Source organism: Dendrobates tinctorius, unplaced genomic scaffold (genome assembly GCF_039654945.1).
Source record: "Dendrobates tinctorius isolate UK_male_01 unplaced genomic scaffold, ASM3965494v1 ptg000162l, whole genome shotgun sequence".
NCBI lineage: Eukaryota > Metazoa > Chordata > Amphibia > Anura > Dendrobatidae > Dendrobates > Dendrobates tinctorius.
The window spans coordinates 25,729,075-25,873,253 of record NW_027361829.1 but is presented as its reverse complement, the minus strand read 5'-3'; the positions used below and the strand labels follow the sequence as shown (position 1 = coordinate 25,873,253).

General features: G+C 45.1%; 2 protein-coding genes across 3 annotated transcripts; both read left to right on the top strand.

Moving 5' to 3' along the window:
* Positions 1-24,076: 24,076 nt before the first annotated feature.
* On the top strand, positions 24,077-93,557 carry LOC141052675 (ribose-phosphate pyrophosphokinase 1). The gene is made up of 7 exons (XM_073549923.1): positions 24,077-24,287; positions 51,053-51,236; positions 51,486-51,584; positions 57,522-57,646; positions 57,975-58,148; positions 79,751-79,910; positions 93,154-93,557. Exons 1-7 carry the CDS (start codon positions 24,166-24,168, stop codon positions 93,244-93,246), a joined length of 957 nt encoding a protein of 318 aa, XP_073406024.1. The 5' UTR covers positions 24,077-24,165; the 3' UTR covers positions 93,247-93,557.
* A 12,555-nt stretch (positions 93,558-106,112) lies between these two features.
* On the top strand, positions 106,113-116,890 carry SLC25A53 (solute carrier family 25 member 53). 2 transcript variants are annotated; one of them, XM_073549921.1, is made up of 2 exons: positions 106,113-106,373; positions 113,337-116,890. In XM_073549921.1, the coding sequence occupies exon 2, from the start codon at positions 113,446-113,448 to the stop codon at positions 114,295-114,297; it is 852 nt and encodes a 283-aa protein (XP_073406022.1). In that variant the 5' UTR covers positions 106,113-106,373; positions 113,337-113,445; the 3' UTR covers positions 114,298-116,890. The 2 variants fall into 2 exon arrangements, with proteins under 2 accessions (XP_073406022.1, XP_073406023.1); XM_073549922.1 differs by lacking the exon at positions 106,113-106,373 and adding an exon at positions 106,405-106,600.
* The last annotated feature ends 27,289 nt before the right edge of the window (positions 116,891-144,179 follow it).

The following is a 144,179-nucleotide window of genomic DNA, read 5'->3' as shown; positions in this document are numbered from 1 at the left end:
TTGAAGCATGATATGTGGGAAAAGGTTGAAAAGTTCCAGGAGGCTGAATACTTTCGCAAGGCACTACCAGATTTATATCCTAATTTCATGTTTAGCTTCTGTCACACACTAAGGCTGGTTTCACACTAGCGTTTGATCGCGCAGCGCATCGTGCGCTATCGGGCGCACGCGCAATGTTCCCCTATCTTTAACATAGTGATCGCAGGGTCTTGCGAATGTACGCGCTCATCAGCGTTTAGCGTGTGCTGCGCATTTTACAGGTGTGTGCCCAGACGCGCCGAACGCTACATGTTGCATTTTTTGTTCCGCCTACATACTTAAAAAAATTGCGCGCGCACGTGTGCACTCGGTGTGTGCCCAAAAATAGCCTTAAGGCCCTTTTACATTTAGCGATGCACCAGCGATCCGACGAGCGATCCGACCCGGTCAGGATCGCTGGTGCATCGCTAAATGATCGCTAGTGAGCTTTCATACAGAAAGATCTCACTGCGATGCAGCAGCGACGCAGCGCACGATACTTACCATTCACACACAGCGATCCTGCGTCCTCCCGCCCGCGTCCAGCGTCGCTCGTCGTCACAGCAGGAAGTCTCAGCAGGAAGCGCCCGACGAGAAATGGAGCTGGACATTCTCGCGCGATCAGCGATGGACAGCGGGGGAGCCGGTCGCTGGTAAGTATCACACATAGCGATATCGCTAGCAATATCGCTATAACGTCACAAAACCAGTGACGTTTTAGCGATATTGCTAGCGATATCGCTTAGTGTAAAACCCCCTTTACAGTCTATGTGATTGCTGGCGAGCGCTTGGCACCGCGCACATCCGCTTTGAGTAAACAATGTCTAGACACTTGTCTAAAACTCCCCCTAAACAAGCAACATTGTTTGGGAGGAGTGTGGATAAAAGAAGGTGTCTTCAGGGTCAGACAATTACTCTACAGACAGCCTTACAGAGAGACCAGACAAGAGCCTAGAAGAGCCTACAACTGTGGATTCAAGCTTCAGGAGCCAAAATGTGAGTATTCTTCAACATAATGTCTGTGTGTCCTGTGCAATTTTATAATGTACTAATGTTTATTTTGTTTTCATTTCAGCATGTCTTCTTACGGATCGGTCTATTCGCCATCTCGGCAAGAACTGGCCCAAGCTGATCGTGAGGTGAGGATGTTGCTGCCTTTGGGTAAGTATAGCTGCCTCTAGAAATGTGTTTTAATTTTTGATTTCTTTACAGACATCGGACACAGGCAGTGAAGATGGAGCGCGGGAGCGGTCTGAGCGGGAGCGGTCTGAGCGGAAGGATTCTGAGCGGGAGCAGCGTAGTCAAGTCGTGGCGAGGAGACGCAATGTGAGTATATAATGTGCCTTTTTTTTCTGTCTTTATTTTCATCTTTTATCTTCTTCTCTGTTTCTTTTTCTATCTTTTTCATTCTCCAAAGTTACAAACATTCTAATATATTTCTTTTTTTCTAGGTTCCACAACGGGATGATGAAGAAGTCTACATCGACAACGAGCACATGATCCGTCTCGCTGAGGAGCGTATCCCGTTGTGGGACAGCCGTGACCAGCAGTACAAAGACACAGTGGTGACCCGGTAGCCCTGGAATGAGGTGGCCGCAGCGATGATGGATGGCAGGGACAGCGCCTCTGCAGCCTTTTTTGGCAAGATATATTCTTGCATTGAAAACACCAATGCCATGTGGCACACTGTGATTGATTTTGGTCTTCAACTGCTGCATTGATTGATGGTCCTGATGGTGCTGATGTTTTTTGTTAAGATATATTATTGCATTGAAAACACCAATGCCATGTGGCACACTGTGATTGATTTTGGTCTTCAACTGCTGCATTGATTGATGGTCCTGATGGTGCTGGTGTTTTTTTGGCAAGATATATTCTTGCATTGAAAACACCAATGCCATGTGGCACACTGTGATTGATTTTGGTCTTCAACTGCTGCATTGATTTATGGTCCTGATGGTGCTGGTATTTTTTTGGCAAGATATATTGTAGTGAAAAGTTCAATCTGTTGTGTGTTCTGATAATTAAGTTTCCTTAAGTGCATTTTATAATTTTTTTTTTTTTTTTCCCCAACAGTGAACAAAATACACACACGTTGGCGCTCGATGAAGGACCGCTTCAACACTGATGTTTGTGCTGAGGGACAGGTTCGGAGTGGTTCAGCGGCAAGGCGCAGAAGAAAGTACCGCTACTATCAAGAGTTGGCTTTCCTGAGACCGGTCCTTGCTAGCAGAGCATAAGTATTTTTTTGTTTTTGTTTTGTTATTACTATGTGCTTTTCAATTAAACAGGTGATGCTTCTTGTAAATACATGATACTAATGTTTTCCCTTTCTTTCCACAGCACTTGGAGCAGCACCCTGCAACCTGTCCCGGGAACGGTTCTTCATCGATCGACCTCGGACCCGTCCCAGCCACCCGACAACCAGGAAGCATTTTGCAGGTCAGCAACACAGACAGCTGGTGACCAGGAAGCTGGTCCATCAGGTGTTCCCCTGTCCCAGGTCTCTGTCACTGGTTATGCGGGCACTACCCACCAGCGGCAGAGGGTCTCGGACAGGGCTGTCATGCCCGAGTTCATGCTCTTGAGAGAGGCCTTTAAGGGCAGCCTCAAGACACTGTCCGCCAGAATGGAAAGCGGTTTTTCCCTGATGGAACGTGGTTTTAACCACATGGAACACCGCTTCCACTCTGTCGACCAGCGCCTTGACCGTCTGGAGGCTGACCTCAACAGACCGGCGCACCATTTTTTCAGTAAAATTGAACAGGGCATGGCGGAACACCTTAGTCCTGAGCAACAGCTGAGTGTGTTACAGGCCTGCAACACTGCTTACTTGCAGGCTATGCAGCAGAATTGGTATGTTCTGCTGCATACCACTGCACGGCCACCTGCATTCCCAGCGATGCCGGACACCACTACACCACCCCAAGTCTGAGTGCTGCTGGACACTCCTCCACCACCACTATGTCAAGCGCTGCTCCTGTATGGAGCACCACCACCGCCAAAGCACCACCAGCTTGGAGCCAAACCACCACAGAACCTGCTTGGGCCACTGACTCCACCAGTCAACACCAAAGGAGCACCGCCGGCACTCCTCGGCAACAGAGCACCGCCGGCGCTCCTCGGCAACAGAGCACCGCCGGCGCTCCTCGGCAACAGAGCACCGCCGGCGCTCCTCGGCAACAGAGCACCGCCGGCGCTCCTCGGCAACAGAGCACCGCCGGCGCTCCTCGGCAACAGAGCACCGCCGGCGCTCCTCGGCAACAGAGCACCGCCGGCGCTCCTCGGCAACAGAGCACCGCCGGCGCTCCTCGGCAACAGAGCACCGCCGGCGCTCCTCGGCAACAGAGCACCGCCGGCGCTCCTCGGCAACAGAGCACTGCCAGAACTCCTCATCTAAGGATCACCGGAAGCACTCCGCATCAAAGGAGCACCACCACCACTCCTCATCGAAAGATAACCGCCACCAATTCTCCTCCTCGGAGTCCCCAAATAACTTTGTCTGAGATCCCAGACAGGCAGCCTCCTGCTCAGAAAACCGACCCAACTTTATCCCCTTCAAGGAGCACCGCCACTGTCACTTCCAGCAGCACCGCCACCGCCACCACAGAGCAGCAAAGGGCAACGCCACAGTCCACCGTCACCTGGCGGTCAACAAAAGTAAGGCGTTCACAGGCTGCCAGTCGGTCCGGACAGGATATTCCTGCACCAAAGAAAAAGAAAAAAAAAAACTTTGTTCGTCCATCCACCCTCTCCTCCTAATGTCTCTCAACATGCCTCCTTGTCCATTCCAGAGCTCCCTTCCCCCAGTACTTTCGTCGCCCCTTCTCCTAGAACCCCTTCCTCAACCTCCAGTCGTTCCTCGTCTCTCCACACACCCAAAGTATCCCAAACTTCCCCCAAAGGTCATTCCTAATAAAATATTTTTTTTTTGTTTGTTACTAAATAAATGTGCACTTGTGCTTTCACAAAATCTGGATTGGTTACTGTGTCTATCGCCAACTACACACACTGCGCCGTACACACAGTGCGCCGTACACTTAGCGTTTTTGCCACCAGATAACTCCATTACTGACATGTTTCTTGTGTCAGTCTTGGAGATATGTGTTGTCAGCGCAACAAATCTACATGACTTGTCTTTTCCACAGCAATCTCTACATTCTTGTAATATTGCACGGTTCCCCAACTCCAGTCCTCATGGGCCACCAACAGATCATGTTGTATGGAATCCTCTTTTTATTTCATTACAACTTGATCAGTTGGTGGACCTTGAGGACCGCAGTTGGGGAACCCTGAGTATTAGTGAATTCATGATGCACAAAACACAGCATCTTAAATTCACTGATACACCTGGCTACTTGCTAATGGTATTGGGAGTGTAAAAACAGAGAATGCACTCAGTACAGGTATCAGAAAAGTTTTTTTTATTAACATACCAACAACATGCAATAAAATTTTTTTACAACATTTGCTCTTGCCATTCCACCCGTCCAACATCTGAGTTGAAGTAGGCCGCAAATTGGTCCCTCATTTGGCCAACTTCGACGGATGACCTGAGAGGGTGCTGTGTAATTTCTGGCAAAGGATTAGGAGCAACATCATCAAGATCAAAGTTCAGGTGCTCTCGAGAAATTACAAAATTATGTAGAACAACACAGGCCTTGACCACCTCATCCACTGTTTCCAGTTTAAGATTAATAGCTGTGCCAAGAATGCGCCATCTCGATACAAGTATAACAAAAGCACACTCTACTGTTCTCCTGGCCCTGGTCAGCCTGTAATTAAAAATTCTTTTTTGTAGGACCAAGTCCCGGCTGGAGTAGGGTTTGAGGAGGTTTTGGCACATCTGGAACGCTTCATCACCAACCATTACAAATGGCTGTGGCAGACCTTCGGTGTTGGGAAGAGGACGTGGCATGGGGAAATTGAAGTTGTTGCTATACAACCTCCTGCCCATGTCCGATGTCTTAAAAGCCTGGGAGTCATTCCCACGGCCAAATGCCCCAATGTCCACTGCAATAAACTTACAGTCTGCATCCGCAATGGCCATCAGTACAGTAGAAAAGTACTTTTTGTAGTTATAGAACTCAGAGCCAGTTCTTTTGGACTTGATAATCCGGATGTGTTTCCCATCCACCGCTCCTAAACAGTTTGGGAAATTGCATACAGTCCAGAATCTTTCGGCGATTTTAAACCACTTTGCTGCAGTGGGCATGGGCATGAATTCGGGACAAAGAACGTTCCAGAGAGCCTGGCAGGTGTCCGCTACAATTCCAGACAACGTGGAGATTCCAATCCGGTACTGGAAGTGCAGTGACGAGAGGGTCTCTCCAGTAGCCAGGAATCTGTAACACAAAGAAATCAATAATTAATATTTGTATATACGTAATTTTTTTTTACACACGTTTAATTAAACCCCCCCCCCCAAAAAAAAAAATCTGCAGCCTTTGGTTCAATACATGCAATGAAAAAAATTACCACAGCTTTTATTAGTTAACGACATGGCAGAACTGTAATTCTGCCAGATTTGGAAGAGTACATGTCACAACCAAGAAAAATCAGCAGCCATTGGTTTATGAAAACTACGTACCTTAATGTGACCAGGAGCCGTTCCTCAGGAGTAATCGCACGCCGGACTTGCATTTCCTGTCTCCGGATGACTTCTTTGACCCGATCAAGCAAATAGTGAAAGGTTTCTTGGGTCATCCGGGTATAATCCGTAAATCTCTCCGGGTTTGCCTGGAGCTTGCTGTAGAGGGTGTGGTACGCTCCACGGCTCTCCCGGAGTTCAGTAATGGGATGTATCCACAAATGCCGCTGCAGCCGTCTTCGCTGCCTCTCTCTCTCCCTCTGTTCATGGCAAGCAACGGCATAAGCCTGAGCCGTCCTCAAGTGCAGATCCAAGTCAAAGTCAAAACTCTTCCAGTGCAGATCCATGTTTCTCAAGTCAAATGCAAGCAAATGTGAAGAATTCAGCTGTAAAAAGGGGCTATATAAAAAATTTCCATAAGACACGCCCACTGGTGTCCCATTGCTTGAGTGTGTTGCAAGAATTTTCCAAGGATTTTTTCTCTAGTTTATTGCGCATAAAAAATGCAAATGCATGAAAAACGCTTACAAACGCATAAAAACGCTGCGATTTTTGGTCGTTATACGCACAATAATGCTACAAAAAAAGCAACGTTTACAAGCGTTTGTATGCGCTTCTCTCATGCGTTTCATGTGCGCTCCTAACGCAGCGCACATGAACCCTAGTGTGAAACTAGCCTAAAAGACGCTTTTTTGCAAGAATTTTTTGTAAGAAGTTTTTGCATCACTATATTTTGAGAGTTATAATTTTTCCATATTTTGGTCCACAGAGTCATGTGATGGCTTGTTTTATGTGGGACGAGCTGACGTTTTTATTGGTACTGATTTTGGGCACATGACTTTTTTGATAGCTTTCTATTCCGATTTTTGTGGAGGCAGAATCAACGAAAACCAGCAATTCAGGAATTGTTTTTTTTCTCCGTTCCACCTGTGGTAAAATTGGTAAGGCAGCTTTATTCTTCAGGTCACTATGATTACAGCGATACCTCATTTATATAGTTTTTTTATGTTTTGACGTTTATACACAATAAAAACTTTTATAGAAAAAATAATTGTTTTTACATCACTTTATTCTGAGAGTTATAACTTTTTTTTTTCCGCTAATGGAGCTGTATGGCGGCTTGTTTTTTGCGGGACAAGATAGTGCATTCAGTGATACTATTTTTATTACCATTCTCTTTTTATCTCGTTTTATTCCACTTTTTCCAAGCGGTATGATGATACCGCATGGAAAAAGTATAATTTGCTACTTTTTTGTGTTTTTTTATGGTGTTCATTGAAGGTTAACTAGGGTGACACTTTTATACATGGGATTTTTACAGACGCAGCGATACCAAACGTACTTTTTTTTGTTTTTATTTTTTTTTTTTTTACACAAAAATGTGTATTTTAGGGGATTTTATACATTATTTTTAATTTTCTTTTACATATTTTTATTAATTTTTTTTTTACCTAGTCCCTTTATGGGAGTTTCACTTTTTTTTTAACTTTGGTTGATGGTATAATACATTGCAATGCTCCAGGGGCCCACCTGGCTTTCCATGGGGGGTCTGGGGGACCCAGGGGCCCAGCTGATGATGTGGGGGACCCAGGGGCCCGCCCAGCTGTCCGTGGGGGGTCACCCAGGGGCCCGCCCGGCTGTCCGTGGGGGGTCACCCAGGGGCCCACCCAGCTGTCCGTGGGGGGTCACCCAGGGGCCCGCCCGGCTGTCCGTGGTGGGTCACCCAGGGGCCCGCCCGGCTGTCCGTGTGGGGTCACCCAGGGGCCCGCACAGCTGTCCGTGGGGGGGTCTGGGGGAGCCAGGGGCCCAGCTGATGATGGGGGGGCCTGGCTGTTCACGGGGGGGTCTGAGGGGCCCGGCTGATGGGGGGGTCTGAGTGGCCCAGCTGATGGGGGGGCCCAGGAGGCCCGGCTGATGGGGTGAGCCAGGGCCCAGGGGGACAGATCTCCAGTGCCAAGATTAGTAGGCACATTGTCTCCACCTGCAGCTCAGCCCGTAGTCCTATCCTTTTAGCTATCACAGACTGTGCTGACCAGTACCAGCATGTTGACTGTCTCCTCCTGCAGCTCAGCCCATAGTCCTATCCTTTCCGTCAGCACAGACTGTGCTGCACATGCACAGAACCAGCATGTTGACTGTCTCCACCTGCATCTCAGCCTGTAGTCCTATCCTTTTAGTCAGCATAGACTGTGCTTACTAGTACCAGCATGTTGACTGTGTCCACCTGCAGCTCAGCCTGTAGTCCTATCCTTTTAGTCAGCATAGACTGTGCTGACCAGTACCAGCATGTTGACTGTCTCCATCTGCAGCTCAGCCTGTGGTCCTATATGGGGTATCAGCCTACTCAGGACAAATTGCACAACTACTGTTAGGGTCCAATTTCTCATGTTACACTTGGGGAAAAACAAACATTGGGTGTGAAAAGATCATTTTTGTGAAAATAAAATTAGATTTTAGATTGGCGCCTAATAAAAACCAAATACAAGCGGTTAGTATGTTAATCAAAAGCCCAAGACAATAGAAAAGGCCGCTTTGTAAACAGGGTTAAAGTTAGAGTAGAAAAAAAGGGGTTACTAGAAATACTAGGGTCAATGATAATACCCTTTTCTTATGAAAAGTGACTTCTTCCACTCCTGATGAAGTCACGTTAGTGACGAAACGCGTCGAGTAACAAGAGTGGCATCCCGTTCCTGGGACCAGGGCATTCATTATGGCTCGTCATGTTCAGTGAGCATGTCTTTGTTCTGCTAGTAGCAAGGGTGGCTTATCATAAGAAAAGGGTATTGCAAAGTGGCCTTTTCTATTGTCTTGGGCTTTTGATTAACATACTATCCGCTTGTATCTGGTTTTTATTAGGTGCCAATCCTATTGCTAACATGGCTGTTTGTTATTTATAAGGTGGCTTGTTGTAATATCATCAATATTTCTTGTTTAAGCATAAGACTTTTTTGATTGTAGAGTTATTTGAAATTCGGAGGATTTCATTGGCCACAACTAATACACTGAATATATGTGTTTATTATGTACTTGTAGCTCTGGCATGCTACATAGAATACGGAACTTTTATTGAATATTGTTGTACATTTATATATTGCCCAGGACCGTCTAGCCGCTCCCTTATATACAGGTCACGTTTGGTGACACCTGCATATATTTTAAATGTTTTTATCATTTGTGGTGTTTTTCTGCACATCTATATGTACTAAAAATTAACTTTATAAGGGTGATCCCTGCATGTGTGTATGTCTACTATGCTTTCTTTTTTTCTATTTGGATCTACTTTTTGACATACAGCGGTTGGATCCCCGATATATTTGGTCTGATTGAGGGCATGGTGAAGTTTTTCGATGAAAGCGCGGAGGGATTTTGGAAGGTTCGCATGGTGAAGGAGGAGCTAGGGTGGAGGCGGAACTCGGGGTGGAGCCTGGGCGGAGTCTCAAGGGGGCCCCATAAATTTTGCCAGTATGGGGCCCCGAAATTCCTAGTGGCAGCCCTGCCTGCGATTACATCGCGGGGATGCCGATCAGAAGGCAGAGGGTAGCCCCCAACCCTCTGCCTCCCCCCTGGATGCTGCGATCTCAGCAAACAGGGGGTTAACAGCCAGGGGCAGGCGTGGACTCCAATCCTGGCTGTTAGTGCAGGAAGCTCAGCCACCGGCAGCGCTGAGCTCCTGCACTGACCGGGCGGGAGATACAGAAATTTCAGCATCTCCTGCCCGACCATGCTGTGATCAGTCAGATTGACTGACCAATCACAGCGTTCTGGGTGCAGGGCCCGACGGCATGGGTCCCCGCACCTCTTTCCGTGCCTGTCAGCTGTCTATGACAGCTGTCGGCACGGAACTGTCACTGCGTGTTTACACGCAGTGACTGTTTAAATGTGGGATGGACATAGTCCGTCATGGTGCGGGAACTGACATCCTGCCATGATGGATTATGTCCGTCCTTGGACATTAAGGGGTTAAAGGAGAACAGATTTCAACATATATACAGTTAGGTCCATATATATTTGGACAGAGACAACATTTTTCTAATTTTGGTTCTACACATTACCACAATGAATTTTAAACAAAGCAATTCAGATGCAGTTGAAGTTCAGACTTTCAGCTTTCATTTGAGGGTATCCACATTAAAATTGGATGAAGGGTTTAGGAGTTTCAGCTCCTTAACATGTGCCACCCTGTTTTTAAAGGGACCAAAAGTAATTGGACAGATTAAATAATTGTAAATAAAATGTTCATTTCTAGTACTTGGTTGAAAACCCTTTGTTGGCAATGACTGCCTGAAGTCTTGAACTCATGGACATCACCAGACGCTGTGTTTCCTCCTTTTTGATGCTCTGCCAGGCCTTCACTGCCGTGGTTTTCAGTTGCTGTATGTTTGTGGGCCTTTCTGTCTGAAGTTTAGTCATTAACAAGTGAAATGCATGCTCAATTGGGTTGAGATCAGGTGACTGACTTGGCCATTCAAGAATATTCCACTTCTTTGCTTTAATAAACTCCTGGGTTGCTTTGGCTTTATGTTTTGGGTCATTGTCCATCTGTAGTATGAAACGACAACCAATCAGTTTGGCTGCATGTGGCTGGATCTGAGCACACAGTATGGCTCTGAATACCTCAGAATTCATTCAGCTGCTTCTGTCCTGTGTCACATCATCAATAAACACTAGTGACCCAGTGCCACTGGCAGCCATGCATGCCCAAGCCATCACACTGCCTCCGCCGTGTTTTACAGATGATGTGGTATGCTTTGGATCATGAGCTGTACCACGCCTTCGCCATACTTTTCTCTTTCCATCATTCTGGTAGAGGTTGATCTTGGTTTCATCTGTCCAAAGAATGTTCTTCCAGAACTGTGCTGGCTTTTTTAGATATTTTTTTTTAGCAAAGTCCAGTCTAGCCTTTTTATTCTTGATGCTTATTAGTGGCTTGCACCGTGCAGTGAACTCTCTGTATTTACTTTCATGCAGTCTTCTCTTTATGGTAGATTTGGATATTGATACGCCTACCTCCTGGAGAGTGTTGTTCACTTGGTTGGCTGTTGTGAAGGGGTTTCTCTTCACCATGGAGATTATTCTGCGATCATCCACCACTGTTGTCTTCCGTGAGCGCCCAGGTCTTTTTGCATTGATGAGTTCACCAGTGCTTTCTTTCTTTCTCAGGATGTACCACACTGTAGATTTTGCCACTCCTAATGTAGCAATTTCTCAGATGGGTTTTTTCTGTTTTTGCAGCTTAATGATGGCTTGTTTCACCTGCATGGAGAGCTCCTTTGAACGCGTTTCCTTCACAGCAAAACCTTCCAAATGCAAGCACCACACCTCAAATCAACTCCAGGCCTTTTATCGGCTTAATTGAGAATGACATAACGAAGGGATTGCCCACACCTGTCCATGAAATAGCCTTGGAGTCAATTGTCCAATTACTTTTGGTCCCTTTAAAAACAGGGTGGCACATGTTAAGGAGCTGAAACTCCTAAACTCTTCATCCAATTTTAATGTGGATACCCTCAAATGAAAGCTGAAAGTCTGAAGTTCAACTGCATCTGAATTGTTTTGTTTAAAATTCATTGTGGTAATGTGTAGAACCAAAATTAGAAAAATGTTGTCTCTGTCCAAATATATATGGACCTAACTGTACATGGATACAGAAACACCTTCATTACTTAAAGTGCACGGGGGTTAATACGACAGAAGGAGAGGGTGCAACTGAGGGGACCTGCCACCCCCTTACACTGCTGCGTGTCTCCGGTGCTGCTCGGGTGCCCGGCAGTGCTGCGGGGGGTGATTGGCGGTGTTGCCCGATGCTGCTGCAGGTGTCTCAGATGCTGCCGGGGCTCTGCCATTTTGTGAAAGGCCAGAGCTGTTTTCACATATGCGTCACACGGACGGCACGCTGATGTCACATACACGCCACACGGATGGCGCGCTGATTTCACATACATGCCACACAGATGGCACGCTGATGTCACACACGGACAGTGCGCTGATTTCACATACGTGTCACACGGATGGCATGCTGATGTCACATACGTGTCACACGGACAGTGCGCTGATGTCACGTGTCACACGGATGGCACGCTAATGTCACATGTGTCACACGGACAGTGCGCTTTCACGTGTCACACGGACAGCACGCTGATGTCACATACATGTCACACGGAGCGCACGTTTATGTCACATACGTGTCACGTGTCACGGATGGCACGCTGATGTCACATACGTATCACACGGACGGCATGCTGATGTCACATACGTGTCACACGGACAGCGTGCTGATATCATATGCATGTCACAATGACAGTGCGTAGGACATGTGAAGGCAGAGAATCTAGGACTATGTGGTGGATTCAAAAAAACCTAAACCTGACTCCTCCTGGGAACAGTGGGTATAACATAGTGGCAAATGCTGGAAGCCCCTCACAGAGTGAGGCAGGGACTAGAAGTCAGTAGCGTAGCTACCGGGGGGAAGAGGGGGCGGTTGTCCAGGGCCCCGCGCTCCGAGGGGGCCCACCTGGAGCTACGCTACTGTAACTGCATCAGTGTGCACAGCGCACCCATACAGTTACATTCTGTGGCAGTGCAGGGAGAATCGATCTCCCTGCTCTGCCACCCAGCTGCTATGGAGCCCCTGAGCAGGCGGGGGCCCGGTGCAAGCCGTGGACCCCCGCCCGTCACTGCAGGGACAATTGTATCAGCATCTAGCTGACACAGCTAACCGCATTGATGAGAGATGGAGCTTTACGCTCCCTCTCCCATCATTCCCGTCAGCGTCTGACGTGGACACTGACAGCAGGCGTGCTGACGTCACTACCCGGCGCCTGCTGTCAGGAGCTCGGAGCAGCGCAGGAACCAGGAGGAAGGGAGGTGAGTATTTATTTTTTTAATGGGGGTGCATTATAATACAAAGGATGCCTATGAGAGGGGTGCTGCATTATAATACAGAGGCTGCCTATGGATGTGCATTATAATACAGAGGCTGCGCATTATAATACAGAGGCTGTTTATGGGGGTGCATTATAATACGGAGGCTGCCTATGGGGGTGCATTATAATACAGAGGCTGCCCATGGTGGTGCATTATAATATAGAGGCTGCCTATGGGGGTGCATTATAATATAGAGGCTGCCTATGGGTGTGCATGATACTATATTGAGGACTATGCGGAGTACATCATACTATATGGAGACCTTTGGGGAGTACATTATACTACAACACCTGGCAAAAATTATGGAATCACCGGTCTTGGAGGATGTTCATTCAGTTGTTTAATTTTGTAGAAAAAAGCATATCACGGACATGGCACAAAACTGAAGTCATTTCAAATGGCAACTTTCTGGCTTTAAAGGGAATCTGTCACCTATTTTTTGCCCTATGAGCTGTCGGCACCGCCATCAGGGGATTATCTACAGCATTCTGCAATGCTGTTGATAAGCCCCCCGATGTAACCTGAAAGAGAAAAACGAGTTTGATAATACTCACCCGGGGGTCGGGTCCGATGGGTGTCGCGATCCGGTCCCTCCCATCTTCTAGCGATGACGTCCTCCTTCTTACTTCTGACGCGGTTCCTGCGCAGGCGTACTATATCTGCCCTATTGAGGGCAGCGTAAAGTACTGCAGTGCGCAGGCGCCGGACCTCTCAGACCTTTCCCGGCGCCTGCGCACTGCAGTACTCTGCTCTGCCCTCAATAAGGCAGATATAGTACGCCTGCGCAAGAGCGGGGCAGAAGTAAGGAGGTGGACGTCAGTGCTAGAAGATGGGAGACGCCGAACCAGACTGTGACACCCACCGCACCCCCCGGTATTATCTAACAAGTTTTTCTTCTCTTTCAGGTTACATCGGGGGGCTTATCAACAGCAATGCAGAATGCTGTAGATTAGCCCCTGATGGCAGCTCATAGGCGAAAAATGAGATGACAGTTTCCCTTACGAAACACTAACAGAAATCAAGAATAAAAAAATGTGGTCGTCAGTAATGGTTACTTTTTTAAACCAAGCATAGGGGATTATGGAATCACTCAATACTGAGGGAAAAAAATATGGAATCATGAAAAACAAAAAAACACTCCAACACATCACTAGTATTTTGTTGCACCACCTCTGTCTTTTATAACAGCTTGCAGTCTCTGAGGCATGGACTTTATGAGTGTCAAACTCTTCTTCAATCTGGCTCCAACTTTCTCTGATTGCTGTTGCCAGATCAGCTTTGCAGGTTGGAGCCTTGTCATGGACAATTTTCTTCAACTTCCACCAAAGATTTTCAATTGGATTGAGATCCGGACTATTTGCAGGCCATGACATTGACCTTATGTGTCTTTTTTCAAGGAATCTTTTTACAGTTTTTGCTCATTGCAGGATGCATTATCATCTTGAAAAATGATTTCATCATCCCCAAACATCCTTTGCATTGATGGGATAAGAAAAGTGTCCAAAATATCAACATAAACTTGTGCATTTATAGAAGATGTAATGACAGCCATCTCCCCAGTGCCTTTACCTGACACGCAGCCCTATATCATCAATGACTGTGGAAATTTGTTCTCTTCAGGCAGTCATCTTTATAAATCTCATTGGAACAGCACCAAACAAAAGTTCCAGCATCAACACCTTGCCCAATGCAGATTTGCGTTTCATCACTGAATATTACTTTCATCCAGTCATCCACAGTCCACGATTGCTTTTCCTTAGCCCATTGTAACCTTGTTTTTTTTCTGTTTAGGTGTTAATGATGGCTTTCGTTTAGCTTTTCTGTATGTAAATCCCATTTCCTTTAGGCGGTTTCTTACAGTTCGGTCACAGACGTTGACTCCAGTTTCCTCCCATTCGTTCATTTATTTTGTTGTGCATTTCCTGTTTTGGAGACATATTGCTTTAAGTTTCCGGTCTTCAGGCTTTGATGTCTTCCTTGGGCTACCAGTATGTTTGCCTTTAACAACCTTCCCATGTAGTTTGTATTTAATAATAATCTTTAATAGAGTTGAGCGAAACGGGTCGAAAAAATTCAAAAGTCGCCGACTTTTGGCAAAGTCGGGTTTCATGAAACGAAACCCGACCCTAGGATGAGGTCGGCCACGAGGTCGGCGACTTACGCGCCAAAGTCGCGTTTCAAAAGTTTGTTTTGCGCTCTTTTTCAGCCAATCAGGATCCACGGACACTGTGGGCAACGTGATAACATAGGCACGGGTCACCACCATCTTTCAGAAGGGCATGCAAGTGATTGGCTTGCTTTGGTGGGCGTCACAGGGGGTATAAAAGGGCGTGCACGCCGACCGCCATCTTACTTCTGCCGATCTTAGTATAGGGAGAGGTTGCTGCTGATTCTGTAGGGAGAGCGTTAGGCAGGGAAGAAGACAAAAAAACTGCTTCTGCTGCTAGCGATTTGGCCTGCACAACACACAAGTCACTGTGTGTGCAGTGCAAGGGGAGGCTATATTGTGGTGCATCAGTGGTGTTGGTTGTTGGGCTGCCTTCTAAGGCTTCCTGACACGCTGGCATTGCTGTTTACCCACTGCTCCGCAAACTGCTTCTTTAAAAGCAATCCAATCTCCCTTATCCTCTCGTCACTTTGGTCACAGGCAGCTGTGCCATCGAGCGTGTCACATAGCGCTCAGATATCAGTGGGCCGCACACAATCCACAAGTGTCCACTGTCCACAAGTGTACGCAGAGATTCAAAATCTCCATTATCCTCTCGTCACTTTGGTCACAGGTAGCTGTGCCATCGAGCTTGTCACATAGCGCTCAGATATCAGTGGGCCACACACAATCCACAAGTGTCCAGTGTCCAAAAGTGTACGCAGAGATTCAAAATCTCCATTATCCTCTCGTCACTTTGGTCACAGGCAGCTGTGCCATCGAGCGTGTCACATAGCGCTCAGATATCAGTGGGCCTCACACAATCCACAAGTGTCCAGTGTCCAAAAGTGTACGCAGAGATTCAAAATCTCCATTATCCTCTCGTCACTTTGGTCACAGGCAGCTGTGCCATCGAGCGTGTCACATAGCGCTCAGATATCAGTGGGCCGCACACAATCCACAAGTGTCCAGTGTCCAAAAGTGTACGCAGAGATTCAAAATCTCCATTATCCTCTCGTCACTTTGGTCACAGGCAGCTGTGCCATCGAGCGTGTCACATAGCGCTCAGATATCAGTGGGCCGCACACAATCCACAAGTGTCCACTGTCCACAAGTGTACGCAGAGATTCAAAATCTCCATTATCCTCTCGTCACTTTGGTCACAGGCAGCTGTGCCATCGAGCGTGTCACATAGCGCTCAGATATCAGTGGGCCGCACACAATCCACAAGTGTCCACTGTCCACAAGTGTACGCAGAGATTCAAAATCTCCATTATCCTCTCGTCACTTTGGTCACAGGCAGCTGTGCCATCGAGCGTGTCACATAGCGCTCAGATATCAGTGGGCCGCACACAATCCACAAGTGTCCACTGTCCACAAGTGTACGCAGAGATTCAAAATCTCCATTATCCTCTCGTCACTTTGGTCACAGGCAGCTGTGCCATCGAGCGTGTCACATAGCGCTCAGATATCAGTGGGCCGCACACAATCCACAAGTGTCCAGTGTCCAAAAGTGTACGCAGAGATTCAAAATCTCCATTATCCTCTTGTCACTTTGGTCACAGGCAGCTGTGCCATCGAGCGTGTCACATAGCGCTCAGATATCAGTGGGCCGCACACAATCCACAAGTGTCCACTGTCCACAAGTGTACGCAGAGATTCAAAATCTCCATTATCCTCTCGTCACTTTGGTCACAGGCAGCTGTGCCATCGAGCGTGTCACATAGCGCTCAGATATCAGTGGGCCGCACACAATCCACAAGTGTCCAGTGTCCAAAAGTGTACGCAGAGATTCAAAATCTCCATTATCCTCTCGTCACTTTGGTCACAGGCAGCTGTGCCATCGAGCGTGTCACATAGCGCTCAGATATCAGTGGGCCGCACACAATCCACAAGTGTCCACTGTCCACAAGTGTACGCAGAGATTCAAAATCTCCATTATCCTCTCGTCACTTTGGTCACAGGCAGCTGTGCCATCGAGCGTGTCACATAGCGCTCAGATATCAGTGGGCCGCACACAATCCACAAGTGTCCACTGTCCACAAGTGTACGCAGAGATTCAAAATCTCCATTATCCTCTCGTCACTTTGGTCACAGGCAGCTGTGCTATCGAGCGTGTCACATAGCGCTCAGATATCAGTGGGCCGCACACAATCCACAAGTGTCCAGTGTCCAAAAGTGCAGTACCACGCTATGACCTACCCAGTCGCCACTTCTTCTCTCGCAAAGCCATCCCAGCCCTCCACCATCATGTGAAAGACCGCATTGTCCATGCACTCAAGCAGTCAGAGAGCGGAAAGGTGCACCTCACAACTGATGCATGGTCCAGTCGGCATGGCCAGGGCCGTTACGTGTCCATCACTGCGCACTGGGTTAATGTGGTGGATGCAGGGTCCACAGGGGACAGCGGTGGTGGGACAGTGCTGCCTAGCCCACGGTCTAGGAAACAGTTGGCTGTAGGCGTTCGACCCTCCTCCTCCTCCTCCTCCTCCAGAAGAGACAGCTCGTCCACAGAGCGCAGTCGTACGAGCACTCCATCTGCAGCTGCCACTGTTGCACACGATGTGTCCCCCTATCGAGCAGCTAGTGGAAAGCGTCAGCAGGCTGTGTTGCAGATGATGTGTTTGGGCGACAGACACACCGCCGAGGTGCTGGCCGAGTACTTGAAGTGACAAACTGAGTCATGGCTGGGCAGTGTACATCTTGAGGCAGGCAAGGTAGTTAGTGATAACGGCCGTAATTTTGTGGCAGCCATAGCCCTTTCAAAACTCAGCCACATACCTTGCTTGGCTCACACCTTGAACCTGGTGGTGCAGTGCTTCCTCAAAAATTATCCGGAGTTAACAGCCCTGCTCCAGAAGGTGCGAAGACTGTGCGCGCACATCCGCCGGTCGCCTGTACACTCCGTTCGTATGCAGAAGCTGCAGCGATTGCTCCACCTTCCCAACCACCGCCTCATTATCGACATTGCAACAAGGTGGAACTCCACCCTGCACATGGTGGAGCGGCTGTGCGAGCAGAGGCAGGCCATAATGCATTTGTGGGAGGATACACGGCCAGGCACTTTGAGAGCAGACATGGAGTTGACAGGCGTGCAGTGGTCGAAGCTGAAAGACCTTTGTAAAGTCCTTCAGTGTTTTGAGGAATGCACACGGCTGGTAAGCGCAGACGACGCCATCCTAAGCATGAGCATCCCACTTATGCGTCTGCTCATGCAAACTTTGACGCACCTTAAGGAGCAGGCGTCTGCAGCCAATGTTGATGAGGAGGAAGAGGAGGAGGGAATCCTTGATGACATTCAGCCATTGTCTGCTCAGGGACCTCTCCTGGACGAGGTGGAGGAAGAAGAGGAGGAGGAGGAGGAGGATGATGGGGATGATTACTTAGGGGAGGAGGATGCATCTCGTGGGGCAAGTGAAAATGTTGGCGTGGCAAGGTCTGGTACAGGGTTTGTGCGTGACTGGAGGGAAGTGGATTTGCCAGAAAGTGCTCCTCCACCCAGCACTCGCAGTGCATCATTGACACCGGGAACATTGGCCCACATGTCAGATTATGCCTTGCGGATCCTAAAAAGGGACCCCCGCATTGCCAAAATGATGAACGATGACGACTACTGGTTGGCCAGCATCCTGGATCCACGCTATAAAGGTAAATTACAAAACATCATGCCACAGGAGAACCTTGACCTAATATTGGCTAATAAACAAGCAACTCTGGTAAATCGGTTGCTTGAGGCATTCCCAGCACACAGCAGCGGTGATGGTTCTCACACGAGCCTTACGGGCCGGGGGCAGCTTGGCAGAGGTGTTCGTGCTGCACACAGCAGAAGTGGCGTTGGAGACAGGGGTTTCATGACAATGTTGTGGACTGATTTTTCAAATACCGCTCACACAACTGGTAATACTGCATCGATGGAAAGTGACAGGAGACAGCAGTTGTCAACTATGGTTACAAACTACTTTTCCTCCCATATCGATGTTCTCCCACACAGGTCATTCCCCTTTGACTATTGGGCCGCTAAACTGGACACCTGGCCTGAATTGGCCCAATATGCCTTACAGGAGCTCGCTTGCCCAGCTGCAAGTGTGCTATCGGAAAGAGTCTTCAGTGCAGCTGGATCAATCCTGACAGAAAAAAGGACCCGTCTGTCAACCCAAAATGTGGATGATCTAACCTTCATTAAAATGAACCACGCATGGGTTTCCAAGGATTTTGTCCCACCTTCCCCTGATGACACATAGGGTGACAGAAAAATGGCTTGCTTTGGTCCACCTCTTCCTGGTACTTCACCTATTTCGCCTTTTGCATCAGTTGAATGTCCAACATCAACATATGCCACTTTCTAAAACTCCCTAACTGTGCTGCCTCCCCCCCATGGCCGGGGTCACCACCTAGCGCACGACACCGTGCGAGTGCCGTTGCCCTGGACAGGTGGGTAGGCCGACTCTTGGGCGCGGGCACTGGCACAGGGTCCCTCATAGTGCAATCAAGTGTCTCTGACGGTGGTGGTGCACACCCGCCGTCAGACACACCGCTGTACTATGAGGGGCCCAGTGCCAGTACCGACGCCCACGAGTGTGCCCCCCTTGCTTGGCCAGGGCCCCAGCATTTGCAATCTTTACCTCTCCCTGCTCCTCCGCTGTGTAATCTGGGCCGTCAAATCCATACTGTGCCTGACACCGTCTGAGCCTGCCTCCTGATGTATAGACATATATTTTGAATGTGTACGCTATCCATACATGTTATCCGGGGATACGGTACCCTTTCTAACCTTTGTGCAATGATGTGCAATCCATACTGGGCCTAACACCGTCTGAGCCTGCCTCATGCTGTATAGACATATATTTTGAATGTGTACGCTATCCATACATGTTATCCAGGGATACGGTACCCTTTCTAACCTTTGTGCAATGACGTGCAATCCATACTGGGCCTAACACCGTCTGAGCCTGCCTCATGCTGTATAGAAATATATTTTGAATGTGTACGCTATCCATACATGTTATCCGGGGATACGGTACCCCTTCTAACCTTTGTGCAATGACGTGCAATCCATACTGGGCCTAACACCGTCTGAGCCTGCCTCATGCTGTATAGACATATATTTTGAATGTGTACGCTATCCATACATGTTATCCAGGGATACGGTACCCTTTCTAACCTTTGTGCAATGAGGTGCAATCCATACCGGGCCTAACACCGTCTGAGCCTGCCTCATGCTGTATAGACATATATTTTGAATGTGTACGCTATCCATACATGTTATCCGGGGATACGGTACCCTTTCTAACCTTTGTGCAATGACGTGCAATCCATACTGGGCCTAACACCGTCTGAGCCTGCCTCATGCTGTATTGACATATATTTTGAATGTGTACGCTATCCATACATGTTATCCGGGGATACGGTACCCCTTCTAACCTTTGTGCAATGACGTGCAATCCATACTGGGCCTAACACCGTCTGAGCCTGCCTCATGCTGTATAGACATATATTTTGAATGTGTACGCTATCCATACATGTTATCCGGGGATACGGTACCCCTTCTAACCTTTGTGCAATGACGTGCAATCCATACTGGGCCTAACACCGTCTGAGCCTGCCTCATGCTGTATAGACATATATTTTGAATGTGTACGCTATCCATACATGTTATCCAGGGATACGGTACCCTTTCTAACCTTTGTGCAATGACGTGCAATCCATACTGGGCCTAACACCGTCTGAGCCTGCCTCATGCTGTATAGACATATATTTTGAATGTGTACGCTATTCATACATGTTATCCGGGGATACGGTACCCCTTCTAACCTTTGTGCAATGACGTGCAATCCATACTGGGCCTAACACCGTCTGAGCCTGCCTCATGCTGTATAGACATATATTTTGAATGTGTACGCTATCCATACATGTTATCCGGGGATACGGTACCCCTTCTAACCTTTGTGCAATGACGTGCAATCCATACTGGGCCTAACACCGTCTGAGCCTGCCTCATGCTGTATAGACATATATTTTGAATGTGTACGCTATCCATACATGTTATCCAGGGATACGGTACCCTTTCTAACCTTTGTGCAATGACGTGCAATCCATACTGGGCCTAACACCGTCTGAGCCTGCCTCATGCTGTATAGACATATATTTTGAATGTGTACGCTATCCATACATGTTATCCGGGGATACGGTACCCTTTCTAACCTTTGTGCAATGACGTGCAATCCATACTGGGCCTAACACCGTCTGAGCCTGCCTCATGCTGTATAGACATATATTTTGAATGTGTACGCTATCCATACATGTTATCCGGGGATACGGTACCCCTTCTAACCTTTGTGCAATGACGTGCAATCCATACTGGGCCTAACACCGTCTGAGCCTGCCTCATGCTGTATAGACATATTTTGAATGTGTACACTATCCATACATGTTATCCAGGGATACGGTACCCTTTCTAACTTTTGTGCAATCACGTGCAATCCATACTGGGCGTGAGAACGGCTGGCGAGCTGTTAAGCAAGCTACAGCACCTGTCCAGACAAGTACAGGGATTCCCTAGCGAGGAGACTTATTTGATTGTTTTCTATGTTGGGACAGCAATTTTTGGGGAGCACTATACTCTGGAGAATGATAGATGGGGCCCACCATACACTGGAACATTCCAAAGGTGGACATCAGACACTGGAGCAGCATTTACAGGGCCCATTATACACTAGAGCATTAGAAATGGGGCCCATTATGTTTGGAGCATTATTTGGGCCCATAAGACAGTGGAGCTTCATCCATGGGGACCAACATATACTGTAGCATTATGTGGAGCTCATCATATACTGTTTCAAACATTATATGGGACCAATGATTTTGTATGGAGAAATAGATGGGCCTCGTCATGAGATGTAAAAAGTGAGGTATTTTTCATTGTACTATACCGCTATTTCTCTGCCTTATCAGAGCATGATGAGTTGTGGTATGTGTTAAAGGGGCGCTCTTTCGCCCAGGGCACATGAAAACCTGCAGCCAGCCCTCCCCCCCCCCACAAATTTAGCCAAATAACCCCCATTTTTCAGTGCGTAACTTGTATTATGAAGTTAATTAAGGTTGACAAGCTTAAGTAAGAAGAATTGATGCTTTTGGCATTCAAATGGGCACTGTAGGTGTGTTTCCTGTCCTCCTCTCACTGCCGACTTTTATTCCCCATTGACTTACATTGGGTTTCATGTTTCGGGACGACCCCGACTTTTCCCTATAATCGGACGATCTTGCTCGACCCGACTTTTGGAAAAGTCGGGTTTCACGAAACGAAACGCGACCCTAAAAAAGCAAAAGTCGCTCAACTCTAATCTTTAATAATAATAATCTTTATTTATATAGCGCCAACATATTCCGCAGCGCTTTACAGTTGAACAGTTTCAAACACAACAGTCATAAGTAACAACGTTAACAATACAATAATTAAAGCGAAATAAGACGACCCTGCTCGTGGAGCTTACAATCTACAATGAGGTGGGGGAGATACAAAGCACAGGTTTGTATTTACAATGATGTATTTACAATGACGGTCCAGCCATCTTCAAGGGGTGGGGGTTAGATGGAGATAGTGAATGGGCTACACACACACAAACATAACGACTTTGATTACTGAATGTGATAGGCCGCTCTGAACAAATGTGTTTTGAGCGAGCGCCTAAAACTATGCAAATTGTGGATGGTCCTAATATATTGGGGTAGAGCATTCCAGAGGATTGGCGCAGCACGGGAGAAGTCTTGGAGTCGGGAGTGGGAGGTACGGATTAGGGCAGAGGTTAGTCGAAAGTCATTTGCAGAGCGCAGCGGTCGGTTAGGCCGATAGACAGAAATGAGGGAGGAGATGTAAGGGGGTGCGCACTGTGGAGAGCTTTGTGGGTGAGAACAAGTACTTTGAATTGTACCCTGTAATGAATTGGCAGCCAGTGTAACGACTGGCGAAGAGCGGACGCGTCTGAGTAACGATTAGCCAGATGGACAACCCTGGCTGCTGCATTAAGGATAGACTGGAGAGGGTAAAGTCGAGTGAGAGGGAGGCCAATTAATAGAGCACTACAGTAGTCCAGGCGGGAGTGGATCAAGGTGACAGTGAGAGTTTTTGTTGTTTCCATGGTGAGAAAAGGGCGGATTCTAGAGATGTTCTTTAGGTGTAAGCGGCATGAGCGGGCAAGAGATTGTATATTGGAGGTGAAGGAGAGATCGGAGTCGAACATAACACCCAGACAGTGCGCCTGCTGTCGGGGTGTTATTATGGTGCCACCCACAGAGAGGGAAATGTCAGATTTAGGGAGGTTAGTAGATGGTGGGAGCAGAAGAAGTTCAGTTTTGGAGAGGTTGAGTTTCAGATAGAGAGCAGACATGATGTTGGAGACTGCAGACAGACAGTCAGTGGCGTTCTGTAGTACAGCGGAGGTAAGGTCAGGGGATGATGTGTACAGTTGTGTGTCATCAGCATAAAGATGGTACTGAAAGCCAAATCTGCTGATGGTCTGTCCAATTGGGGCCGTATAGGGAAGGGTGTCAAGGACTGAGCCCTGAGGTACCCCAACAGTGAGAGGAAGAGTAAGAGGAAGTATTTGGGCCAGATTTTAGACACAGCTGACTGTCAACAACCAACATCTTTTGCAACATTGCGTGATGATTTACCCTCTTTTAAGAGTTTGATAATCCTCTCCTTTGTTTCAATTGACATCTCTCGTGTTGGAGCCATGATTCAGGTCAGTCCACTTGGTGCAACAGCTCTCCAAGGTGTGCGCACTCCTTTTCAGATGCAGACTAACGAGAAGATCTAAATTGATGCAGGTGTTAGTTTTGGGAATGAAAATTTACAGGGTGATTCCATAATTTGTCTTATAGAAACTATCTTCAGTAACAGTCGTTTATCTGCTGAGGTTCTCCTCCACTATTAGGGTCACTCAGTTGTAATCAAGGAGCTGGTTGGGGCTCACTCAGAAATTTCGCCCCCCTACTGAAACAAAACCTTAGCTACGCCTTTGCTGGGAGTAATCCAACCCCTGGCAGCACCGCAGCATCGTTGCCACCAGGACAGAAGGCGTTTTTTAGTGTATTTCTTAGTTTTCAGGAGGGCAGCGATGGCCCAAATCCGCGCAGTGGTCACAAAATCCTCCAGGCTCCGCTCTTCACACCTGCGAGGCTCCAGCCTGGGTAGGGACACGTCGCGCCCTGGTGGTGGAGCACCTGACCCGTTTCCGTTTCTACTGTGGGAGCAGCCGCTGACACCAATGATACGTGCCAGCACTAAACATGGCGGACACAGCCTCACTTAGCAACTCTTCAATGAGGCGTTCACAGCTAGACGGGGGTGTGTCAGTACTAGATTCTGATTGGTTGCCGGTAAGAGCAGGCGGAGCATAGGTTTGGTAGTCGTTATCATTAAGCAACAGGCCTTCGTCCCGCCTTTCCCCTCTGCGGTGACGCATCTCCCAGAGGAGCAGCGCCCATCATGCCGAACATCAAGATCTTCAGCGGGAGCTCCCACCAGGATTTGTCCCAGAAAATCGCGGACCGCCTGGGGCTGGAGCTGGGGCGAGTGGTCACCAAGAAGTTCAGCAACCAGGAGACGTGGTAAGATGCCGGTGTCTACACAATGGCCGGCGGTGCGGCGAGCGACTGCTAGAGGGGTCAGCGAGCACGGGGAGACCCACACAGCACTTGCTGCGGAGAGCGGCCGCACGTCTTCATGGGACTTGTAGTTTCATTGAGCTGCGGCTAATTGTAGAGGCGGCCGAGGAGACTCCCAGTCCCGGCATGCACCGCCGCAGATAGCGGAGACCCAGCGATAGACACGTGCGGTCTGCATCCTCCAGAACGGTGGGGGGCAGACATGGCGGGCTGGTGGGAAAAGCACTGCCCCCCAGGCTGGGACACGGGGACACACTCACCGCTGGTGGGAAAAGCACTGCCTCCCAGACTGGGGCAAAGGGGGCACACTCACCGCTGCTGGGAAAAGCACTGCCCACCCCAGACAGCACTGGGGGCGCACTCACCGCTGGTGGGAAAAGCACTGATTCCCAGACTGGGGCAAAGGGGGCACACTCACTGCTGGTGGGTAAAGCACTGCCATCCCCCCAGACTGGGGGCGCACTCACCGCTGATGGGAAAAGCACTGCCATCCCCCCAGACTGGGGGCGCACTCACCACTGATGGGAAAAGCACTGCCATCCCCCCAGACTGGGGGCGCACTCACCGCTGATGGGAAAAGCACTGCCATCCCCCCAGACTGGGGGCGCACTCACCGCTGATGGGAAAAGCACTGCCCCCCCAGACTGGGGGCGCACTCACCGCTGATGGTTAAAGCACTGCCCCCCAGACTGGGGGCGCACTCACCGCTGATGGGAAAAGCACTCCCCCCCAGACTGGGGGCGCACTCACCGCTGATGGCTGTGCTGAGGCGTCTAGCATCATCGTAGGTACGCTCCATGGCTACTGCTAGTTGTGTGAACAGGATCAGGGGTCTGCAATCCGTTTAGTTACCAGCCTCTCTGGTTTTCTGGTGGCTTAGCCTGGTCCTGCTATCCTGTGACCCATTCATAACACCTTACTTCCCTCTTTGCTCCCAGCTTGTGCTGTTATGTCCTGTGCAGGAGAGGTAAGGGTTAAGTCCCCCATAGTGCTCCCTCTGATCTGTGGCTTATCACATCCACTCCATAGCCTGCAGTAAGGATTCCCACCCCCTGCCTGTCACCACCTGCCCATATGTGATGTGGGTCTATGCATGTGGAGCACAGGTGGGGAACAACGTTTTCCAATGTTCCCAATTTATTGCTTCATCAACTGCTATTACGTGTTACGATAAGCTTCATTGTAACAAGTATTGTCCGGCTACATTCACACGACTGCAATATTTGTCCAAGTGCTGTCTGGGGAAAAAAACAATAAGGCTGTGTGCCCACGTAGCGATTTTTAAGCGTTTTTGATGCGATTTTCGGTGCGAAAACGCTGCGAAAACGTTTAAAAATCGTGTACAGAACGCCCCCCATGCATTCCTATGGCATTCTGCACATGCTGTGCTAATGCTGCGCTTTTTTCCGCGGCGGAATCGCATCGCGGAAAAATCGCAGCATGCTCATTCTTTTGTGCGGAATCGCAAAGAATTGCCGCGATTCTGCACCCATAGGAATGCATGAGAATCGCTGACTTCCCGCATGTGGCTATGCCCACCATGCGGGAAGTTAAGCGTCTCATGTGCGGTTGGTACCCACGGTGTGGAGGAGAGGAGACTGTCCTCCAGGCCCTGGGTACCATACCCCTGTAAAAAAAAGAATAAAGAATAAAAAATCGGGGTATATTTACCTTCCGGCGTCCCGCGCTGCATTCCCGGCCTAAGCGTTCCCTGTAATGCCTTGCGGCAAGGCCCTGTAATGACGTGGTCTCGCGAGATCGCTATAGCAACGCGAGACTACGTCATCACAGGTCTCGCAAGGCATTACTGGGAACGGGAGCATCGCTGAGACTGCGTGGGACGTCGGAAGGTAAATATACCCCGATTTTTTTTTTTTTTTTTTTTTTTTTTTTAATTTTTTTTTATCATTTTTAACATTTTATCTTTTACTATTGATGCCGCATAGGCGGCCTCAATAGTAAAAACCTGGTCACACTTGTCAAACACTATGTTTGATGAGTGTGACCAACCTGTCAATCACTTTCCAAGTGATGCTTCAAATCGCTTGGAAAGTGCTTGAATATCGCACGCGAAAATCGCGGTGAAATCGCGCGGAAAAAAACGTGCGATTTCTGGGAAGGAGTCCGGTTTTTAGTGAGCGTTTTAAAACGCTACGTGGTCACATAGCCTGAACCCGACCTCACACAGAGCACTAGGAGCAATGTTATGGAATTGGGCTATCCAGATTAGTCCGAAAATGTCTGTGTGAGAAATGTCAGAGCATGCATCGGTCTCTTCTGTATTTCAGATGACACTCGCTTGTTGAAGTCTATGGGTGTGCAAAAAAAAAAGGATCCCATGTGAATCCTCCGATTTTTAATAAATAATGATTTTTATATAGCATTAATATATTCTGCAGCGCTTTACAGTTTGCACACAGTATCATCACTGAAACCGATAGGGAATTTTGATTGTGAGCCCCATCGGTATGTCTGGAATGTGGGAGGACCCGGAGGAAACCCACGCAAACGGGGGAACATACAAACTCCTTGCAGATGTCCTTGGTGGGATTTGAACCCAGGGCCCCAGCTCTTCAGTGCTAACCACTGAGCCATCGTGCTGCACTTCCATTACTAACAATGGACACTGTATTTATGTAAATTTTATTCACTTCTGATGTATAAAAATGAATGCTATATGGTTGACAATACAGATAGAAAATTGTCTTTTTCTGGATCAAAATAACGATTTTTTTTTATATGCTAATTGATAAATATTATAAAGTGATAAATATTATGCATAATTAAAGGGTGATCTGAAACCGAAGGTGAATTTCATACTAAATTTAATTCAATAATCTAATTAATTTTCTAAAATATTTCAAACAAAAAATTTCCACCTTTCCCTCTACTTTTTTCTTTTCCCCTCCAATGACATTTTTTTTGAGAATCCCAGTGCAGTTTGGGACACTCACACGGGACATCACCAGGGGGCAGAGGCTGCTTTCTCCACCATGAAATAAAGTGTCACCTGTTTCACAGACTGGTCTGGTCCCTGCCTGGTTATCTCTTCTCCTTAGAGCCAGCAAGGGAGTGCACTGTCACTGTGCATTCAAAGGAATATAGCACAGAAAACGCATACTGAGTATGCGTCAGAATTTACAACCAACGCATTATCAGGTGAACAGGACTATCCGAGCCTCCAAAACAGACATCACTGATGACACCTCAATCGAGTATCCCAGCATGCACTGGTGACTCAAGCAAAATGTCATGGGACGTTAAAAAAAAAACAAAAAACAAAACAAGAAATCAGAATATAGAGGGTACATTAGGGATTTTTTCACTGAAGTATATTAGAAAACGAGATTAGATTATTACACTGAATAGATATACTTTTAATATGAAATTCACCTTTGGTTTCCGACTGCCCCTTTAAGTTCAGCCGATTGGTATGGCCCTCCACAGCAGTACCAGTTTGTCATGCGGCCCCTCGGGGAAATTAATTGTCCACCCCTGAGGTATTGGTACTTTTGGCAGTGTAGACAGGTGCCAAGTCCTGCTGGAGAATGAAATTTCCATCTCCAAAAAGCTTTTCAGCAGAGGGAAGCATGAAGTGCTCTAAACATTTCCTGGTAGATGGCTGCGCTGACTTTGGTCTTGATAAAACACAGTGGACCTACACCAGCAGATGACATGGCTCCTGAAACCATCACGGATTGTGTTAACTTCACAGTAGACCTCAATCAGCTTGGACTGTGTGCCTTTCCACTCTTCCTCCAGACTCTGGGACATTGAATTCCAAATGAAATGCAAAATTTACTCTCATCTGAAAAGAACAACTTGGACCAGTCCAGCAACAATCCAGTTCTGTTCTTTTTCTCTTTCGCCCAGGTAACGACGCTTCTGGTGTTGTTGATGGGTCATGAGTGGCTTAAGACCAGGGATGCGACACTTGTAGCCCATGTCCTGGATACATCTGTGTGGTGGCTCTTGAAGCAATGACTCCAGCAGCAGTCCACTCCTTGTGAATTTCCGCCAAATTTTTGAATGGCCTTTTCTTAATCCTTTCAAGGCTGAGTTTATCCAGGTTGATTGTGCACCTTTTTCTACCACACTTTTTCCTTCCACTCAACTTTCCATTAATATGCTTGGATACAGGACTCTGAACAGACAACTTCTTTAGCAAAAACCTTTTGTGGCTTACCCTCGTGGAGTGTGTCAGTGACTGCCTTGTGGACATTTGTCAAGTCAGCAGTCTTCCCCATGATTGTGGAGCTACTGAAACAAATTAAGGGACCCTTTTAAACACTTAGGAAGTCTTGAAAGGTGTTTTTTTGTTAATTATTCTAATTTATTGAGATAATGACTCTTGTTTTTTCTTTGGCTGTAAGTCATAATCCTCAGCAGTTTTGGCCGATACGAATTATGGCCACCGCCTTTCGGGGCTGATATACAGCATTCTATAATGCTGTATATCTTCCCCTAACCTGACCTGTAAGAGAAGAAAAATGTTATACTCATCTGCGGGGCGGTCCGGTCCGATGGGTGTCTCTTTTCTTGGTCTGGCACCTTCCATCTTCTTGCGATGCCGTCTTCCTTCTTGGTTCGTGTGGATGACGGGTTCCCTTTAACCGAAATAAACACTTGAAATCGATCACTTTGTTTGTAATGACTCTCTATAATATGAGATTCACTTTTTGTTTTGAAGAACTGAAATAAATTAACTTTTTGATATTCTAATTTTGTGAGAAACACCTGTACATGTGACTGGTGTAATATCTGATATCTGTAGATCTGTATATTACATCCAGTATACTGGATAATATGTGATATAATATGAAGGTTAACAGGACTGATGATATATAGTATATATTTCAGTGAGTACACACATCTGATATTATGTCAGTTACACATTATCCTGTGTATAACATCTGATGTCTAGACAGGGTCGGTCTGGCCTGGTGTGGTGGTGGGAAAAACCCGGTGGGCCCTTGCAGGAGAGGGGAGAAAACTTATTTAAAAAAAAGTTGCGGGCCCTTTAAAAGCGCATGCACGCTGCTTGACAGCTGGGATGCCCATACAGTGGTGAGCAGGGCCAGGGAGCAGGAAAATAGCCGAGGTCGCACGCACAGCGACGTCACAGGCAGGGCCAGCAGCTGCCTAGGGCCCCCAGCTAACGGCACATCACGCAGTCGCTTTGGGGCCCCTGTGAGGCAGAGGGGCCCGCCTGCCCCCAGCGCCGACTCCCCCTGCTGCCGCATTGAATTATAGCAGCGTCATAGACGCCGATACAGTTCACAGCAATGATGGAGGAGAGAGTCAGCTGACGCTCCCTCTCCCATCATTCCCTGCTCTGCCTCTGACACGCAGCGGGTGCATCGCTCACTCACTGTGTGCCACGCAGAGCAGGAGACAGGAGCAGGGAGTAGCGTGGGCACGAGGAGAAGGTGAGGAGTGTGTTTTTTTTTTAAATGTAACACTGACTGTGGGGTCATTCCCGGGGTGGGGGAGATGCTGTATACCATGTGGGGCTGTGCTGTATTATATACCATGTGGGGCTATGTTATATACTTTGTGGGTGTGTTATATACCATTTGGGGGAGATGTGTACCATGTGGGGCTGTGCTGTATACCATGGTGCTGTATTATATACCATGTGGGACTGTGTTATATACTTTGTGGCTGTTATATACCATGGGGGAGGCTGTTATATAATATGGGGGCTACATTATATTCTCAGGGGAGGTGGGCTGTATTCTATTTGGCGCTACATTATATTCTATGGGGAGGCTGTATTATATTTATTATATTCTATGGGGGGTGATCACATCATACTGTGAGGGGGCTACATTACTATATGAGGAGGCTACATTGTATTCTATGGGGGGCTAGATTATATTGTACGGGGGCTCTATTATGAGAGGGTTACATTATATTCTATTGGGGCTGCATTATGCTATATGCGGAGGGCTACATTGTATTCTATGGAGGAGTTACATTATACTATATAAGGGGCTGCCATATATTCTATGGAAAGGCTGCATTATACTATGAGGGGTGCTGCATTATATTCTGTGGGGTGGCTACATTATGCTCTAAGGGGGGGGGCTGCATTATATTCTATGGGGGGTTACATTATATTGTATGGCGGGTTACATTATATTGTATGGCGGGGCTGTATTCTCTGGGGTGGCTCATGTTCTAAGGGGTGGCTGCATTATACTATATGAAGAACTATGGGGTGCATTATACTATGGGAAGTGAATTGTACTACATGGATGACTATGGCGGTGTATTATACTACTCGTATATGGAGGACTATGGGGCACATTATATTATATGGAGGACTATGGGGTGTAAACTGTAGATGTGCTGCTGATAACATGATACTGTATGGGGACAGATTGATCCATTAGTGATTGTTCTGATCCCATCATTCTTTCTCAGATGGTGGAAAGAGGCCGGGAAACAAGTGTTGAAGGACTTCAATATTGTCGATCACACTCATTTAGCGTCCTGAACTCACCGCATGTAAATACAATCAAAATGCTTCTGTGTCGTGCAATATGTTAGCTTTTGGGGCCCCATTTTAAACTTTGCCTATGGCCCCACTTTGCCTAAAACCAGCCCTGCTCATATACATGACATGATGCAGCATCACAGATCACAATCTCTGCCAGTGCCTCCTATATAAGATACACACACACACCACACTCTTATATGGCCATATGTCATATGAGGCCTGTATACCGACCGTACAGACCGCACTATCATCCTCCTGTATGCCGTACATAGGCAGAGAGTGTGGTCTGTACAGTATCTAAGAGGGCGACAGTCTGTATGTCTTTTAGGGGCCTGAAAGTAGGCTGACAGTCTGTATGTCTTATAGGGGGTCTAATAGGAGGCCGACAGTCTGTATGTCTTAAAGGAGGCCTAATAGGAGGCTGAAAGCCTGTAAGTCATATACGAGGCCAATATGCCGTACATACTGCAATATCGGCATCCTATATACTGTAATACCACACTCTAAGCCTCTTATAGAAAGTATCTATTATAGGAGACTGAGAGCGCGGTCTGTATGTGATATAGGATGCCAAGAGTTCAGTCTGTATGATATATAGGAGGCTGAGAGTGCGGTTTGTACGATATATAGGAGGCTGAGAGCGTTCTCTTTTGCACACTGTACAGCTTGATAAAAGGCACATGTTTTTGTGGGAGAGGCCAAAAAATTAACACGTAATAAAACAGTTTATGGTAGCCATAGGGTGGGCCCCTAGAGTCAATTCACCTGGTGGGCCCTAGGCACCCCAGTCCGACCCTGTGTCTAGACACATAGGTTATGTCACCTGCAGACAGTGTGCCCAGAACTCGGGTGACGCGCTGCCTTCTGGATTCTCATCATTCAGCGAGATAACAGATGCGGCTGCAGACTCTGAGCGGGTCCCAGACTGTTCCGATGAGGTTGAGGCCATGACATCACTTCTGATTACTTCTAGCCTGGAGTTCCTGGTGGCGTTGCACTCTAATTCCAGTGTAGTTGAGAGACTTTGCAGAGAAGGGGAAGTTGTACCGGGAGAGTTCCCTGTATCCCCCAACAGGACTGGCTGTGCGAAGGACAGCTGATTGTGCCCTATTGGTTTATGGAGTCGTTGCAGATTCCGCTTGCTGGATCTTGGGGGTCAGCAAAACCGAGGCCCGGCTGTCCCACTACTTCTATTCACTGAAAATTGGGAATATGTTGCCAACTGCTGCCTCTCCGGTATCACGTATTAGAGTAGGGAAATCGGGACCTGCTCCCTCTGATAGTTATCGATGAGCCTTTTCAGAGGATTGCTGTGGACATCGTTGGTCCGCTGACCATTGCCAGCAGCTCTGGAACGCTTCATCCTTACTGTGGTGTTACTGGGTACCTGGAAGCTGTGGATCTGTCCTCAGGGCCAGATAAGGTGGCAGATGCCCTTCTCTCCATATTTTCCAGGGAGATTCTTACTGATCAGGGGACTCTGTTCATGTCTCTTTTAATGGGAGCCCTCTGTGAGAAAATGCATGTGCAGCACCTGGTATCAAGCTCGTACCACCCAACAAACCAATAGTTTGCATATGAGAAAAGAGAGGAAACAACGCGGACGGCACCGCTGTTACCATTTAACTTGTAGTGGTGTGCGGTATCCGGAGCTCTCAGTGCTGGCAGCTGCGGGTGCTGGTCTGGGAATCCACAACGCTGATTATATCAAAGAAGAAAAGAAGACCGCACTCCTGGAGCTGGTGGAAATAGTGTAGGATTTATTGGCACATGTTATACATGTCGTACATGTTATACATATCACTCCCCCGGCCGACATGTATAACATGTGCCAATAAATCCTACACTATTTCCACCAGCTCCAGGAGTGCGGTCTTCTTTTCTTCTTGGATAAGACCAATAGTTTGGGTAAACGATTCAGTGGTACCCTCAAACAGATGCTGGTTGAGTCCCGTGGTACTACCCACACCTGCTGTTTGCTTATGGGGGAGGTAAAACAGACCTTAACGGGGTTCCTCCCCTCTTCAAGCTTCTGTACGGCAGATTAGTCCACGGGCCCCTTGGTCTGGCAAGGGAATTCTGGATAGAGGAGCTGAACACTCCCGATTTGTCAATCAAGTATGTTATGCGGCTTTGTGACAAAATGCAGTCAATAACGCAGTGACTTCCAGATGCAGGGAGGTGGGATACCCTGAAGGCTATTGTCAGGTCCTCCGCCGCACCCCATGATGGCTACTGTCTGATAGCCTGTGAACAGACCTGCTCCGATTAGCCTACAGGCACTTTAACCCTGCACTCAAATTTACAATGGCATGAGGTTAAAGCCCAGGACTAAGTGCCGAAAATGTATGTCCCCTGGCTGCCATGTGCTTTTGAAGGTCCACAGATATTTGTACTTGAAGCCCACAACACACACATACTGTACATACATTATAGATGAGGGCATGTCCAGGGCCTCGATGGCACCTGTGAAAATAGCTGCTGTCCTCGTATAGTGAATGGTCAGTGTCACCAGGGCACATCTGAATATGGATTTTTCATTAACGCTTATGCCTTAGTCTAATTTCTCCCTTTTGAGAGTCTGGAATTTTTCTTGGACCTAATGTTGGTTTTGGTGTTTGCACCTGTATTTGGACACCGACCACCCTAAGATGATCGGAAAGTTCTGTTAACCTGTGAGGATTGGATTCTTATGCAAGTTTTTGCTGACATTTTCGGCAGCTGGTGACATACCTGCATTTCCCGCATGTACTGATAACTTTCTTTAAACCGTTGATTGACATTTAGACAGAAACAAAATCCTACATCAGGCATAGCCTCGGCACTCCATTAACCCCTTCCCGAGATATGCTGTACATGTACTGCTCTACGCGAGCTGCATTTGCGCAAATAGAAGTATACTTGTCACTACAATGGCAGTTTGCAATTTTCGCCCGGCAACATTGTGTTCCCCACACCACCATTTTGCATTTTCTGATTCCCCTATATGGTCACTGGGCCTAATGATAGTTATATTTATGGGGTCTGATATATTGGACACAGTTACATATTGGGGTCTTCTTGGGAGGTGTTCCATCTCTGTGGGAGAAGTTGGTGATGTTTGGGGGCATGTAACCTGCATTTTCTGACTGGCACTTTATTACTATTATTATATGCATTTTTGGTAAGATTTTGAATAAATATTTTGCTATTTTTATTTGCATTTTCATTGCTTGCTCTGTTTTTTTTCTCTTGTATATACAAGTTTGTTTGGAGCTTATGCTATTGGTACAGGATTCTGGGCAGTATCCCCCCATTTCCGTGGTACCGTATTATGTCTATGGGGCTCTTTTTGCCATTGTGTTCAAAAGAGCAGCCTCGTAAGACACTCCCTGCAGCATAGGCGGTCCCTGCAGGAAGATAGGCACAGGATGGTGAACCACCCCAGCAGCAGCAACCAATGACACAGAGCAAGGAGGTGTGACCCTTCATTCTGGCGGAGTTGACGTTCTGGCAGCCATTCTACCCAACAGAGGAGGAGCTCTGGCATGGTGGATAAATCTCTAGCCTCCAGGGGCCCATCAGTGGATCCCATTTCTCCTAAACTAGTACCCGCAGATATGTCTGATTTGGCGAGTGATCTTTGTGAAAGATCACTTTGTGATTGGGGTCTGACTTTTTTTTTTTTTTTTTTTTTTACTTATTTAGGGGTAAAAATGCTTGGCTAAGAACAAGCACAGGAGTTGCCCAATTTGTAACGAGGATTTACCTGTCACCTGGGGGAAAAAAAAGACTAGAAATCATGCATAGAGCAGGTGCTATATGAGGAGACTCTAAATGTCACCTCCGAGTTAAGATCTGTAATCAGGATGGAGGGGGGTATTATCAAGTGACAGAAGACCAGCAGGAGATGCCCTGAATCTGGGACCAATGGTTTAGAGGAAGAACCGAGAGACTTTGGTTTGTCGGACTCTTCATCTTGAAGAAATGGGAGAGCGCTTTTTTTCTATTAGAAGAAATAGATGGTCTGGTCAAGGCTGTAAGGACCATGATGGGAGTGATGGACCCTAGTCCAGAAAAAATAGTGCAGGATGTTATGTTTGGGGTACTTGGACAGCAGAAACGTAGGTCATACCCTCTTAATGAGAATATACAATCTCTAATTAAGAAGGAATGGCATAGACCTGAAAGAAAACTGTTCTGTGACATCCCTCAAAGGGAAATATCCTTTTGATGATCTAGCATCCATGTCCAGGGATAAAGCAAAAAAGTTAGATATAGCTGTTGCTAAGGCTTCCAGGAAACTTGTCCTTCCCTTTTGAGTATTATTTGGAAAGGGGGAAACACAAAGTGCAAATAGGGTCTTATCCCACAAATTGGACGAGAGAATCTCCAAGAAAACTGCTCACCTGGTGATGTTGAATAAAAGACATATATAGATGTCGGCTGCTGCAGATCTACGGGCCGGTCAACAACCATATGAAGAGATATAATGTGTAGGAAATGTGGATTAAGTGATAGAGGGAATATGGGATTATTGAGGGATCCTCTAGGTAAAAGAGCAGGTTCCTTCCTTAAGGGTGCCTGGGAAGCTTCAGGGAGGCAATTTAAGACCTGCTATGGCAGCAGCCTGCACAGCTAGGTCTTTAATGATATGGTTAGACCAATTTGAGAAGCTGCTCTGTGATGGGGTACCTAGGAATAAGATACTAGAGTCCATTCCCTTAATGCATGGGGCTGCGGCTTCCCTGGCTGACTCATCAGCTGATTCAGTTAGAATGGGGACCAGATCTGCAGATTTCTCTAATGCAGCCCTAGAGCCGTGCACACCACGCTGCCACCAGCCACGCTTTACTCAGAGTTAATTAAGAGGGTCCATGACAAACCCCAAATTAGTAGCGATTACCTAAAAAAGGCGCCTAGCTCGTGTCTTAGAGCATGGAGACATAGCTAATACTTTTACGATTTATTCCCAAAAGGGCAGTGATTATACAGATAAAAGTTGCTATAAAGTTGAGACATTACATATGTACAAATATAAAACAAAGTAGATGAAAGAAGAAAGTACACTTACATGTGGTCAGTTGGTGTTAGGCAACCCATGTGGCTGGGAGAAGGCGGAGCCACACGTCTCCACTCATCTGGGTTCTGGTCAGCATGGACTCTGTAGCTCCAACTGACTGGAATTTGCTAGGGAATACCCATAGACTAGGGTCAGTGACATCACCAAAAGGGGCAGTCTGGAGAGGGTCAGCCCCCTACTCTTGGATTTAGAATCAAACTACAAAACTTAATATAACTGTATCTCGTAGGAGGAAGTTCGCACAAACACGCACATGGTATCATTCTTTGTAGTTTGATTACAACAATTCAAAACCAAATATGCAGTAGTTCTGACACACCGTTTAGAAGGAATCCATATCTCAGTCTCTGAAGGTCCGAGAATCGTGAGACTTAGGGTTTTAGAAAGTTGGCTTCGATGCCTACGCAATGATATGATTATATCTCTGAGGTGTATGCTTTTCACAATATGACCTGTTTTAATACTTCCCATAGCTGCATTCAAACCCCTGGTTTTAAACCAAGACATGCTCTCCACTCCGCTTAATTAACATTCCTAGCTCACAGAAAATCATCGGTGTCCTGTTACCAGCAGGCAGAGGGGGAAGGTAGGATGCTGCAAGCTGTGTGACAAGCTACAATGTCCTCAGAAGATTAGCAATGGGAGATTCTAGAAAGTTCTGCAAAATCTTATCTTGCATTACTTCAACATACAGATCTCACAGACATTTTACATTACACATACAAACAAAATCAAAGTTATGTTCTATCCCCTGTGAAGGTGATTTTCTGTTCGGGTCAACATTAGATGACATTCTAGAGAAAGCAGGGGATAAGAAAAAGATTTCCCAACCTGCCTATTGATACATGTAAGAAGTCTTTTCGGAGTAAAAAAAATTTACGTAGAAGACCCCCGAGAGAGCAAAACAGATGCAAAGAGGGTCCATCTTTGGAGGCTCCTCTCAGGATAGGAAGCCCACACAGTGATGGTCTTTCCCAAGCGGGGGTGGGAGATTATCCCTCTTTCTCCCAGCCTTGGAAAAGATTTCCAGGAGTTTCTGGATACTGAGCCTAATAAAGTCAGGCCTAAAGACAGAATTCCTCTCATACCCAGTCCAAAACTTCGTGTTAACTCCTCTACGGTCCCCTCCAGAGAAACAATAGGCCTTGGAACACGAAGTGTTGAATCTAGTGGACAAAGCTGTCCTCCAGGAGATTCCCCCCCCAGGAAAAAAAACAAGGATTCTACTCCCCATTGTTTCTGGTGAAGAAACCAGACGGATCCTTAAGAACCATAATAAACCTGAAAAACAAAACCAGTCACTAAGGAATCAAACTTTCAAAATGAAGTAAATAAAAACAACAAAATCTTGTTTCTAAATTGCTTTATGACATTCCTGGACCTGAGGGATGTGTATTATCACATTCCCATACATAAAGACTCTTAGAAGTTCCTCAGGGTAGCGGTCTCCATAACTGGGGAAGACCAGATGTTTTTTGGTACAGAGCCCTTCCTTTCTGCTTGGCAGTGGCCACTCAAGTGTTTACCAAGCTGGTGGTGGAAGCAATAGCATACCTGAGGGAATAGGACATCTTGATTTGTCCCTTACTGGATGACTTCCTAGTAACACTGCAAAGCTCAACTGAAGAGAGTTACGACCTCTTTAATAAACTTAGGATGAGTCTTAAACTTAAAAAAAAAAAAATCAAAGATCGAGCCAAAAAGGGTACAGGAGCCCCTGGGGCTTATACTAGACTCCCAAAAAGCAGAAGTGTCGCCTCCCAGCAGACAAAAGGGGAAAACAATTATGGGTCAGGTGTTGAGGGCATCGCAATACTCATCCATGGCATTGAGGAAAGCTGTGTCCCTGTTAGGTTCTCTTATCTCCTGTATGCCAGTAGTTCAGTGGGCCCAAATACACACCAGGGATCTTCAGTGGGACATCTTAAGAAATCAGGTCTCTCTAAAGGGCCAATTAGAAGGACACATGACTCTGTTTTCAAAAACTGTTAATTCCCTGGATTCATGTGAAAAAAAGGAAATTTGTCCAAAGGAGTTCTTTGGGTAACCACAGTGATGCGAATCGTCACCACAGATGGGGGGGGGGGGTTCATCTGAACAGAACTGCTCAGCGAGTCTGGACAGGGAAGCAGAAATTGATTCCTCAAACAGGAGAGAACTGTAAGGCTGTGTGCAGCGTCGGACTGGCCCACCGGAGAACCGGAGGATTCTCCGGTGGGCCCTGGCATCTGGTGGGCCCTGGCACCTGCAGGCATACAGGGCCAGCAGTTGCCTAGGGCCCCCGCTGCTCCAGGGGCCCCCAGCCAGTGGTGTGTCGCACACCATGCAGCTGCTATGGGGGCCCCTGCCAGCGGAGCAGCAGCGGGTGTCAGGAGGCAGGAGCCCCTGTCCCCGCTGCTAAAGAGAAATGAATATTCACTGCGAAGCAGTGAATATCATTTCAGGTCTCCACCCCCAGAGGCCCCGCCCCCAGCCCAGTAAGCCGCTCTGCATCAGGGCCGGCGCCGCCCTCAGTCCTCTCTGCTCCTGACTCACAGCCAGTGCGCGATGACGTCACTACATCGCGCACCCGCTGTGTGTCTGGCAGAGGGGGCAGCTCCTGACACTGAAGCCGGGATCAGCGTGGGAGCGAGGAGGAGAGGTGAGTATTGTGTGTTTTTTTTTTTTTTTTTTTTTTTTTTTTTATATCTCTCTCACTCTCTCTGTCTCCTATCTATCTATCTATCTATCTATCTATCTCTCTTATATCTATCTTTCTATCTATATCTATCTATCTCTATCTATTATCTATATCTATCTATTTCTATATCTATCTCTATCTATCGCTCTATCTTTATATCTATCTTTCTATCTCTACATCTATCTATCTATCTATCTATCTATCTATCTCTATATCTTTCTATTATGTCTATCTATCTTACTCTATCTCTATATCTATTATCTCTATATTTATTATCTATCTAGCTACCATCTATATCTATCTATCTTTATATATATCTCTATCTAATATCTATATCTATCTATCTCTATACCTATCTATCTATTTATCTATCCGTTATCTATCTCTATATCTTTTCTCTGTATCTATCTATCTCTATATCTATATCTCTCGCTATCTATCGCTCTATCTCTATATCTCTCTATAGCCATCTATATATCTATCTCTCTGTATATCTATCTATCGCTCTATCTCTATATCTTTCTATCTATATATCTATCTATCTTTCTCTATATCTTTTCTCTGTATCTATCTCTCTCTATATCTATATCTATCTCTATATATATATATCTATTATCTCTATATCTATATCTATTTCTCTCTATATCTATCTATCTATTTATCTCTATCTCTATATCTATCTCTCTGTATATCTATCTATCTTTCTATCTCTATATCTATCTATCTCTATCTATTATCTATATCTCTATCTATCTATCTATAGCTCTATATCTATCTTTCTATCACTACATCTATATATCTATCTTGCTATCTATCTCTATATCTATCTATATCTATATCTATCTATTATGTCTATCTATCTAGCTATCTCTATTATCTATATCTACCTATCTCTATATCTTTCTATCTTACTCTCTCTATATCTATCTGTTATCTCTATATTTATTATCTATCTTTATCTATATCTATTATCTATATCTATATCTATCTCTCTCTCTATATCTCTCTCTCTATCTCTATCTATCTTTATATCTATATCTATCTATTATCTCTATATCTATCTACCTCTATATCTACCTCTATATCTACCTCTATATCTACCTCTATATCTACCTCTATATCTACCTCTATATCTACCTCTATATCTATATTACCTCTATATCTATCTATATATTATCTCTATATCTATCTCTATATCTATATCGATCTCTTTATCTATATCTATCTCTTTATCTATCTATCTTTCTATCTAACACTATATCTCTGTATCTATCTCTATATCTCTGTATCTATCTATCTCTATCTCTCTCTAATTATCTATCTATCTATTGATCTATCCATCTATCTCTATATCTATCTCTATATCTATCTATTATCTCTATTATCTATATCTATCCATCTATCTATCTAGCTATCTCTATCTATCTCTATATCTCTCTATATCTGTCTATCTTTCTAACTCTATATCTATCTATCTCTATACATATCTCTATATCTAGCTATTATCTCTTTATCTATCTCTATATCTATCTCTATATCTATTATCTATATCTATCTATCTCTATATATATCTCTATATCTATTTTTATTTATAGCCATCTATCTATATATATTTATCTCTATATCTATCTATATATGTCTATATTATTATTATTATTATTATTATTATTATTATTATTATTATTATTATTATTATTATTATTATTATTATTATTATTATTATTATTATTATTATTATTATTATTATTATTATTATTATTATTATTATTATTATTATTATTATTATTATTATTATTATTATTATTATTATATCTGTATATCTCTATCTATTATCTATCTATTATGTATCTCTATCTATATATCTATCTCTATATCTTTCTATCTATAGCTATCTATCTCTATATCTATCTATCTATCCATTATTTTCTATCTATATCTATCTACCTATCGATCTATCTATCTATATTTCTTTCTATATCTATCTTTATATCTATCTCTATCTATCTCTATCTATCTCTATGAATCTTTCTATCTATATCTATCCATTATCTACTTTCTATCCATTATCTACTATCTATCTCTATATCTATCTATTTCTACATCTATCTTTCTATCTATATCTATCTAACTCTATATCTATATAGCATTATACCCTATGAGGGGGTGCATTATTCCCTATGAGGGGGCAGTATTATACCCTATGAGGGGGCAGCATTATACCCTATGAGGAGGCAGCATTATACCCTATGAGGAGGGCAGCATTATTCCCTATGAGGGGGGCAGCATTATTCCCTATGAGGGGGGCAGTATTATACCCTATGAGGGGGGCAGTATTATACCCTATGAGGGGGGCAGTATTATACCCTATGAGGGGGGCAGTATTATACCCTATGAGGGGGGCAGTATTATACCCTATGAGGGGGTGCATTATACCCTATGAGGGGGGCAGTATTATACCCTATGAGGGGGGCAGTATTATACCCTATGAGGGGGTGCATTATACCCTATGAGGGGGTGCATTATACCCTATGAGGAGGCAGCATTATACCCTATGAGGGGGGCAGTATTATATTCTATGAGGGGGGCAGTATTATATTCTATGAGGGGGGCAGTATTATATTCTATGAGGGGGGCAGTATTATATTCTATGAGATGGCTGCATTATATTCTATGAGATGGCTGTATTATACTATGTGAGGGGGCTGCTTTATATTCTATGAGGGGGCTACCCCAACTCCTGCTACATAATTAAGACATGTACAACCTTATATTATACCCGGATATTAGCGTGTTTTACCGCATAATTGGTGGTCTGGTATTTAACTCTATGCAGCTACATAGTGGGCCCCAAGAATGATTTTCTCTGGTGGGCCCAAGGTGTTCCAGTCCGACGCTGGCTGTGTGCCCACGTTGCTTTTTTTGTCTTTCCGCCACGTTTTTACTGCAGCGGGAACGCTTAAACACATTCCCATGAAATCCTATGGGATTCCGCAGTTGCTGTGCCCATGCTGTGGATTTTACAGCTGCAGAATCACATAGCGGTAAAATCCGCAGCATGTCCAATATTTCTGAGGAATCGCAGCGATTCCGCCGCCATAGGATTGCGTTGAAACGCTCACTTTACGCATGTGGATATGCCCACCATGCGTAAAGTGAGCGCTTCATGTGCGGATGGTACCCAGGGTCTAGAGGAGAGGCTCCATGCCCTGGGTACCATATCCCTGTAAAAAACAGAATTAAAATAAAGATATATTTACCCTCTGTCATCCCACCTCTCAGCCACGCTACCAGCATCTTCTGTTCCCAGGGATGCATTGCACAAATGACCTCTGATGACGTAGCGGTCTCGCGTGATGCTACGTCATCAGAGGTCATTGTCGCAAGGCATCCCTGGGAACGGAAGTTGCCAGCAGCGTCACTGAGAGACGGGATGACTCCAGGGTCCGACAGAAGGTGAGTATATCTCTATTTTTTAAAAAAAATTTTATTTTATTATTTTTAACATTCTATCTTTTACTATTGATTCTGCATAGGCAGCATTAATAGTAAAAAGTTGGTCACACTTGTCAAGCACTATGCTTGACAAGTGTAACCAACCTGTCAATCACTTTTCCAAGTGATGCTTCAAATCGCTTGGAAAAGCGCAAGCATTCTGCAAGCTAAACGCTTGTTTTGCGGGAAAACGCATGCGTTTTACCCGCGGCGGGGAGTTGCGCAAATGCTGCGGACATTTCCGCAGCATTTCTGCAATGTGGGCACTGAGTCTTAGCAGTCAGACACGCTTTGATGGAGGTCTTGGATTCCCTTCAGGGTCAGCATGTGCGTGCACTATTTTCGTACAACCAGGTAGTGGTAACCTATCTCAACTAACAGGGCGGCTCCAGGTTGGGTCCCTTGATTGCTATAACAGCCCAGATTTTCTGGATGGCAGAGCAATTTCCTTTTTTGAACGGCGCTCCACATAAGGGGTATAAAACTAAACGCATATTTCTTGAGCTGCACTCCGTTGAAACAAGGCGAATGGGTTCTAAAATGGTCCATTTTCAAGCAGATCATAGAGATGTGGGGTATCCCAGTTATAGATCTTTGCCAACAGCGAGGACAAGAGGGTAGATTCCTTTTGCTCCATAGATCCCAGAGGGAACCCTCAGACTCTGGCTGCCTTCTTGATTCCATGGAATCACAGCCTGTTCTCTACCTTTTACCCCCTGGTTATCTGGATTCTGGTGGTCCTAAGGTAAATGAGGGAGAACAGGGCAAGGGTAATCATGATAGCCCCCTTCTGGCCAAAAAGAACTTGGTTCTCCATCCTGAGGATGATGTCTATCACTGTCCCATGAGTACTACCAAGAGTTCTGGCTCTTCTCTCCCAGGGGCCGATATATCATCCTCAGGGAGCAAATTTACACTTAATAGTGTGGAATTTGAGAGGGCTCTTTTGAAGGACAGAGGTTTTTTCCCAGATTTGGTTTCTACCCTTTTCCAAAGTAGGAAAGTTAGAAAAAATTCCTATCCACCTCAGGGGTGAGAGTCCAGGATGGGATTCCAATCATGGCCATCCTGGAATTTTTACAGAAGGGATTACAGCAAGGCTTTGCCCCTAGCACCTTAAAGGTTCAGATGGCCGCATTAGGAGACCTGTATAATCATGATGTGGCAGGCAGTTATTGGGTGGTTAGATTCATTAGAGCCTCCGCCAAATCTAGGCCCACTGCTAAAATCCACTTCCCTTATTATTCTATCTCTTAAGACAGTTCTTCTAGTGACATTGACATCAGTCTGCAGGGTGAGCGATATTCAGGCCCTGTCTGCAGGCCCCCCTTCACTCAAATTTTAGAGGATAGGGTAATTGTGAAACCTGACCCTGCCTACTTGCCTTAAGGTAGTGTCTTGCTTCCATATGTCCCAAAAAGTAGTCCTCACTTCCTTTTTGCTCCAACCCCAAGAACGCAAAAGAGGGAAGTTTTCATATGTTAGACCTAAGAAGGTGTCTAGTTCAGTACCTAGGCTCAAGGCTTTAAAAAGCACTTTTGCAAGGTGGATAAGGGATGTGATCTCATTAGCGTACTCGTCCAGTGGAGTGATTGAGAGCGGTGGCAACCTCCTGGGCGGAAGAGTCGGAGGTCTCCATAAAACAGATCTGTAAGGCTGCTGCTTGGTCATCTCCTTCTACCTTTTACAATCAGTATCGGCTGCACCTAGCCTCTTCTGATCTAACCTTTGGGAGAAGCACTCTACAGGCTTTGGTCTCTCCTTAAGATACAATTCTCTGCAATTATCTCTGTGGTGCTGTCATGGAGGACGGAGAAAGACCTTTACTTACTGGTAATGGGATTTCTTAGAGCCCGTTACTGGTAAGTAACTCTTTCTTCACTGCCCAGCAGGGTGAATTTGATTTAAATCACGATTTAAATCACTAGTCAGTAAGGCTTGATTTAAATCAGTGATTTAAATCAAAGTTTCTACCTAAACTAGTTCTTGCTACTTTAACATGCAAGTAGATGAAGATTTTTAGAATCACTTTTTATATTACTTTTTTCTCCCCAGTTTAATGGGTTAATCATTCATATTTGGACACCACTGTTCTGTTGTACTTAGGAAGGAGAAAAATAATCCTGACCTTAATAACAATTTAAATTGATTTATTCAACTGAAACAATAACAACATTACAGCATAAGTTATTTGCTTAAACAAACATCCATGTTTGTTAACTAATTTGGCTAAACAAAATATATATATATATATATATATATATATTTTAAGAAACTTAGACTGTCAGCCCAGCCGACACATGAAAAACTTAAATACTACTGTCCCTGCTGTCCTCTGTAGCTCACTTGTCGTCATCTTCATCATCTTCTTCTTTGTTCCTATTCATAATCTGGAAAAGAAAAACAAGCTTTCCTGCTTTATTGGGTCCCAACCGATTTCTCAATTTAGAATGAATGAGTCCAAAGGAAGAGAATATTCTTTCAACGCTTGCAGAAGAAGCTACTGCTGTTAAAAGTGAAATCATTACTTGAACAGTCTCTAAATCCAAGCGCTTAAGTGACTTCCACCAGTTTACTGGTGTGACCTTCCTTAAAATATCTTCAGCAAACATATATTTCTTGAATGGTTCCCCCTTAGCTCTGAAGTTTATTATAGTTGGCATTAAAGATGGATGATTGCTGGATACCCATGTCATAGCTAACTCCTCTTCCTCAGCACTTAGGTTTTGACCCTGATATTGGATATTGACAATATTTGCCAAAAAATGAGCTGGAGTCAGTGCTTGTCCCATTCATTTGTATACTGCTTGTAATTTAATTCTGTCCATGTGTAGTTCTGTTTTTAAGTGTTCACTCAGTTCCTTCCAAATTTCAACAGCATCCGCAATAAAACAGCTATTTTTCTGAATTTTGTTTAAAGCTTGAGAGATGGGTTTCAGGAAGCTCATCATATACATAGTAACATACCATATTTTCCGCTTTGTAAGACGCACTTTTTTTCCCCCAAAATTGAGGGGAAAAAGGGGGTGCGTCTTACAAAGAGGATATACATTTGCGCTGCCACTGAGGGTACTTGCCGCGGCACTCTGTGCCCTGATGCTGCCGCTGCGCTGTCCGCCACCGCCGCGCTCCTGTCCCCCGGTGGTTTCTTCCGCCCCACCGCCGCCGCCGCCCTCTGTCCCGTTCAGCGTGGGGGGGTCTCTGTCGCTCCATGCCTGCTTTCTTCCTGGAAAATGGCCGCCGCGCATGCGCAGACGGACATCTCGGCACTGAAATCTCGGGAGATGAGATTTCAGCGCTGAAATCTCATCTCCCGAGATTTCAGTGCCGAGATGTCCGTCTGCGCATGCGCGGCGGCCATTTTCCAGGAAGAAAGCAGGCATGGAGCGACAGAGACCCCCCCACGCTGAACGGGACAGAGCGCGGCGGCGGCGGTGGGGCGGAAGAAACCACCGGGGGACAGGAGCGCGGCGGTGGCGGACAGCGCAGCGGCAGCATCAGGGCACAGAGTGCCACGGCAAGTACCCTCAGAACGGGACAGAGCGCGGCGATGGCGGCAAACACCGGGGGATAGGAGCGTGGCGGTAAGAACCGGGGGACAGAGCGTGGTGGTGGCGGTAAGAACCGGGGGAGAGCGCGGCGGTGGTGGCAAGCAGGCACCGGGGGACAGCGTGGCGGTGGTGGCAAGCACTGGGGGACAGAGTGCGGCGGTGGTGGCAAGCAGGCACTGGGGGACAGAGCGTGGCGGTGGTGGCAAGCATCAGGGGACAGAGGGCGGCGGCAGTAACAGGCACCGGCAGCGGCACGCTGCACATCAAAACACCCCCTCATCCCAGCAGCAATGTTCCACTCCGGCCTCCTCCATCACCACCCCTGGTAAGCAATAAGACGCATGGATTATAAGATGCACCACCATTTTATTAAAAATAAAGTTTTTTCCTATTTTTCTCCTCAAAATTTGGGGTGCGTCTTATAATCCGGAGCGTCTTATAAAGCGAAAAATACGGTAGTTATTAAGGTTGAAGGGAGACTTTAAGTCCATCTAGTTCAACCCATATCCTATCCTAACTTGCCCTAACATGTTGATCCAGAGGAAGGCAAAAAAACCCCATGTGGCAACAGTAAGCTTCACATTGGGGAAAAAAATTCCTTCCCGACTCCTCATACGGCAATCAGACTAGCTCCCTGGATCAACGCAATATTAAGGAGACTAGTGTATATACCCTGTAATATTATACTTTTCAAGAAAGGCATCCAGTCCCTTCTTAAATTTTAGTAGTGAATCACTCATTACAACATCATATGGCAGAGAGTTCCATAGTCTCACTGCTCTCTTAAGCCCAACATTTCTCTTAAGCCCAATGTTGAGGATTTTGGCCGTGACAGTGCCATCTATTTTATCTCGATTTTCTTCACAAAGTGTCATCAGAATAGGCAAGTTTTTGATATACTGCTCAAAACAGTCCACCACAGAGTTCCATCTAACATCTTGTGGGAGCGTTAGCTTGGTTCCACCCATCCTTTTCAGAGCTGCTGCAGCAAAATGATTATTACGGAAGTATTTAGCAATTTCAACAACATTAGCCTTTATTTCTGGAACACTTAAGTCTTTGGCTAAGAGGTGCAGCAAATGAGCACTGCAACCATATGTTATTAGCAGCTTTGTATTCCCTCCCTGCTCTTCTAAATCTCTTCTCATCTTGGATACGTTTGCAGCATTGTCAGTGACCAAACTGCGTACTAGACATTTGAATTTTTGTTCACATGTTGTTATAGCTTTTACTGCCACTTCTTGTAAGTATTCTGCTGTGTGTGCATTTCCTGACGTATCAGTTGTTTGTGCAAGGAAGACTTTACCTTCTTCTGTTGTTATACAAGCACATACAATAGGATCATTGTGGACATTACTCCACCCATCAATACTTAGGTTAACAATTTTACCCTCCAGAGCTGTTGCACATTGCTCCATTTCTCTGTCATACACTTGATCCAGCAGTTTCCCTGCAACATCAGCTCTGCTGGGTGGACTGTATCCTGGTCTCAGTGACTGAACCATATTAATGAAATGTGGGTTCTCAGTCAGACGGAAAGAGTTCGTTGCATAAATAAACTGGGCAATTTTTTCATCAATCAACTCTTTTTCTAATCTGCTAGTTCTTATCACAAACCTATCTATGGTGGTTCCAGGAGGTAAAGGTTTTTTCTTCCTTTTGGGTGATGGTGATATGTGGCTGTGGGTGTCTGATGATGATGATGATGCTGCTGCTGCTAATGAAGCACTATCCTGGATGGATAACTCTGAAACTGTAGAACAGGATGATGGTGATCTTGGAGGTGGATAGTTTACAGAATCCATGAATTCCCCTAAACAAAAAAAGTCAATGCTGTTATTTTATTGTTTATACAATTTCTGCTTATTGTACACAACACATCCCTGCCCCAAAAGGAATATTTGTTTTTCTTCATAACTGTACCAAATGACAGTAACATGCAGTAATAATAAGAAATATAATTTTTCTCACACATGACAGTTCAGTCTTTAGAAATAGGATTCAATAAAAATGTTTACCAACCTGAAGATCCTGCCTGTTCAGAAGTGTTTCTTTGGTCATCTTCATCACCGCACTTCTCATGATGTTGCCTCATTCGCGCCACCAGGCCTTGCATCTTTGTTGCATCGTTTGCATTTTGCACGCATGCCTGCCTTACCGATAGGCGAAGGAGCTTCATTAAAATATTCCCAAACTGGGTCTCTTTTACGGCCTGCTGCCATTATAAGGAAAGAATGTAATAAACCTCAGATCGTACACACAAACAGATCCAGACTTGTCTGTCTGTGGCTATGCTGTACTATTGTGCTCAAAGTTTCACTTTCATTTTCTTGTCTGCTTGCCCTTCCTCCTCCTCACACTTAGATTCACATTCTTCTTGTGTTGTGCAGATCTATTCCACTCCAAACAATCAAACATATTGTCTAACTTCTTGGACTTGGCACTGAAGGGGTTGATTCTGTATTCATAGGTTTGTAGAACAATAGGATTAAGGTCTTTTTCTCAACTCTGTTCATGTTGTAACATTTTTACCGTGAAGAAGAGGCAGGGACCTCTGCGGAGTCAAATTCAGTTTTGAGAACTGCGTAAGTAAAGCGAGCGTCTGTGATAATATAGGAGAGAAACTGCCCACTAATCCTACAGAAACCTCTGCAAGAGCATGGCATTGTGAATGTTACACATATACAGCCTTTATTCTACGGAGTTAAACAACTCAGCTTTATCTCATGATGGAAGAACCTTTGGATGGTAAAAGATTTTCCTCAAAAAGCAGTTTATTGAAAAAAATCCGATTTAAATAAAAAAAATCCAATTTTTTTTTTTTTTAAAAAAAAACCATTGATTTTTATCCACCCTGCTGCCCAGTAGTATAAAATTGTGTCACACACTTGTGGTGTCAATATGATTACTGCACCCCTAGATGAATTCATTGAGAAGTTTAGTTTGTAAAATGGGGTCACATATGGGGGTTCTGCTCACCTCAGGGGCTCTGCCAGTGGAACATGGCACCCACAAACAAGTGTAGCAAAATCTGCACTGTAACATGGCGCTACATATGGGGTAACTGAACTCTGGAGAAACTGCGCAACAAATTTTGAGGTCCATTTTGCTTTGTTACCCTTGTGAAAATAAAAAAAAATTGGGGGCAAAAAAAAATTGTAGGAAAATGTTTTTTTTTCTTTCCATCCCCTCACAGCTTAATGTTATAAACTTCTGTGAAGCACCTGGGGGTTCAAAGTGCTCGATACACATTTAGATAAGTTCCCTGAGGGGTCTAGTTTCCAAAATGGTGACACTTGTGGGGGTCTTCCACAGTTTAGGCACATCAGGGGCACGCCAAACGTGACATGGCATCTGCTAATGATTCCAGGAAATTATCCATTCTAAGTCAAATGGCGCTGCTTACCTTCTGAGCCCTGCCGTGCACTCAGAGTGATTTCCCCCACATATGGGGTATCGACATGCTCAGGAGAAATTACCCAACAAATTGTGATTCATTTTCTCCTGTTACCTTAGTGAAAGTAAAAAAAAAAAAAAGGTTTAAAGGAATTTTTTTTGTGGAAAAAAAATTGAATGTTCATTTTTTCCTTCCACATTGCTTCAGAACCTGTGAAGCCCCTGAAGGGTTAATAACTTCTTGAAATTGGTTTTGAGCACATTGAGGGGTGCAGTTTCTAGAATGGTGTCACTTTTGGGTATTTTCTGATATAATGACTCACTTCAAATGTGAGGTGGTCCCTAAAAAATGGTTTTGTAAATTTTGTTGTAAAAAATGAGAAATTACTGGTCAACTTTTAACCCTTATAACTTCCTAACACAAAATTTTTTAAAAAAATTGTGCTGATGTAAAGTAGACATGTGGGAAATGTTAGTTAACCATTTTGTGCAATATGACTCTGATTTAAGGGCATAAAAGTTAAGTTTGAAAATTGCTAAACTAATTTTTCTGCTAATTTCCTTTTTTTTTTTTTCACAAACCAAGTCATATCAAAGAAACTTTACCAGTAACATGAAGTACAATGTGTCACAAAGAAACTTTCTCAGAATCCGTAAAATCCGTTGAAGCGTTCAAGTTATGACCTCATAAAGTGACACTGTTCAAAATTGTAAAAATTGGCCCGTTCAGCAAGGTGAAAACAGGCTTTGGGGCAAAGGGGTCAGTAACCACAGCCCAAGCCTCTGTAAGGATTGCACATTGGATTTCTTGCACTTTTAAAGTGTTGGTTTTACACCTAAAATTGTCAACTAATGCAGCACAAAACCCCATTGTGGAGTGAATGAATTTACAATATGTGGCGGTGCAGTCGTCGCTGGGCTACCATGCATTCACGCAGAGTAGCCATCTGGCCCTTCAGTGTCAGCATGTGGAGATCAGTTAAGATGAAGTATTAAACAGGGCTGTGAAGTTGGAAGTGGTGTCCATTTTAGTGAAGTCGGTATAAAATAGATCCTAACACATTGGGGGCAGTAGTACAAGGCAGAATGTGCTGTAAATGTTTCCATAATAATCTGGGAAAGTTCTGAAATGTCTGTTCTGTTCCTGATCTCAGGATCTCGGCTGTTGGTCTAGATCCGGGGTCTCAAACTCGGCAGAGTAAATGGGCGGCACATAAAAAAAAAAATTTGAGCTGAGGGGCCGCATTCCTTTCAAACTTAATACACCTCGTACACACACGGCTCGGCTCCGTACACCTCGTACACACACGGCTCGGCTCCGTACACCTCGTACACACACGGCTCGGCTCCGTACACCTCGTACACACACGGCTCGGCTCCGTACACCTCGTACACACACGGCTCGGCTCCGTACACCTCGTACACACACGGCTCGGCTCCGTTCTGTCCACTCCGCACACCTCGTACACACACGGATCTGCTCCGTTCTGTCCACTCCGCACACCTCGTACACACACGGCTCTGTTCCGCACGGCTCAGCTACATCCACCCTGTAAACCCCTCCTGACCCCACACAGAAACTTTACCTCATCCAGCACCATGACAACCAGCACGCACAGACAGCAGTATCTTGCATACACGGAGACCCCTGATCATGTGACCCCTGACTCCTCCCCCCTCCTGTTACCTCATCCTTGGTCCTGTGCAGAGTGTGAACACAACAGCCATCGTTGATCGCACGCCCCTGAATGCATGCCTTCCCCCTGCCTCAGGGAGTGAGTCATGTGGTGCACAGCGGGCCGCAGATGCTTGCCTCAGGGGCCGCATGTGGCCCTCGGGCTTCGTGTGAGAGATCTGGTTTAGATGAATCTGTGCTGCACTTTGTCCACGCTCAGTAGTGACTGGGGCTGTGGAGTCGGGAGTCAAGATGATTGAGGAGTCAGTCTTTGGCTTACCGACTCCACGACCCTCGTAATAAAGGCCAGACTGTTTTTCGCATCAATGCATTGATCTTCTTTGTAGTGTTGAGATTGGGGAGAGCGTGCGAGGAGAAGACGTCTATATTGTCCAGAGCGGCTGCGGGGAGATAAATGACAACTTAATGGAACTTCTGATCATGATTAACGCCTGCAAGATCGCATCCGCCTGTCGCGTCACTGCCGTCATCCCGTGCTTCCCATATGCACGTCAGGATAAGAAGGATAAGGTAAGGCAGTCTGTCGCGTCACCACCGTCCTCCCCTGCTTCCCATATGCACGCCAGGATAAGTAAGGCCGTCTGCACGTTGTAGTGTTAGGGCCAGATCGTCACAACTGCAGCTGTACTATATGCATGTAATTTATACATTTTCAGTAAGTAACGAGGCTTTGTCTGTTGCACCTGTGTAAAGTAATGGAACTGTGCACAATGCTGATGCTGGAATGTGCTAATCTCTTCACCCATTGATTTCTTCCAGTCACGAGCTCCAATCTCTGCTAAGCTTGTCGCCAATATGTTGTCTGTGGCGGGTGCTGACCACATCATCACCATGGACCTTCACGCTTCTCAGATCCAGGTATTTCGAGCTTTTGTTTTAAGGCCCTTTTTCAAACTACAGGACTTTTGTCAGTAGGATCCACCCTCCCAAGCAGTCTATATGGGTGTAGGTCATGGGAAGCTGAATAACACAATACCTGGATTTCTGTGATCCAATTTTTTATTTGAAAGAAATACATATTTTTCTTAATCTAAATGGGTTAAGAGCTTCCTGAAAATCTGCCTCCAGAGCTTGTCAATGACTGGCTTTACCAGTGTGAGTCATGTAATGGCTGGCAATCTGCCCTTCTGATCTTACTGCCGAGCGCTATGAGATTATACAATCCTCATAGAAGTAAGATCTCAATGTTAGAGATCAGAGCACAAGGGATAGTAATAAGTATTCTGGAATAAAGGAGCAAAGGTGTACTTGTATTGTCCAAAGAAATAGATTTTATGATTCCTAGGTTTGGAACATACAGCTCTGGCGAAAATTTAATAGACCACTGCACAGTTTTATAAAAATCAGCTTCTCTACATGTCTGAGAGCCATTCCATTCCAGTGTCAGTTGAATTCCAACCAGAGGACACCTCATTCTACTTAATATGCATCTGATTGGGTGATCACCTGAACCAAATCTTAGTTAACAAAGGAAAGTAAAGAAAACCCTGCTGTGGTGTTCACAATCCTCTTGCAATAGGACAAGCTGGATGGCAATACAAGTGCTAGTAATATCCCAAAAGTAATATGAATGAAAAAATAACTTTTAACCATGTCAAAGGAGTTGAAAAGAAAAGTCTTGAGTGAGGAAAAGTCTCAATTCTGGCTTTACTAGCAGAAGGATACAGTGAGCGTCACGTTGCCTCCATGATTAAAATTTCTAAGATTGCAGCCCTTACAACAAGCTCAAGCAGCAGACATTGGGGACCACAAAGCTACAGAGCAGCAGAGGGCGAATACGACTCTCCACTCACCAGGATGACCATCATCTTATTCGAATGTCACTCAGCAACTGCAGGATGACATCAAGTGACCTACAAAAGAAATGGCAGCTGAGGTGACGTGCATGGCAAGAACAGTTGCAAACAGGCTCCTAGAGGCAGGGCTCAAGTCACGTAAAGCTAGAAAAAAGCCTTTCATCAATGAGAAGCAAAGGAGAGCCAGGCTGAAGTTTGCCAAAGACCATAAGGATTAGACCATAGAGGACTGAAGTAAGGTAATCTTCTCTGAGTCTAATTTTCAGCTTTGCCCAACACCTAGTCGTCTAATGGTTACACGGAGACCTGGAGAGGCGTACAAGCCACAGTGTCTTGCACCCACTGTGAAATTTAGTGGAGGATTGGTGATCATCTGGGGGTGCTTCAGCAAGGCTGGAATTGGGCAGGTTAATCTTTGCGAAGGACGTATGAATCAAGCCACATACAAGGTAATACAGGAAAAACAATTGATTCCTTCTGCTCAGGCAGTGTTCCCCCAGCTCTGAGGACTGTTTATTCCAGCAGGACAATGTGCAATGCCACACAGCTAGGTCAATCAATGTGTGGATGAAGGACCACCACATCAAATTCCTGTCATGACTAGCCCAATCTCCAGACTTGAACCCCATTGTAAACCTCTGGAATGTAATCAAGAGGAAGCTGGATAGTCACAAGCCATCAAACAAAGAAGCTCTGCTTACATTTTTGTACCAGGAGTGGCATAAGGTCACCCAAAGCAGTGTGAAAAACTAGTGGAAAGCATGCCAAGACGCATGAAAGCTGTGATTAAAAATCATGGTTATTCCACAAAATATTGATTTCTGAACTCTTCCTGAGTTAAAACATTAGTATTGTTTCTAAATGATAATGAACTTGTTTTCTTAGCATTATTTGAGGTCTTCAAGCATTGCATTTGTTATTTTGACCATTTCTTATTTTCTGAAAAGTAATACAAAATTTAGTGCTTGGCAATTCGAAGCAATGTTGTCAGTAGTTTTATAAGAGAGCAATTTACATTTTACTCAAAAATATACCTATAAAGAGAAAAATCAGACAAACTGAAAATTTTGCAGTGGTTTCTAAATTTTTACTAGAGCTGTAGAATCATATAATGTTAGAGATGGAAGGGACCTCTGGTGTCAGTGTCCAACCACCTGCTCAATGCAGGATTCACTAAAACATCTTAAGGGGCCTTTACACATAGCGATATTGCTAGCGCGTCACCGATTTTGTGACGCAGCAAGCGATATCGCTATGTGTGATCCTTACCTCTGACCGGCTCCCCCGCTGTCTTGTCGCTGATCGCTCAGCTCCATTTCTCGTCGGGCGCTTCCTGCTGGGCGTCCTGCTGGTGCCGACGAGCGTCGCGTGGACGTGGGAGGGAGGACGTCAGGATCGCCGCGTCTGAAAGGTAAGTAACGACTGCTGCTGCGTCGCTACATCACTGTGAGATCTGCCTGTGGGCCGGCTCACTAGCGACCATTTAGCGATGCACCAGCGATCCTGACCGGGTCTTATCGTTGTCGGGATCGCTGGTGCATCGCTAAATGTAAAGGGGCCTTTATACAGATGTCTGTCCAGCCTCTAAGGACTTCCATTGAAGAAAAACTCTCCACCTATTGTGACAGTCTGTTCCACTCATTGATCATCCTCACGGTCATCAATTTTTATTTTTTTTTCTAATATCTATCCTGTATCTTTTCCCTTTGTTTCATCCCATTGCTTCTCGTGTTTCCATTTGCAAATGAGAATGATGATCCCTCTACACTGTGACAGCCCTTCAGATATTTGTAGACCGCTGTTAACTCTCCCCCTTAGCCTTCATTTTTGCAAGTGAAATATTTCCAGATGCTTTCTCATAAGACATAATTTGCAGTCCACTCACAATCCTGATAGCTCTTCTCTGAACTTGCTCCAGTTTTTCAATGTTTTTTTTTTTTTTTTTTTTTAAATGTGGTGCCCAGAACTTGACACAGTATTCCAGATGAGGCCTGACCAAAGAGGATTAGAGGGGGATAATTACTGCATGTGATCTAGACTCTGCTTCTCTTAATACATCCTAGAACTTTGTTTTCCTTTTTTTTGTTGCTGCATCACACTGTTGACTCATGTGTAGTCTTTGATCTATTAGTATGCCCAAGTCTTTCACATGTGCTGTTTCTTAGTCATATTCCTCCCATTCTGTAGATGTAATTTTCTTTTTTTCTTGCCCAGATGTAGAATCTTGCATTTCTACCTGTTAAATACCATTCTAGTAATCACCACCCATTTTTCAAGCATACTTAGATACTTCTGAATACTTTCTCTCTTCACTAGTGTTGGCTATCCCTCCTAGGTTTGTATCAACTGCAAATTTGATTTGTTTACCTTCAGTTCCTTTATCTAGATAATTTATAAAAATGTTGAACAACACTCTTCCAATTGGATGTGCAACCATTTATTACCACTCTTTGAGTATGATCTCTCAGCCAGTTATGAATCTGCCTTAACCGTAGCCTTGTCAATCCCATACTTGGTAATTTTTTTCATTAAGGATAGTATGAGATGCTTTATCAAATGCTTTGCTGAAGTTGAGATATATTATACATACCACATTTTCCTGATCCACCCAGTCAGTGATTCCATCAAAGAAGGAAATTAGATTAGTCTGGCATGGCTTGTTAGCTACAAACCCATGCTGGCTCTGGTTAATTACTGTATTCTTATCTAGGTACTTACATGATGTTTAATAATTGTTCAAAGATCTTTCTTTGTATCGAAGTCTCACTAGTCTGTAATTTCCTGGCTCCGTTTTATTCTTTCCTTTTTTTGAAGAAAAAAAAATAGGGAAAAAGGGAAAGGGGGAATAAATCAGCTCATCACTCGCAATAAGAATCCAGAAAATGCAGTACCTGAAAGACGGCAGTCCCAGCTGGAATGCAGTAATGAAACACGCATGGAGAAGCCTTGATCAAAGGCGTTGTCCACGACAGGGAAAGGAAGTAATCTCCAGCGTGAAGACTTGGGTAAAATTCCAATTTTATTTATATCATAGTAAAAAGTCAAAATTCACAATAAGACATCATGTGGACAGGGTTCCAGGTACAAACAGCGACCAATGCGTTTTGACCCATGAGGGTCTTAATCATGGAAACCCTCACTGGTCGAAACGCGTTGGTTGCTGTTTGTACCTGGGACCTTGTCCACATGATGTCTTATTATGAATTTTCACTTTTTATTATGATATAAATAAATTGGAATTTTACCCTAGTCTTCACGCTGGAGATTACTTCCTTTTTTGAAGAAAGGGACGTTTTCCCTTCTCCAATCTTCTGAGACTTAAACAGTTCTCCAGGATTTTTCAAAGATTCTGGCTAGTGGTTCTGCAATTTCCTTTAATTCTTTTAGTTTTTTAGGTTGCAATTCATCTGGACCAGGAGATTTACATTCATTTTAAATTGGCTAAGTGTTCCCTTCTTTGTTTATGGATAGTGTGGATTCTTTTATTCCTTCAATGGCACCAAGAAGATCAGTTGAAGTAAAAGTTTTCGCCGCCTTCTCAACATCATTTTAGACCACTTCACCCTTTTCATTCTGTAAAAATCCTATAGAATCTTTTGACTTTTCTTTTGCTTTTGACATAACCCCAAGTCCTTTTTTTACTTCTTTTGTTCTCCTTTGCAAGCCTTCCTTCATTACTGGCTTTAGCTTTTCCAGCTCTTGCCCTGCATTCCCTGGAGACAGCATTATATTCTTCTTTAGATATGCCACCCCCTTTCCATTTGATATAAAAAAAATTTTTTTGCCTTTTAACAAGTGTCTAATTTCTTTGTTCATCCATCTTGGTTTCTTTAAATGTTTCCAATTATTCCTTCTTTTGGGGATTGTTACCGATTGTGCAGTGAGAATTTCATTTAGCTATATCTCTCATCCTTCCTACCCTTTTTATGAGTCCTTTAAAATCTGCCTTTCTGAAGTTCAACCTTAAAGTCTGAGTTCTCGCTGGTCTTCCTCCTCTTGTAATCTAAAATTCAAGAATAGCATGAGCGCTGCCTCCTAAATTCCCAGCCACCTTTACTTCCTCATCCATTTCCTCCCTGTTGGTAAGAATTAGGTCCAAGATGGCAGATCTGGTTCTTGGTCACATGGGCAGCATCCTGATTTTCATTATATACCAAAATATCACAAACCATATTTTCAAAATTGAGCAAGATTTGGTCATCAAAAAAGCCATTGAGCTAGGATGAGACTGACTAAGTTACGTCAGTGGTCAAATTGTCATGGACCAGGGTGGAGCCAAAAGCTATTCATCTCTCACCTGCAAAAGAAGCCAGGACTGCTATAGGAGATTGCCATCACAACCCCCCATAATGTAGGACAAGCAATTCATCCGAACTTCATTTATCCAACCTCAAAGACTATACTCACAGGAGGGGACCAATGGCCACAGCAGAAAACAATACATCAACACTAGGTGTCACACGAACCAACTATTGGTTTAGTTTGTCCACAACTTCCAAACAGTGAGTGCCCAAGCCTACCCCACACTTGGGTACTGCATCTGAATCATCTTCCTGCCTACAACTCACAACGAGATAGCCAATAAGCTGAGCATGCCATATCCCCTTACGCATACCATATCCCTCTTCACATGCCACCTCCCTCTGCATGCCAACATATTGCAGTTGTCACTGGGTAATGTAGGGGAACTTCTAGAAAGAGAACTGCTAAATTCCTGCTTGTGAACTGTACAGGAGAATTCGGCTACCATGCTCTCCCCTCCCGATATCTTCTCGAGAAGTTAACTCTAAACTATTTACCAGCCAGAATCGGGGGAAAAAAAATCTACGCTTGGGTGTAGATGGTTATAAAGGAAAGAAGTACTTTTGTTAAATCCAATCGCCTCCATTTCTGATACGTACTTCTCCAATACAATCACATTTACAAGATGGATTATAGTACTTCCCATCTACAGTTCTGATGATACTTGGTGACTGTTCATTAAATACTTTTTCTTCAGGGTTTCTTTGATATTCCTGTGGATAATTTATATGCTGAACCTGCCGTCTTGAAATGGATTCGAGAAAACATAGCGGAATGGAAAACTTGCACCATAGTGTCACCAGATGCCGGTGGTGCCAAGAGGTGAGATTCTGGATCACTATCAATGATTTGTCAGACAAAAGTCAATCAACCCATAATGTGGTAATCGAGAACAGAGTTCCCCAACTTCATCACCGAGCCAGCTCCAAGGAAATCCTGAAAACATTATGTTAAGGAGGACACGGTTGTAGAAGAAAGCAAACACCCCATGGGTAGATGCTAAGTGCCTGATATTGGGGGAAAGGCTCTAATAAATCTGACTTTTAAGACTAAATCTCTACGAATCTGACGATCTTATTTGTGTGCGGACTTTTGCTGATGGTAAATTTTTTTTTTTTTTTTTTTTTTTTCTTCCCTTTTATCCAATTAGAGTTACATCAATTGCTGACAGACTGAATGTGGACTTTGCTTTAATACACAAAGAAAGGAAAAAAGCCAACGAGGTGGACCGCATGGTCCTTGTGGGAGACGTGAAGGATAAAGTGGCTATTCTGGTCGATGATATGGCTGATACCTGCGGGACCATTTGTCATGCAGCAGATAAGTGAGTGGAAAAGCTTTGTAAAAAGGAACACACAATGTCCTAAACTACAAAGGCCAGATATATATACACATACACACTAATAATAGTGTGCGCTTGGAACACTCAAAAAAGAGGGAAATCTAAATTGGGTGGTAATAGAAAAAAAAAAAAAACCTCTTAAGTGCTCTTTATGTAGCTGGATAATAGCCATAAAATAGCAATTAGTAATAGTCAATTGTAAGACCTCAGAAGAAGTGCTTAAGGGAAAAAGAAAATATATATATATAGATAGATAGATAGATAGATAGATGCTGGTGGCAATCTTAGTTCCAACCTGAACAATCACAAACTAAAAAGGCATACCCCAGTGTACAAACCCCCCCCCTCATTTTCCAAGCGCTGGAGCAAAAAGCGCTATTTTAACCTGCACCGCTTACTGGAGTGAGGACTTCGCATCGCATTATCTTTACAGGTACCGCTCTCTGACTTGTGCATTTACTATTGCGGCTACTCTGCACAGCCGTTCGCAGGCTGCAATTTGACTTTTTTTTTTTTTAAGCTACTATCAGGGAGAATTACCCTGCAGTATATAACCTGTTCAGTGATTTCAGGTTTTTACCCTCACTCATGCCTTTTTAGTTTGTGATTGTTCAGGTTGGAACTAAGATTGCCACCAGCATCTATATATATATATATATATATATATATATATATATATATATATATATATATATATATATATATATATATATATATATTCTTTTTCCCTTAAGCACTTCTTCTGAGGTCTTACAATTGACTATTACTAATTGCTATTTTCTTGCTATTATCCAGCTACATAAAGAGCACTTATAAGAGGGTTTTTTTTTTTCTATAACCACCCAATTTAGATTTCCCTCTTTTTTGAGTGTTCCAAGCGCACACTACTATTAGTTATTTTACCTTATTTCTTTGACACCCTTGTGACAGGTGTCTTAGTGTTTGCTGCTGGAATTACTCATACACAAGTGCCACTGAATATATATATATATATATATATATATATATATATATATATATATATATATATTATATATATTCGGGGTAGGCCATCTATATGGTTACACTTGAGTGGGCCATTTATAATGCAGGATCCAAGATGGCCGACTTCAAAATGGTTGCCATGGTCACCACCCATCTTAAAAAAAATTTCCCCTTCACATATACTAATGTGCCACTAACAGGAAGTTGATATCACCAACCATTTCCATTTTATTTAGGTGTATCCATATAAATGGCACACCCTGTAAATGATTTAAAGGGGTTTTGTTGCTTGTAGCACTTGTCTCCTGTCCAATGAATCAAGAGTAGAAGTTATCTATGCATAAGGGTAGTCATACTTCGGTATGGGTGGCTGCTTATTCTATGTATAGAGGACAACCCCTTTATTTCTTCTTGTTAACACCCTGTTGCTGGATATACGTAGTACTCAGTTACAGGCTCTTGGTCTAAAGAACAGAAACAAATCTATTGTTAGTGAAGAGAACTTGTGATGCCATTTATGCCCCTCCAACCATCCCTAGTATCAGAAGTCATGAATCAACTGCACCCCCCAAGCATACAGTTGTGCTCAAAAGTTTACATACCCCAGCCGAATTTTTGTCTTCTTGGCCTTTTTTCAGAGAATATGAATATTACCAAAACTTTTTCCCCACTCATGGTTAGTGGTTGGGTGAAGCCATTTATTGTCAAACTACTGTGTTTTCTCTTTTTAAATCACAATGACAACCCAATGCATACAAATGACCCTGATCAAGTTCATACCCCATTTCTTAATACCGTGTATTGCCCCCTCTAACATCAATGACAGCTTGAAGCATTTTGTGGTAGTTGTGGATGAGGTTCTTTATTTTCTTATATGGTAAAGCTGCCCATTCTTGGCAAAAAGATTCCAGTTCCTGTCAAATCCTGGGCTGCCTAGCATGAACTGCATGCTTGAGATCTCCTCAGAGTGGCAAATTTGTCTCCAGTGTTTGCTGATAATATGCATTCATCTTTCCTTTGACCAAGTTTCCTGTGCCTTTTGTAGCTCATACATCCCCAAAACATCAGTGATCCACCGCTGTGCTTTACAGTAGGAATGATATTCCTTTCATCATGAGCCTTGTTGACCTCTCTCCAAATGTAACGTTTATGGGTGTGGCCAAAAAGTTCAATTTTGTTCTCATCACTCCAAATTACCTTGTTCCAGAAGATTGAGGCTAGTTTCTGCTGTCTTGCGTAGGTGAGATACTTTGTGGCATTTGCGCAGTAATGGCTTTCTTTTGGCGACTCGACCATGCAGCCCATTTTTTTTCCAAGTACCTCCATATTGTGCATCTTGAAACAGCAAACCACTAGTTTTCAGAGTCCATTTTTTCAGCTTATATTGTGGGTTTTTCTTTGCATCCCGAACAATTTTCCTGGCAGTTGTAAACAAAATTTTTGTTGGGCTATCTGACCATGGTTTTGTTTTTACAGAGCCCCTGATTCTCCATTTGTTAATCAAAGATTGAACACTGCCTACTGGCATTATCAATTCCTTCGATTTCTTTTTGTATTCCTTTCCTGTTTTATACAGTTCATCTACCTTTTCCGTAGATCCGTTGACAGTTCTTTTGCTTTCCCCATGGCTCGCAGTCCAGAAATGTCAGTGGCTGGATGAAAGATGCAAGAGTCTGGATCCCAAAAATTCACTCAGCTTTTATGCACACACACTGATTACAAGCAAACAGGTCACAGGTGAGGATGTTACCTTTTAGTAGCCATTCAGACCCATTTGAGTCAACTTCTGTCCATGTTATCAGGCCAAAATCACCAGGGTATGTGAACTTTTGATCAGTCATTTGTATGTTTTGGGTTGTCGTTATGATATAAAAAGAGAAAACACAGTAGTTTGACAATAAATGGTTTCACCTGACCACTAACCATAAGTGGAAAATAAGTTTTGGTGTTATCATTCATATTCTCTGGGGAAAAAAAGGCCTAGAAAGCAAAAATTCTGCCAGGGTATGTAAACCTTAGAGAACAACTGTATCGCAGGAAGAACTAGTCTATAGCTGTTATATAGTGTGATCCCGGACCACTCCAGCTTGTAATTGCGCCCACCTGGAACTGGTGGGTGGACAGGACACTGACATCAGATCTGATCAGTAGTGGTCCATCAGTCACAGCTGCTGAGGGTCGCTGTCCTCGAATCCACTGCCTGGACTGAGAAAAGTTTAAAAGAAGGGGAGTTCATTTTGTCCCGCACCCCTCTCTCCAACCTGTGTTCGGCTGAGACGTTTCAGCACGGTCTTCGTGATGCAAGCTTCATGGCTTGGATAGTACTCAGTGTGTTTTCAGAGGCATAAAGGACATGCTGGGTTCCCTTTTGAACAGCACCAGTTTTCCTCCCTCTGCACGTTGATTTTTGTTTGCTGGCACTGCTCACTCCGTCGTTTTTCTTTGCAGCTCGGTAACATCCGACTTTCTCCCGAGAGTTAAGTTCGTTTTTTTCTGTACCTTCTGTTATGGGGTATATTACAGGTACATCATCAAAAAGTTAATTTATTTCAATTCTTCAATACAAAAAGTGAAACTCTTATATTAGTCATTACAAACTGATCTTTTTCAAGTGTTTATTTCTGTTACTATTGATGATTATGGCTTACAGCCAATGAAAACCCAAGTGTCATTATCTCAGTAAATTATAATGCTTATAACTCCATCTTGAAAAAATGATTTTGAAATCAGAAATATTGGCCTACGAAAATGTATAATAAGTAAATCCACTCAATACTTGGTCGGGTCTCCTTTTGCATAATTTACTGCATCAATGCGGTGTGGCATGGAGGTGATCAGCTTGTGGCACTGCTGAGGTGTTATGGAAGCACAGGTTGCTTTGATAGCAGCCTTCAGCTCTTCTGCATTGTGGGGTCTGGTGACTCTCCTCTTCCTCTTTACAATACCCCATAGATTCTCTATGGGGTTAAGGTCAGGCGAGTTTGCTGGCCAATCAAGCACAGTGATACTGTTTTTAAACCAGGTATTGGTACTTTTGGAAGTGTGGACAGGTACCAAGTCCTGCTGGAGAATGAAATTTCCAACTCCACAAAGCTTGTCGGCAGAGGGAAGCATGAAGTGCTCTAAAATTTCCTTGTAGACGGCCATGCTAACTTTGGTCTTGGTAAAACAGTGTACCTATACCAGCAGATGACATGGCTCCCGAAACCATCACTGATTGTAGATACTTCACACTAGACCTTAAGCAGCATGGATTGTCTGTCTCTCAACTCTTCCTCCAGACTCTGGGACCTTGATTTCCAAGGTCTCTTGTGAAGTATCCAAAATCAATGATGGTTTCGGGAGCCATGTCATTTGCTGGTGTAGGTCCACTGCGTTTTATCAAGACCAAAGTCAGCGCCAGGATATTTTAGAGCACTTCATGCTGCCGACAAGCTCTTTGGAGACTTCATCATCCAGAAGGAATTGGCATCTGTTCTCACTGCCAAAATTACCATTTCCTGGTTTTTACATCAGTATCCCTGTGCTTGATTGGCGAGCAAACTCGTCTGACCTTGACCCCATAGATAATTTATGGGGTATTGTCGCTACACCCTGGAACACCTTGACCACCTCAAGTGCTTGAGACCCCACCATCCAGCAATGCTGTGGCCCTTTCGATCTCGTCCTGTAACCCTAAAGTCCACAAATCTATCCCCACCGCATTCAAGTGCACTCTGTCTGCTAGCCAAAAATCCTCTTCCATAAGATCTAGATCTATGTGGCGCACTACCACTCCCCCCGTTCTGTACTACGAATTTGGATACCGCCTTGTTGACCTTATTGTGTGCCTTTTTAATCTTCGGTACAGACCTTGCCCCCCGCCAAATCTTCCTGAGTACAATGTCGGACTACACTATTTTCAAACCCGTGATTGCCGATAGCTGCATCAGATCTATTTTAATGTCCCTAGCCAATATCCTTCCAGAGCTGACTCCCAGGTCATTACCCCCCACATGCAAGACTAAAGTATCTGGGGCCCTATTGAGGTGAGCAGCTTGGTGACCCTCGTATTGTGCCATACTCCTACAGCCAAGCCACCTGATTAACACTGCGTCCCTTGCAAAACCCATCTGTCTCCCGTCAGTCCATCTGTCTGCTCGCAGCGCTCCCCAGTGAACGTAAGAATGGCCTAGAATCCAGACTAGAAGTGGAACCCGTCATGTAATGAAAAAAACATAAATTAGTGAATTTTAATAACCAGAATGATTAGCTTCCCGCAGCCCTGAGGTCGGTCGTAGGACCGATACCACTGTGATTCCCACTGGCCAATCTCCGAACTCAAACCCCCCCCACAGCTGCCTTTGTTGCAGCCTCAATGCAAAATGAATGGCCCACATAACACTGTATCCCCGGCAGCCTCCTCCAGGCACTTACAAAACACCATGATAAACTGATATTTCGATATGAATGACCCGTTCTCATGACAGAATGGTCCCTCTTGACGGGGCCTAGAAGTCATAAATATCCCAACACATTGCAACAGGTACATAACCAGTACCCTCTTTCCTCTTCCCATTTGGTTTGCCTTTGACTTCCTGAACCAAAATCCTACCCCTCTCTGGGTGGCCATGATGTCTCTAGCTAAAATGCCCCCAACCTTGGTTCTGCTTGGTGCTACGAATTTCCCTATTCTCATCGCCCCTAAAAACGCAAGTGACCTTCATTATGGACATCTCATCCTTCGTTAGTGGCATCTCGTCCTTCAGTGACCTATACCACTGTTCAGTGAGTGCACACTGGAACCCCTCAGCCACTTAATACACCTAGCTCGAGGGGAAATCCATGTATGAAGAATGTTCACTGTGCTCATCCCCAGGGATCCACATTTTACCTTTCAGTGAGCGCACACTGGAACCCCTCGGCCGCTCATTACACCTAGCTCGAGGGGAAATCCAGATTACCCACAGGGCCCACGATAATTGTTATACCTCTGTACCTTCTGATATGGTGTATATTATGTTAAACGTCTACCTTTATGTCTGTACCTTTCTATTATGGGGGGTACACGTGGTCAAAATTGTTGGTACCCCTCGTTTAATGACAGAAAAACCCACAATGGTGACAGAAATGACTTTAATCTGACAAAAGAAGTAATAAATCAAAAATCTATGAAAATGAACAAATTAAAGTCAGACATTAGTTTTCAACCATGCTTCCACAGAATTTTTAAAAAATAAATCTCATGAAATAGGCCTGGACAGTAATGGTGGTACCCGTGAAAATAATGTTACAAAAGGGACATGTTAAATCAAGGTGTGTCCACTAATTAGCATCACAGGTGTCTACAATCTTGGAATCAGTGGGCCTGTATAGAGGGATACAGATACTCACTGTGCTGTTTGGTGACGTGTGTGTGTGTGTGTGTGTGAGATATTCCCTCCACTCCTGAAATGTGCCCCCACCCTTGCATCCCCCCAGGCCATAAAAAGCAATGCAATGTTTCCTTTAATAGACTCCAGGAAGAAGCTTTTTGAAGCTAGGTCCCCACCAATTAGCACCAGGGTGTGAGCTCTGCAGCTTCACGGCAAACTGGATTCTTTTGCCTAACTCAAGAATATGGAGACAGCGTGGCACTATAGGTCACAGCAAGGCTCTATGGTATTGAATCTGTAAAATTACCTATAATAACAGAATGCATTATCTCTGAGAATAGCTGAGCACATAATCCGAATCTGCATTCCTTCCCCCACACGCCCGTGCCCAGCAGCCACCTGTAGCACTCTGCGTTATTGAGTTATAAAGCATAGCTACCAGGAATTGCATATGGTAGGCATATTTAGTCCCTATGCACAGATAAAATTAAGCGGAACCCAGTGGCGGCGCCGCCAACCCATTCAGGGCTATGGGTGGAAAGTGATGGGCCATCCATGTTTCTGGACAGAAACTCATTCTCCGATATGGGAAGAGAGAGGCTGCACAAGCCCAGAGGTTGGGAGCAGGGTGTGGGAGAGAGCAGCCTAGGGTATATGACAGCCGCTCATTTTGGAATTAGTTTTTTACTGGCAGGAGGATCCGTAACCAGACGCAGCCAGGAAAACCACATAAATAAGATTTGGACCTGTGAGCTATCAGCGCCTCCCTGTGGTCACATGCTACATAACACTGTAATTGCAACCCATCTCTACACTATCCTTGTACTATGCTCCTGACTGTGTACTTGTATATTGCTCTTTAAATATATACCTGTATATTTCTAGTGCGCATTTTCGTCTATTAAATATAAAATTAATCTTGGGGTGCTCTTATCTCTATACACAAATCTCCATGTCCGCACGCTCGGTTGGTTGTTATACGCAACCCGAGTTGGTTTCTGACCTGATAAGCCTTTTGTCAGACGGGACTTATTTTAAACGAGGAACTAGTGGCAGAATACCGTACTGTTAGTGAGGAACTCTGGCAGTGACGGCCGGGAGATATAGATGTGTGTGTATATATAGAGCGATATAGATGCACTGCTCAAAAAAATAAAGGGAACACTAAGATACCACATCGTAGATATTACTGAATGAAATATCGCAAGAAAACAAAAATGATCAATGTAAATCAAAATTAATCACATGGAGGTCTGGATTTGGAAGAATACTCAAAATCAAAGTGGAAAATCAAATTACCGTATATACTCGTGTATAAGCCGACCCCCCCAATTTTGCCACAAAAAACTGGGAAAATAAAACGCATATAAGCCTAGGGTGGAAAACGCAGCAGCTACTGGTAAATTTCAAAAATAAAAATACCAATAAAAGTAAAATTAATTGAGACATCAGTAGGTTAGATGTCTTTGAATATCCATATTGAATCAGGAGCCCCATATAGTGCTCCATATACAGTTCATGATGGGCCCCATACAAAATACACACCATATAATGCTGCACAGAGGTTAATAATGCCCCCATAAGATGTTCCATAGAATATGCCCCATATAATGCTCCATAGATTATGCCCCCATAAGATGCTGCTCCATAGATTATGCCCCCATAAGATGCTGCTCCATAGATTATGCCCCCATAAGATGCTGCTCCATAGATTATGCCCCCATAAGATGCTGCTCCATATATTATGCCCCCATAAGATGCTGCTCCATATATTATGCCCCCATAAGATGCTGCTCCATAGACTATGCCCCCATAAGATGCTGCTCCATAGACTATGCCCCCATAAGATGCTGCTCCATAGACTATGCCCCCATAAGATGCTGCTCCATAGACTATGCCCCCATAAGATGCTGCTCCATAGACTATGCCCCCATAAGATGCTGCTCCATAGACTATGCCCCCATAAGATGCTGCTCCATAGACTATGCCCCCATAAGATGCTGCTCCATAGACTATGCCCCCATAAGATGCTGCTCCATAGACTATGCCCCCATAAGATGCTGCTCCATAGGTTATGTCCCCAAAAGATGCTGCTCCATAGGTTATGTCCCCATAAGATGCTGCTCCATAGGTTATGTCCCCATAAGATGCTGCTCCATAGGTTATGCCCCCATAAGATGTAGAAGGGAGATACATGCAGGGGACTAAAAGATCTAAAGGTATCAGGGTTTCCAGTCCCTTCACAAAAGCATGCTTCTTGGACTGCAAAAATGGAGCACATTTCTTATCTGCTCCTTAACGGATTTGTCAAGGCTTAACTAATAACTTGTTGTTAAGCAAAATGTCAAAGCATGTGCCATGTGTAACTTGCCACGTATGCAGAATGTATTATGCTTTGCACATTTTTAAATTTTATTTAAACAAATGAAGTGGTAAGATAGATGAGCAATGGTGCAGTAGTGCCCACCGGTATGGAGACAGGAACCTTCAAGTCAATATTACTATTAAAGATTTAAGTAAAATCTGTGTACTAACTGAACATGTTACACGAAAGGCAATCTGCCTGAACTGGTGGCTACATGAAATACTGGTAATCTCCCACAGTGCACACATCAGTTTTTCTCTGAAAAGCATTGGCATTTTATAGAAAAAAAATTGTGTAAATGGGGAACCTTAATGTGTATGCTTTTCTGTTGGCTACTCCCCAATCAGCACAGCTACAGGTATCCGGTTTCTCCCTATATACAAAAATGTCATGTGAGATTTCATCAATTCAAAGTTGGCAATTTAAGGTTGTGCATAGACCTGTATTTCAGTAGGTTTGTAATGAACTAAAATTAACTAATAAATCATGGTAGATCAGTTATATTGAAACGACAATGACCCAACACTTATTTATAACATTAATGTTGGAAGTCTTACCATACATATTAGATCAGATCACAATTATTATTATTTATTGTTATAGCGCCATTTATTCCATGGCGCTTTACATGTAAGGAGGGGTATACATAAAAACAAGTACAATAATGTTAAACAATACAAGTCATAACTGGTACAGGAGGAGAGAGGACCCTGCCCGCGAGGGCTCACAATCTACAAGGGATGGGTGAGAATACAGTAGGCGAGGGTAGAGCTGGTCGTACAGCGGTTTGGTCGATCGGTGGTTGCTGCAGGTTATAGGCTTGTCGGAAGAGGTGGGTCTTCAGGCTCTTTTTGAAGGTTTCGATGGTAGGTGAGAGTCTGATGTTGTGGTAGAGAGTTCCAGAGTAGGGGTGATGCGCGAGAGAAATCTTGTATGCGATTGTGGGAAGAGGAGATAAGAGGGGAGTAGAGAAGGAGATCTTGTGAGGATCGGAGGTTGCGTGCGGGAAAGTACTGGGAGACGAGGTCACAGATGTATGGAGGAGACAGGTTGTGGATGGCTTTGTATGTCATGGTTAGGGTTTTGTAATGGAGTCTCTGGGCAATTGGGAGCCAGTGAAGGGATTGACAGAGGGGAGAAGCTGGGGAATAGCGGGGGGACAGGTGGATTAGTCGGGCAGCAGAGTTTAGAATAGATTGGAGTGGTGCGAGAGTGTTTGAGGGGAGGCCACAGAGCAGGAGGTTGCAGTAGTCATGGCAAGAGATGATGAGGGCATTGACTAGGGTTTTTGCAGATTCTTGGGTGAGGAATGAACGGATTCGTGAAATATTTGAGTTGAAGTCAGCAGGAAGTGGAAAGGGCTTGGATATGTGGTTTGAAGGAGAGATCAGCGTCAAGGATTACTCTGAGGCAGCGAGCTTGTGGGACTGGGGAGAGTGGGCAGTCATTTACTGTAATTGATAGGTTTGTAGGGGGGGGGTCACGTGAGATGGGGGAAGGATGATGAATTCTGTTTTGTCCATGTTGAGTTTCAGAAATCTAGCAGAGAAGGATGAAATAGTGGACAGACATTGAGGGATTCTGGTTAGTATGGAGGTGATATCTGGTCCAGAGATGTAGATCTGTGTGTCATCAGCGTAGAGATGATACTGAAAGCCATGAGATTCTATGAGCTGTCCCAGGCCAAAGGTGTAAATAGAGAACAGCAGGGGCCCAAGGACTGAACCTTGTGGGACTCCGACAGATAGGGGGCGAGGTGAGGAGGTGGTGTGTGAGTGGGAGACGCTGAATGTCCGGTCTGTTAGGTATGATGAGATCCAGGATAGGGCCAAGTCTGTGATGCCGAGGGATGAGAGGGTCTGTAATAGGGAATGGTCCACTGTGTCAAAGGCAGCCGACAGGTCCAGGAGGAGGAGGACAGAGTAGTGTCGCTTGCTCTTGGCGGCTAAGAGGTCATTGGTGACCTTTGTAAGGGCAGTTTCAGTGGAGTGGTGTGACCGGAAGCCAGATTGTAAGCGGTCGAAGAGGGAGAAAGAAGAGAGATGGGAGGACAGTTCAAGGTAGACGTGTTGTTCCAGTAGCTTGGAGGCGTAGGGGAGAAGTGATATAGGGCGATAGCTAGATACAGAGGATGGGTCAAGAGAGGGCTTTTTGAGGATAGGTGTGATGGAGGCATGTTTAAAGCTTGAGGGGAAAACATCAGTTGTTAGTGATAGGTTGAAGAGATGGGTTAGGGTTGGGATGAAGACTGTGGTGAGGTTTGGTATGAAGTGGGATGGGATCGAGTAGAGTGCACAGGTGGTGAGATGTGATCTTGAGAGTAGAGTGGAGAGTCGATCTTCTGTAATGGTGGAGAAGTTGGTTTTGAAGGTGGAGGGCTGGGAAGTCGGGAGGAAGGGCTCTGGGGGTTGTTGACCAAAACTGTCTCTGATATCAATCTTCTGCTTGAAAAATGAGACACAGTCTTCAGCTGAGATGAGTGGGGAGGGAGGAGGTGCTGGGGGGCGGAGGAGAGAATTGAAGGTGTTGAATAACTGTTTAGGATTGTGAGACAGGGAGGATATGAGAGATGAGAAGTAGGTTTGTTCAGCAGTAGGGAGTGTGGTCTTGAAAGTAGTGAGGGACTGTTTGAATGCGATGAAGTGCTCGTTGGAGTGGGATCTTTTCCATCTGCGCTCAGCAGCCCTGGAAGCTCGCCTCAGCTCTTTGGTCAGGCTGGTGTGCCAGGGTTGTCTGTTGATTTTGCGAGTTTTGGTATGTGTAAGTGGGGCAGCGGATTCCAAAGCTACAGCTATTGTGGTGTTATATAGAGCAGCAGCGTCATCCGCATTGTGTAAGGAACTTATATCTGTAAGAGGGAGGAGGGATTCAGAGAATGAGTGTAGGTCAAGGTGTTTAAGATTCCTGCGAGGGTGTGAAAGTTTGTGGGGTGGGGATTGTAGACATGGAGTGAAGAGGGAAGAGAATGTGAGAAGGTTGTGGTCAGAGAGAGGAAGAGGTGAGTTAGAGAGGTTAGACAGCCAAACTGTCATAGAGCAACAGCTATTTTTCATGATTACGCCTTAAATAGTCATGTTTTAATGAACGTCTATGCTTATTTTAGTAAGGAGATTAGACAATGGATCAGACGTGTTGTGAGCCTTATCCTTACTATGTATATTTATCAAGTTACTACAAAAACATCAGTATAGGATGAAAAGGGATGAAAAGGATTTATGGCATGGCACAATGTGAGTTTTTTATTGAATGCAAAAATAATTAGTTATGTATCAAATGTTCATACCGTATATACTCTTGTATAAGCAGACTCCCTCCCTCCCCCCCCCAATTTTGCCACAAAAAACTTGGAAAACTTATTGACTCGCGTATAAGCCTAGGGTGGAAAATGCAGCAGCTACTGGTAAATTTCAAAAATGAAAATAGATACCAATAAAAGTAAAATTAATTGAGACCTCAGTAGGTTAAATGTTTTTGAATACCCATATTGAATCAGGAGCCCCATATAATGCTCCATACAGTTCATGATGGGCCCCATAAGATGCTCCATACAAAATACACCCCATATAACGCTGCACAAAGGTTAATAATGCACCCATAAGATGCTGCTCCATAGATTATGCCCCCATAAGATGTAGAAGGGAGATACATGCAGGGGACTAAAAGATCTAAAGGTATCAGGGGTTCCAGTCCCTTCACAAAAGCATGCTTCTTGGACTGCAAAAATGGAGCACATTTCTTATCTGCTCCTTAACGGATTTGTCAAGGCTTAACTAATAACTTGTTGTTAAGCAAAAAATGTCAAAGCATGTGCCATGTGTAACTTGCCACGTACGCAGAATGTATTATGCTTTGCACATTTTTAAAAAATTTTATTTAAACAAATGAAGTGGTAAGATAGATGAGCAATGGTGCGGTAGTGCCCACCGGTATGGAGACAGGAACCTTCAAGTCAATATTACTATTAAAGATTTAAGTAAAATCTGTGTACTAACTGAACATGTTACACGAAAGGCAATCTGCCTGAACTGGTGGCTACATGAAATACTGGTAATCTCCCACAGTGTACACATCTGTTTTTCTCTGAAAAGCATAGTGTATGCTGCCCCATAGACTATGCCTCCATATGCTGCTGCAAAAAAAAAAGCCATACTCTCCTCTCCTGGACCTCAGGACCCGGCGCCTGAGAGATTCACCTGTACAGGGTCCATCGCTGCTCACCGCTGTCTGCGCGTCCTCTGTGATTGTTCAGCCAGCAGAGGGCGCGGCGCGCATTAACCACGTCACTGCACCCCCTGCTGGCTAAACGTCACGGGCACAGGAAGCCGCAGACCGGTGGACCCCGGACAGGTGAATATCGCTATACTTACCCCCCTCCTGGGGTGGTCTCTGCAGCCCCGCTTCTCCACTGTCTCGCTGACTTCAGTTGTCACGTGATACCGCTCATTACACTCATGAATATGCACATATTCATGAGTTTAATGAGCGGTACCACATGACCACTGAAGGCAGGAAGGGAGACCGTGGAGAAGCGGGGGGGCTGCTGAGACTGCGCCGGGGGGGCAAGTATGATCTGACACCCCCGCTCCCCCTCCCCTGCCGACCCCCAGGTATATGACTCGTGTATAAGCCGAGAGGGGGACTTTCAGCCCAAAAAAATGGGCTGAAAATCTCGTCTTATACACTAGTATATACGTTACAGGCTGATCCAACTTCAGTGGAAATGCCTCAAGACAAGGAAATGATGCTCAGTAGTGTGTGTGTGTGTGTGTGTGGCCTTCACGTGCCTGTTTGACCTCCCTACAACACCTGAGCATGCTCCTGATGAGTCGGCGGATGTTGTCATGAGGGATCTCCCAGACCTGGACTAAAGCATCTGCCAACCCCTGGACAGTCTGTGGTGCAACATGACGTTGGTGGATGGAGCGAGACATGATGTCCCAGATGTGTTAAATCGGATTCAGATCTGGGGAATGGGCGGGCCAGTCCATAACTTCAATGTCTTCATCTTGCAGGAACTGCTAGCACACTCCAGCCACATGCGGTCTGGCACTGTCCTGCATTAGGAGGAACCCAGGGCCAACCACACCAGCATATGGTCTCACCAGTGGTCTGAGGATCTCTTCTCGGTACCTCATGGCAGTCAGGCTACCTCTGTCGAGCACATGGAGGGCTGTGCGGCCCTCCAAAGAAATGCCACCCCACACCATTACTGACCCACTGCCTAACTGGTCATGCTCAAGGATGTTGCAGGCAGATCGCTTTCCATGGCGTCTCCAGACTCTGTCACGTCTGTCACATGTGGTCAGTGTGAACCTGCTTTCATCTGTGAAGAGCACAGCGTGCCAGTGGCGAATTTGCCAATCCTGGTGTTCTGTGGCAAATGCCAAGCGTCATGCACGGTGGTGAGCTGTGAGCACAACCCTCATCTGTGGACGTCGGGTACTCAGACCATCCTCATGGAGTCGGTTTCTAACAGTTTGTGCAAACACATTCACATTTGTGGCCTGCTAGAGGTTATTTTGCAGGGCTCTGGCAGTGCTCCTCCTGTTCCTCCTTGTACAAAGACTGAGGTAGCGGTCCTGCTGCTGGGTTGTTGCCCTCCTATGGCCCCCTCCTTGTCGCCTGGTGTACTGGCCTGTCTCCTGGTAGCGCCTCCAGCCTCTGGACACTGCTGACAGACACAGCAAGCCTTGCCACAGCTCGCGTTGATGTGCCATCCTGGATGAGCTGCACTACCTGAGCCACTTGTGTGGGTTGTAGAGTCCGTCTCATGCTACCACGAGTTTGAAATCACAACCAACATTCAAAAGTAACCAAAACATCAGCCAGAAAGCATTGGTACTGAGATGTGGTCCCCACCTGTAGAACCACTCCTTTGAGTGTCTTGATAATTGCCAATAACTTCCATCTGTTGTCTATTCCATTTACACAACAGCATGTGAAACTGATTGTCAATCAGTGTTGCTTCCTAAGTGGACAGTTTGATTTCACAGAAGTTTCATTTACTTGGAATTATATTCTGTTTGTGTTCCCTTTATTTTATTTTTATTTTATTTTTTTTTTTTTTATTTTTTAGCAGTGTATATATATCCCCAGCCTGGACTGCTGATTTATATCCCCCTCTCACTGGGAGCGCCTCAATAACTTGTGTCTATAAGGGAAGCCTTTCCGGCGACTATTTGCCTCGGCGCAGTTCCCTGACTGACCTGGCGCAAGTGGTGGTGCCAGAGAGCCAATCCCTGCTGGGTCTCTCCTCTCTCCCGTTGTGAGCGAATTCGACACCCCTTCCCCTGTGCAATCCATTAGTGTGTATCACACTCAACATGGACCAGAGGAAGCGAAGGAAAGGTTAGTCTCAGGAGATTAAAAAATTATAGACAAACATATTAAAGAGTAGCTTGATTTTCATGTGACTACAGTTGCACATATTCGGAAATTTAAGCTCCATGGGACTGTAGCCAACCTCCCTGGGCGTGGCCGCAGGAGGAAAACTGATGACAAATCAAAGACTAATGGGAACAAAAGAGCCCAGAAAAACTTCTATACAGATTAAAGATGAACTTCAAGCTCAAGAAACATCAGTGTCAGATCGCACCATCGATCATTGTATGAGCCAAAGTGGACTTCATAGGAGACGACCATGGAGGACACCATTGTTGAAAAAAAAAAAGTCATAAAAAAAGACAGACTGGAATTTGTCAAACTACATGTTGACAAGCCACAAAGCTTCTGGGAGAATGTCCTATGGACAAATGAGACAAATGGAACTTTTTGGCAAGGCACATCAGCTGTAAGTTGAGACGGAAAAATGAAGCATATCAAGAAAAGAACACTGTCCCTACTGTGAAACATGGAGGAGGCTCTGTTATGTTATGAGGCCGCTTTGCTGCATCTGGCACAGGGTGTCTGGAATCTGTTCAGGGTGCAATGAAATCTCAAGAATGTCAAGTGATTCTAGTGAGAAATGTGGTGCCCAGTGTCGGAAAGCTTAGTCTCAGTCGCAGGTCATGGGTCTTGAAACAGGATAATAATCCAAAACACAGCTAAAACGCCCAAGAATGGCTAAGAGGAAAACACTGGACTATTCTGAAGTGGCTTTCTATGAGCCCAGACCTAAATCCTATTGAGCATCTTTGGAAAGAGCTGAAACATGCTGTCTGGAAAAGGCAACCTTCAAACACGACACAACTGGAGCCGTTTGCTCTTGAGGAGGGAGCCAAAATACCCGTTGAGAGGTGTAGAAGTCTCATTGACAGTTAGAGGAATTGTTTGATTGCAGTGATTGCCTCAAAAGGTTGTGCAACAAAATATTAAGTTAAGGGTACCATCATTTCTGTCCAGGCCTATTTCATGAGTTTTATTTTTTAAAATTCTATGGAAGCATGGTTGAAAAGCAATATCTGACTTTCATTTGTTCAATTTAATAGATTTTTGATTTATTACTTTTGTCAGATTTGAGTTATTTCTTTTACCATTGTGGGTTTTTCTGTCAAACGAGGGGTACCAACAATTTTGACCACGTGTGTATATTACACTATACATCTGTACCTTCTGTTATGGGGTATGTTGTACGTCTGTACCTTCTGTTATGAGTTATATTATGTTATACCTCTGTACTTTCTGTAAGGAAGTTGAGACCAGGAACGGTCTATAGATCCAGAAGCGCGGAAACAAACTGGACAAGAAAATGCAGCATACGTAGAAATAAGGGGGGAGTCTGGTCGGTAGCATGCAATACCCTCACTAAGGGGATCCGTTTCCATCAGAAACTCCATACTTGGTGACATGGCATGTCTTCAGCTTCGCCGACTATCTTCTTCTGCTCTGTATCCAGAGACTCTACCGTACCCACCACTGAGGGATTCCTTGGATATTTTCAAGCAAAGGCACTTTATAAGTGCAGAGACCCTTTATAAGCACGGAGACCTTTTATTCTTCAACACTGCAACAACTTCAGAGTCTACATGCTGGAGCCTCCCAATAACAAGTACACCCCACTGATTTTTTCCTAACGGAGAAAGAAATGCGTTGGGAGGGGACATCTTTTGGGGATATCTCCACTTGGCTACTGTCCTTGTTATGGCAGGAGCAACTGCAGAGGGCAAAACAGGGCAGAGTGAGGGAGGCTTCTACCCATTTGGATATGACCAAGAGAACAGTCTGCTCTTCAGTTGGTCACCCACGATGTTTCTTCCTTTTTTTATTCACCTTATTGCACTGTGACACTTTACTCATTTAGTCCTAGCATCACTAGTCAGGTTAGCTATCATTCTTACCTCAGGAAGGGAATGCTTTTTTGTGATTTGTAGCATCTTGATAGTAGATGAAGTGTTTGGATTTGGGCTCGGCTAAATTTTCTAAGCTGTTTTAATTGAAAGTTAACTTTTAATAGTATCTTCTGGGCTGGAAGTGTTAATACTGAGGAGGTGCCCTGTTAAAGACAGAAACAAGGGCCTTTATTGCTTAAAATTGTCCAGTTTGTTCCTGCGCCTCTGGATCTATAGACAGTTTCCGGTCTCGCCTGCCTTTACATGGCAGACACCGACGGCATCAGACGGTCATCTAGCAATTTCTTGTGAGTAACCAGTTCACCGTGCCAGAGACCGTATGGCACATGACATCTAGTAGCTTGAGGTACTAAGTGCAAGCATCTTTTTAATTATTTCTCCAAACAAGCTGATCTTTTTTTCTTAACTAGCTGTAGTCTGAGGTGCCATTTATTGTGAATTATACTGAGTTACACTTATTAACCTCTTCACGACATACTAGTACGGTGCATGTCGTGTCCCGCCCCCCCCTTCCCCCTTTGATGTGGGTTCCGATAGTGAGCCCACATCTTTCCCAGCAACCCTGTGCCTGGAACAGCATCGGGTGGAATCGCGATGTGCAGCAGCTTTCTTGGTAGATGCTTCAGCAGACTCTTTAGACTGGCAGGAAAATCAGCGGCCCTTTCTAATGCTGCCCGTAGGGCTTTGTGGCTGAAGTGTTAGCCAGGAAATATCCAGGCTGGAACAAGACTTTGTTCCATCCCTTGCGAGAATTTCTCAAGCCCGGCTCTGAATGAGATCCTTGAAAAAGCAGATGTGAAGACTAGGGAATCCTATCTATGCCTACCTATACGTGATCTTTCCAGAAAAAAAAAAAATTTGTCTGAAGAAAGTCTTCTAAGGATCAGACAAATGGGAAGATCGCATAGGTAGGGCTCTTATTCAGGTCATCCTCGTTTGGATCGTCCTCTCAGGGACCCTGAAAATTGAGTCAGTGATTCCCAGCCCAGGTAGGGGGAAGACTTCTCCCTGTCGGAGAAAGCATTGCAGCCAGTCATGGATGGAGTGTTTAAGCACTTCCAATTCAAGGCCCTACCCATTCATGTTAGCAGTAGCCCTAGGGTATTTACAAAGGTAGTGACGGAAATCATGGCTCATGTCCGAGAGATATCTTTTCATGCCTTATATGGACGATTTTTTTGTGGTTGGAATTTTGGTCCACCGGTGTAATAAACACCTAGAGGAAGTAATGATCACTCTAAGAAGTTTGGGTTGTTTGTTTGAATATGGAGAAATCCAGTTTAGTGCCTTTAAAAACTCAGCAGTTTCTCAGGATTATGCTGGATTTGGAGATTCAGGAGTGTCACCTCCCAGTTTCTAAAATAGAGAAAATCCTGTGTCTGATGAAAAAAGCTATGGGTCCTCTTCATGTCTCTTAGGGTTGCAATGTACCTGCTTGGCACTTTGACAACATGCTTCCCAGCGGTTTTGTGGGCAGAATTTCATTCTGTGGCACTGCAGTTGTGTGTGTTTTAGAACAAGTTTTCCCTTAGAGGTAAAAATGACGATGTCCCTTTTGGCGGTGGTTAGATGGGTCAAACGTATCGACGGGGAGTTCCCTGTGTGGATAATACCACTCAGATAGTCACCACGAATGTTTCTCACAGGTTGGGAAGCCTATCTGTGTAGGGAGGTATTCCAGGGAATCTGGACTGAGCATGAAAAAAGCTTCTGTTCCAATATAATAGAGTTGCTAGCTATAGAACTGGCCGTAAGCAGGTTCCTTCTATCCCTACTGGGCCAAAGTGTCGACTATTTCGGACAGAGTATCTGTGGCCTACATAAATCGCCAGGGGGGGGTACTCTGTCACTCATTGTTTTTGACAGATTGTCTATTTTGGATAGTGGAGAAACATCTCCTTTTCCTGACAGCCCTACATATAAGGGGGAAGGAAAATGCCAAAGTGGACTTTCTACGCCGCAACCCTCTTGACACAAGGGGTGGGAGCTGAATCAAGATATCTTTGCAGAGATGGTTTGAATGTGGGACCTCCCGAAGGTAGGTCTGTTTGCCACAAAACTAAACTGGAAAGTGAGGAAGTTCTGTTTCCTGAACCTCAGGAAGAATCCCTTAGCAGTATGCTTCCTCTCCAGTTTCACGGATTCCCCTGGTCGTAAGAAAACTTAGAGGGGACAAGGCAAGGATCATCTTGATTGCCTCCTTCTGGTCCAAGAAACCTTGCTTCTTGGGTCTGAGCAGGATGTCCGTGTCAGATTTGTGGGTTTTACCGGAAATCATAAACCACCTTGTCCAAGAGCCGATCTTCCATCTACAAGTAACCGGCCTCCACTTGACGGCGTGAAACGGATACTTAGGACACTGATACTTAAGAAAAGAGAGGATTTTTCCGCCAATGGTCATAATCACTCTGCTTCAGAGTAGAAAACCAGTCTCTACTTGGATATACGCTAGAAATTGGAAAACTTTTATCCTTCTCAGGTTCTAGAGTAGAGAAGGGGGCTGTAATAGGAAAGATGTTGGAATTTCTGCAGGGGGCCTTGAATTGGGGTTATCCATCAGTACCCTAAAGTTACAGGTGTCATCTCTTGTGACCCTGTGAAGTTGTGACTTGTCAGGAAACTAATGGGTATCAAAACTCATTAAATCATCTTTAAGATCTAGACCCATTTTTAAAGTAAAAAAACACAAAAATTGAGCTTGGTTTGAGTTGGTACACATGCAGCATATAAATGCATGTTCACATGGCCAAAAAGCATACAAAACCTACAAAAGATAAAATGAAAAAACCCTGCTATAATTAAATAAGTAAAAAGCAAAAGTGCATTTAAATCATAGAGTTCTTAGTAATACTATATTTGATCAAACATAGCATAAAAGCCGTCCCACCGTCGACAAGGTTACTCTGTGGTCGGGGCGGTCCTACACTGTCTAGTATTAATAACCTTATCATATGTCAAAGTTGACGTCTGTGTGAATAAGGGCAGACAAGGACCGGGTCCCAACCACTGGACACCAGTCAGGGGAAGCCTGGTTTGAGTTGGTACACATGCAGCATATAAATGCATGTTCACATGGCCAAAAAGCATACAAAACCTACAACTTTGACATATGATGTCATGTTTGATCAAATACAGTATTACTAAGAACTCTGTATGATTTAAATGCACTTTTGCTTTCTACTTTAATTGTAGCAGGGTTTTTTCATTTTGTCTTCTGTAGGTTTTGTATCCATTTTTAAAGTAAACTTGATTCCTAACAGCCTTAACTTAAAACACTGTTTGAACCCATAGTCCACAACCCTTAAGTTTTTTCCTTCAAAAAAACCCTGCTAGTAGCACTAACTTATGCCTGGAAAGTTAGATATATTCAGGCCTTTCTATAGCCCCACCATTTACCCAGATATTATGATAGGGTGACCTTCCTAAGGTGGTGAGTCTGTTCCATAGGCTACAGGAAGTCATCCTTCCCTCCTTTTGTCCCTATCTGAAGAGCCAGGAGGAAAGATTACATACCTTAGACGTTGGGAAATAAATAGCCAGGTACCCTTTTAGCTACTGGGAGTGTAGAAAGGGTAAGTCTTTCCACAGCTCTAGAATGGGATGTATAGCCTTAAAACCTACTACTGCTAGATGGATTAGGGACTCCATTTCTCTAGCCTACTCAACTAATGGCAACAAACTGCTGGAAGGTTTAAAGGCTTATTCCACCCGGGCCCTGGCAACCTACTAGGCAGAGAAAGAGGATATCTTTAATAGAAGAGATTTGTAAGGCTGAATCCTGGTCCTACATTCTATAGACACAATAGACTAGACATGGGTGCTTCTGACGATCTTCCCTTTTGATAGAAGGGGACTCCAGGCTGTGGTCCCTCCCTAGATTAGTTTTCGATCTCTGTAATTCTGTTGTGTGGTGTTATCGTGGGTGATTGAATAAAGTCTTAGTTACCGGTAACATGATTTTTCAGAACCCATGACGGCACGGCAATCTTCCTTTCGTAATTTGTGGGTGAAAAATTCTCGTGATTCCGTACTTACTGGTGTGGTGGTATTTGTTTGTTGTTGTAATAACCATTTTAGGTCCTCATGCTCTGTAATCCAGCTGATGCCGGAGAGAGGTACCGCCTTTCCTAGCCTGTATATTTCCAATCCTTGGTGGGCAGATCCCCTCTCGTAGTGCGGTCATGGGTTCCAAAAAATCTCGTTACCGGTAAGTAACTAAGACATGCCCAATTTCTTTTACCTCCACTGCTAGTGTATCTTTTTGTTTTATATTCTATTTTCATTTTGTATTTATCTCTCTGGAAGCTCTCACAGGCACAGGTGGGGCTCGTATATAATACAGGAGCCAAGATCCCAGGCTGAGGAGATGTCACTCCTCTTCTAGTGGACACTATTACCTACTTTATAGACATGGATGGATTATGGCGCTTGGTCCCGTTACTTAGAGCTGCTGTAGGCTGATGTACTGCTCTCCACATACAGGCTGCCATCGCGATGATCTCTTCTTTTTTTCTTGCTGTGGGGATGGACTCTTTATTTTTTTTCTCCAGTTCTTCTTTACTCAGGCATTTGTGGTTGTCTTTTTCTTTGTAGACTTTTATCTGCTGGAGCCGTCAAAGTGTATGCAATCCTGACACACGGAATCTTCTCTGGTCCTGCTATTTCTCGGATTAATAATGCATGTTTTGAAGCTGTGGTAGTGACGAATACTATACCTCAAGAGGAGAAGATCAGGCATTGTCCGAAAATCCAGGTATTCAGATCAAAGTGTCTAATCCCATTGTACAGAAAACTGACAATCCTGACTAGTCCTCCCCTTTTAACTCCTTCACCCCCAAGGGTGGTTTGCACGTTCATGACCGGGCCAATTTTTACAATTCTGACCACTGTCCCTTTGAGGTAATAACTCCGAAACGCTTCCATGGATCCCACTGATTCTGACATTGTTTTCTCGTGACATATTGTACTTCATGTTAGTGGTAAAATTTCAATCAAATAACTTGCGTTTATTTGTGAAAAAAAAAAGGAAATTTGGCGAAAATTTTGAAAATTTTCCAACTTTGAATTTTTATGCCCTTAAAACACAGAGATACGGCACACTAAAAACTTGATAAGTAACATTTCCCACATGTTTACTTTACATCAGCACAATTTTGGAACCAAAATTTTTTTTTTGTTAGGAAGTTATAAGGGTTAAAAAAATTGACCAGCGATTTCTCATTTTTGCAACACCATTTTATTTTTACGGACCACATCACATTTGAAGCCAATTTGCGGGGTCTATATGATAGAAAATACCCAAAAGTGACACCATTCTAAAAACTGCACCCCTTAAGGTGCTCAAAACCACATTCAATAAGTTTATTAGCCCTTTAGGTGCGTCACAGGAAATTTTTGAACATAAAAAAAAAAAAAAGCATCTAACTTTTTTCACAAAAATACTTCAGGTTCAATTTTTTTTATTTTACCAAGGGCAACAGGAGAAATTAGACAACAAACTTTATTGTGCAATTTGTCCTGAGTACGCAGATACCTGATATGTGGGGGGGAACCACTGTTTCGGCGCATGGCAGAGCTCAGAAGGGAAGGAGCGCCGTTTGACTTTTTCAATGCAAAATTGGCTGGAATTCAGATCAGACGCCATGTCACGTTTGGAGAGCCCCTGATGTACCTAAACAGTGGAAACCCCCCACAAGTGACCCCATTTTGGAAACTAGACCCCCCCAAGGAACTTATCTAGATATGTGGTGAGAACTTTGAACCCACAAGGGCTTCACAGAAGTTTATAATGTACAGCGGTACAATTAAAAAATTATATTTTTTCCACAAAAATGATCTTTTCACCCTCAATTCTTTTTCCAAGGGTAACAGTACCCTAAAAGTTATTGTGCAATTTGTCCTGAGAACGCTGATACCCCACATGTGGGGGTAAACCACTATTTGGGCGCATGGCAGAGCTCGGAAGGGAAGCAGCGCCATTTGACGTTTTTGGCTGGAATTGAGATCTGACACCATGTCGTGTTTGGAAAAGCCCCTGATGTACCAAAACAGTGGAAACTAGACCCCCCCCCCCCCCCCCCCCAAGGAACTTATGTAGATGTGTGGTGAGCACTTTGAACCCCCAAGGGCTTCACAGAAGTTTATAATGCCCGGGCATGAAAATAAAAAATCGTATTTTTTCCACAAACATTATCAACTAGTCCCCAATTTTTTTTTTATTTTCCCAAGGGTAACAGGAGAAATTGAACCCCAAAAGTTGTTGTCCAATTTGTCCTGAGTACGCTGACATCCCATATGTGGGAGAAAATTACTGTATGGGCACACGTCGGGGCTCGGAAGGGAAGTAGTGACGTTTTGGAATGCAGACTTTGATGGAATGGTCTGAGGGTGTCATGTTGCCTTTGGAGAGCCCCTAATGTACCTAAACAGTGGAAACCCCCCACAAATGACCCCATTTTGGAAACGACCCCCTAAGGAACTGATCTAGATGTGTGGTGAGCACTTTGAACCCCCAAGTGCTTCACAGACGTTTATAACGCCCGGGCGTGAAAATAAAAAAATCAATTTTTTCCACAAAAATGATATTTTTGCCCCCAATTTATTTTCCTAACAGTAACAGGAGAAGTTGGACCCCAAAAGTTGTTTTGCAATTTGTCCTGAGTAGGCTGATACCCTACATGTGGGGGTAAAACACTGTTTGGGCGCATGGCAGAGCTTGGAAGGGAAGGAGCACCATTTGACTTTTTCAACTCCGAATTGGCTGGAATTGAGATCAGACGCCATGTTGCATTTGGAGAGCACCTGATGTGCCCAAACAGTGGAAACCCCCAATTCTAACTCCAACCCTAACACCAACACACCCCTAACCCTAATCTCAGCCCTAACTCTAATGGGAAAATGGAAATACATTTTCTTTTAATTTTATTATTTTTCCCTTACTAAGGGGGTGATAACGGGGGGTTTGATTTACTATTTATGGCGGTTTTTGTTTGGCAGCTGTCGCACGCTAAAAGATTCTTTTTATTGTAAAAATAGTTTTTGCATCACCACATTTTGAGAGCTATAACTTTTCCGTATTTTGACCCATCGAGTCATGTGAGGTCTTATTTTTTGCGGGACGAGTTGACGTTTTTATTGGTACCATTTTCGGGCACGTGACATTTTATATTGCTTTTTATTCTGATTTTTGGGACGCAGAATTAACAAAAACCATCGCTTCATGAATTTCTTTTGGGGGAGGTGCGTTTACACCGTTCCGCGTGCGGTAAAATTGATAAAGCGGTTTTATTCTTCGGGTCAGTACGGTTACAGCGATACCTCATTTAGGTCGTTTTTTTTATGTTTTGTCGGTTTTATGCAATGAAAACTATTTTATATAAACATTATTTTTGCATCGCTTTATTCTGCGAGCTATAACTTTTTAATTTTTTCGCTGATGATGCTGTGTGGCGGCTCGTTTTTTGCGGAACAAGATGACATTTTCAGCGGTACCATGGATATTTATATGCGTCTTTTTGATCGCGCGTTATTGCACTTTTTGTTTGGCGATATGATAAATCATTTTTTGCTTAGTTTTTTTTTATTTTTTAAGGGGTTCGCTAAAGGGGTTAACTAATGGGACAGTTTTATAGGGCAGGTCGTTACGGACGCGGCGATACCAAATGTGTACTTTTTATTTTATTTTTTTATATTTCCAAAAAATGGATTTATTGGGGGAATTTTTTTTTTTCTAATTTATTTGGCAATTTTTTTTAAACTAACACTTTTTTATTAACTTTATTACATAGTCCCAGGTGGGACATCACTGTCCTGTGACAGATCGCTGATCTGTCACATCACAGATCAGCGATCTGTCACAGGCACTGCTGCAGACTTCCTCATGCCTGCGCTTTGCAGGCACTGAGGAAGCCGGCTCCCTGCAGGCCCCCGTCGCCATCTTGGGTTCGGGGGCCTGCAGGGAAGGAGCCCCCCGCAGCAGCACTGCACATTGCGCTGCCGTGGGGGGCTCAGGGAAGCACGGAGGGAGCCCCCTCCCTGCCGATGCTTCCCTTTAACCCCTGGTACACCGCGATCATGTTTGATCGGTGTGCAAGGGGTTAACGTGTCGGGGGCGGTCCGTGACCGCCCCTGACATATTGTGACGGGTGTCAGCTGTGATAATTAGCTGACACCCGGCCGCGATCAGCGGTGCTCACCACGTGGGTGCCGCTTATCGCTGAGACGTACTATCCCGTCCATGGGCATAGGGGCCCGGGTCCCATGGACGGGATAGTACGTCTGATGTCAGGAAAGGGTTACATGGATTGTCACATTTCCTATATTTCTGTCCTGTCCCTAGAACTTGCCATCATTGTGTGTGGCTGTCCCAGTACTTTTGTTCTTCTAGTATGACATCTCCACCAGTTTTCATGACATCCCATTATTTATGGTGTACAGCCCCTCTGCAGATAACAATTCTATGAATGCTTTTTACAAGACTTTGGAGGTGTCTGTGGGACTTTTTGCATGTTCCTCCACAAGAGCATTTGTGAGGTCATACCCTGATGGAGGAGACACCGGCTCATGAGCTCCATTAAAGATCAACCCAAAGGTTTTTGATGAGTTTGAAGTCCAGGGCTCTGGTGTGGAAGGACTTGAGAGCTCCACAATAGCATTGCCTTTAATGGGACCCTATCATCCTAAACAGATCAACTGTTTAACCCCTTTATACCTAGGGTGGTTTGCACGTTAATGACAGGGCCAATTTTTACAATTCTGACCACTGTCCCTTTATGAGGTAATAACTTTGGAACGCTTCAACGGATCTTGGCGATTCTGCAAGTTTTTTTTTCGTGACCTTCTTTACATTGGTGGTAAAATTTCTTAGATATAACTTTCATTTTTTGTGTAAAAAAACAAACGGAAATTTGGTGAATATTTAGAAAATTTTGCAATTTTCAAACTTTGCATTTTTATGCCCTTAAAATAGAAATGTCACACAGAATAGTTAATAAATAACATTTCCCACATGTCTACTTTATATCAGCATAATTTTGGAAACAAAACATTTTTTGTTATGAAGTTATAAAGGTTTAAAGTTGACCAGCGATTTCTCACTTTTACAACAAAATTTACAAAACCATTTTTTAGGGACCACCTCACATTTGAAGTCACTTTGAGGGGTTTATATGGCAGAATATACCCAAAAGTGACACCATGCTAAAAACTGCACCCCTAAAGCTGATCAAAGCCTCATTCAAGAAGTTTATTAACCCTTGAAGTGTTTCACAGGAGCAGAAGGAACGTGGAAGGAAAAAAATGAACATTTAACTTTTTAGTCACAAAAATAATTTGGCAACAATTTTTATTTTCACAAGGGTAAAAGGAGAAAATGGACAGAAAAAGTTGTGCAATTTCTCCCGAGTACGCCGATACCCCATATGTGGAGGGGGGAGGACCACTGTTTGGGCACTTGGAAGGGAAGAAGCACTGTTTGACTTTCTCAAACTAAAATTGGCTGGAATTGAGATCGGACGCAATGTCTCGTTTGGCGAGCCCCTGATGTGCCTAAACAGTGGAAACCCCCCACAAGTGACCCCATATTGGAAACTAGACCCCCTAAGGAACTTCTCTAGATGTGTGGTGAGCACTTTGAACCCCCAAGTGTTTCACTAAAGGTTATAATGCCCAGATGTGAAAAAAACTTTCCCCACAAAATGATATTTTTAGTCCCCAATTTTTTATTTTCCCAAGGGTAACAGGAGAAATTGGACCCCAAAAGTTGTGGGAGAAAACTACTGTTTGGGCACGTGTCAGGGCCCGGAAGGGAAGTAGTGACGTTTTGGAATGCAGACTTTGATGGAATGGTCTGCGGGCGTCATGTTCCGTTTGCAGAGCCCCCGATGTGCCTAAACAGTAAAAAAGAAAAAGTGACATAATTTGGAAACTAGACCCCCAAGGAACTTAAGTAGATGTGCTGCCTTTTTTGAACTAATCTACTGTTTCCTGTAAATCTAAGTAAGCTAGTAGTGCATGGAGGTGTGGTACAATTTGAAACAATCTTTCATACACAGGCCAGGTTTTTCGGGGCAGGTGTCTCATTGATATATGGTGTCCTTGCATATTCCTCTTTTGTAACACACTCTGCACCCTTTTTTGCGGCTTTTCCTTTTCTTCCAGTTGGCGGGACCACCCCCAGGAAATGCTGACCCGGTACAATTACGAGCACCTTCAGTTCTGGAAGTACTGGGGCCCACTCCTTCCGGAGAGCCAAATATCAGGGCCTTAACCACTACCTCCTGGAACTGAAGGTACGACGTATTGGTGTGACGTGCACATCATGACAGCAGGAAAGCGTTGAGCATTGCCATTTGTACGATGTGCACGGCCAGCTTTTTGTACCACACCTTGGCCTTTCTCAATGCACTGTGTGGTTGCAGGAGTTGATCGAAGAGATCAACGCCCCCTCATGTTCGTACAGTGCTGAGGACGCTTCCATCACTGTGTATGGTAGTCAAGAGAAGGACATCCCTCTTGTCCTTGTACTTGACCACCAGCAGGTGGTCGCTATATTGGGCTCAGCTGCCACCCCTTCTGAGCACCTGCCCAAGTAGCGGTTTCGGGAGACCTCTGATTTTTGTAGACAGTACCGTAGGCTGCGGTAGCTCGCACAGAGAGGGATTTTAAGAGTGGGATGCTGGTATAAAAGTTATCGGAGTAGAGGTGATAACCTTTATGCAGCAGTGGGTGCACCAAATCCCACACAATTTTCCCCTCTCACTCCCAGGACAGGGGGACACTCAGGGGGTTCAATCCTGGTGTCCTTTCCTTGGTACACTCACAGGTTTAGAGTTTACAATGAGATACGCACACATTTTGTAGATTTTAACTCTGTACCTGGCCCTCTTGCTGGGAAGGTACTGATGATCCGAGCTTTCCCTTAAAATGAACTAAGGACTCATCCACGCAGATGTCTCTTTGGGGCACGTACACTTCAGCAAGCTTTTTGTTGAAGTGTTCGATGACTGACCGAACTTTGAAAAGACGGTCTAAGTTGGGGTAACCTCGTGGGGGACACTGTGCATTATCGGTATAATGCAGAAATTTGTGGATGGCCTCAAAACACGTCTGGGCCATGACCATTCGGAACACAGGAGTGGTGTATAAAACATCAACACTCCAATATTGCTGAAGTTCTGGCTTCTTCGGGATCCCCATGTGAAGGACCAGGGCCAAAAACTGCATCATTTCAACTGTGTCTACAGGAGACCAGTTAGAAAATGATGAACTGGGTTTTGTGCCAAAAATTGACAAGCATACAAATTTGTTTGCTCCACCATGAGTGAGTTCATTTTCCCCTTCACCATTGAAGTCTGATGAACTCCCTCTTCTGGTGAAGGAAGGTAGTGAGGCTGATTACAAAGCACCTGAGCAGAATGATGACTGGGTGACTGGAATTGCTGACTGGATATAAGGCAGTCGACGCCCTTCTGCCTTGCGGGTGATTTCTCTGAGGGATTCTTGGAGACCAGTCTGATTCCTGCTCCTCAAAAGCTAAGTTTTTCTGCTCTGCTTTTTGCATTTGTGTTTTGGTTTTGTTTTGCCTTGTTTTTCTGATTTCTGCCTTTCCCTGCTGGGTGAGCTGAATTCCTTTTTGCTCTGTCTTCAGAAAATACCTGAGTACTGATAGTCTTTTTGAAGCCTAGCGTCTTCAGGGCTTTTTTCCCTATCAGTCTGTTGGCTCTTGTTTTTGAGAGGGTTTTGGTGGATTGCAGACAGCAGCTTTTCTATCCTGTCCTATATAGTTAGCTTGGGCCCCATCATTTGCTCAGCCTATCTTTCTATCTGTGTGTTTTTTCATCTTGCTTCACCATCATATGTTGGGGGCTGCCTATTGCTTTGGGGTCTGCTCTGGGGCAGTTTAGATTTCCCTTTCTGTCTTTAGGCTATGTAGTTCTCCAGCTGTGATCGAGGGGTCTAGGGCACCGTAGGAACCCCCCACGGCTACTGCTAGTTGTTGTTAGGTTCAGTGGTCTGCAATCAGATAGCTGCCAACTTCTCTGGTTTTCTGGACTTAGCTAGTATTTCTGTTTTTGCCTCCTACCGTGACTCATTCATAACACATGAGTTTAATAAAATCCTCATAGAAATAGACTTTGAAAGTCTTTCTGAGAGGCTGGTGGTGTCAAACTTGATTTCTGATTCTGCCACAAAATCAGGAATCTGTGGCTCGTAGTTTTCAGTGGGCGAGGTCCATATGGGGTCCGCAATAGGGTGCGCTGGTTCATCTTCTGGAATTGCGGGCACTGCTTCATGTTTGTCCTGGGCAGTTCGGCAGGACCCGGAAGAGGAAGGATGAAGATGATGATACGGCGCCTGTGACCTGTCATTGGTGGGATCGATCACATCAATCCCACCAATCAGAGCTGGCCCTTGTGATGCCGGTGTTGCTAGGCACTGGCCTATGATCGGAGCTCACAGCTCCAATCCTAGGGCAGGTCACAGCGCGGTCACACTACAGCTGTGCCCTGTGATTGGCGCGATCGACTATTACATCAGCAGCTGCAGGCCATGCTAGGCCTGTCCTAGGATCGGTGCTATTACAGAGTCGATCCAGGCAGGTACCGGCAGGGCACAGCGTGGTAACACCGCTTGTGCACCCTGCGATTGGCGCGATCGATGTGATCGTCGATTGCGCCAATCTGAGGGGGTTTTGCCAGGCACCGGCCTAGGATAGAGTACATCGGTACTCGATCCTAGCCTGGAACCTCACTGTTTCAGCCAATGAGAGAGGCTGCGATTGGCTGTGCAGAATTAAACAGCCAATCGCAGCAATCGGGAGACCGGGTGGCCGGGGACACAGCCCGGGATGCCGACACCATGTTCCTACAGGTAAGATGGCGTCGGAAGTTTTAATGTGATTAACGCCACTTAAGTCGCAGTGTCGCATTAAAGGGCATGACGTACTATCCCGTCCATGGTCAGACAGGCCCAGGTCACATGGACTGGATAATACGTCTGATGTCAGAGAGGGGTTAATCAGGTTTTTCATTACTAGTAATTCTTATACATTTTTTGCAAGGTTTTTTTTCCCTAACCTTCTGTCACGGGGCAGAAGGGAAATAACGGGAGATGTGGAACCTGGGCCCCTGAACTGCCCCTCAGGCTAAGGAGGTGCCCTGACTTTCCTTAACTTGGGGGTACACTTGAAGGTAGTGAGGCCCAAGTCCCCGACCTGTCCCTATCTCCTGTTTAGCCCTGTGCTAAACCCCAACCCCCTCCCCAGGAGATGACAAGGAGAAAACTATACAACACCAAATAACACACGAAAGGAAATAACCCAACACCAAAGGGTTAAATCAACTACTAAAGTAACTTAGCTTTGCTCTGTTGCTATGCTCCCAGCAACAGAGTACGGCACCCGAATTCAGCTTTACCTGAAGCCATACACCAGAGCTCTGACTGAGCTCCAGCTTGGTCGGTCTCCCAAGAGCAAGTGTATAACCAACAGTGATTACCAGCACCTGAACTCCTTTTATAGGAAGGAGGGGGGAAGTCACCACCTGCATAAATAATTAAACACATGCAGTTTCCATGCTGTAACCCCAGTGGCCACTGGGGGCAAAAACGCATATTAACTCCGATGACCAAAAAGGAAAAAAGGTTTAGTAGATATGAGGAGATCCAGATCTGACAGATCCAAAAAATGGATCATGACACCTTCTCCCTGCAAATTTATTTTTTACACTTTTTTTCCCTCGGTTTTTCAAAAGCCGTAAAATAAAATTTTCCATTCACATCTGAATGATGGCTTTTTTTTTTTTTTTTTGCTTGACAAGTTGTAGGTTTTTAGTAACCGAAAGACCTTTCTGTTTTTTTTTTTTTTTCTCACCTTGTTATAGAATTCATGGCTGAGATTTAATTTAGATTGTGATCTGACTTTTGTGAAAACGATACCAAATGTATTTTAATTACTTTTGAAATAAATAAATATATATAAAAAATGTGTATGTATATTATACAGTACAGATCAAAAGTTTGGACACACCTCATTCAAGAGTTTTTTCTTTATTTTCATGACTATGAAAATTGTAGATTCACGCTGAAGGCATCAGAACTATGAATTATCACATGTGGAATTATATAATTAACAAAGTGTGAAACAACTGAAAATACTGTGTGTCTTATATTCAGCTGAGTGCACACGTACTTTTTTGTCCTGTGGATTTTTCCGCGCAGAATTGAAGAAATCCGCAGGTCGAATGAACTGCATTTTTCCTGCGGATTTCTTCCATTTTCAATGCGGTTTTCCCCCTGCGGATTTGGAGACTGGGGAGGTGGAAAACCGCACAAAAGAAGTGACATGCTGCAGATTTTGTACTGCAGGAAAACCGCGTGGAAAAATCCGCAGCGTCTGCACAGCGTTTTTTTTTTTTTTTCATTGATTTACATGCCACTGTAAATCACACTGCGAATCCGCAGCGTTTCTGCGCGGTAAAATCCGATGCGGATCCGCAGGAATTCTGCATCGTGTGCACACAGCCTTCTAGGTTCTTCAAAGTAGCCACCTTTTGCTTTGATTACTGCTTTGCACACTCTTGGCATTATCTGGATTACCTTCAAGAGGTAGTCACCAGAAATGGTCTTCCAACAGTCTTGAAGGAGTTCCCAGAGATGCTTAGCACTTGTTGGCCTTTTTGCCTTCACTCTGTGGTCCAGCTCACCCCAAACCATCTTGATTGGGTTCAGGTCTGGTGACTGTGGAGGCCAGGTCATCTGGCGTAGCACCCCATCACTGTCCTTCTTGGTCAAATAGCCCTTACACAGCCTGGAGGTGTGTTTGGTGTCATTGTCCTGTTGAAAAATAAATGATGGTCCAACTAAATGCAAACCGGATGGAATAGCATGCCGCTGCAAGATGCTCTGGTAGCCATGCTAGCTCAGTATGCCTTCAATTTTGAATAAATCCCCAACAGTGTCACCAGCAAAGCACCCCCACACCATCACACCTCCTCCATACTTCACGGTGGGAACCAGGAGTCCATCCGTTCACCTTTTCTGCATCGCACAAAGACATGGTGGTTGTAACAAAAGATCTCAAATTTGGACTCATCAGACCAAAGCACAGATTTCCACTGGTCTAATGTCCATTCCTTGTGTTCTTTAGCCCAAACAAGTCTCTTCTGCTTGTTGCCTGTCCTTAGCAGTGGGTTCCTAGCCGTTATTTTACCATGAAGGCCTGCTGCACAAAGTCTCCTCTTAACAGTTGTTGTAGAGATGTGCCTACTGCTAGAACTCTGTGGCATTGACCTGGTCTCTAATCTGAGCTGCTGTTAACCTGTGCTTTCTGAGGCTGGTGACTCGGATTAACTTATCCTTCGCAGCAGAGTCTTGGTCTTCCTTTCCTGGGGTGGTCCTCATGTGAGCCAGTTTCTTTGTAGCGCTTGATGGTTTTTGCCACTGCAATTGGGAACACTTTCAAAGTTTTCCCAATTCTTCGGACAGACTGACCTTCATTTCTTAAAGATATGATAGCCACTCGTTTTTATTTACTTAGCTGCTTTTTTCTTGCCATAATACAAATTCTAACAGTCTATTCAGTAGGACTATCAGCTGTGTATCCACCAGACTTCTGCACAACACAACTGATGGTCCCAACCCTATTTATAAGGCCGGAGTCACACTACAGCGAGATACGGCCGAGTCTCGCAGGTTAAAACCAAGCTCTGGCTCCGGCACTCCGTAGCGGAGCGTGCAGCTCCATGTATTGCTGTGCGGCTACACGCTCCACTCCGGAGTGCCGGCGCCAGAGCTTGGTTTTAACCTGCGAGACTCGGCCGTATCTTGCTGTGTGTGATCCCTGGCCTCAGGCAAGAAATCCCACTTATTAAACCTGACAGGGCACATCTGTGAAGTGAAAACCATTTTGGTGACTACCTCTTGAAGCTCATCAAGAGAATGCCAAGAGTGTGCAAAGCAGTAATCAAAGCAAAAGGTGGCTACTTTGAAGAACCCTAGAATATAAGACATATTTTCAGTTGTTTCACACTTTTTTGTTAATTATATAATTCCACATGTGTTAATCCATGGTTTTGATGCCTTCAGAGTGAATCTACAATTTTCATAGTCATGAAAATAAAGAACTCTTTGAGTGAGTGTGTCCAAACTTTTGGTGTGTGTGTATGTATATATGTATGTGTGTGTATGTATATATATATATATATATATATATATATATATATATATATATATAATAAAATCATGTCTATATTTTAAAAGTGTGTATATAAATTTTTTTTTTATTTATTTATTTTTTTTTTTGCTATAGCAAGCTTGAATCTGCAATCACTTATAGCTTTTCCTGAGGAGGAGGTCCCTATGACTTAAAATGTGTAGAAAATGTAATCTAGAAATCATATGAAAAAACCCTAAAAACGATACTTTATTATTAAAAGACCAAAGGTCACACCACAAAGTAAACAAAACAACAACGTGTCCATTAACATCCAAATACAAAAAACATGTAATGGGGGTTTCCTAGGAGTCCCTATTAACGTCTAATGCTCAATCCTTCCTTGCCGCGGAGGTTGGCACCCTAGGGGGAACGTTGTGGCGCCCCCGCTCAACGGTGGCTGTCCCTATGGACCCTGATGAACTCTGCAGCCGCTAAGGATCCCTTCCCCGATGCTAAAGGGACCCCTATCAATAGACAGAGATCAACTATAATAAGGAGGACCCTAATCCCCAAAAGGATTAAAAACAAAGGAACACATTAATGTACTGGCATCATGGTGACATGAGTCAAATAGATAAATTAGAGAAGATCCACAGCATATAGGGTATCCAATATCATTTAAATGAGGTTAGATCAAAATGGCACAAAAATGCAAACTCCACAAATGGTCAATCACTAAATAGCCAAAAATTTGCATGCATAGTGACGATGAACATACCACCTGACTAGAAATACGGTGCCAATAGATACATAATTCAAACACTCAGTGATCAATGCTGCAGATACTCATCATGTCATACGCCTTCTGCCATGTACGTGAAGCGCCTCGACGCGTTTCGCCCCATCTGGGCTCATCAGGAGGGCCGGTCTCAATAAAAATAGTGTCCTGATGTGGTATAGTGGATGTGCTGGCATGATAACCCTTATTTTATAGTTACCGCCACAGCGTTCGCCAGCTCCGGACGCTATGAAGGGACACACCCCCTTAACGCTACTGCGCATGTCCCGACTCAAAAACAGGACACTATTTTTATTGAGACCGGCCCTCCGCGGCAAGGAAGGATTGAGCATTAGACGTTAATAGGGACTCCTAGGAAACCCCCATTACATGTTTTTTGTATTTGGATGTTAATGGACACGTTGTTGTTTTGTTTTGTTCACTTTGTGGTGTGACCTTTGGTCTTTTAATAATAAAGTATCGTTTTTAGGGTTTTTTCATATGATTTCTTGGTTTGAGACCCTCTACATTTGATAGTGATTTTTGCTAGAAAATGTAATCTGCAACGTTTACCATACCCACATTTCTGGAATATTTGCCAGCAGTGCAGCGGTTAATCCGCTGTTCCAATCTTGATCACTCTCCAAGCCTAATATTCATTATACATGTGTCTTCTGGAGTAAAAGCCCTTTACAATTGTAGGTTTTAGCCCTGGAAAAGCATGTGTAAATATTAGAGTTCTGTCAGTGTTCGCCTTGTTGTGGCTGGTGGGCTCTCTTGAATTGTCCAATTGATGCGCCATGAACCTTCATTTTCTAAGTATATTCAATATATCAGTAATGTGGTTGAAATTCCATATATTCAATGTTTGCAGACATTTTGGCTCTATTATTCTGCTTTGTCCTGGTACTAGAGGTTCTCATAAAGATCTGATATAGCAGAATTCCCCTGTGGCCGCGTTTTCACTTGTGTAACTCCTCTTCCTTAATGCTTTGTTTTTAGTGATATTATGACATGAATTGTCCGAATATCTAACGACCATCTCTTATGTGCTTTTATGAACAGGTTATCGATATCTCTATGATATTGGCCGAAGCCATTCGCCGAACACACAATGGGGAGTCTGTTTCTTACCTGTTCAGCCATGTTCCTTTATAGCGTCTTCACTCGGCAGTGATTTGTGTTTTATGTAACCTCATGTACACCTGGCTGGGTGTAGTCCGCTGATTCTTCTCTCATCTCCATGCCTTTATATGCAAGGAGAGAAATGTGAAGTGTTGTTTCTGCTGAAGAGGCCCATTTATAAGGCGGGAGCATGAAGAATCATCGGTCATTTTATTTGTTGCGTATTTTAATGAACTTGGTTAATAATTGCCACTTTGTGCATGAAGACGACGATACAACTATTTGATGTTTGTTATTTAATAAAGCTGGCTGGATTTTCCCTGGCTGATCCCGGTGCTCATCAAGCATTTGTCTTTTTTTAGTGTACTTCTCCAGAAAAAGAGCGTTCAGTCCATATTCACTAATAAACTTTTAAAGGGAACCTGTTGTGCCCCCAAATGCTATTAACCTGTAGATATGGGGTAAATCTGGAAATTAATAGTGATACTACAATGCTGTCTGGCTGCCATACTGAAAACATGGCTAAAGGAGCAAATAAAAGCCGCCGGCTTTCAGTCATAGGGGCAATGCAGAGAGCCGCTTTAATCACCGCTTATGCAGTGCGAGGGGCAGCTGTAAGCACACCACAGCACTTTGACCTGCAGAGCAAGGTGTCAATGAAAATGCTGGGGTGTGCTTACAGCTGCCCCTCGCACCACTGAGCGGTGATTAAAGCGGATCTCTGCACCGCCCCTGTGACTGAAAGCCGGCGGCTTCTAGAAGAAATAGTCCATTTGCTCCCAGTAATTGCGCTTTAAGAAAGGCTGTTGGGCAGTTTTGTAGCGCTATTGACCTGCAAGTTAACCATATACAGTATATCTGCAGGTTAATGACATTGGGGGACATGACAGGATCCCTTTAAGTCCTTTGGGCAGGGTGATTTAAAGGGGATACAATGTTTACTAGGCATTGTTAGAGCGAAAATTGCCAAATGATGCTCTTGCGTTCATTTTTTTTTTTTTTTAATATTTCTTACAATAAAAAAGTGAAATATTTCCTACTATTGTTAGTCTATTTGTCTACATCCAGGTGCCACTCATTGTGTGGCGCCACATGGTCCATCGTGTAATCCATTTCTTGGCTGCTATGTATGGCAGTGACTGCTTTCTTTACAGCTCCTCTGTAGGAAAGGCAGCCGCAGTTACACTGTAGTATATCGGTTGGAGCTTCATATGCGGGTTTTCCCTATAAACTTGCAGTAAATTCGGTTGTAGAAACACAGTAAAACCACATTACTGTATCAATAAAGCCAAATACCAGACAGAAAAAGCAAGTCAATTGCAAACGTATTATGTTGTGTAGCAATGTGCTTCCTAACCTGAGAACAGTAAATGAAGAGCCACTTCTAGTCTTCTACACAAGCAAGATAAAGGAATGCTGGAATTCTTGTAGGCCATCTTCTCAGCCTTAGGCCAGGGTCACACTAGCAAAGAATACGGACGAGTGCTATGCGATAAAACATCACATAGCACTCGGACAAGTATTCATCTATGGGGCAGCTCCCATCAGCGTTTTCTTGGCCGTTTTCAACGTGCTAGTGAAATCGCAGCATGCTGCGATTGTCACCGACACTCGGCTGAGTCTCGGCGCTCTTGCACTCATGTAAGCATATGGGTGCGAGTGAGACAACGCACATCACTCGGATATTCCTCACCCACCATGTTATTTAAATTACTGGAATACATATAAGATAAAGACACCGCTCATGGCTCTGCCCGCCCTAAGTAATGGCTGACATTTGTGTTTATGGCTCTGCCTCTTGGCGGCAGCTCCGACTATACCCATTAAACACCAAGCCTTTGGCTGACTAATTACATACCCATCTTATTTATATTATGGGATTACATATAGAATAAGGCTCCAGGTAAACTCTTCCTCCCAACAATATCCACCATTATAAGCAAATGGTGGGTACATAGCATGACTGTAATGACAATGCAGCACCACCGGGGGAGACAGCAGGGCAGAATATAAAAAAAATAAAGGCTGCCATATATACAGGGGACAGGTGTATAGTGATCCAAACAGGTGTACAGCCATATATACTGGGATTCTGGAGTAAAGATACATCATGTATATACCAGGGTAGCACTAGAATTCTGGGGTACAACCATACATATAGAGGAAGTGCCAAATATACGGGGGTACACCCATATACTGGGGTACTGCTATAGCTCAGGGGTACAACATATATAGGGTGAGTGCCATATATGCCGTGGTATAGCCATATATACTGGGATACAGCTATAACTCGGGTACAACGTATATGTAAAGTGAATATATTCCCGGCAGAACTGGCATGGATAGGTAGGATCCGTATACACAGCATGATAAATATATAGCACTGGGCAGGATGCCAAACACAGGTACTACATAGGAGTAAAGTAATAGCGCCTCATCAGTAATGTTCGCTTCAGTAATCTGCAATTTTTTGTTCTCCAGCTATGACATAATGGCAGATCTCAAAACAATAATAATTGAAGGGGCGTCATAGGATACACCTAAGGCCTATATAAAACATAATGGACATAAAAAGTTATAGGTCATATTGAAGGGGATCACCACACAGTATAAAGATGTACGCAATAAAAATTGTGTCAAAACGCACAGAACAATAACATGTGAAAAACATTAAAAGGTCACACATGTGGCATGTAAAAACTAACAATTGAGCTCATAATAAAGCTGCAGCCTTCAACCTGTCACTCGTGAGCAATAATTTATACCTGTGCATATGAATATAAACGACACACCAACTGATATAAAAATATATAGATATTTAAAGGGAGGGTATGCGCTCGAGGAAATGGATATGCCCACAATCTTAAACAAATATCCCACAAGCTACACATCAATAGAACCCACCCAACACTGGAAAAGCACACAAAAAACACACGAACAGGTAAGCTTGCCCAAAAGATAAATAAGATGCCTGATGAAGCATGCACCACCATAAGCAAAATGGAGACTGGAGAGAGAGAGCACCTCAAATTTAAAAAAATACCCAAAAAAGCGGGGAACCCCTTTCAAAGGTCAAAAAGGCAAGCAGGCCATACTGAGAAAATCACAGGCCAGCCTAAGGTAAATACCAATATGTAGCAGGTGCAGAGATAACCAGTGGGGCTTACATGGAGGCATGTAAGCAGGTAAAGAATGAAGAAAATGCCCGACGCGAGTCACCACTCACTGTGGCTTCATCAATATGTAGGTGTTAAATTAATGGGTAAATTTGTTGAAAAAAAATTGCGTGGGCTCCTGTGGTATTTTCACCACCAGAGAGGGAAAGCCAGTGAGTGAGGGCTGATATTAATAGCCTAGGGAGGGGCCATGGTTATTGCCCCCCCCCCCCCCGGCTACAAACATCTGCCCCAGCCACCACAGAGAAGGCGCAACTATAAGATGCACCTTTTCTGGCACTTAGCCTCTCTATTCCCATTGCTTTTAGCGGTGGCTCGTGTTAATGTCACCCTTAACTAATCCTATAGTTAAGGGTTAAAAAACAGCCAGAAAAAATTATTTTAATGAAATAAAATGCTACACAGTTTTGCCATATTTATTAGACTCCTAATCCATGCGACGCCCTCAATCTCCTGAGGAAAAAAAAAAGCAAACAAATACTCCCTGTTCTGACGTAGTCCATTTAATAACGAGTGTCCCACGACGATCTCCCCTATAGAACAGTGACATCAGGTGATGTCACTGCTCTAAAGGGCCTCCCTTGATGCACTGACAGGACATAATGGCTTCTGCAGGGCATTACTGATGGTTACCTGAGTTCATCCTCTCACTTTACACAGCGTTGCTGGTGAGAGAACGAACTTAGGGTTAGGGGACCTCTCTCCCAGTGGCGGAGGGATACAACACGGAGGATTACCTCCACCTGTCAGTTCATCGCGGGAGCCCCTGTAGAGCTCTGACATCACGCGGTGTCAGTGTTCTACACGGGAGATCGTCTTGGGACACTCGTTATTAACTGGACTACGGTGGAAAGGTAATGTATAGGTTAACTTATTTATATTACAGGAGATCAAGGACTTCGAGGACTAGGTGATTGGTGAGTGTGTTACAGTGCCTACAAGTAGTATTCAACCCCCTGCAGATTTAGCAGGTTCGATAAGATGCAAATAAGTTAGAGCCTTCAAACTTCAAACAAGAGCAGGATTTATTAACAGATGCATAAATCTTAAACAAAAAATTATGTGGCTCAGTTAAATTTTAATAAATTTTAAACATAAAAGTGTGGGTCAATTATTATTCAACCCCTAGGTTTAATATTTTGTGGAATAACCCTTGTTTGCAATTACAGCTAATAATCGTCTTTTATAAGACCTGATTAGGCCGGCACAGGTCTCTGGAGTTATCTTGGCCCACTCCTCCATGCAGATCTTCTCCAAGTTATCTAGGTTCTTTGGGTGTCTCATGTGGACTTTAATCTTGAGCTCCTTCCACAAGTTTTCAATTGGGTTAAGGTCAGGAGACTGACTAGGCCACTGCAACACCTTGATTTTTTCCCTCTCGAACCAGGCCTTGGTTTTCTTGGCTGTGTGCTTTGGGTTGTTGTCTTGTTGGAAGATGAAATGATGACCCATCTTAAGATTCTTGATGGAGGAGCGGAGGTTCTTGGCCAAAATCTCCAGGTAGGCCGTGCTATCCATCTTCCCATGGATGCGGACCAGATGGCCAGGCCCCTTGGCTGAGAAACAGCCCCACAGCATGATGCTGCCACCACCATGCTTGACTGTAGGGATGGTATTCTTGGGGTCGTATGCAGTGCCATCCAGTCTCCAAACGTCACGTGTGTGGTTGGCACCAAAGATCTCGATCTTGGTCTCATCAGACCAGAGAACCTTGAACCAGTCTGTCTCAGAGTCCTCCAAGTGATCATGAGCAAACTGTAGACGAGCCTTGACATGATGCTTTGAAAGTAAAGGTACCTTACAGGCTCGTCTGGAACGGAGACCATTGCGGTGGAGTACGTTACTTATGGTATTGACTGAAACCAATGTCCCCACTGCCATGAGATCTTCCCGGAGCTCCTTCCTTGTTGTCCTTGGGTTAGCCTTGACTCTTCGGACAAGCCTGGCCTCGGCACGGGAGGAAACTTTCAAAGGCTGTCCAGGCCGTGGAAGGCTAACAGTAGTTCCGTAAGCCTTCCACTTCCGGATGATGCTCGCAACAGTGGAGACAGGTAGGCCCAACTTCTTGGAAAGGGTTTTGTACCCCTTGCCAGCCTTGTGACCCTCCACGATCTTGTCTCTGATGGCCTTGGAATGCTCCTTTGTCTTTCCCATGTTGACCATGTATGAGTGCTGTTCACAAGTTTGGGGAGGGTCTTAAATAGTCAGAAAAGGCTGGAAAAAGAGATAACTAATCCAAACATGTGAAGCTCATTGTTCTTTGTGCCTGAAATACTTCCTAATACTTTAGGGGAACCAAACAGAATTCTGGTGGTTTGAGGGGTTGAATAATAAATGACCCTCTGAATAAACTTTTCACAATTTAAAAAAAAAATTAAACAAAGAAATAACATTCTTTTTTGCTGCAGTGCATTTCACACTTCCAGGCTGATCTACAGTCTAAATGTCACAATGCCAAGTTAATTCCGAATGTGTAAACCTGCTAAATCTGCAGGGGGTTGAATACTACTTGTAGGCACTGTATATGTACTGTCTAATGTGTATGTATGTACTGTATATATATTTTTTTTTTTTTTTTACTACTGAACACATGCATTGTCTAATTGGACTACTTTCCCATCATTGGCAATGCTGTCACTTCGAGCATTCATAGCCGGATGAGAGAAGTAGTCCCATCAGACAATGGCTGCTTACGCAGACCCCCGCAGACAGGAACGCACACAGTCTCCACCCAGACACTTTCCTCCTCCCGATCTGCAGCGTTTCTCACGCACATCCGCTGCAAATCCGCAGATCTTTTTTACACCTGCGGATGTGCCTGACTCAATGGAAGTCAATGGGTGGAGAAAAAATAATTGACATGCTGCGGAAGAAAAGAATAAATCTGCGCTGATTTTTCCACAGCATGGGCACAACAAACCTGAATTTCACAAAAGGTGCAGAGAAGCTGAGAATCAGGGCAATGGTATGTCCCAGAAAAATTTGCCATTGCCTTTGTACTGAGGTGTGGCATTTGGTCTTGAGTCTCTCTTGCACACAGATGCAATTTTAATTGTTTTTATACTATGTGTATTCTGTCTGTATGTATTTTTTTTTGGGGTGAATAATGCTGCACTGATAGTTAACATCAACCATCTGGCCAGGGTAGCTTTTGATGCCTTCTGCCCTCTTTTTTTGCCTCCCATTTGAATAAAGAGATTAGAGTCTACTCTCCAGTCTTCTGTAAGTTTTAAGTATTGGAGAATGGCTCTTAACATCCAAGAGGTGGAGAGCACGTTCTTTCTCATTGCTCAAATTCTGGCAGAAAGCAGGTAGTACTATTTGTTGACTCCGGTGGAAATCCGTAACCACTTTGGGAAGAAAGGCCGGATTTAATTTTAAGACAATGCAGTCTTCCTGGATCTTTAAATATGGATGTTTTATAGACAGGGCCTGAATCTCCCCTATGTGTCTCGCAGTAGTTATTGCTACTAGAAAGTGGGCTTTGAATGTTACTGATCTTAAGAGGGCCTGCTCTAGTGGTTCATATGGATCCTTGCGTAGCTTATTTAGGACTAAGCTGAGATCCCAAGGTGGTATCGAGCTTCGGATTGTGGGTCTCATACGCTGTGTGTCTTTTATGAACCTCACCACCCAGGGATGATTTGGCTAGTGGATAATCGAAATATGAACCTGAGGCTGACACTTGTATTTTCTGCGTACTAGGCCTCAGTCCCTTGTCAAAGACCACCTGGAGGAAGTCGAGAATATGGGGAATACCTGGACCCTGGGTGACTGATACTGGCACTTTACATTGAAAGCAGAATCTTTTCCAGATTTTCCGGCAAATGGCTGAGGTTACCGGTTTCCTACTATTTTGCATAGTAGATATTACTAAGTCAGAGAGCCCCTTTGATTTTAGGATCTCCGTCTCCGGATCCAGGCCGATAGCTGTAGTATCTCTGGTCTGATGTACTAGGGGTCCCTGGGTTAGAAGGTCTAGCTGGTAGTAATATTGGATCTTCCCGTGCCATCCATCTTATTAGGGAGAACCAGCTTCTTTTGCGCCAGTAAGGAACAATCAGTATTACTGATGCTCTGCTTTCCTGGATCTTCCTAAAGACCCTTGGTATAAGAGCTAGTGGTGGGAAGGCGTAAGCGAGCTCCATGTTCCATTCCTGAGCCAAAGCATCTACTCCTGTTGGGCTGTCTGTTGGGTTGAGAGAAAAGAATTTCCTTGTTTTTGAATTCCTCTTTGAGGCAAATAAATCGATCTCTGGTGTCACCCAGCGTCGGGATAGCTGTCTGAAAGACTTCCTCATTTAGTGACCATTCTGAAGGTTGGACTTTCTCTCTGCTTAGCAAGTCTGCTACTTGATTTTTGGATCCTTTCATGTTGACTGCCGTCATCGACTTTATCGTTTGTTCTGCCCAGAGAGAGATTTTGTGAGCTAGGTCCTGCAGGTGATGGTAAATCAAGAGCCGCGGAGACACCATCACATATTTCTCAACGCAAGCAATGACTAGCCAGGTCATTCACCGGGAAGGAACAACCACGGGAAGGGCAGTCTCCAATGAAGGAAACCACCTATGCCAAAACATGGTATCCATCCACAGACCGCGGTTTCGGGGTATTGCACCTCATCAGTGTGGAGTAGGAAACTGGCTAGTAGGAGCAATGCCTAGTAAAAGACTGTGAAAAATGAGGATGAATGAACTCATGGAGATCAACATCCAACACTGCGGAGACACCATCACATGTTTTTCAACACAGTGATGCTAGAGCATTGCCCCCATCCCTTATGGGAAATATACAAAAACATGTAAATCAAGAGCCGCGGAGACACCATCACATGTTTCTCAATGCAAGCAATGACTAGCCAGGTCTTTCACCGGGGAGAAACAACCACGGGAAGGGCAGTCTCCAATGAAGGAAACCACCTATGCCAAAACATGGTATCCATCCACAGACCGCGGTTTCGGGGTATTGCCCCTCATCAGTGTGGAGTAGGAAACTGGCTAGTAGGAGCAATGCCTAGTAAAAGACTGAAAAATGAGGATGAATGAACTCATGGAGATCAACATCCAACACTGCGGAGACACCATCACATGTTTCTCAACGCAGTGATGCTAGAGCATTGCCCCCATCCCTTATGGGAAATATACAAAAACATGTAAATCAAGAGCCGCGGAGACACCATCACATGTTTCTCAATGCAAGCAATGACTAGCCAGGTCTTTCACCGGGAAGAAACAACCACGGGAAGGGCAGTCTCCAATGAAGGAAACCACCTATGCCAAAACATGGTATCCAGCCACAGACAGCTGTTTCGGGGTATGGTGATGGTGTCTGGGCTCCCCTTGATGTTGAAGGAAGGCATCTGTAGTTGAATTGTCTGAGAAGACATTCTGACCCCTCAGTTCTCTTTGTCATGTCTTAAGTGCCTCCCAGACTGCCCTGAGCTCTCTGTAATTCGAGGACCAGTTGCGTATTGATGGGTCCCATGTCCCCTGGAGGTATCGACCTTCCATGTGAGCCCCCCAACCTCTGAGACTGGCGTCAGTAGTGATGTTTATACACAGCAGCGCTTTCCAGGGTCTTCCTTTCCCGAGGTTTTGTGTGTCCGTCTACCAGGATAGGGACTGCTTTACTTCTTCGGAGACTACCATGTTTGTGTCTAGTGATGTTTCTTTGCGGTTCCCAGGCAGCTAAAACTTCTTTTTGCAAAATCCTTGAATGAAATTGGCTCCACTGTACACTGGAAATGCACGAAGTCATGAGACCCAGGACTCTCATGGCCTTCCTTATGGAGACGTACTTGCGCCTCTGGACCTTCTGGACCTCCTGTCTGATTGTCTGCTGTTTGTGCAGGGGAAGGAAGGAACATTCTTTTCCTGAGTTTAGGATGACTCCGAGAAACACTTTCTCTCTGGTTTGAGACTTGATGTTTTCCAGTTTATTACCCATCCTAAACTTTGTAGGATTGATACGGTGGATGTAAGGTCCTGCTCCATCTGTTGTGGAGAGTCTGCCACTAGCAGCAAATCGTCCAAGTATGGTATGATGAGGGTATTTCTTTCCCTTAGATAGGCCATGATCTCTGCTATATGCTTTGTGAAGACCCGGGGTGCGGAGGTGAGTCCGAATGGTAAGCAACGGAACTGGTAGTGTTGTATCTTCCCGTGATCCTTTATCGTGAACCTGAAGAATCTCTGGTGTGATATATGGATGGGCACATGGTAGTAGGCACTCTTTAAATCTAGGGTGATCATCACCGAGTCCTTCTTTATTAACGGTATGACTGCTTTTAGAGATTCCATCTTGAATCTCTTGTAGGTCACTCACCGATTTAGTGGTTTCAGATTTATTATAGTTCAATATTCTCCTGGTTTTTTTTTTTATGGAGAATACGGTCGAATAGTGACCTTGAAACCTCTGAGCATGGGGTATCCGAGTTATGGCCCTATCTCTATTAGCTCTTGTACGTCCTTTAAAAGTCCTTGGTGGGTCACCTGAGACTTGGTCCGGGTTATGCAGTATCTCCTGGGAGGTCGCTCAGTGAACTTGATCTTGTACCCTTCTGCGACCGTATTCCGAATCCACAGGTTCTGGGTAATGTCCTGCCAGTTCTTTTGGAAGTAACGGAGTCTCCCTCCTATCTTCCTGGCGTCATTCTCTACTAGGTCTTGCCTTCTGCTCCTGAGGAGAACTTCTCCCTATTCCCCCTTTTGGGTGGCTCCACCTACCGGACTTTCCCTTCCCTTTATAGTCCTGTCTGGGATGGGAGCGGGTCCTCCGGAAAAAAAGGCATTCTCTTAGGCTTTTCCTCCGGAAAGCCTTTCTTTTTGTCGGAAGCTTTCTCGAGTAGCTCGTCTAATACGGGCCCGAAAACGTGAAGTCTTGAGAATGGTATAGAGCACAGTTTGTTCTTTGACTGAGTGTCTCCTGTCCAGGTCCTCAGCCACAGCGCTTGTCTTGCTGCGTTGGACAGGGCATTATTTCTCGCGGCGAAGTGGACTGTTTCCGCCGAGCCGTCCGCCATGAAGTCGGTAGCCGTTTTCAGGTGAGGTAGTGATTTTAGGATTTCCTCTCTGGGGGTTTTGTCCCTAATTTGATCTTCTAGCTCACTCACCCATAAGCTTGTTGATCTGGCTACTGAGGTGGCAGCTATGTTAGCCTTCATAACGGCTGCCGACGCTTCCCAGGCTTTCTTGAGGCGGTCCTCTGATCTCTTATCCATCAGATCCTTCAGGCCGGACGAATCCTCGAAGGGAATAGCCATCTTCGATACCCTGGCTACGGGTATGTCGATCTTTGGGACTGTCTCCCACCCTTTTGTCTCTTCTGGATAAAAAGGAAAGCAGTATCTGAAGTCCTTTGGCACTATCAGTTTCTTCCCCGTTTCTTCCCATTCTTCCAATATCATCGCCGTTATGTTTTTATTAACAGGAAACACTATTTCTGCGGGCTCTTAGCCCCCTGAACATCTCATCTTGGGTTGTTCGTGGTTCTGTAGAATCTTCTACATTCATTGTGTTTCTGACCGCTTGTAGGAGCGTGTCAGTGTCCTCTGTGGGGAAAAAAGGTATCTCTTCCTTTCTTCTGGACGAGCTGCTGAAGAACATTCGCCAGAGTCAGGATTGGAGTAGTCTGACACCTCTCCTTCCTCTGAACTCTGTTCCAGTTCCCATCTGGGCCTCTTAGGACGCGGGGGCTGCGACTGTAGTCTGCACCTCTTCTCGGATCATAGCTTTATATTGTCCAAGAGAGAGGACTGCTCCTGTTTGAGGAGTCCTGATATGCAGTCTTCACATAGCTTTTGTGTATGTCCCAGCGGGAATCTGGCCTAGCATAGGGGGCGTTTTATTAGGTTTCCTCTTGGTGGCCGTGGTGGATTGCTTAGGTGCTTCCTTGGCCTGCAAAATATATATAGGAAAGAGGGTCCTGTGTCTGGAGACCTGTAAGGGACCTTACTAACCCTTTACTCACATGGTCCGGGGCTGGCTCTAGGGATTGACGGCTACCACTTTTCATCTTTACTGAGTCAAGTGTGCTGTCCGTCTGTGTGTCTTTAAATAGTCTGCCTTACCTGGCTTCAAGACATCTGCTTCGTCATCCTTCCGAGTCCAGCTGCTGTGGTGACGTGGCTGCCCTGCTTGCGCACGCCCCCAGTGCGCCGACCTGTCATGGTCTGAATCCCCGCCTCTCCCGATGCACGGGGTGCCGGAATCCATACGATGCCGGCCTCCGTGGACTCTCTGCGCAGAGCCCTCTGGGGGGATGCGGCAGGATAGGGAGCAACCAGCTTGACCCTGCGCTGAGGGACCTCCGGCGGTATCAGCGCTCCTTGGGGAGTGGGTTTTGGCTCCTTCCTCCTCCGCTGAGAACCCTCTGGAGAGGGCACCGCCAATGATGGTGGTGTTGGGAGGCAATGATGGAGGTGATGGTGATGGGGAGAGGCAATGATGGAGGTGATGTAATGGGCAATGATGGTTGTTGGGGGAGGCAATGATGGAGGTGATGGGGAATGATGGTGGTGGGGGGGAGGCAATGATGGAGGTGATGGGCAATGATGTGGGGGGAGGCAGGCAATGATGGAGGTAATGGACAATGATGGTGGTGGGGGAGGCAATGATGGTGGTGGGGGAGGCAGGCAATGATGGAGGTAATGGACAATGATGGTGGGGGGAGGCAATGATGGAGGTAATGGGCAATGATGGTGGGGGAGGCAATGATGGAGGTAATGGACAATGATGGTGGTGGTGGGGGGAGGCAATGATGGAGGTAATGGACAATGATGGTGGTGGGGGAGGCAATGATGGAGGTGATGGAATGGGCAATGATGGTGGTGGAGGGAGGCAATGATGGAGGTGATGGCATGGGCAATGATGGTGGTGGAGGGAGGCAATGATGGAGGTTATGGCATGGGCAATGATGATGGTGGTGGGGGGAGACAATGATGGAGGGAGGCAATGATGGAGGTGGAGGGAGGCAATGCTGGAGGTGATGAAATGGGCAATGATGGAGGTGATGAAATGGATAATAATGGTGGTGGGGGAAGCAATAATGGAGATGTTGAAATGGGCAATGATGGGGGTGGTGCTGCAGAAAGCCATGATGGTTGTGGTGTAAAGGACAATGATGATGGTGGTGGGGGAGGAGGCAATGATTGAAGTGGTGGAATGGGCAATGATGGGTGTAGTGGGGGAGAAGGCAATGATGAAGGTGGTAATGAGAACAATGATGGGGGTGGAGAGGAGCTGCATTATACTTTATGAGGGGGCTACATTATATTCTGTGGGGGCTCTGCATTATATTCTGGGGGGCCACATCATACTATATGAGGTGGCTACAGTATACTCTATGGGGGGTGCATTATATTCTGTAGTGGAACTGCATTGTTCTCTCAGGGGACTACATCATCATACTACAGTATATGAGGGGGCTACAGTATACTCTATGGTGGTTATGCATTATATTCTGTGGTGGGGCTGCATTATACTATATTGCGGGGGGCTGCATTATACTATATTGCGAGGGTGCCACATTATATTCTATGGTGGGGACAGCATTATACCTTATGAGGGAACTGCATTACATTTTGTGGGGCACTGTATTATATTCTATGAGAGGGGGCTGCATTATATTCTATGAGGGGGCTGCTACATATTAAGACGTGTACTACCTGATAGTATACCCTGCTATTAGCGTGTTTTAGCACACAATTGGTGGTCTTGTATTTCTTTCTACGTAGCTGCATAGTGGGCCCCAAGAATGATTTTCTCTGGTGGGCCCAAGGTGCTCCAGTCCGACGCTGGCTAGGGGTCAGTACCGGCTCCTCCATTCTCAGAGGAAGTGATGCTGAGGGTCTCCGCCAATCACCGTGATGCGCAGGGTGTGTCCTACTCAGTACTCACGGTTACCGCAGCCGGAAAGATGCTGTGTGTGCTGCCATGCTCCCCGACCGTCACTGCCAGCAACACAAGGTGACCGCGCTACTCCAGGTACGAACATGATGGCAGGTCGGCTCCTCACTGGGTCTCTGCATTCTGCACCGTGCAGCCGCCGCCATCCTGACTGCGGGGTCTTCAGTGCACAGGGGGTTTGATGAGTCACTGCCTACCCAGGATAACACCAGAGACAACTGCTCCATGTGCTGCGGGGACACAGACGGTGGCATCAGCCTACAGAGAGCATGAGTGACCACACCAGCACCAAGCCGGGGGTACAGGTGGGGGCAGCAGGGCGTCCTGGTGGGAGCTGCAGGGAGCATCCAGCCAGCACCGAGCTGGGAGCCCTGGTGGAGGCAGCAGGTTGCGTCCAGTCAGCACCGAGCTGGGGGTCCTGGTGGGGGCAGCAGGGGGTTTCCAGCCAGCATCAACCTGGGGGTACTGGTAGGGCAGCAGGGAGCATCCAGCCAGCACCAAGCTTGGGGGTCCAGGTGGGGGCAGCCAGCACCGAGCTGGGGGTCCAGGTGGAGGCAGCAGGTTGCGTCCAGCCAGCACCGAGCTGGGGGTCCAGGTGGGGGCAGCAGGTTGCATCCAGCCAGCACCGAGCTGGGGTTCCTGGTGGAGGCAGCAGGTTGCGTCCAGCCAGCACCGAGCTGGGGGTCCTGGTGGGGGCTGCAGGTTGCGTCCAGCCAGCACCAAGCTGGGGGTCCAGGTGGGGGCAGCCAGCACCGAGCTGGGGGTCCAGGTGGAGGCAGCAGGTTGCGTCCAGCCAGCACCGAGCTGGGGGTCCAGGTGGGGGCAGCAGGTTGCATCCAGCCAGCACCGAGCTGGGGTTCCTGGTGGAGGCAGCAGGTTGCGTCCAGCCAGCACCGAGCTGGGGTTCCTGGTGGAGGCAGCAGGTTGCGTCCAGCCAGCACCGAGCTGGGGGTCCTGGTGGGGGCTGCAGGTTGCGTCCAGCCAGCACCAAGCTGGGGGTCCAGGTGGGGGCAGCAGGATGCATCCAGCCAGCACCAAGCTGGGGATCCTGATGGAGGCAGAAGAGGGCTTCCAGCCAGCACCAAGCTTGGGGGTACTGGTGGGGGCAGCAGGTTGCATCCAGCCAGCACCGAGCTGGGGGTCCTGGTGGGGGCAGCAGGTTGCGTCCAGCCAGCACCAAGCTGGGGGTGCAGGTGGGGGCAGCAGGATGCATCCAGCCAGCACCAAGCTGGGGATCCTGATGGAGGCAGAAGAGGGCTTCCAGCCAGCACCAAGCTTGGGGGGGTACTGGTGGGGGCAGCAGGTTGCATCCAGCCAGCACCGAGCTGAGGGTCCAGGTGGAGGCAGCAGGTTGCGTCCAGCCAGCACCGAGCTGGGGGTCCAGGTGGGGGCAGCAGGTTGCATCCAGCCAGCACCGAGCTGGGGTTCCTGGTGGAGGCAGCAGGTTGCGTCCAGCCAGCACCGAGCTGGGGGTCCTGGTGGGGGCTGCAGGTTGCGTCCAGCCAGCACCAAGCTGGGGGTCCAGGTGGGGGCAGCAGGATGCATCCAGCCAGCACCAAGCTGGGGATCCTGATGGAGGCAGAAGAGGGCTTCCAGCCAGCACCAAGCTTGGGGGTACTGGTGGGGGCAGCAGGTTGCATCCAGCCAGCACCGAGCTGGGGTTCCTGGTGGAGGCAGCAGGTTGCGTCCAGCCAGCACCGAGCTGGGGGTCCTGGTGGGGGCAGCAGGTTGCGTCCAGCCAGCACCAAGCTGGGGGTGCAGGTGGGGGCAGCAGGATGCATCCAGCCAGCACCAAGCTGGGGATCCTGATGGAGGCAGAAGAGGGCTTCCAGCCAGCACCAAGCTTGGGGGGTACTGGTGGGGGCAGCAGGTTGCATCCAGCCAGCACCGAGCTGAGGGTCCTGGTGGAGGCAGCAGGTTGCGTCCAGCCAGCACCGAGCTGGGGGTCCTGGTGGGGGGGCAGCAAGTTGCGTCCAGCCAGCACCAAGCTGAGGGTCCTGGTGGGGGCAGCAGGTTGCGTCCAGCCAGCACCGAGCTGGGGGTCCTGGTGGGGGGCAGCAGGTTGCGTCCAGCCAGCACCAAGCTGGGGGTCCTGGTGGGGGCAGCAGGTTGCATCCAGCCAGCACCAAGCTGGGGATCCTGATGGAGGCAGAAGAGGGCGTCCAGCCAGCACCGAGCCAAGTATTATCACTGCCACAGAGTGGGAAACCACAGGGCGAAGGCCAGTCCGAAAGGGGAATGATGGAAAATAAGCATTTCAGAAGCTCTGGAGACAACAAAGTCTGTAATGTGTGAGCCACCTGCACCTGTCATTTAGGTCATTACTGGTCTGGAGTGTGAACCTCCTACACCTGTTACTGAGGTCATTACTAGTCTGGAGTGTGAACCTCCTGCACCTGTCACTGAGGTCATTACTGGTCTGGAGTGTGATCTGCCTGCAGCTGTCACTGAGGTTATTACTGGTCTGGAGTGTGAGTGTCCTGCAGCTGTCACTGAGGTCATTACTGGTCTGGAGTGTGATCTGCCTGCAGCTGTCACTGAGGTTATTACTGGTCTGGAGTGTGAACCTCCTGCACCTGTCACTGCGGTCATTACTGGTCCGGAGTCTGCGCCGCCTGCACCTGTCACTGAGGTAATTACTGGTCTGGAGTGTGATCCGCCTGCAGCTGTCACTGAGGTCATTACTGGTCCGGAGTGTGCGCCTTCTGCAGCCGTCACTGTGGTCATTAGTGGTCCAGAGTATGCGCTGCCTGCACCTGTCACTGAGGTAATTACTGGTCTGGAGTGTGAACCTCCTGCAGGTGTCACTGAAATCATTACTTGTCCAGTGTGTGAGCATCCTGCACCTGTCACTGAAGTCGTTACTGGTCTGAAGTATGATCCGCCTGCAGCCGTCACTGCGGTCATTACTGGTCTGGAGTATGATCCGCCTGCAGCCGTCACTGCGGTCATTACTGGTCTGGAGTATGATCCACCTGCAGCCGTCACTGCGGTCATTACTGGTCTGGAGTGTGAGCGTCCTGCAGCTGTCAGTGCGGTCATTACTGGTCTGGAGTATTATTCGCCTGCAGCTGTCACTGCGGTCATTACTGGTCTGGAGTATGATCCACCTGCAGCCGTCACTGCGGTCATTACTGGTCTGGAGTGTGAACCGCCTGCACCTGTCACTGAGGTCATTACTGGTCTGGAGTGTGAACCGCCTGCACCTGTCACTGAGGTCATTACTGGTCTGGAGTGTGCGCCTCCTGCAGCTGTCACTGAAATCATTGCTGGTCTGGAGTGTGAGCCTCCTGCAGCTGTCAGTGTGGTCATTACTGGTGTGGAGTATGATCCGCCTGCACCTGTCACTGAGGTCATTACTGGTCTGGAGTGTGCGCCTCCTGCAGCTGTCACTGAAATCATTGCTGGTCTGGAGTGTGAGCCTCCTGCAGCTGTCAGTGTGGTCATTACTGGTGTGGAGTATGATCCGCCTGCAGCTGTCACTGAGGTCATTACTGGTCTGGAGTGTGATCCGCCTGCAGCTGTCACTGCGGTCATTACTGGTTTGGAGTGTGAGCGTCCTGCAGCTGTCATTGCGGTCATTACTGGTCTGGAGTGTGAGCGTCCTGCAGCTGTCAAGTGCGGTCATTACTGGTCTGGAGTATTATCCGCCTGCAGCCGTCACTGCGGTCATTACTGGTCTGGAGTATGATCCACCTGCAGCCGTCACTGCGGTCATTACTGGTCTGGAGTGTGAACCTCCTGCACCTGTCACTGAGGTCATTACTGGTCTGGAGTGTGATCTGCCTGCAGCTGTCACTGAGGTTATTACTGGTCTGGAGTGTGAGTGTCCTGCAGCTGTCACTGAGGTCATTACTGGTCTGGAGTGTGATCTGCCTGCAGCTGTCACTGAGGTTATTACTGGTCTGGAGTGTGAACCTCCTGCACCTGTCACTGCGGTCATTACTGGTCCGGAGTCTGCGCTGCCTGCACCTGTCACTGAGGTAATTACTGGTCTGGAGTGTGATCCGCCTGCAGCTGTCACTGAGGTCATTACTGGTCCGGAGTGTGCGCCTTCTGCAGCCGTCACTGTGGTCATTAGTGGTCCAGAGTATGCGCTGCCTGCACCTGTCACTGAGGTAATTACTGGTCTGGAGTGTGAACCTCCTGCAGGTTTCACTGAAATCATTACTTGTCCAGTGTGTGAGCATCCTGCACCTGTCACTGAAGTCGTTACTGGTCTGAAGTATGATCCGCCTGCAGCCGTCACTGCGGTCATTACTGGTCTGGAGTATGATCCGCCTGCAGCCGTCACTGCGGTCATTACTGGTCTGGAGTATGATCCACCTGCAGCCGTCACTGCGGTCATTACTGGTCTGGAGTGTGAGCGTCCTGCAGCTGTCAGTGCGGTCATTACTGGTCTGGAGTATTATTCGCCTGCAGCTGTCACTGCGGTCATTACTGGTCTGGAGTATGATCCACCTGCAGCCGTCACTGCGGTCATTACTGGTCTGGAGTGTGAACCGCCTGCACCTGTCACTGAGGTCATTACTGGTCTGGAGTGTGAACCGCCTGCACCTGTCACTGAGGTCATTACTGGTCTGGAGTGTGCGCCTCCTGCAGCTGTCACTGAAATCATTGCTGGTCTGGAGTGTGAGCCTCCTGCAGCTGTCAGTGTGGTCATTACTGGTGTGGAGTATGATCCGCCTGCACCTGTCACTGAGGTCATTACTGGTCTGGAGTGTGCGCCTCCTGCAGCTGTCACTGAAATCATTGCTGGTCTGGAGTGTGAGCCTCCTGCAGCTGTCAGTGTGGTCATTACTGGTGTGGAGTATGATCCGCCTGCAGCTGTCACTGAGGTCATTACTGGTCTGGAGTGTGATCCGCCTGCAGCTGTCACTGCGGTCATTACTGGTTTGGAGTGTGAGCGTCCTGCAGCTGTCATTGCGGTCATTACTGGTCTGGAGTGTGAGCGTCCTGCAGCTGTCAAGTGCGGTCATTACTGGTCTGGAGTATTATCCGCCTGCAGCCGTCACTGCGGTCATTACTGGTCTGGAGTATGATCCACCTGCAGCCGTCACTGCGGTCATTACTGGTCTGGAGTGTGAACCGCCTGCACCTGTCACTGAGGTCATTACTGGTCTGGAGTGTGATCCACCTGCAGCCATCACTGCGGTCATTACTGGTGTGGAGTATGATCTACCTGCAGCTGTCACTGCGGTCATTACTGGTCTGGAGTATGATCCACCTGCAGCCATCACTGCGGTCATTACTGGTGTGGAGTATGATCTACCTGCGGCTGTCACTGCGGTCATTACTGGTCTGGAGTATGATCCACCTGCAGCCATCACTGCGGTCATTACTGGTGTGGAGTATGATCTACCTGCAGCTGTCACTGCGGGCATTACTGGTCTGGAGTGTGAACCGCCTGCACCTGTCACTGAGGTCATTACTGGTCTGGAGTGTGCGCCTCCTGCAGCTGTCACTGAAATCATTGCTGGTCTGGAGTGTGAGCCTCCTGCAGCTGTCAGTGTGGTCATTACTGGTGTGGAGTATGATCTGCCTGCAGCTGTCACTGAGGTCATTACTGGTCTGAAGTGTGATCCGCCTGCAGCTGTCACTGCGGTCATTACTGGTCTGGAGTGTGAGCGTCCTGCAGCTGTCAGTGCGGTCATTACTGGTCTGGAGTGTGAGCGTCCTGCAGCTGTCAGTGCGGTCATTACTGGTCTGGAGTGTGAGTGTCCTGCAGCTGTCATTGCGGTCATTACTGGTGTGGAGTATGATCTGCCTGCAGCTGTCTCTGAGGTCATTACTGGTCTGGAGTGTGATCCGCCTGCAGCTGTCACTGTGGTCATTACTGGTCTGGAGTGTGAACGTCCTGCAGCTGTCACTGCGGCCATTACTGGTCTGGAGTGTGAGCGTCCTGCAGCTGTCATTGCGGTCATTACTGGTCTGGAGTGTGAGCGTCCTGCAGCTGTCAGTGCGGTCATTACTGGTCTGGAGTGTGAGCGTCCTGCAGCTGTCATTGCGGTCATTACTGGTGTGGAGTATGATCCGCCTGCAGCTGTCTCTGAGGTCATTACTGGTCTGGAGTGTGATCCGCCTGCACCTGTCACTGCGTTCATTACTGGTCTGGAGTGTGAACGTCCTGCAGCTGTCACTGCGGCCATTACTGGTCTGGAGTGTGAACGTCCTGCAGCTGTCACTGCGGTCATTACTGGTCTGGAGTGTGAGCCTCCTGCAGCTGTCACTGAGGTCATTACTGAGGAAGGTCTTGCCACTGATTGGTCAGCAGCTGATCCTGATGATTTTCACAATCATGTGCTGAATGGAGACCAGTCTCGATTAACCTCATATCTGCTGAATAGCATTTTTCTGAAGACAGGTTCCCTTTTCATGATTTTTATCTAAATAAAGGCTGCTTTTACAAAAAAATGTAATTTGAGTGAGCTCAGCCGTCATAGAAATGTGGGCCCCTGGGGTGAACTTAGATGACAATAAATGTGGGTCCCTGAGCATTTCTGATTGGCGGATCTGCAGCTCTCTGATACACAAATGTGGGCCCCTGGGGTGAACTTGGGAAACAATGAATGTGGGCCCCTGAGCATTTATGATTAGTTGATCTGAAGATCTCTCATAGATAAATGTGGGCCCCTGAGAATTTATGATTAGTGGATCAGCAGATATCTGATACACAAATGTGGGCCCCAGAGGTGAACGTAGATGACAATGAATGTGGGTCCCTGAACATTTCTGATTGGCAGATCTGTAGATCTCTGATACACAACTGTGGGCCCCTGGGGCGAACTTAGAAGATAATGAATGTGGACCCCTGGGGTGAACCTATGAGACAATGAATATGGCCCCTGGTGTGTACTTATTATATAGCTTATCATTATGGGGCAAGTATTATAAATAGCAGTGTGTCCTCTAGCTCAAGTCCTCCATGTATCTATGCCATCACCTTGTCCATCAGGAATCCATCATGGCACAGTAAATGTTTTACTGACACACTTCTAGAATATGGCTTTAGTGTTAATTATTTACCTGTTATTTTTGCAGGACTCCGTAGGATAAAAGTTACACTTCCTAAATAGAAGATGGACCCCGGAGCTTTCCCACTCTGACATTCTCCCTTCAAAAATATTATCACCTCCTAAAAGGAAACAAAATGGAAAGTGGAGATGCTCCAAGATGGGGCGGATGGAGTAGTAGTTACTTTGCCGGAGCAACCTCAAGCTTTCTCTCCACTGTTCTAACATTTCCCATCTATAAGACAATTTTTCGACAGCAACTTCACACATTGACTATCCGAGCTGCTGCATGTCAGTTGACCAGAGAAGGTGGTAAACATCTTTATCGTGGACTGGCACCACCTCTCATGGCAAAAACAATTCAAGGGACTTTGCTTTTTGGAACCCAAGGAAGCCTCCAACATTTTTTCTCCAGGGGAGGTACCCCAGGTGCTAAATCTCGTGCTTTTTCTGGGTGCTTAGCTGGGGCAATAGAAGCCGTTTTGTTAGTACCATTTGAAAGAATTCAGAATATTTTGCAGGACAGTCGTAATAACGTAACATTTCCTAACACACGTGCAATTGTCCAAGAGTTTCAGACCTACAATAAAAGACAATGGCTAACATGTGCTCTGTACAGGGGATTCTCCATAATACTGGTCAGGAACATGGTGGGAAGTGCCATCTTCCTTTCCTGCAAAGAGCCATTGCGAGATGCATTGACTTATCCAGGTCTTCCTGTCTGGGCCCCTTCTCTAGGCTCTGGGGCAATCAATGGTGCCTTCACCTCACTAGCACTTTATCCATTAAGTGTTATAATAGCAAATATGCAGGCAGAAGTAGGAAAGGATCTGCCTCATTTACGGAACGCAACACTAAGAGTATGGAACAAGTGTGGAGGACGAGTCTCACTGCTGTACCGTGGGGCATCTCTCATTATCCTGAGATCTTGCGTTACTTGGGGAGTGACAAACTCTATTCATGATACCTTGAGTAAAAAATTTCTATAAAATTGGTCCTCTGGCTCAATGGACAGCATGTAAGAACCTGAGGTCCCTACTCATAGTAAGAAACAGTGCCGAGAAATATAAAACTTGGCCACTGGGAGAGCTGAGAAGGTGGACACAAGTTTTTTGTCTTCAGAAGGATGGCCCCAGAACCCACATATAGTGTGAATGGCAACCTGTGGTTCCTTGGGCCTTTGTGGTATTATTCTTCTTTTGAACCCACCAGTCGTAAACTGTATCCAGTGTATTCTTTCTTTGCTCCCAGTTCTCAAGTGGCACAGCATTTTTTTGTGCCATTTTGCTCTTGGGTGTACAGATACATTGACATGTATATGTTTTGACACCCCTGGTCAAAATAACTGTTATTGTGAACAGTTAAGCAAGCTGAAGATGAAATGATTTCTAAAAGGCTAAAGTTAAAGATGACACATTTTCTTTGTTTTTTTTAAGCAAAAAATATATTTCCATCTTTTACATTTTAAAAATTACAAAAAGGAAATTGGGCAATGCAAAGGTTTGGGCACGCTGCATGGTTAGTACCTAGTAACGCCCCCTTTTGCAAGTATCACAGCTTGTAATCGCTTTTTGTAGCCATACAAGAGTTTTTCAGTTCTTGTTTGAGGGATTTGCATCTGTTCTTTCTTGGAGAATTCCTCCCGTTCTGTCAGATTCCTGGGTGTCTTCCATGCACTGCTGTTTTGAGGTCTAGCCAGATTTTCAATGATGATCAGATCGAGGGACAGTGAGGGCCAATGTAAAACCTTCAGTTTGCGCCTTTTGAGGTTGTCTATTGTGGATTGTGATGTGTGTTTAGGATCATTCTCCGTTTGTAGAAGCCATCTTTTCACCTTCAGCTTTTTTACAGATGTTTTATATTTGCATCAAGAATTTGATGAAATTTTATTAAATCCATTGTTCCCTCTACCCACGAAATGTTCCCCGTGCCATTGGCTGCAGTACAACTCCTAAGCATGATTGATCCCCTCATGCTTAATGGCTGGCGAGACGTTGTTTTCCTGAAATTCTCTGCACTATTTTCTCCACACATACCTTTGATCATATTGGCCAAAGAGTTCTATTTTTACCTCATCGGTTCATGGGACTTGTTTCCAAAACAAACAGGCTTGTTTAGATGTTCTTTTGCTTACTTTCGATGCTAAATTTTATGGTTAGGACGCAGGAGATGTTTTCTTCTGATGACTCTTCCATGAAGGCCATATTTGTGCAGGTAGCTCTAACAATGATAGTGAACAAGCCATAACCCTAACAAGCTAATTATGGTCTGAAACCTTGTCCAACATCTGAGCACACATGTCTCTAAGGGTGCCCATACATTTGCATCAGCCCATTTTTCTTTTTATATTTTTAAAAAAGGTAAAGATGAAAATATATTTTTTTTTTGCCTAAAATACAAAGGAAATGTGGCATCTGTAACTTTAGGCCTTTGACATCATTTCATTTTCAACTTCATTAAAGGAACCTGACACCAGGAATAATGATGTTAACCTACAGATATGGGGTTAATTTGCAGGCTAACAGCGTTATGATGCTGCCTGCACGCAGCTGAATGCAGCGGGGAGAAAATTATCTTTATTCTCCCTGTCAGCATTCGGTATTCAGTCATGGGGGGTGCCGGATCAGTCATGCAGAGCAGCCGCTGTAACCGCTCCCCGGTCCTGAGAGCCGACCTCAATGTACAGGCAGTGTCAGTCTGGGGCGATTACACCGGCCGCTCTATATACTCAGAGCAGTGACTGAACCCGCACCCCCGCCTCCATGACTGACAGTGGCTGTACATTGGGGCTCAGCTGTCAGTCAGAGCCTAAGGACAGTTACAGCAGCCGCTCTATATACTCAGAGCAGTGACTGAACCACCGCCCCCATGATTGACACTTGCTTTATATTGGGGCTCAGCTGTCAGTCACAGCTGGGGGACAGTTTCAGCGGCCGCTCTGTATACTCAGAGCAGTGACTGAACCACCGCCCCCATGATTGACACTTGCTTTACATTGGGGCTCAGCTGTCAGTCAGGTCCGGGGGCGGTTACAGCAACCGCTCTGTATGGTCAGAGCATTCAATGAACCGCCACCCCCGCCTACGTGACTGAATACCGAATGCTGTTGGGGAGAATAAAGATTGTTTTCTCCAAGCTGCATTCTATGTGTAAGCGACGGGCAGCATCATAATGCTGTTAGCCTGCAGGTTGACCCCATATCTGCTAGTTGCCAGCGTTATTTATAGTGTCATGTTCGCCTTAACTGTTCACAGTAACAGTAGTGTTGACCAGGGGTGCCCAGACTTTTACATGCCTCTGTAATTTGCTGACATTGCATAAGATCAGACTTAGTAACTGATGACAATGTCTGTACAGCGCTGCAGAATATGATGGCGCTGTATAATAAAGGCAAGCAAGTGTTTCCTGTAGTCCAAGTGCCTTCATCTGTGTTTGTCTGCCCACATGTCCATCAATATGAACATTGTTACACAATACTACATGATGCTATCTACACTGTGCAGATTTTACCAATTCACTCCAGGAACAAATTGTACATTTCAGTTTCAATCAAATTTTCAAATAAATGACCGTAAAGCCCAATCTGCTCTGGAGCTGGGATGTATGGCGCTTTCTAGTATGTCTCATGTACAGTAAACTAGTGATCTTCAGGTTCTGTGGTACATGGATTCTTATTATTAACACAACACTTAGAGGAACAGATTCATCTATAGATAAGAGATATACAGAATGTAGAGGTGCAGCAGAGGCGAGAAAGATCTGGCGGATGCAAAGCCCCAGGCATATTCAAAAAGATCAAGGCAGCGCTGCAACGTCCAATCTTCACGGTATGTGACCACATTCAGGAATTGGCAACGTCCAATCTTCACGGTATGTGACCACATTCAGGAATTGGCAGCGCTGCAACGTCCAATCTTCACGGTATGTGACCACATTCAGGAATTGGCAGCGCTGCAACGTCCAATCTTCAGGTTATGTGACCCCGGTTGGGAATTGGCAGCGCTGCAACGTCCAATCTGTAAGGTATGTGACCACGGTCGGGAATTGGCAGTGGTTTGTACACAGCGCATGTCCACTGCGTCCAATACATTGTACGGGTGACATTTATCTTGGAGGCTCATGTCTCCACAAGATAAATAGACATGCTGCGGTCTCGGGCGGACGCCACATGTCCGTCTCCACAGGTGATCCGCCTGTGCCTGTGCACACATAGTGAACATGTGATTTCTAGGAATCAATCCACTGTGCTGTAACATCTGGACGCTGCAGAAATACTCAGCATCCAACCCGCAGCCTTTACTGACCGTCTCCACATACCCTCACAGGTTTATTGACAAGGCAATGCTTTGTTCTAAGTGTGGGGACATACTGGATAGACATGATAGATGACTGATGGATGAAAGATAATAGTTGATAATAGGTGATATAGATAATAGATAGTAGATCGATAGATAATAGGTAATAGATGAAAAATAGATAATAGATATATAAATGATGGAACATTATGGATACACTGGGGAAAAAAAGTATTTAGTCAGCCACCAATAGTGCAAGTTCTCCCACTTAAAAAGATGAGACAGGCCTGTAACTGACATCGTAGGTAGACCACAACTGTGAGTCAAAATGAGAAAACATCCAGAAAATCACCTTGTCTGATTTGGCGAGATTTATTTTTCAAATTATGGTGGAAAATAAGTATTTGGTCACGTAAAAACATGCAAGATTTCTGGCTCTCACAGACCTGTAACTTCTTCTTTAAGAAGCTCCCCTTCTTCCACTCATTACCTATACAGGGTGGGCCATTTATATGGATACACCTGGGTGGGCCATTTATAAAATGGCCGCCATGGTCACCACCCATCTTGAAAAGTTTTCCCCCTCCAATATACTAATGTGCCACAAACAGGAAGTTGATATCCCCAACCATTCCCATTTAATTTAGGTGTATCCATATAAATGACCCACCTAGGTTTAACCATATAAATGGCCCGCCCTGTAGTAATGGCACCTGTTTGAACTTATCAGTGTAAAAGACACCTGTCAACAACCTGAAACAGTCACACTCCAAACTCCACTATGGTGGAGACCAAAGAGCTGTCGAAGGACACCAGAAACAAAATTGTAGCCCTGCACCAGGCTGGGAAGACTGAATCTGCAATAGGCAAGCAGCTTTTTGTGATGAAAGCAACTGTGGGAGCAATAATAAGAAAATGGAAGACATGCAAGACCACTGATAATCTCCCTCCATCTGGGGCTCCATGCAAGATCTCACCTCATGGGGTCAAAATCCCAGAACCATACAGGGGGACCTAGTGAAAGACTTGCATAGAGCTGGGACCACCGTAACAAAGGCTACCATCAGTAGCACACTACGCTGCCAGGGACTCAGATCCTGTAGTGCCAGTTGTGTCCACCTGCTTAAGCCAGTACATGGCTGGGCCCATCTGAAGTTTGCTAGAGAGCATTTGGATTATCCAGAAGAGTATTTCGAGAATATCATGCGGTCTGATGAACTCAAAGTAGAACTGCTTGGTAGAAACAAAACTTCTCATGTTTGGAGGAGACAGAATGCTGAGCTGCATCCAAAGAACACCATACCTACTGTGAAGCATGGGGGTGGCAACATCATGCTTTGGGGCTGTTTCTCTGCAAAGGGACCAGGACAACTCATCCATGTACATGGAAGAATGAATGAGGCCATGTATCGTGAGATGTTAAGTGCAAACCTTCCATCAGCAAGGGCATTGAAGATTAAACGTTGATGGATCTTTTAAGCATGATAATGATCTCAAGCACACCGCCGGGGCAATGAAGGAGTGGCTTCGGAAGAAGCATATGAAGGTCCTGGAGTGGCCTAGCCAGTCTCCAGATCTCAACCCATAGAAAACCTTTGGAGAGATTTGAAAGTCCATGTTTCCCAAAACATCACTGCTCTAGAGGAGATCTGCATGGAAGAATGGGCCAACATACCACCAACAGTGCGTTCCAACCTTGTGAAGACTTACAGAAAACATTTGACCTCTGTCATTGCCAGCAAAGGATATATAACGAAATATTGAGATGAACTTTTGTTAATGAAAAAATACTTATTTTCCACCATAATTTGCTAAATAAATCTTGCCAAAGTAGACAAGCTGATTTTCTGGATTTGTTTTCTCATTTTAACTCCCATAGTTGTGGTCTACCTATGATGTCAATTACAGGCCTCTCTCATCTTTTTAAGTGGGAGAACTTGTAGAATTGATGGCTGACTAAATATTTTTTTCCCCATTGTAGTAGATTATAGATAGATAATAGATAGTACAGTCATGGCCAAAAGTTTTGAGAATGACACAAATATTAATTTTTACAAAGTCTACTGCTTCATTTTTTCTAATGGCAATTTGCATATACACCAGAATGTTATAAAGAGTGATCAGCTTAACAGCAATTACTTGCAAAGTCAACATTTGCCTAGAAAATTAACTTTATCCCCCAAAACACATTTCAACATCATTGCAGCCCTGCCTTAAAAGGACCAGCTAACATCGTTTCAGTGATTGCTCCATTAACACAGGTGTGGGTGTTGATGTGGACAGGGCTGGAGATCAATCTGTCATGATTAAGATATATCAAGAGAACATAGAATGGCAGATTTGCAAAAATTTGCAAAAATTCTCTGCAGCCAAAAATATGGCAGTAATCAGCAAGTGCTGAACAACAAATACAGGGTATTTAGTCGATATGTTTTTTTGCAAAAAAACGTATACCAAGCTGCCTCACCAACGTCAAGGTAACCCGTGTCGAAGCAGTCCCTATCTAATGTATTTAATACCTGAACATCTGAACAGTGTCTTGACATGAACAGGATTCAGACAGGCTGCTCCACAGTGTGGGCTTATGGTCTGAGACAGCTCTTTTGTACACCTCACACAGGAGAGGGGTGGGGTCTCCCAAACCATGCTAAGCAAGGAAAAAATGGATTAAAAACACATGTGAAGTGCACAAATGTGAACACGTCGGTCAGACAGTGTTCACACCACCCATTAACTAAGATATATCAAGAGAACATAGAATGGCAGATTTGCAAAAATTTGCAAAAATTCTCTGCAGCCAAAAATATGGCAGTAATCAGCAAGTGCTGAACAACAAATACAGGGTATTTAGTCGATATGTCGACGTGTTCACATTTGTGCACTTCACATGTGTTTTTAATCCATTTTTTCCTTGCTTAGCATGGTTTGGGAGACCCCACCCCTCTCCTGTGTGAGGTGTACAAAAGAGCTGTCTCAGACCATAAGCCCACACTGTGGAGCAGCCTGTCTGAATCCTGTTCATGTCAAGACACTGTTCAGATGTTCAGGTATTAAATACATTAGATAGGGACTGCTTCGACACGGGTTACCTTGACGTTGGTGAGGCAGCTTGGTATACGTTTTTTTGCAAAAAAACATATCGACTAAATACCCTGTATTTGTTGTTCAGCACTTGCTGATTACTGCCATATTTTTGGCTGCAGAGAATTTTTGCAAATTTTTGCAAATCTGCCATTCTATGTTCTCTTGATATATCTTAGTTAATGGGTGGTGTGAACACTGTCTGACCGACGTGTTCACATTTGTGCACTTCACATGTGTTTTTAATCCATTTTTTCCTTGCTTAGCATGGTTTGGGAGACCCCACCCCTCTCCTGTGTGAGGTGTACAAAAGAGCTGTCTCAGACCATAAGCCCATACTGTGGAGCAGCCTGTCTGAATCCTGTTCATGTCAAGACACTGTTCAGATGTTCAGGTATTAAATACATTAGATAGGGACTGCTTCGACACGGGTTACCTTGACGTTGGTGAGGCAGCTTGGTATACGTTTTTTTGCAAAAAAAACATATCGACTAAATACCCTGTATTTGTTGTTCAGCACTTGCTGATTACTGCCATATTTTTGGCTGCAGAGAATTTTTGCAAATTTTTGCAAATCTGCCATTCTATGTTCTCTTGATATATCTTAGTTAATGGGTGGTGTGAACACTGTCTGACCGACGTGTTCACATTTGTGCACTTCACATGTGTTTTTAATCCATTTTTTCCTTGCTTAGCATGGTTTGGGAGACCCCACCCCTCTCCTGTGTGAGGTGTACAAAAGAGCTGTCTCAGACCATAAGCCCACACTGTGGAGCAGCCTGTCTGAATCCTGTTCATGTCAAGACACTGTTCAGATGTTCAGGTATTAAATACATTAGATAGGGACTGCTTCGACACGGGTTACCTTGACGTTGGTGAGGCAGCTTGGTATACGTTTTTTTGCAAAAAAACATATCGACTAAATACCCTGTATTTGTTGTTCAGCACTTGCTGATTACTGCCATATTTTTGGCTGCAGAGAATTTTTGCAAATTTTTGCAAATCTGCCATTCTATGTTCTCTTGATATATCTTAGTTAATGGGTGGTGTGAACACTGTCTGACCGACGTGTTCACATTTGTGCACTTCACATGTGTTTTTAATCCATTTTTTCCTTGCTTAGCATGGTTTGGGAGACCCCACCCCTCTCCTGTGTGAGGTGTACAAAAGAGCTGTCTCAGACCATAAGCCCACACTGTGGAGCAGCCTGTCTGAATCCTGTTCATGTCAAGACACTGTTCAGATGTTCAGGTATTAAATACATTAGATAGGGACTGCTTCGACACGGGTTACCTTGACGTTGGTGAGGCAGCTTGGTATACGTTTTTTTGCAAAAAAACATATCGACTAAATACCCTGTATTTGTTGTTCAGCACTTGCTGATTACTGCCATATTTTTGGCTGCAGAGAATTTTTGCAAATTTTTGCAAATCTGCCATTCTATGTTCTCTTGATATATCTTAGTTAATGGGTGGTGTGAACACTGTCTGACCGACGTGTTCACATTTGTGCACTTCACATGTGTTTTTAATCCATTTTTTCCTTGCTTAGCATGGTTTGGGAGACCCCACCCCTCTCCTGTGTGAGGTGTACAAAAGAGCTGTCTCAGACCATAAGCCCACACTGTGGAGCAGCCTGTCTGAATCCTGTTCATGTCAAGACACTGTTCAGATGTTCAGGTATTAAATACATTAGATAGGGACTGCTTCGACACGGGTTACCTTGACGTTGGTGAGGCAGCTTGGTATACGTTTTTTTGCAAAAAAACATATCGACTAAATACCCTGTATTTGTTGTTCAGCACTTGCTGATTACTGCCATATTTTTGGCTGCAGAGAATTTTTGCAAATTTTTGCAAATCTGCCATTCTATGTTCTCTTGATATATCTTAGTTAATGGGTGGTGTGAACACTGTCTGACCGACGTGTTCACATTTGTGCACTTCACATGTGTTTTTAATCCATTTTTTCCTTGCTTAGCATGGTTTGGGAGACCCCACCCCTCTCCTGTGTGAGGTGTACAAAAGAGCTGTCTCAGACCATAAGCCCACACTGTGGAGCAGCCTGTCTGAATCCTGTTCATGTCAAGACACTGTTCAGATGTTCAGGTATTAAATACATTAGATAGGGACTGCTTCGACACGGGTTACCTTGACGTTGGTGAGGCAGCTTGGTATACGTTTTTTTGCAAAAAAACATATCGACTAAATACCCTGTATTTGTTGTTCAGCACTTGCTGATTACTGCCATATTTTTGGCTGCAGAGAATTTTTGCAAATTTTTGCAAATCTGCCATTCTATGTTCTCTTGATATATCTCTGTCATGATTAAGTAAGAATGACACCACTGGACACTTTAAAAGGAGGCTGGTGCTTGGCATCATTGTTTCTCTTCTGTTAACCATGGTTATCTCTAAAGAAACACGTGCAGTCATCATTGCACTGCACAAAAATGGCCTAACAGGGAAGAGTATCGCAGCTAGAAAGATTGCACCTCAGTCAACAATCTATCGCATCATCAAGAACTTCAAGGAGAGAGGTTCCCTTGTTGCCAAAAAGGCTCCAGGGCACCCAAGAAAGACCAGCAAGCGCCAGGACCGCCTCTTAAAAGTGTTTCAGCTGTGGGATCGGGCTACCAGCAGTGCAGAGCTTGCTCAGGAATGGCAGCAGGCAGGTGTGAGTGCATCTGCACGCACTGTGAGGCGGAGACTCTTGGAGCAAGGCCTGGTCTCAAGGAGGGCAGCAAAGAAGCCACTTCTCTCCAGGAAAAACATCATGGACAGACTGATATTCTGCAAGAGGTACAGGGAGTGGACTGCTGAGGACTGGGGTAAAGTCATTTTCTCTGATGAATCCCCTTTTTGATTGTTTGGGACATCTGGAAAACGGCTTATTCGGAGAAGACCAGGTGAGCGCTACCACCAGTCTTGTCTCATGCCAACTGTCAAGCATCCTGAAGCCATTCATGTGTGGGGTTGCTTCTCAGCCAAGGGAATGGGCTCTCAGTCTTGCCTAAAAACACAGCCATGAATAAAGAATGGTACCAGAATGTCCTCCAAGAGCAACTTCTCTCAACCATCCAAGAGCAGTTTGGCGATCAAAAATGCCTTTTTCAACATGATTGAGCACCTTGCCATAAAGCAAAGGTGATAACTAAATGGCTCAGGGAACAAAACAGAGATTTTGGGACCATGGCCTGGAAACTCCCCAGATCTTAATCCCATTGAGAACTTGTGGTCAATCATCAAGAGACGGGTGGACAAACAAAAACCTTCAAATTGAGACAAAATAAAAGCATTGATTTTGTAAGAATGGACTGATATCAGTCAGGATTTGATCCAGAAGTTGATTGAGAGCATGCCAGGGAGAATTGCTGAGGTCCTGAAGAAGAAGGGTCAACACTGCAAATATTGACTTGCTGCATTAACTCATTCTAACTGTCAATATAACCTTTTGCTACTCATAATATGATTGCAATTATATTTCTGTATGTGATAAAAACATCTGACAAACACACATAAAAACCAGAGGCCAGCAGATCATGTGAAAATATAATATTTGTGCCATTCTCAAAACTTTTGGCCATGACTGTAGATGATAGATAAGATAGATTAATAGATAATATATACAGGGTGTGCCATATATATGGATACATCTAAATAAAATGGGAATGGTTGGTGATAGTAACTTCCTGATTGTGGCACGTTAGTATATGGGAGGGGGAAAACTTTTCAAGAAGGGTAGTGACAATGGCGGCCATTTTGAAGCTGGCCATTTTGGATCCAACTTTATTTTTTCCAATGGGAAGAGATTCATGTGACACATCAAACTTATTGAGAATTTCACAAGAAAAACAACGGTGTGCTTGGTTTTAACGTAACTTATTTCATGACTTATTTACATGTTTATGACCACTTATAAAATGTGTTCAAAGTGCTGATCATTGTGTTGGATTGTCAATGCAACCCTCTTCTCCCCCTCTTGACACACTGATAGCAACACCGCAGAAGAAATGCTAGCACAGGCTTCCAGTATCCGTTGTTTCAGATGCTGCACATCTCCTATCTTCACAGCATAGACAATTGCCTTCAGATTACCCCAAAGATAAGTCTAAGGGGGTCAGATTGGGAGACCTTGGTGGCCATTCAACTGGCCCACGACGACCAATCCACTTTCTAGGAAACTGTTCATGTAGGAATGCTCGGACCTGACACCCATAATGTGGAGGTGCACCATCTTGCTGGATAAACTCAGGGAATGTGCCATCTTCAGTGCATAAAGAGGGCAACACATCATCTTGTAGCAATTTCAGATATCCAGTGGCATTGAGGTTTCCATTGATGAAGAATGGCCCCACTATCTTTGAACCCAATATACCACACCATACCATCAATTTTTGTGTTCGAACAGTCTTGGAGGGATCTATCCACTGTGGGTTAGTGTCAGACCAATAGCGGTGATTTTGTTTGTTAACTTCACCATTCACAGAAAAGTTTGCCTCATTACTGAACATAATGTTCTGTGTAAACTGAGGGTCCTGTTCCAATTTTTGTTTTGCCCATTCTGCAAATTCAGCACGCCGATCTGGGTTATCCTCTTTGAGATGCTGCAGCAGCTGGATTTTGTAAGGGTGCCATTTGTGAGTAGCTAATATCCGCCGATGGGATGTTCGATTGATGCCACTCTCCAGTGACATGCATCGAGTGCTTTGCTGGGGGCTCTTGCAGAATGAAGCCAGGACAGCCACTGATATTTCTTCATTAGTGACAGTTTGCTTGCGTCCACATTTTGGCAAATCCAACATTAAACCTGTTTCACAAAATTTGGCAAGCAGTTTGCTAACTGTAGCATGGGAGATGGGTGGTCTTGTAGGGTGTATTGCATTGAAATCTGCTGCAATGACCCGGGTACTGCGTTCACCAGACATCAACACAATTTCTCTCCGCTCCTCGTGTGTTAACCTCTGCAACATGTCAATGGCTGTAATCAAAGAGCATCTTGTAAATAACTCGTGAAATAAAGTTATGCTAAAACCAAACACACCATTGTTTTTCTTGTGAAATTCTCAATAAGTTTGATGTGTCACATGACCCTCTTCCCTTTGGAAAAAATAAAGTTGGATCCAAAATGGCTGCCATGGTCACCACCCATCTTGAAAAGTTTCCCACCTCCCATATACTAATGTGCGACAAACAGGAAGTTGAGATCACCAACCATTCCCATTTTAATTAGGTGTATCCATATAAATGACCCACCCTGTAGATACAATGACGGAAATAAATATTTGATCCCTTGCTGATTTTGTAAGTTTGCCCACTGACAAAGACATGAACAGTCTATAATTTTAAGGGTAGGTTAATTTTATCAAATGTCAAAAATAAAATCCAGAAAATCACATTTTATAAATTATATACATTTATTTGCAGTGAGAAATAAGTATTTGATCCCTCTGGCAAACGAGACTTAATTCTTGGTGGCAAAACAATTGTTGGCAAGCACAGCAGTCTAACTTTTTTGTATTTGATGATGAGGTTTACGCACGTCAGGAGGAACTTTGGGCCACTCCTCTTTGCAGATCATCTCTAAATCATTAAGATTTTAAGGCTGTCACTTTGCAACTCGGATCTTCAACTCCCTCCATAAGGTTTCTAAGGGATTAAGTTCTGGAGACTGGTTAGGCCACTCCATGACCTTAAACCCTTCACCCCAAAGCCTGTTTTCTCCTTCCTGACCAAGCCAATTTATAAATTCTGACCACTGTCACTTTATGAGGTCATAACTCTGTAACGCTTCAATGGATCCCGGTGATTTTGAGATTGTTTTCTCATGACATATTGTATTTTATGATAGTGGTAAAATTTATTTGATATAACTTGCATTTATTTGTGAAAAAACAAATTTGGTGAAAATTTTAAAATTTCGCAATTTTGAAACTTTTATTTTTTATGCCCTTAAATCAGAGCGTCATATTGCACAAAATAGTTAATAAATAACATGTACCACATGTCTACTTTTCATTAGCACAATTCTGAAAACATTTTTTTTCCTTGGGAAGTTATAAGGGTTAAAATTTCACCAGCGATTTCTCATTTTTACAACAAATTTTGCAAAACCATTTTTAGGAACCACCTCACATTTGAAGTGACTGACAAGTCTAAAGGGAATTTTCTACGAAAACCCTGTGTAAGCGCTCAGCGTAGAACGCAGGATAAATGTGCGCCGAGCCTTACTGCGATCTTTGGGAGGCAGAATGAAAAAAACAGCATGAGAAGAATTGGTTTTATTTATTTGTTACGCCGTTCCTCGTGCGGTATAAGTGATTAGGCGACTTTATTCTTCGGGTCAGTGCGATTACAGCGATACCAGATTTATATCGGTTTTTATGTTTGGCTGCTGTCACACAATAAAAGACACTTTTTATTGCGAAAACTAGTTTTTGCATCAACAAATTTTTAGAGGTATAATTTTTTTTAGATTTCGTCCGACAGAGTCAAGTGAGGTCTTTGTTTTTTTCGGGATTAGTTAACGTTTCTATTGGTACCATTTTCAGGCACATGACATTTTTTGATCGCTTTCTATTCTGATTTTTGGGAGACAGAATGAACAAACACCAGCAATTCAGGAATTGCTTTTCGTAAAAAAAAATACCATTCTGCATGTGTAAAATTGCTTCATGCTTCATCTGCTCACCCCAAATCATTGATCAATTCAATTCCTATAGGACAGTTCCTGCGTTTAAGCAGGATCTGCTCTAATGATCAGGATTTTGTATCTCAAGCTCAGGATCTCTCGGACAGGTTCCTGGAGAGAGGGTATAGCAGGCAAGCTATTAAGAGAGCATATAATCGTGCAAGATGGTCCACACGTCAGTCTTTATTATATATGAAGAGGGAGACTAAGACCAATAATAAGATTAGGTTCATCACAAACTATCATGCACAATTTGCGAGAATGAAAGGCTGCTTGCAAAGAGCCTGGCCCATACTTCAGACTGACCCCGTTCTTAACCAACTTATTCCGTCAAAACCAAGTGTCACCATTCGCTGCTCAATGAATCTTAAGGACTATTTAGTACATAGTCATTATTATTATTATTTATTGTTATAGCGCCATTTATTCCATGGCGCTTTACATGTAAGGAGGGGTATACATAATAAAAACAAGTACAATAATGTTAAACAATACAAGTCATAACTGGTACAGGAGGAGAGAGGACCCTGCCCGCGAAGGCTCACAATTATCAACCTGAACCCAAACACAGCTTTCTGAGTTTGGGTCGTCCTGTGTGTGACTGTGCTCCTTGTGGCCGTTGTGTCGCCTGCCCCAACATTGAGCCAACGAGCACATTCTTCAATTCATCAGGGACTAGGACATTTAAAATTCGGAATCGCATAGTGTGTACCTCACGGTATGTTATATACTTTGCATTATGTCAGTATAACCTGATATATATAGGTATGACTACACGGCAATTGAAGACACGTGTTCGTGAGCACGTGTTGGGCATACAGGCGGCAGCCGGCCATGAGGACCCGGCCACACTGAGGACGATACCCCGGCACTTTAAACTTAAACATGGATGTGATGGATCGCTGCTCCGAGTTCACGGTATTGATATCAATCCGGGAGTTCGTGGCGGCAATCTAACTCAGAAACTTTTGCAACGTGAAACACGCTGGATTTGGTTATTAGATACTGTACATCCGAAGGGACTAAACGAGGCAATTAGCTTTGCTCCATTTCTATAAACATCTTTTTCGGCCATATATTTGTGTCAGGACTCTGGATACTTTTGCTATGTTCTGGAATTTTGCCCTTCTCCAAGATGGTGGTCGGGCCTTCATGTGTTCCTGTCTGCTGCCTTTAAGACTCCACCCCAGTCATTAATCAATGCTGGAGTATTCTGCCTGTGTTCCTTTGAGTACTGGGTTGTCCTGGCTTCACAGCTGCTGTAGCTTGCTGAGGTTGTTCCATTCGTGGTTGCTTCAAGAGACTATACTGCACACCTCTGCTGCTGCCCGCTCCACAGCCGCTGGCTGTCTCCACTGCTCTGCTGTCCTGTTACCTGCTGCCACCTGATCGGTGAGACTTACTGTTTGCTCCGTCCTAGAGAATCTACCGTGTGCTTGCTACTTGTGGTTCTGCGATTCCGGCTGACTCAGCGGCCCTGCCGTGCCCTAACCGGACCAGGGTTAGGGTACCCACTGGATAGACTTTCTGAGAACTATACCGTGCTGATAACGGCATCCGTTTCCATAGTGGCCGGCTATAACGTTCTGGACTTTGTTTCTAAACTATGCTTCAAGCATTCGATACTTTGAAAGGCGTATACCCTGCAACTGGCCGCTGACCTCTAGCGGCAGTTTATTGACTTTTGTGTTTGCCTTGTTCACACTGTGCACGCATGGTTTTGCTGTGTTCTTATATAAACTCGATTCACTTAATCTGGACTCTGCTGTGATTGTGCTTCTTGCCAAGAAACCCCTGTAGTATCCACTATAGTTGTTACAGGATACTCCAGCCCAAAAAGAGGTGTTTGCAGGAGCCATGTCAGACAGCAAGATGGAACAGGTGTACACCATGCTCCTTTCCCTGCAGCAGGATATGAATGTTCTGCAAAAGAAAGTTGAAAGCGTGAAACGTAATCAACGGGGTTGTGGGCAGAACCTGCAGGACTTAGACGCTCGAGTTGCAGCACAGGAAAGCAGATTGACTGGATTGGAGACCCAGTGTGGACAAAACTTCCAGGACATCAGTACACAGATGGCAGCTCAGGGGGCTCGACCTGTGACTTTGCCTGCAGGGCACGTACCCCCACCTAGCCTTCCTAAATTACCACCATTTAGATATAATGGCGACCGCGACAAGTTTCGTGGATTCGTGAATCAATGTATGCTGTACTTTGACATCCATGCTGATCATTTCCCAACGGGCCGTTCTAAAGTGTTATGTATAATCATGCTGCTGACCTCACGTGCGCTTGCTTGGGCGAATCCTATGATCGAGTCTCGTGACCCACGCCTGAATGTGCTAGATGATTTTTTGGCCGCCATGGCACTAATGTTTGACGATCCAAATTGTCGCGCTTCTGCTGAGACCGCGCTGCTATCTTTGCGCCAGGGCAAGCGCTCGGTTATTGAATATGCGACCGACTTCAGGCGACTAGCAGTAGATACTAATTGGGACCTTTATGCACAGGTTCCCATTTTTAAGAGAGGCCTGTCCAGCGTGGTAAAGGATGAATTAGCCCGCTCAGAATCCCCACAGGAGCTCGAGGCTTTTATACAGCATTGCGTGCGCATAGACATTCGCCTTACTGAGCGCAGGCAGGAAAAGCTGGCTGTGTATAACCGCATGTCTAATTTTTCCCTTCCTCCCAAAGAAACTGCAGGTAAGACATCTCGGGGTGTGGAGGAGGTACCGATGCAGATTGACTCAGTTCAGAGGCGTGATAGTAATGAGCGCCGGGAACATCGCCTTCGGGAGAGTTTGTGTTTTTATTGCGGCCAGTCAGATCACTTCCTGATTAACTGCCCAAAATGTCCTAAACGTCAGAACAAAGTGGTAGCTGCGATTGGGGAGCTGGATGGCAGTGATACGGAATCCGACACTTCTGAGTGTAGCCTGCCTATAGATGCAGTGTTCCAGTCGCTTGCTATGACCACACCCCCCGGGGAAGTGAAGGAAAAGAGCTCTCATTGTTCCCTCCCTATTAAAATCTTGTGTGCTGGAAGATGGCTTTCCAGCTCAGCTATGATCGACTCGGACGGGGGCAATTTTATGGACATTTCCTTTGCCAAGGAACATGGCATTCAGTCTTGTCAGAAGGCTGCTCCAATTAATTTAGAGACAGTAGACGGCTCACCCCTAATCTCTGGCCCTGTAGACCAGGAGACAATACCTCTCCCGATCTTATTGGAGCCGGATCATCAGGAGCAATTGTCGTTCTTATTCATCTCTTCTCCACATTTTCCCGTGATCCTAGGTATTCCCTGGTTGCGCTCGCAGAACCCGACCATCAACTGGGAGACCAAGGCGATCACTTTCCCAACAAGGGAGAAGTCTGCTACGGAGACAATCTCTACATCCTTGAAGGCCGAATCTCCTATACAGGTAGTGGGGATACCAACTGTCTATAAGGAATTTTCTGATGTGTGTGACAAGGAGAAGGCGGACCAGCTCCCGCCACACAGACCCTATGACTGCCCTATTGAACTCCTTCCCGGGGCAGCGATCCCCTTTAGTAATGTCTACCCTCTGGCTGCACCAGAACTTCAGGCCCTAAAAGAGTACATCGATGAAAATCTGGCCAAGGGCTTCATACGCCCTTCTTCCTCGCCAGCTGGGGCGCCTATATTCTTTGTGAAAAAGAAGGATGGGACACTAAGACCATGCATCGATTATCGGGGACTTAATAAGGTAACCATACGTAACCGCTACCCTCTACCGCTAATACCTGAATTAATGGAGAGAGTCCGCCAAGCAAAGGTCTTTTCCAAATTAGACCTTCGCGGGGCGTATAATCTAGTGCGTATTCGTCCTGGGGATGAGTGGAAGACAGCTTTCAGATGCCGTTATGGACATTTTGAATATCTAGTAATGCCCTTTGGACTGTGTAACGCGCCAGCGACCTTCCAACACCTTGTCAATGATATTTTCAGGGATCTATTGGACCAGTTTGTGGTCATATACTTGGACGACATTTTGATTTTTTTCAGACTCATTGCAGGAACATGAGAAACATGTCAAGACGGTTTTAAGACGGCTGAAGGAGAACCACCTATATATTAAACTGGAGAAATGCGAGTTCCATCGCTCCGAGATACAGTTTCTGGGCTATGTCATCTCCCCTCAGGGGCTGAATATGGAATCTGGAAAGGTCCAGGCAATCACCGACTGGCCGGTACCCAAAAATATAAAACAGGTACAACGTTTTATCGGTTTTGCCAATTTTTATAGACGTTTTATCCGAAATTTTTCCGATATTGTCCGTCCCATCACTGCATTGACAAAGAAGGAGAATCCATTTAAATGGTCCGCACAAGCTCAGGAAGCATTTATTCGGCTTAAGACCTGTTTTACTTCAGCTCCACTGTTGGTCCACCCTGATCCGACACTTCCATTTATCGTGGAAGTGGATGCCTCAGACAACGCCTTGGGGGCCATCCTTTCGCAGAGAGTCGGAGAGAAGGCCTTACTTCATCCATGTGCTTTCTTTTCTCGTAGGCTGACCTCAGCAGAGAAGAACTATGACGTAGGGGATAAGGAGATGCTGGCCATTATTGCGGCTTTTAAAGAATGGAGGCACCATCTCCAAGGAGCCGCTCAACAAGTTATTGTGTTGACAGACCATCGTAACCTGGAGTTTCTTAGATCCGCGAAATGTCTCTCTCCTCGTCAGGCCCGCTGGAGCTTATTTCTGAATCAATTCGATTTTATTATCTCCTTTCGACCAGGTTCTCGCAATGGAAAAGCAGATGCACTATCTCGGATTCATGCTGCAGATGCCTTACCAGGACCCTCGCCGAAAATGATTCTTTCCGATGCCAATTTCATCGGGGTCATCCAGGATAAGGACTTGTGGAAGGACATCAAGGAAGCGTATGTAGGTGACGTACTCTTGACTAACCCACCTGCTGATGTCAATCTGGTCCTTAAAGGGGGCATGTGGTTCAGAGGACAACGTGTTTACATCCCAGAGGCGGTCCGTCTCAAAATCTTCAGAGTGGTTCACGATTCCAAGGTGGCAGGTCATAGGGGGGTACAGAAGACCCAAGAGTTCCTAAGTCGCTTCTTCTGGTGGCCAACATGCCTGAAGGACACAAAGGACTACGTTCTCTCGTGCGAGGTATGTGCTCGTCATAAGACCCCGCGTATGTCACCCACGGGCCTCCTGCAACCTTTACCCATTCCATCCCGCCCATAGGGGTCGATATCTATGGACTTTATTGTGGAGCTGCCCATCTCTAAAGGCATGAATACGATCTTAGTGGTTGTAGACCGTTTAACAAAGGCCGCTCATTTCGTCCCATGCGCCGGTCTTCCCTCAGCTAAAGAGACTGGAGATCTGGTCCTACAGAATGTGTTTCGGCTGCATGGGGTCCCAGATGAGATCATCTCTGATCGAGGCTCCCAATTTACGTCAAGATTCTGGAAAGAGTTCTGTTCTGCACTCAATATTGATGTGTGCCTTTCTTCCGCCTATCACCCCCAGACAAATGGTCAGACAGAACGGACCAATCAGACCTTGGAACAGTATCTTCGGTGCTACGTCAGCCATCTTCAAGATGATTGGCTGGACTTACTTCCTTTGGCGGAGTTTTCTTATAACAACTCTCAGAACGCCTCTACTAAGGTAACACCGTTTTTTGCAAACCTGGGTTACCATCCCAGTATCTTTCCCAGGTCTCCAATAAAGTCCCCGGTTCCGGCTGTAGAGGAAAGGCTTATTACGATGAAACAGAATATGGAGGTTCTAAAAGAGACCCTGACTTCAGCCCAAGAGCGCTACAAAAGATCGGCAGATAGATTCCGCAAACCAGCACCTGTGTTCAAGGTAGGGGATTCCGTATGGTTATCCACTAAGAATTTAAAATTGAATGTTCCTTCACAGAAGCTGGGACAGAAGTTCATCGGCCCTTTCAGGATTAATGGCATTGTGAGCTCTGTGGCCTGTCGCCTGAAGTTACCTAGGACTATGAAGGTACATCCCGTATTTCATGTTTCCCTACTAAAGGCTGTCTCACCCAATACTTTTCAGGGTCGTGTTGTGCCACCTCCACGGCCGGTGATAATTGATGGGCAAGAGGAATTTGTGGTCAATGACATTATCGACTCCAGAATTCGCAGAGGTCGGCTCCAGTATCTGATTAGATGGCAGGGGTATCCCCCTGAAGAAGACTCTTGGGAACCGGTGGAGAACATCAGCGCTCAAAGGAAGATTTCTCTTTTCCATCAGAGATTCCCCGAGAAACCAGGTTCGGGATCGTCCTGAGGCCGCTTCTAAGGAGGGAGTAATGTCAGGACTCTGGATACTTTTACTATGTTCTGGAATTTTGCCCTTCTCCAAGATGGTGGTCGGGCCTTCATGTGTTCCTGTCTGCTGCCTTTAAGACTCCACCCCAGTCATTAATCAATGCTGGAGTATTCTGCCTGTGTTCCTTTGAGTACTGGGTTGTCCTGGCTTCACAGCTGCTGTAGCTTGCTGAGGTTGTTCCATTCGTGGTTGCTTCAAGAGACTATACTGCACAACTCTGCTGCTGCCCGCTCCACAGCCGCTGGCTGTCTCTGCTGCTCTGCTGTCCTGTTACCTGCTGCCACCTGATCGGTGAGACTTACTGTTTGCTCCGTCCTAGAGAATCTACCGTGTGCTTGCTACTTGTGGTTCTGCGATTCCGGCTGACTCAGCGGCCCGGCCGTGCCCTAACCGGACCAGGGTTAGGGTACCCACTGGATAGACTTTCTGAGAACTATACCGTGCTGATAACGGCATCCGTTTCCATAGTGGCCGGCTATAACGTTCTGGACTTTGTTTCTAAACTATACTTCAAGCATTCGATACTTTGAAAGGCGTATACCCTGCAACTGGCCGCTGACCTCTAGCGGCAGTTTATTGACTTTTGTGTTTGCCTTGTTCACACTGTGCACGCATGGTTTTGCTGTGTTCTTATATAAACTCGATTCACTTAACTCTGGACTCTGCTGTGATTGTGCTTCTTGCCAAGAAACCCCTGTAGTATCCACTATAGTTGTTACAATTTGATCATGTGTGACCTGCGGCTTTTTGTTTTTATGTTTCTTTATTTTTAATGTTGTTTTTTAATTTCCAGAGTTCTCCATTGCCAATTTTGTGCACTAAGATTCCCACCTGTTGGATATCCCTGATGTATATACCCCCTTGTGTGATGTGATTACCTCCTCAGCAAATCAACATATGAAGATGATGAATATAATAACCTTCTGTGAAGAAGTGTATATAATGCAGTGAAGTGTTTGCATATTATTGCTATGGCTTCTTTATATAGCCAATTGTAACATATAATATGTCTTGATGATTATATTGATTTTCTGCTTGTTATGTATTATGAGGAGATATATATATCACTTGTTCATTTTTCTACTTTTTAATGAATCTAAGCCTACGATAAATATCTTTGGTTTAGCCCTAGTTATCCATCTGTATTTGGGGTAAACTACCAATGGTTTAATACGTCCTCATATCATTAATTGGGATATCATAAGTTGCGCTGTCTCTATATGTGCCTTTGTTTATATCTATTGTATCCATTGTCTGTATGGACATGGTTGATGTTATCTTGTCTTGACTTTTGTCTAGGATGGGCACATTTTGTTTCCCTTTACTACACGACCACCATCTCGTGCGCTGTCTGCCCCCAGCTTTATGTAAACGACCGGCGCTCACTCTGTACACTCGCGCCGCTGTCTCCCTCACGCCGGGTGTCTCTCGGCATCTTGCTGTCCGTGACTAGTCGCATGATTGTGACGTCATGGGCGGGTGATGCCGCCGCCGCCCGCTGTCATTGTTGCCAGGGCAATGTGTGCGTCTCTATGAGGAGACACATCGCTGCCGTTGACTCAGATAGAGGAGGAGCCTTTGATTCTGTTTCGGTCATCTGACCGCGCTCATGTTAGCGTCATCTAAACTGGACGGGGCGCAGACTGTGACACACCACTGTTATAGGGATAATGTGGCGTCTCTCTGCATACAATATTAGCGATCTTCACTATATTAAAAATCTGGGTGTAGTCAGTCAATTGTCCCTCTTCTTTTAAACTTGTTTGTATGCCCGTATTTGGAAGGATGGCACTATTTAGAGCTGGTTTGCGTGCTGTAACTATGGTGACAAGCGCCATTGTTGGGAGGAACCTTTGTATGCATGTACCATTGGTGTGATTGATCACATGTGTTTGATTCTTGATGCTGATTGGTAGACTCTTAAATACCCATCAATTCCTCTTTCCCATCACCCCTTGAGAAAGGCCATTTGCCAAAACGTGCGTGGGGGGGTCGCACTGGGGTGGACCTTTACGTATTATCCAAACAGGTAAAGACTTTTTACTGCATATCATCTTGCAATGTTCATATTTATATATATATATCCTGCTTGGTCGTACTTTTTGGAATAGGTGCAATATGTTTTTAATTATGTTATCGCTAATATATGTTTGGCACCTACAGTTTTGGCCAAAAGTATTGACACCCCTGCAATTCTGTCAGATAATACTCAGTTTCTTCCTGAAAATGATTGCAAACACAAATTCTTTGGTATTATTATCTTCATTTAATTTGTCTTAAATGAAAAATCACAAAAAGAATTGTCCTAAAGCCAAATTGGATATAATTCCACACCAAACATAAAAAAGAGGGTGGACAAAAGTATTGGCACTGTTCGAAAAATCGTGATGCTTCTCTAATTTGTGTAATTAACAGCACCTGTAACTACCTGTGGCACCTAACAGGTGTTGACAATAACTAAATCACACTTGCAGCCAGTTGACATGGAATAAGTTGACTCAACCTCTGTCCTGTGTCCTTGTGTGTACCACATTGAGCATGGAGAAAGGAAAGAAGACCAAAGGAACTGTCTGAGGACTTGAGAAACCAAATTGTGAGGAAGCATGAGCAATCTCAAGGCTACAAGTCCATCTCCAAAGACCTGAATGTTCCTGTGTCTACTGTGCGCAGTGTCATCAAGAAGTTTAAAGCCCATGGCACTGTGGCTAACCTCCCTAGATGTGGACGGAAAAGGAAAATGGACAAGAGATTTCAACGCAAGATTGTGCAGATGTTGGATAAAGAACCTTGACTAACATCCAAACAAGTTCAAGCTGCCCTGCAGTCTGAGGGTACAACAGTGTCAACCCGTACTATCCGTCGGCGTCTGAATGAAAAGGGACTGTATGGTAGGAGACCCAGGAAGACCCCACTTCTTACCCAGAGACATAAAAAAGCCATGCTGGAGTTTGCCAAAACTTACCGGAAAAAGCCTAAAACGTTTTGGAAGAATGTTCTCTGGTCAGATGAGATAAAAATAGAGCTTTTTAGGCAAAGACATCAACATTGAGTTTGCAGGAGAAAAAAAGAGGCATTCAAAGAAAAGAACACGGTCCCTACAGTCAAACATGGCGGCGGTTCCCTGATGTTTTGGGGTTGCTTTGCTGCCTCTGGAACTGGACTGCTTGACCGTATGCATGGCATTATGAAGTCTGAAGACTACCAACAAATTTTGCAGCATAATGTAGGGTCCAGTGTGAGAAAGCTGGGTCTCCCTCAGAGGTCATGGGTCTTCCAGCAGGACAATGACCCAAAACACTTCAAAAAGTACTAGAAAATGGTTTGAGAGAAAGCACTGGAGACTTCTAAGGTGGCCAGCAATGAGTCCAGACCTGAATCCCATAGAACACCTGTGGAGAGATCTAAAAATGGCAGTTTGGAGAAGGCACCCTTCAAATATCAGGGACCTGGAGCAGTTTGCCAAAGAAGAATGGTCTAAAATTCCAGCAGAGCATTGTAAGAAACTCATTGATGGTTACCGGAAGCGGTTGGTCGCAGTTATTTTGGCTAAAGGTTGTGCAACCAAGTATTAGGCTGAGGGTGCAAATACTTTTGCCTGGCCCGTTTTTTGAGTTTTCTGTGAAATGATCAATGTTTTGCTTTTTGCTTCATTCTCTTTTGTGTTTTTTCATTTAAGACAAATTAAATGAAGAGAATAATACCAAAGAATTTGTGTTTGCAATCATTTTCAGGAAGAAACAGAATATTATCTGACAGAATTGCAGGGGTGTCAATACTTTTGGCCACAACTGTATATCCTTGTTTGGTCCTTGTACCCCATGTATGCCCCACTTGGTCGCCTACGTGCCGCCATGGTCATATCTGACTCAGTTCCCTTTTCCCCCTTTTTCCTATTTATACTATAATAAAGATCTATTTTTATATGTCTCATAAAGATCTAGTTTAGTCTTTTTGGATTTTGTTGATCGCTTTTTTTTTCTCTGTGATTATCTTTTTGCGATTGTCCATTTATATCCTACAAACAAAAAAACCCTCTGATATGTTGTTTCATTTTGCATGTTAAAGGATAGTTTTATAGAGCGGGTCGTTACAGATGCGGCGATACCAAATATGTGTACGTTTATTGTTTTTTTCTCTAGTCACCTTCCACGACAGCATAGGAGGTTGTCTCCACACCCTAATGTGGAACAGGAAGCACAAGAGGTTAAAAAGCGCCTCCTACTCGCAGGATCTTTCCTATCCCCCATGGAGCATGGAGAGGTTACGTCATATGCTGTGAGGTCGGTGACTGCAGCGTACCTGCTTTTACTGATACCGGGCAGTGGTGGTCGTGGGTTCGGCCCTCCTCCTCCGGGCTGGTCCCGTTGCCAGCTGTGGCCTCGGGACCTTCCCGGCCCACCTGGGCCCCCACATGGGGGTAAAGCGGGCTGGTGATCCCCGACCGGAGGTCTTCCTGAGCTCTCTGGTCTTTTCCTCCTATACTGCGCGCTCTTCGGCGTCTCGGAAGTGACGTCATCATGCGCGCGCGTCACTTCTGGGCCTTGCATTTCACGCTGGACTGCGGCCCTGGACTGCTGAACGGCGTGCAGAGCACGTGAAAGTTCGCTGAAGCCTGCTCCTGGACCCGGGGAGGAGGAGGGGAAAGGCTAAACGCGCTGGGGGAAGGGTTTATAACTATATAAACCTGCCTGAAGACACCTTCCAGGTGATTCCCTAGCAGTATGGATGGTGCTTCCTGCCCTGCGCCTGCAGAGCCCAGCGCTGCCCCTGCTCATGTAAGTCGGATATGAGGTGGGTCCTAGGCTATGGTCCTGAGCAGTATAATGGTCCCCTACTTACACTACTCCCTCTCTTTTAGGGAGGCAAGTATGCCCATAATACCCCTGCCAAAAAGCCTCCCAAATGTGCTATCTGCAATAGGAAGCTTCCCTCACTATGTGAGAAGAAGCTCTGTCAAGCATGCACAGACAAGGTGGTCAGAGCGGAACCGCCCTCTCTCATTGAGGAAATCTGTAGCCTGGTCAAGCAGGAGGTTCAGACCTACTTAGCCGCCTTTACCCCTTCTCCACCAACACCATCTTTCCCAGGGCCATCCTCCAAAAAAAAACAAAAACGGAAAATTGAGTCGGTGGACTCTGACTCCGAGTCCGTACACTCGTATCTCTCATCCTTTTAAAAATGGGAAGAGCCTGCATCCCCCAGAGTTTTAGAAGCTAGAAAATATTTCTCCTCAGAGTATATGGAAGAGTTGGTGGGCGCTGTACGTACTACTATGAGGTTGGAGGAGGAGTCATTCCCGCAGTTCATTCAGGACAAAATGAGGGCTTGAAAACAGGGAAACAGAGGGGCTCCCTAGTTCATAAAAGCATCCTGGACTTAATAGCTCAGGAATGGGAGCTTCCAGAAAAACGCCTTTCCACTCCCTCAAGGTTAAAACATAGGTTTCCCTTGGACGGTGATTTCCCTGCTTGGTAGATTCCTAAGGTGGACATCCAAGTGACTAGAGTGGCAGAAAAAGACCGCACTCCCCTTTGAGGATTCTTCACAATTGAAAGATCCAATAGATAGGAAAATAGAGAATCTGCTGAAGAAGGGAGACATCCACTGCTGCGTTAAAATCTAATATTGCCTCCACCGGTGTAGCCAGAGCTCACTTCCTTTGGTTGGAGGAGTTGGAGCATTATATATCCCAGGGAATCTCAAGGGGGGAGCTATTGGATCCTCTTCCTATTCTCCAAAGAGCAACAGGCTTTCTGGCTGACGCATTTATGGAATCAATCAAATTTGGCTCCAGGTCCCTAGTCCAATCTAACTCAGCCAGAAGAGCTCTCTGGCTCAAAATGTGGAGTGGGGATGTTGCCTCAAAAGTAACATTATGCTCAATTCCCTTTAAAGGTGAATATGTGTTTGGCCCTGCTCTGGATGAAATTTTAGAGAAGGCCACTGACAGGAAAAACAGATACAAAATATCTGGCACTAAAAAAAATCAGATGCTGACTAAAGATTTATTTTTCACATAAACATATGTAACATTTCGGTCTTTTCTTTGACCTTTATCAGACTGGAAACAATAGAAAAAACAAGTATAAACTAAAAAATTTAACAAATTGTCACAAGGTAATGTAGATCAACAGTACACATTTTATAAAGTATACATATAAAAGAATAACAACATAAATTGAAAATAAGGAAAAGATAAGTTTCTAGTAAGAGGTGGCTGAATTAATATATACAATGATGTAAATCCAATGACCTCAGTCATCAAATGAATAAATGACAGACTACTGGTACTTAGCAATTGTGTGATATCATTGTGATCCCTACAGAGATCATACAAAGCACTGTACAAAAAACAACAAAGGTACTATTCTTAAACTCCTGTTACCACTGGAGAGGGAGAATAAAACAGTTTGCTTACCGGATTATGTTAATAGGATAGGACCCAGAGAAAAACGCAGATATGAGGGAAATCTGAAAACAACAGACCACCCATGTAATTACCACCCGCAGTGTGTATATATCAAACAGGATGCTTTGGTCATAATAAAGAGAGTACCTTACCCAATATGTGAGGAAGAGAGAGGTCCAGATGCAAAGTAATGGACAAAATGCCAGTAGATAGGTGCCCTAACGTGAACAGACCGGACATAGCGCGCTGGAAATGACCTCAGTGGAACTCTGGTAGAACGCTGGTGGCCGGCTTAAAGGAAGTGCGTCACTGTGACTCATCAGAGCGGAAGTACCCGGTGGAGCGAAAGTGTGAAACGCAAACAGGAAGAAGGAGGTGTGGAAGGCAGTCCAAGCTCATGAATACAGGATGACTCATCGCTGGAACATGTAAATTAAACTGTTCCAAATTATTATGCAAAAAGAGTTTAGGAGTGATAAGGTTAGAATTATTTTGTTTGTCATTTAAACTCATTGATGGTGATGTGTGTCAGGGCTCTTTATATCACTGAAAGCAATTGCAGATACCTGTGCAAATTAGTTTGGCAGGTGTGTCCAAATAAAGGCAAGACTACTTAAGAAGGCTGTTCCACATTATTAAGCAGCCTACATTTTTTGCCGAAATGGGAAAGAAAAAGGATGTGTCGGCTGCTGAGAAGCAACAAATTGTGGAGAATTTAGGTCAAGGCATGACTACAATCAACATTGCCAAGACACTTCATCATGATCATCGCACAATCAAGAAGTATGTAGCTGATTCCCAGCACACACGTGTGCGTGCTGATAAGGAAAAATTAAGGACTCTTTCCAACAGGCAATTGCGTCAGGTTAAAAGAGGAGCTGCAAAAATGCCTTGTCATAGCAGCAGACAAGTTTTTGAAGCTGCTGGTGCCTCCAACGTCCCCCGAACAACAAGATGCAGGGTCCTTCAGAGGTTTGCAGCTGTGCGTAAGCCATCCTGTCGACCACCTCTATCCACTGCACACAAGCAGAAACGGCTCCAGTGGTCTAAACAATACACGAAGACTGACTTCCAAACTGTTTTGTTCACCGATGAGTGCCGTGCAGCGCTCGATGGTCCAGATGGATGGAGTGGAGGATGGCTGGTTGATGGACACGCCATGAAAACACAGCTAAGGCGCCAACAAGGAGGAGGTGGAGTAATGTTTTGGGCTGGAATCATGGGGAGAGAGATTGTCAGCCCCTTTAGGATCCCTGAAGGGGTAAAGCTGAACTCCATGTGGAGTTTCTAAAACAGCACTTCCTGCCATGGTTCAAGAGGAAGAACCGTGCTTTCCGCAGCAAGATAATTTTCATGTATGATAATGCACCGTCTCATGCTGCAAATAACACATCTGCATCTCTGGCTGCTATGGGCATAAAAGAGGACAAACTTATGGTGTGGCCTCCATCTTCCCCTGACCTCAACCCCATTGAGAACCTCTGGAGCATCATCAAAAGGAGTGTCTATGATGGCGGGAGGCAGTTCACATCTAAGCAAAAGCTCTGGGAGGGTATTCTGTCCACATGCAAAACAACTGAAGCACAAACCATCCAAAAACTGACAAATTCAATGGACGAGAGAGTTCAGAAGCTTCTTTCGAACAAGGGGTCCTATGTGCAAATGTAACATCACCTAGAATAAAGTTTTGACGTGAAAACTGTTTGATTTCATTTTGTAATAAGCTGATAATGCTTATAATTTCACAATTGACCATTTTTTTGTACAAAATAAAAATAAAAAGGTTGAAAACTCTGCTGTGCATAATAATTTGGAACATGCATTTTGAGTGTTTCTTATTTTTAAAAATATACTGTTTACATAGGCAGTTTGTTCAAAAACATTGCAATTATACTAGAATAGTAGATGACTGGAAAATAACAATGACTGCAATTCATAATGGTAATTTAGAGAAAATATGAGGAAATATTTTTTGCATAATAATTTGGAACACAGTGTAGGTAAGTATCAGAGAAATAAGAATAGAATCACGGCGTGACCTAGGAGACATTAGAAAAGTTACATTAAATAAAATATATATGAAACCGAGAGACATTGCATCTGTTTTTCTTTTGAATTATAATATGTCAAAATATGACTGTAATCAGGTTCTTAAATGGCATATAAAAGTAAACTTTATTATAAAAGGTATATTGTAAAAGGTATAACATGTCTTCATCCCTTGTACGTTATATATTACAATTATGCGCATATATAACATTACAATACATAAAAGGCAACCATAAACCTTAAACTTATTACAATATTAGATCAGGATTATAAAAATATCCATACAGTTGTGGCCAAAAGTATTGACACCCATGCAAATCTGTCAGATAATACTCAGTTTCTTCCTGAAAATGATTGCAAACACAAATTCTTTGGTATTATTATCTGCATTTAATTTGTCTTAAATGAAAAAACAAAAAGAATTGTCCTAAAGCCAAATTGGATATAATTCCACACCAAACATAAAAAAGAGGGTGGACAAAAGTATTGGCACTGTTCGAAAAATCATGTGATGCTTCTCTAATTTGTGTAATTAACAGCACCTGTAACTTACCTGTGGCACCTAACAGGTGTTGGCAATAACTAAATCACACTTGCAGCCAGTTGACATGGATTAAAGTTGACTCAACCTCTGTCCTGTGTCCTTGTGTGTACCACATTGAGCATGGAGAAAGGAAAGAAGACCAAAGAACTGTCTGAGGACTTGAGAAACCAAATTGTGAGGAAGCATGAGCAATCTCAAGGCTACAAGTCCATCTCCAAAGACCTGAATGTTCCTGTGTCTACCGTGCGCAGTGTCATCAAGAAGTTTAAAATTGACAAGAGAGTTCAACGCAAGATTGTGCGGATGTTGGATAAAGAACCTCGACTAACATTCAAACAAGTTCAAGCTGCCCTGCAGTCCGAGGGTACAACAGTGTCAACCTGTACTATCCGTCGGCGTCTGAATGAAAAGGGACTGTATGGTAGGAGACCCAGGAAGACCCCACTTCTTACCCCGAGACATAAAAAAGCCAGGCTAGAGTTTGCCAAAACTTGCCTGAAAAAGCCTAAAACGTTTTGGAAGAATGTTCTCTGGTCAGATGAGACAAAAGTAGAGCTTTGTGGGCAAAGGCATCAACATAGAGTTTACAGGAGAAAAAAAGAGGCATTCAAAGAAAAGAACACGGTCCCTACAGTCAAACATGGCGGAGGTTCCCTGATGTTTTGGGGTTGCTTTGCTGCCTCTGGCACTGGACTGCTTGACCGTGTACATGGCATTATGAAGTCTGAAGACTACCAACAAATTTTGCAGCATAATGTAGGGTCCAGTGTGAGAAAGCTGGGTCTCCCTCAGAGGTCATGGGTCTTCCAGCAGGACAATGACCTAAAACACACTTCAAAAAGCATTAGAAAATGGTTTGAGAGAAAGCACTGGAGACTTCTAAGGTGGCCAGCAATGAGTCCAGACCTGAATCCCATAGAACACCTGTGGAGAGATCTAGAAATGGCAGTTTGGAGAAGGCACCCTTCAAATATCAGGGACCTGGAGCAGTTTGCCAAAGAAGAATGGTCTAAAATTCCAGCAGAGCATTGTAAGAAACTCATTGATGGTTACCGGAAGCGGTTGGTCGCAGTTATTTTGGCTAAAGGTTGTGCAACCAAGTATTAGGCTGAGGGTGCCAATACTTTTGTCTGGCCCATTTTTGGAGTTTTGTGTGAAATGATCAATGTTTTGCTTTTTGCTTCATTCTCTTTTGTGTTTTTTCATTTAAGACAAATTAAATGAAGATAATAATGCCAAAGAATTTGTGTTTGCAATCAATTTCAGGAAGAAACTGAATATTACCTGACAGAATTGCAGGGGTGTCAATACTTTTGGCCACAACTGTATTTGAATGAGGTACTATAGTTAGCGCCTTCAAGGAGGTATGGATGACCCTGCTTTTAATTTTTAGCAGGTTTTTCACTGTGTTCAGAGTGTGGTGTAGTGACCACTAGGTCCGCTAGGGGGCGCTTTGTGG

Bases quoted from the DNA above. Each gene is read 5' to 3' on its own strand.
- SLC25A53 (XM_073549921.1), top strand. From the start codon at position 113,446: ATGGAAAGTGGAGATGCTCCAAGATGGGGCGGATGGAGTAGTAGTTAC.
- LOC141052675 (XM_073549923.1), top strand. From the start codon at position 24,166: ATGCCGAACATCAAGATCTTCAGCGGGAGCTCCCACCAGGATTTGTCC. The intron at 57,647-57,974 runs GTGAGATTCTGG...TTATCCAATTAG, and splicing joins GATGCCGGTGGTGCCAAGAG to AGTTACATCAATTGCTGACA. The intron at 58,149-79,750 runs GTGAGTGGAAAA...TTTTCTTTGTAG, and splicing joins ATTTGTCATGCAGCAGATAA to ACTTTTATCTGCTGGAGCCG.